Source organism: Phyllobates terribilis, unplaced genomic scaffold, assembly GCF_046119375.1.
Source record: "Phyllobates terribilis strain yellow unplaced genomic scaffold, ASM4611937v1 Scaffold_119__1_contigs__length_5224398, whole genome shotgun sequence".
Lineage (NCBI taxonomy): Eukaryota > Metazoa > Chordata > Amphibia > Anura > Dendrobatidae > Phyllobates > Phyllobates terribilis.
In genome coordinates, this window is record NW_027362879.1 from 2,497,417 (window position 1) to 2,641,595 (window position 144,179).

Consider the following 144,179-nt stretch of genomic DNA (forward strand, 5'->3'; position numbering starts at 1 on the left):
ATGGGGGGGGATTTGGCTACTCACATATCCCCACCCCAGGGCGTGTGTATAAAATGGAGACCAAGTGTCTCATTCAGTGTCTGTGGCTGGAAGTGTGGAGACCTCCAGAGTGTTTGAGGGTAAAAAGACACTGACTGTGAGCGGGTGAACCCGCCATATTGGATGGACTGTTCCCTTTCTGTTTTGTTACACTGTGCCGGACAAGGTTTTCTTTTGCTTACTTCTGGAAGTGCGGTTTATGCAGCATAATAAACCTGCCTTGGACATTTTTAAAGAGACAGTGTCCCGTGCCTACCTCTAACGTGGCTAAGTGAGTACCGAACCCTACACTACATAGCATGGTTTGATGGCTTCTTATTCCATATTTTGGAGGCAGAATGAACAAACAGTTGGACACCACGCTCTACTGGTTCATCCTGTGAGGTTTTCTATTAGACTGTGAACTGTCATTCTGTCAATAACTTCTCATTTCTACAGACATTTTAAGTACAATTAACACAAGAATCCCATAGAAAAATAAATAAAGATTGCATACCACTTCTAAATCAATCTAAACACACACATCCCTGGGCTACATGCTAGTCCGGGAAAATGAAGAGATATATGCTCAAGTTTAAATATTCCTCAATTTTTTAGATTTGTGTTTAATAAAATTGATTTTGAAACGTGAGCATGTATCTCTTCATTTCCCTGGACTAGCATGTAGCCCAGGAATGTGTGTGTTCAGACATTTTAAGTAGAAATGTTCAAAAATATAAATTTCAATGATATTTTATTCAAAATTAATAATTTTTTTTTTCTTGGCAGATGACTGTACCGGGAGATCAGAGAGACAGGAGATCTTTAAATCTGATGATCTTGAGATCCCACATGATGCAATTGAAGTGAATGCCATTACTCCAGATATACCATCATCCCTTCACAGCAAAGATCTGTCATCTGATCCTATGAAACAGGTTCTGTCTTCTGATTCATTACCAACTACTAAGGAAAATCAAAATAAAATAAGCAGTAAAAAACGAACTGCTCCTAAAGCAAAGAAGCCATTTTCACGTTCAGAAAATGGAAATAGTTTTACCCTCGAAAAGTTTATTCTTAAACATCAAAAAATACACACAGCGGACAATAGATTTTTTTGTTCCAAATGTGGAAAATGTTTTAACCAGAAATCAGTTTTTGTTGATCACCAGAGAACTCACACAGGGGAGAAGCCTTTTTCCTATTCTTTTTTTTTAATCCAATATATTTTTATTGAGATTTTTTCATTAGGTTTTTTTTTTAACAAAACAAGAAACCAGTACATACAATAATAAAATAACATACCATAGGGATGACATACATGCATCTCTCCTATATATCCTGTCAGATTGCCCATTACCGTCTGATACAATATGAGATACTAATAATTTATCTATATAATTTTCCTAGAGAAGAATGGATAGAGACAGAAAGAAGATGGCGGAGAGGATAATGCATCTCACCCTAGAGATCCTCTTCCGGCTTACTGGAGAGGTGAGAGATTCTGATGACATCACATTACATCATTCTTATCTATGGGAATAACAGATGGACAGAACTGGAGAGGTGAGGACTCTGGAAATGTCTGGAGTGAGATTTATGAATGTGTCTCTCCATAACCAGGATTACACAGTAGTGAAGAAGACCTCTAGTGAGCGCTGTCAGGACCATATGTCTGAGGGATGGAGAAGACCCCTGAGCCCAATCACGGGGCCTCCATCTCACCCCCTGATACATGAGGACATCAATGACCAGAAGATCCTAGAACTCACCTACAAGATGATTGAGCTGCTGACTGGAGAGGTGACACTGCTGGGAATGCTGGGACATTTATACAGTAACGCTATGGAGGGATCGAGGGGATGACTGTATCATTGTATGTGTCAGGTTCCTATAAGGTGTCAGGATGTCGCCGTCTATTTTTCCATGGAGGAGTGGGAGTATTTAGAAGGACTCAAAGATCTGTACAAGGACGTCATGTTGGAGGTTCCCCAGCCCCTCACATCACCAGGTAATAGACAGGACTGAATACACACGGCCTATAATTATCTGTATGTAAAGAATGAATTCAGCCCCTGTATGTGTTTCCTCCAGATCTATCCAGTAAGAGGACAACACCAGAGAGATGTCCCCGTCCTCCTCTTCCACAGGACTGTAAACAAGAAGATCCCAATGTTCCTCAGGATCATCAGGTAGATGGAGAGAAGGTGTCATGAGATCTCCCCTATGATGTGTAGACGGCTGTGTAGGTCTTGTGCTCAGTCTTGTATTATCCACCAGTATTATATGTTTTATACTTGTGTAATGAGAACGGCGGAGATGGCAGGATTAGAGCTGATCATAGATGTGACTTCTCCATCTGTCTGTGACTTTTACAATATTTGTTTCAGGGTGAAGATCTGACCCATATTAATACTACAGAGACATATGTGAGAGGTGATGAGCGGTGTAAAGAGGAGATTCCTACATATGACTACCCAGGTGAGTAGTAACCATTAAATGCAGAGAAGTCACAGATTCTTCTCCGTCACCGGCTGTGGCTGCTTTATCGGTGGTGTAGTCTGGTTGTGTCACAATTGTGTGATCACCATTTTACCTCTAGACCATAACATTTTCCTCCATCCAAAAATGTTCAAATTACTTTTTGTAATTGTGAAAGACCTTTTCTGTAGGACTTACAATCTGGAGGATCCACCTACCCCCTGGGATTAGGAGACGCTGACCGTTACCTGCCCAGATCTGTACACTACAAAGCCAAATGGCAGCGTACGTAGAATGTGCTGACAAGTGAGAAAATCAGTTGAAGAGAAAGCGGAGGGTAATGATGGTGTTGGCTTCCTAGATCCCTGATATCTTATTGGATGAATCTACCTTCTCCCCCTTCTGTGCTGCTGAATGTGCTCATATGGTCCCTACAAGACCAGGTCCAGTCTGTGGCCAAACTTCACTTTTATTTTAGACAGCATTAAATGTGCAGTGAGGCCAAATGTGAATTTCTGTACAATAACAACAGAGTTTCCCTTTATCCTGACTTTTCAGTTTCTTTTCAAACCAACTAACTTCAAACAGGATTGTGATAAACTATACAGAAAACATTACTCCTGTGCCATGATATATCTCTAAGCTGTGCGTGGCTGATGGCTGTAATATACATTTATTCACGCCTGCAGGAGATGTGTTGGCTCCAGCCCTGGTTTCATGGATTCACTTCACGTCATAAATTCCATTATGTTTTCAATCCTAAGGAATTCAGATTACTGCACAATCTCTCCTGAAATGGGGGCGCTAATACTTTCTCTACTCTTCTGCTCAGGAGTCATAGTAGCTCCAATGGTCCATCATAAATGAGTGTGACTCCAGTTTAGTGTTGGATTTCTCCCTTCATACATACGTTGTTCTTGGGGATGTTACATGTTTTTATATTGTTTCTTTTTTTACAAGTTCATTCTGTATGATAGTTTGATTGTGGTGGGATCGGCCGGCCTCACTTATGTGCGTCTGTAAGTCTTAAAAGAAAAGGTCTTCCTTGCCACTGCCAAATGCCCAAGATCTAAATTTAATCTAAGCTCTGCACTATTATAATAAGTTATTTTTGAACGTCTAATATTTCTTCTTGAAACTCATCTGATAGAAAATATTGTCCCTTACGATAGTTTAGATTGCCAAGAGCCACCGAGCCCCATACTCTAATTACCCCAGAGAGGTTTCACCACTAGTTACTTATTTTTTACTGAAGAAGACTGTTAAGTTTGATCATTTCAGGAGATGTTATTGTCTATAGTCACAGTTTTGCCCATCACCCTTTAACCCCTCTACATAAATCTGGACTTCTACAAAATCAGAAGACACAAGAGTAGTCAGTAAACGGTTCGGGGTCACAACAGGAAACAAATACACAAGCCGGGAGCTGAGCACAGAGGACTGAACCAGAGGAGAACAAGGCTGTATCTGGCAGCTTCCGGCAATATGCTTCCAGCTTTAGTAGGGTGTGGTGCTTTCCAAATGGCTGAAGCAGGGAGCAGATTACTCCAGCTGGACAGCACACACACCCATACTGCCAGACTGGATGGTACTACTGGTCCCAGGCATCCTAATCTTAGTGGCTGGACAAAGCCTGCGTCGCCCAGAGCTTCTAATTCTGATGTATCCTCCATCACCAGCGCCGCCTGCAGATTGGATGAGGCGGCACTTGGGGACAGAAGCATAAGAGAAACCTAGGCACTCAGGTAATGGATTTTAGCAAAAGAAATTTTAATTGCAGTCCATAGCAAAAATAACGTTTTGGGCTATGCGACCTTCATTAGTGCACGCCAGACACCAGCAGTGGATACCGCGGTCTTGTCTGTCATTTCTCCTTATCTTCTGGTCCCAAGGAATCACGTGCCTGAGACACTGCGTCCTCACCCTCCTTCTCTATTTCATTCCCAGCAAGTGGTACACTGATGAAGGTCGTATTGACCGAAACGTTATTTTTGCTGTGGACTGCAATTAAAATTTAATTTGCTAAAATCCATTACCTGAGTACCGAGGTTTCTCTTATACTATATACGGTTTTGGACCCTACTCGTGCACCCTGGTCCAGTTGTGCTGCGTTTTCTACCACTATTGGTAACAGAAGCAGACGTCACAGGAGCCGATCCCAGAAAACAATCGAACACAACTTTGTCAGAAGCCTTAATATGACAAAATAACAGAAAACCAGAGCAGTAGAAATCCCCGTAAAGTGACTCCATTTTGGAGATTATAACCCGTCAGTGAATTTAATCTATAGGAGTAGGGACTATTTTGACTCCACAGGCGCTTTCCGGAAATTAGCACGCAGTGGATGTTGGAGAATGAATCTTGTACATTTGCCATTTTATTACCCAACACATAGTGCCCAGATTGTGCTCCAGGAGACACACACCGTAAATTAAGTGGGTTCTTCTCACTATAGTAATGCCAAATACATGGATGCTAAATGTGGTTTGGGCACACTGCAAGGCTCAGAAGCGAGGGGGAGATCTGACTTTGGGAGAGCAGATATTGCTGGATTGGGTTATGGAAGCCATGTTGCATTTCTAGAGTCTTTGAGCCACTAATAATGTGGAAACCTCTGCTTTTCCACTGACAGATGATGGACCTGAGTGGGGACTTGTTTTTTGTGAGATGAGTAGAAGTTTTTATTGGTATTATTTTTGCCTACATATCATTGTTTGGTGGCTTTTTATTCCATATTTTTGGGGGAAGAATGAACAAACAGTTGGACACCACGCTCTACTGAATCATCCAATTAAGTTTTTTATTAGACTGTGAACTGTCATTGTCTTGGTGAATAATTCAATTTTTTTTACATAACTTCTTATTTTTACAGTTTAAGTAGAAATGCTCAAAAATATAAAACTCAAGGATATTTTATTCAAAAATAATAATTGGCTTTATTCTTAACAGATTACTGTACCAGGAGATCAGAGGGACAGCTGACATCTTCAATTTTTAAATCAGATGATCTTGAGATCCCACGGGATGCAATTGAAGTGAATGACATTACTCCAAATATACCATCATCCCTTAACAATGAAGATCTGTCATCTGATCCTATGAAACAGGTCCTGTCTTCTGATTCATTACCAACTACTAAGGAAAATCAATGTCACAAAATAAGCATTAAAAAACAAATTGTTCCTAATGCAACGAAGCCATTTTCACTTTCAGAATATGGAAATAGCTTTTCCCGCGAAAAGTCTACTCTTAAACATCAAAAAATACTCATAGCAGAGAATAGATTTTCTTGTTTCAAGTGTGAGAATAGTTTTAACACGAAATCATCTCTTGTTAGACACCAGAGAACTCACACAGGGGAGAAACCTTTTTCCTGTTCAGAATGTGGAAAATGTTTTAACTATAAACTGAATCTTATTATGCACCAAAGAACTCACACAGGGGAGAAGCCTTATTCATGTTCAGAATGTGTGAAATGTTTTAACAATAAATCAGATTTTGTTAAGCACCAGAGAACCCACACAGGGGAGAAGCCTTTTTCATGTTCAGAATGTGGGAAATGTTTTAACCAAAAATCTAATCTTGTTACACACCAGAAAATTCACACAGGGGAGAAGCCTTTTTCCTGTTCAGAGTGTGGGAAATGTTTTAACCATAAACTGAATCTTATTATACACCAAAGAACTCACACAGGGGAGAAGCCTTTTTCCTGTTCAGAATGTGGAAAATGTTTTAACCAGCAATCATCTCTTGTTAGACACCAGAGAACTCACACAGGGGAGAAGCCTTTTTCCTGTTCAGAATGTGGAAAATGCTTTGTGAAGAAATCATCTCTTCTTAGTCACCAGAGTAATCACACAGGGGAGAAGCCTTTTTCATGTTCTTAATGTGGGAAATGTTTTACATGGAAATTAACTCTTAATAAACTTCTGCTTAATAAACATCAGAGTGTCAAAATTCCTACGCTCAGTGTGTCTTGGACGCTGTGATTGACAGCTCAGTTGTTCAATCTGGTGCAGTTGTAAGCTGAGCTGTCGGTGCTGAGTAGTGTTGAGCGAATTTGTTTGGCATTTCAAATTCGGGTTCGTGTTCAGGGTTCTGGCTGGATTGCACCAAAAAAAAAATCGGCTCCACCCACGAACATCCCTGAATTGCCACGCTGATGTTATCTGTGTGACAGTGTGGTAAATCAGGGATGTTCGGGGGCGGAGCCGATTTATTTTGGCGCGAACAAGCCGAAACCCCGAACACGAACCCGAATTTGAAATGCTCAACAAATTCGCTCAACACTAGTGCTGAGCTTCTTTCAGGTGTTTCCCATTCTAGGTGATTACCCAGTTACTTAGCTGAGCTGTCAGTCTCAAACTTCTTCCAGATGTATCATCTGCTCAGTAGTGTGCTTTGTATTTTTGTGCTCTGTTAATCCTTTGCTGTCTGACTTTGGACCTTGTCCTGACCATCCATTTGTCTAGCCCCTTTGCTCTGATCCGCTATCTTCCTGGTATTCTGACCTCAGATCATGACTTGACTTCGGCTTTGTCTTTTAACTTTAGTTTTCTATGTGTTCTCTTGCTATCTGACCCCAGAAGTTTTGACTACCCTGCTTCACAGCCTGTCCATGAGTTGTGACTAGCGCCACATTACGCATGACCTATACTTTTTTCCCGCACCAATGGATCCAGTTGGCGCACTCTGTGATCAGGTGTAAAATATGACACAGATGGTTCAGGAACTGGCCAGGAAATACCAGAAGCTAGGATCTTCACAGTCCCAGCTGCAGGGTCAGTTTTCTAGTACTATGAGTGCTTCCCAAAGCTCTCCAATACCAACTGTTGTTATGACTTCGGTACTTGCTGACATGCTGTTGGTCTCCCAAACCAGTAGTATGTGGAAAGGAAAGAAAAGTGGAAAATCTGCACTGCTGGTAGATAATAGTAAATCCAGGTCCACACTAGAATATTATGCGTTTTTTTACTGTCTATGCATTACGAAGTACCATACTTCATCCTCAGGACAAAAAACCATATGACAAGTGACAGAATTCAGCCATAGAGTGGGGTTAAAAGTGTTTGCCCCTTCATGATTTCTAATTCTTTTGCATGTTTGTCACACTTAAGTTTTTCAGATCACAAAGCAAATGTAAATTTACTGTAAGTAAAAAATAAGTAAATACCAAATGCAGTTTTTAAATGAAGATCTTTATTATTGATTGTCCCCTAAACACAATAACTGGTTGGTCCACCCTTAGCAGTAACAACTGCAATCAAGTGTTTGCGATAACGGGCAATGAGTCTTTTACAACTATCTGGAGGAATTTGGCCCACTTATATTTGCAAAATTGTTGTAATTCAGCCAATGTTATGCACATGCCCGGACTGGCTGGCGTGTGCGTGATTAGTGATCCCACTGTACCATGAACCGGGGAGTGCTTGAAGGGGCGTAACTAAGTATCAACCCGATCCGACCAAGGTCGCACGGCGGCTCAGTCGACTTCGTGCACCAAGGAGGAACCGTGCAGAGGGACCAGGTGCTACTCCTAGGTCAGACCCCGGACACGGCTGTTGATCCACACCAGGGAATGCAGGAACAGGCAGGTTAGGCTGGCTCACTGACAGGTGGGTATTGGCAGGCACGACTGGTATGCAGACAGGTGGGTACTGGTAAGCACGACTGGTATGCAGACAGGGGGGTACTGGCAAGCACGGCTGGAGTGCAGACAGGGAGGCACTAGCAGGTTGGAGCGCAGGCTGGATAGGGTCCAGTACAGACTGGGATTCAGGAACAGAGCCGCAGATGCGGTAGACAAGCAGAGCAGAGAGGAACCGCTGGAGCGGTGGGCAAGGCAGAGCAGACAGGTACTGCCGGAACGGTGAGCAAGGCAGAACCGAGAGGTACCGCCGGAGGGTTGAGCAAGCAGAGCAGGGCGAAACCGCAGGTGTGGTGGACAAGGCTGAGCAGGGCGAAACCGCCGGAGCGGTGAGCAAGGCAGAGTAGAGAAGAACCGCCGGAGCGGTGAGCAAGGCAGAGTAGAGAGGAACCGCCGGAGCGCTGAGCAAGGCAGAGCAGGGCGAAGCAGCCGGAGCGGTGAGCAAGGCAGGGTAGAGAGAAACCGCCGGAGCGGTGAGCAAGGCAGGGCAGAGAGAAACCGCCGGAGCGGTGAGCAAGGCAGGGCAGAGAGAAACCGCCGGAGCGGTGAGCAAGTCAGAGCAGAGAGCAAAGAGCTCTGTTCACATGGAACAGAATGGAAGGGACAAGCAGAACCAGAAACACACAAGGTACTTGCAATGAAGTAGCGAGTGGACTCTAAACTCACAAACAGAAGTACAGAGACAATGAGTTGGAGTTAGGTGCAAGTTCAGACACTGCAGGAAAAGGGAAGATATGGACATAGAGACAAACAGGCTAGGAGAGTGTTCAGACAGGAACTGACACTGCAACAAGATACAGGAGCGAGTCTGGGTATACGGTCCCCAGAATGGCGGACAAACAGGCTAGGAGAGTGTTCAGACAGGAACTGACACTGCAACGAGATACAGGAGCGAGTCTGGGTATACCGCCCGCAGAAAGGCGGAAACAGGCTAGAAGACACAGATAACAGGTCTGGGAATACAGCCCCCAGAATGGCGGGACAGGCAAGAAACAGAACAGGACCTGGCGACTTCAGAGTAGGAGCACACTAAAATTAGTGTTGCTCAGGCCTCTCATACAGGGTGGAGTGGGTTTAAATATCCAGTGACTCACAGCAATAGGCTGGGGACGCATTAGGAGTATGCCCACAGCAGCTATAAGAAACAGGAAGTAACCGGGCCGCCGCCCTAAGCAGTCAGACCAGAGGCAAGCACACAGTATGAACAGGAGCAAGACTAGCAGACTGGACTGAAGGTTAAGATTGCGATCTTGCATAGTGAGAGATGGTGCACTATGCAAGCACGCCGCCAGGTATGTTACAGCCACATTGGAGGGTTTCCGAGCATGAATCGCCTTTTTAAGGTCATGCCACTGCACTCAATGTGATTGAGGTCAGTAATTTGACTAGGCCACTCCAAAGTCTTAATTTTGTTTTTCTTAAACCATTCAGAGGTAGACTTGCTGGTGTGTTTTTGGATCATTGCCCTGCTGTGTAATCAAAGTGCGCTTCAGCTTGAGGTCACTAAGAGATGGCCGGACATTCTCCTTTAGGATTTTTTAGTAAACAGCAGAATTCATGGTTCCATTTACCGCAGCAAGTTCTTAACTGAGGCAAGTGGGGCCTGCAGATCTTTAGATGTTGTTGTGGGGTCTTTTGTGACCTCTTGGATGAGTCGTCGCTGTGCTCTTGGGGTAATTTTGGTCGGCCAACCACTCTTGGGAAGGTTCATACTGTTCCATGTTTTTGCCATTTGTGAATAATAGCTCTCACTGTGGCTCGCTAGAATCCCAAAGCTTTAGAAATGGCTTTATAACCTTTTCCAGACTGATAGATCTCATTTACTTTGTTTCTCATTTGTTCCTGAATTTCTTTAGGTTGCAGCATGATGTATAGCTTTTGAGGATCTTTTAGTCCACTTCACATTGTCAGGCAGGTCCTATTTAAGCGATTTCTTGATTTAGAACAGTTGTGGCAGTAATCAGGCCTGTGTGTGTCAAGGGAATTTAACTCATTTCAACTCAGTCATTTTATAGCTAACAAAAGAGGACACTATGTAATAGAGAGGGTGCTGTGAATAACAAAAATAATGAGAATATTCAATGTAAGGGATGGTGAGATAGATGATATGTAATAATTGTCAGTGCCCCAAATAACAGAGGACGCTACATAATAAAGGACGGCACCATACATAAATAGAGAGGATGTTATGTAGTAAGGGACGGCGTTATACATAATAAAAGAGGAAACTGTAATTAATGTGTTTTCATTGGCTGTAAGCCATAATCATCAACCTTAACAGAAATAAACACTTGATATAGATCACTCTGTTTGTAATGATTCTATATAATATGAGTTTCACTTCTTGTATTGAAGAACTGAAATGGATTAACTTTTTGATGATATTCTAATTTTGTGAGAAGCACTTGTATGTATATGTGAAATGCATGGATCTAAATTATTTGGCACAGCACTGTATCCATAGTTTAATGATATATGATAAATTTATGATTATCTATATGTATAAAAACCTGGCATCTACACTTTGTCACTGCTTGAGAAAGGCTCACATTTGGAGCCGAAGCGTTGCATCAGCCCTTATAGGTTAATAATTCGATTTTTTCAAAGAGGACTGTCTTCATTTTTTTGCATATATATATATATATATATATATATATATATATATATATATATATATATACTGTATATATATATATAATGTATGTATGTGTGTCATGGTGTTACACACACGCCGCTAGGTTCAGATAGGGCAAGACAGGTTTCATGAATTCTTTGGAAGCCAGGGGGAACCGTTATTCAGGGCAAGCATAGACCATGTGCTGCAGCTTCTCTCAGGCACACAGGGGTATTGACCCTCTGGCACAGACACGTAGGTTGTTTCACTTGCTGACCAAACACACTTGACAAGAGTCCTCATAAACGGTAGAAAAGTAGTATTTAATAAGAAGCCGCACAGCCAGTGCAAGTTAAGTCTTATGAGCAACAGGCTCCAGTGACAAACTGTAAAATATTTATCTCTTATGATAAAAAAATACATAAGAAACTTTGAAGCTTTGGTCCGAATCATGTTTAGTTTTAAATATTTTCAGAGAAAGACTGAGTTATTTTGAAGATCTTGGCAGAGACACCTGTTCTGTACGTCAAACCTATAGGGCTCTTGTCTATATGGGTTATTTGGAGATAACTAATGATCCTTTTAAATATGTTTAAAATATGCTAACATGAGGTAACTGTGCACGTAGTCAAAATGCATATTCCATTACTAGGTTTGCCTTAATATGGAGAAGCTACTAATATATCAACAAGTTGCCATATTGGGTTATGAAACTGTAAAAATAATCTTCAATGTATGTCTATGGGGCAAGATGGTATATAAGCAGAGGCAGTTGTATGGAGAGTAGATATCTCATACCTTGAGAATCTCCACCATGGATCATCTCATGCTTCTAAGACTGGATATGTAAGAACTTATAATTGTTTCCTTTCTCTTTTTAACCTGATACTTCTTTTTGTGTGCTATGAACTATTTTTTTTTCCATTTTTGTAATCACTTTTGAATGAACATTGAGTTAAGCTTTTGTTTTATCCACACAACTCAAGATTGCTTTTCTTCCATCTCCACCCTGCCCTTACCTAAAGTAAGGAAGTGTTAGAAAAATTAACATTAATGACGAGCCACAGCCAGTTCTGACATTTTTTTGTGCTATTTTTGTGTGGAATCCTTCTCCTTGCACAAAAGGGGGGAGAGTTTGTGCTAAAAATACAGTACAGACCAAAAGTTTGGACACACCTTCTCATTTAAAGATTTTTTTGTATTTTCATGACTATGAAAATTGTACATTCACACTGAAGGCATCAAAACTATGAATTAACACAAGTGGAATTATATACTTAACAAAAAAGTGTGAAACAACTGAAAATATGTCTTATATTCTAGGTTCTTCAAAGTAGCCACCTTTTGCTTTGATGACTGCTTTGCACACTCTTGGCATTCTCTTGATGAGCTTCAAGAGGTAGTCACCGGAAATGGTCTTCCAACAATCTTGAAGGAGTTCCCAGAGATGCTTAGCACTTGTTGGCCCTTTTGCCTTCACTCTGTGGTCCAGCTCACCCCAAACCATCTCGATTGGGTTCAGTCTGGTGACTGTGGAGGCCAGGTCATCTGGCGTAGCACCCCATCACTCTCCTTCTTGGTCAAATAGCCCTTACACAGCCTGAAGGTGTGTTTGGGGTCATTGTCCTGTTGAAAAATAAATGATGGTCCAACTAAACGCAAACTGGATGGAATAGCATGCCGCTGCAAGATGCTGTGGTAGCCATGCTGGTTCAGTATGCCTTCAATTTTGAATAAATTCCCAACAGTGTCACCAGCAAAGCACCCCAACACCATCACAACTCCTCCTCCATGCTTCATGGTGGGAACCAGGCATGTAGAGTCCATCTGTTCACCTTTTCTGCGTCGCACAAAGACACAGTGGTTGGAACAAAAGATCTCAAATTTGGACTCATTAGACCAAAGCACAGATTTCCACTGGTCTAATGTCCATTCCTTGTGTTCTTTAGCCCAAACAAGTCTCTTCTGCTTGTTGCCTGTCCTTAACAGTGGTTTCCTAGCAGCTATTTTACCATGAAGGCCTGCTGCACAAAGTCTCCTCTTAACAGTTGTTGAAGAGATTTGTCTGCTGCAAGAACTCTGTGTGGCATTGACCTGGTCTCTAATCTGAGCTGCTGTTAACCTGCGATTTCTGAGGCTGGTGACTCGGATAAACTTATCCTCAGAAGCAGAGGTGACTCTTGGTCTTCCTTTCCTGGGGCGGTCCTCATGTGAGCCAGTTTCTTTGTAGCGCTTGATGGTTTTTGCAACTGCATTTGTGGACACTTTCAAAGTTTTCCCAATTTTTTGCACTGACTGACCTTCATTTCTTAAAGTAATGATGGCCACTAGTTTTTCTTTACTTAGCTGCTTTTTTCTTGCCATAATACAAATTCTAACAGTCTTTTCAGTAGGACTATCAGCTCTGTATCAACCTGACTTCTGTACAACACAACTGATGGTCCCAACCCCATTTATAAGGCAATAAATCCCACTTATTAAACACACCTGTGAAGTGAAAACCATTTCCGGTGACTACCTCTTGAAGCTCATCAAGAGAATGCCAAGAGTGTGCAAAGCAGTCATCAAAGCAAAAGGTGGCTACTTTGAAGAACCTAGAATATAAGACATATTTTCAGTTGTTTCACACTTTTTTGTTAAGTATATAATTCCAAATGTGTTAATTCATAGTTTTGATGCCTTCAGTGTGAAGGTAAAATTTTCATAGTCATGAAAATACAGAAAAATCTTTAAATGAGAAGGTGTGTCCAAACTTTTGGTCTGTACTGTATATGTTGTACAAGTCTCAGGAATTCCACATATTCACAAGGATCAGACGGAATCTACAGGACGGTGAGGAGTTTGTCTCCAAAGCATACAACCACGTTGAGGTCTGCGGAACACAGAAAAGCCACAAAGAACCATCCATTGACTGTTGGATCAATCCAGGAGAGAAAAAGCCATTCAATAGGTGAGAAATGGATTTTATTCATGACTATTCTAAGAAAAGTAACATACAATTTAAGTTTGTTCATAGCCATACAGATGCACAATTATGGTCTAGTTTGTATAGCCAATGTGAAGCAGAGAATCTTAGTACTGATAAAAGTTTTTTTTCTGTAAAAAAGTTACAGAGAAGGCTTCAAAATGTGATGCAAATGGTCTGTGTGTACAATAATTTGGTTTTTGAAAAAACTGACACATAGAAAGCCTGGATTATCACACAGGACATCAGTCATTCTGACAAACAGGTGGACATACAAGAGACCAGTCATACTGACACACAGGACACTGACGGGGATTACTTTGATTGTCCAAATTGTTTGATTTTGGCAGAACATATTGAACAATTGGAGGATCAAATTGATACTCGGACAGAGTTATTGTCCAAATTACACCAAGACATAAAAAAGGTTTCTGTTCATACAAGATCCAATAGTAAAAGTGAAGATAATGCCTCCACATCATTTGTACCAGACACACAAGATCCAGATATTTCAGTAGAAGGTTTACAGGGAAATGAATTACAAAGGAAAAAATTACATGACAGAGCAGCACGAATCAATCTTAAAATACACGATCAATTAATGAAAATTGTAAAAGACTTTCCAAAGTACAATGAGAAGGTGGATGATTTTGATAATGCCGACATTTTTGAATCTAATACAAATAAATAAATTCAATCTTAATGATGAACAAAAAAACAAGACATTCAGAGTTTGGTTACCCTCACATATGGCAAAAATATTACAGACCACACCCAGATTAAATGAGGATAATGAACAGATACATAGTACAAAAGAAGACAGACTTAGACAATTGCTATTATTTACCACAGGAGACTCGCCCTCTCTTGACATTTTGCAACAATTGAGTGCGAGTGTCCATGATGACCCGTTTGCTTTTTTGATCAAATTTGAACAGGCCTATAGAATGGTGATGCCTGTTGGGCCTAATGAGGAACCTAATGATCAAATTGTATGTAACAAAATTCAAGTACCTAGATCCTGTTCCGGCACCATTGACTAGTGTTCAGACATCATTGCAGGAGGCAACACCTTTTATCGACAAAATTAGGAAATCCATGAAGCGGAACCAGGTGAAGGCAAAAATAGCTGTAGTTCATGAGGAAAAAGATAGACAGCTGACATCAGAGAAAACTCAACCAAAACCTAAACCCACATTAACATCTAGGAACAAAGATTACGCTGAACATAGAGGTAAAAATATCAGACAAAGTAACAATATACGTTGTTATTTTTGTGGTATACCTGGACACTTAAAGTGGCAAGGCAGGAAATTTTGGAGAGCAGAATCAGAGGCAGGTACACCTGGAACAGGCAAGCTTGGAAGAGAAAACTGACTTATTCCAAAATCATCCAACAAACCTTCCGCCCCTCCGTTCAATTGTCTCACATACCCTCACACTGACAATAGACAAACACAGTCACCATATGCTCCATTAATCAGACAGATCAGAGAAATGACAGTGAAGGAGTCAAATTGCAGGGACAGTGCGTTTAAAAGACACACTGGTCTGCTCCCATCTCTCTGACTAGCAAAGAATGCTCCCACACCCCATCCATTGGAATTTGTGACTTGAGTTACATTGGATGACTGTGGAAGACCATTTCTCAATGTGATTTTGGCAGAACAAAGTGCAGTGTTTCTTATTGATACAGGGGCACAATTAAGTGTTACTAACCTTGATTTGATGGTAAAACCAGAATCTTCAAGTTGTAATATTATCGGATTCAGCGGAAAAGGAAAAACAAACGCAAAGCTCGTTCCCAATGTTATGTTGGAAATACCAGGTTCTTTCAAAACAGAAATTGACACTTGGTATTGTTGTGATTCTGAGAATATACTTGGCACAGATTTTATGCAGAGATTAGGATGGGTAATTGATCTAGGGAATCAAGTGATCTGGAAAGATTCTACTGAACGTAAACCTGTAGTCATTGACCCTAGTGAATATAGCCATGTTGGAAGTATTTGCTTGAATGATGTTTTGTGTCATCAGATAATTTATGGCCTGAAACTGGCGGTGATGAAGTACAGACTGAAATTGTACAATGTTTTCCTTCTCTTTAGGCTCAGTTCAGGAATAAGGTGGGTACAATGAAGGATGTAATTGTGAATGTAGAAGGACGTGATCCTCCTCCACAGTGTCAGTATAAATTGCCTCCAGATTCAATTGGTTCTATGTCTAAGATCGTACAGGAATTGTTAGCTCAAGGTGTCATACGTAAGGCTAACTCTGTAAGTAACAATCCTTTATGGTGTGTATTGAAATCTGATGGTACATATCGAATCATATTGGATTTGCGGATGCTTAATAAACATACTCCCAATGTTGCATCCATTGTTGCCAATACTTATGACATGATGGCAAGGCTAAATGCAAAGGCAAAATATTTCTCTGTACTAGACATCAGTAATGTTTTTTTCAGTATACCTCTTGAAAAGAGTTGTCAGTACAAGTTTGCATTCACTTTCTTGGATGAACAATATCTGTTTTGCAGGTTACCTCAAGGAGCACATTTGTCACCTAGTGTTTTTCATCAGGCATTGGTGAAGGTATTATCCAGATTTTCTAGGCCTGATTGCATACTGCTATATGTGGATGATATTCTGTTGTCTACTGAGAATAAGGAGTCATGTGTTTCTCTTTTGACAGAATTGTTTGAACTGTTGTATGACGCAGGGTTGAAATTTAACACTAAAAAGGTCAAATTGATGCAGACCGAGGTCAGGTTTCTGGGAGTGTTGTTGAGTCCAGGAAAAAGACCGCCATTGCAGGAAAGAATAGAGGCGATCGCTTCTCTCCCAATCCCAACCACACACAAGGCATTGTGACATTTTTTGGGTCTTGTAAACTATTCTAGGAATTTCATTGAGGATTTTGCTGATAAGGCCAGGCCTTTGTACGATCTTTTGAAAGGTGAAAATAATGATTATTTTGGTCCTTGGGATGTTGAACAACAAACCTCATTTGAACAATTGAAAATGAATTTACATAATGCACCTGCTTTGTCCACAGTAGATCCTTCAGCTCCATTTGCTTTGCAAGTTCACACATCAGAGACAGTGGTGTCTGCTGTTCTGTTAAAATTGCAGGGAGAAGAGTGGAGAATTTTGGGCTATTTTTCTAAGCTTCTCTCATCTGTAGAAAGAGGTTTTGACATTTGTGCAAGACACTTGGTAGGCGTCTACTTTGCAGTCAAAGCAACTGAACACATTGTTGGTTTCAACCAAATTATTCTGCAAACTCCTCATTCTACACTAAAGCTTCTCTTTGAGAAAAATATCCCAGGTATCCCACATCAGAGATTTGCCCATTGGTTACTGTCATTGTCTTCCAATCAAATTGAGGTAGATTATAAGGCCAAATATGTTCTTCCTCAGTTGATGCAATATGAAGGGCAAACTCATGATTGTCTCCATTCTTTTCAGGATCCGATTCTATCACTTTTCAGACGGTAGGCCGAGGTAAGAGATGAAGCAGTCTTTGTAGATGGTTCCAGATTCTATTCAGATGGGCACTATTATACAGGATATGCCATTTTTTATCCCACAAGAAGACAGGTGGTAAAACAAAAGTTACTGAGTCATTTTCAGCTCAGAGGGTAGAGCTAGAAGCAGTAAGAATGGTGCTACAGCTGAATGAGGCTGACGATCAGTGTCCCATTGTAATCTACAGTGATAGCTCCTATGTTGTGAGATCATTGACAGATTACCTGTCAGTTTTGGAAAAAAGAGGCTGTAGATTCTTCTAACAAGACTCTTGTACATAGTGACACACTGAAAACAATTTTTGAGATAGCTTCAAAAACCCCTAACGGTTTTGCAATTGTCAAAGTTCATGCCCATAAAAAGTCTGATGATGATGATCTGTTGGAAATGCAACTGCAGATACGTTAGCCAAAGAGGCAGCCCTGATAGAAGTGTTTGAGCCTGAACCTCTCGAGTGTAACATACCTGGCGGCGTCCTTGCATGGTGGTCCATCTCCCACTGTGCAAGAGGGCGCACTTGATCTCCTGTCCAGAATGTCTCTCTGGCTTCCCTCCATGCTGTCTGTTTGTGTCTGTCTCTGCTGCTTAAGGGCGGCGCCCGATCACTTCCTGCTTTTTGTACCTGCTGTGGGTCACACCCCTTGTGCGTCCTCAGCCAATTGCTGTCTGACACTTGGTATATAGCTCAGCAGCTCCCTTCTATCCCTGCCTGTGCATAAGTGTTTCTTTCAGTGTGTGCTTGCACTCTGAAGGTGCCAGGTCCGTTCCTGTTTCCCTGTCCGCCTTTCCTGGAGGCTTTATTTCCAGGCCTGTCTGAACTAAGTCCTGTATTTCTCCTGCCTTGTGGTGTCAGCTCCCGTGTCTGAACTGTGTCCTGTATGTCTCCTGCTTTACGGTATTAGTTCCCGTGTCTGAACTAAGTCCTGTATGTCTCCTGCTTAACGGTATTAGTTCCCGTGTCTGAACTAAGTCCTGTATGTCTCCTGCCTTGCGGTGTCAGCTCCCGTGTCTGAACTGTGTCCTGTATGTCTCCTGCTTTACGGTATTAGTTCCCGTGTCTGAACTAAGTCCTGTATGTCTCCTGCTTTACGGTATTAGTTCCCGTGTCTGAACTGAGTCCTGTATGTCTCCTGCTTTGCGGTATCAGCTCCCGTGTCTGAACTGTGTCCTGTATGTCTCCTGCTTTACGGTATTAGTTCCCGAGTCTGAACTGAGTCCTTTCTGTGTTCTTTAGTCTGTCCTGTCTGAACACGCTCTTAGCCTGTTCCTCCCGCCTTCTAGGGGCCGATTACCTAGACCCGCTCCTGTATTCCGCTGCAGTGTCGGTCTCCTCCGTACACTCAGTTCCAGTCTGAACTCTCTCCTATCCTTTACCTGTTTTGTCTATGTCCATTCCCTTCCTTTTCCTGCAGAGTCTGAACTCGTACCTAACTCCTGCCAGTTGTCTCTGTACTTCCGTTTGTGAGTTTGTGGTCCACTCGCTACTTCACTGCAAGTACCCTGTGGGTGTCTGGCTCTGTCTTTCCCTTCCTGTCTGTTCCGTGTGAACAGAGTCCTGTCCTGCCCTGCTTCTGCCCGCTGCTCCGGCAGTCCTGTCCTGCCCTGCTTCTGCCCGCTGCTCCGGCAGTCCTGTCCTGCCCTGCCTGTACCCCTCTGCCTGTAATGTTCCTGAGTCCCAGTGTGTACTGGGCCCTATCCTGCCTGTATTGTTCCTGAGTCCCAGTGTGTACTGGGCCCTATCCTGCCTGTATTGTTCCTGAGTCCCGGTGTGTACTGGGTTCTATCCCGCCTGTGTTCCTACCTGCTAGTGCCTCCTGTCTGCACTCTAGTCGTGCCTGCCTATACCCTCCAGTCTGTGTGCCAGCCTACCAGCCTGTTCCTGTATTCCCTGTGTGGGTCAACAGCCGTGTCCGGGGTCTGTCCTGGAGTAGCACCTGGTCCCTCTGCTCGGTTCCTCCTTGGTGCACTGGCGTCGTATGCCGTCGTGCGACCCTGGTCGGATCGGGTGAATACTTAGTCACGCCCCTCCAGGCATACACTCTCCAGCACGGTCCAGTGGAATCACTACCAATCACCCGCACACGCCGCTTAGCCCGGGCGTGTGCATAACAGCATGCTCAGGCCATGGTTCCCGTTGAGCCCCACGGCCTTCGCTCTTTGAGAAGTTTTTCCAGCGAATATATGCATTAAAATAAATAAATAAATTTTTTTCCCTTAGCTGAGTTCCAGGCGAATTACGCACCGTCCAGATGGATCTATCAGCTCTCGTTCCTGCGGATCCGCCACGTTACTATGGGGATCCAAGACAGTGTCGTGCATTTGTGGAGCAATGCATGCTACACTTTAAGGCCTACCCTCTTTATTTTCCTTCCGATTGGGCTAAAGTGGCCTTTATGATGTCTTACCTGGCGGGGGATGCCTTGGAATGGATCAACCCCCTATATGAGACACAGGATCCGATCCTCCGGGACCTAATGGCCTTCCTGGTGGCCTTTCTAATGGTCTTCGATGATCCTAACCCGGAGGCTCCTGCTGAAGCTTCACTTCCCAATATCCCGGAGCAGCCCCAATGGGTAATGTGTGTGGGTAGCGTAATAGTTCTCCAGCCCAATGAGACTACTGCCCACCCAGAATCCTCACAGGGTGACTACGCTTTCCGGAATACTTCTCCCAACCTCAAGAGGCAGTCCAGACGTGCTAGACTTAGAGGCAAGCAGTCACGCCTGGGTCTGTCCTCCCTGAGACCTCCTGAACCCTTCGGGGTGCTACCTGGTAACGAAAGGACAGAGACTCTCCTATACTCTGTACCTGATACCTCGCTCGCTTCGTCCAGTGAGTCCAACCTAGTGTACTCCGAAGCAGAGGTTACTCCCGAGTCTCTACACCCCTCCGACCAGGCGGAGGACCTCCAGTTGTGTTCAGAACCCTTCGGGGTGCCACCTGGTGGTGAATGGACAGAGACTTTCCTATACTCGGTACCCGATACCTCGCCTGCTTCCTCCAGTGAGTCCGACCTAGTGTTCTCCGAAGCAGAAGTTACTCCCGAGTCTCTACACCCCTCCGACCAGGCGGAGGACCTCCAGTTGTGTTTAGAACCCTTCGGGGTGCCACCTGGTGGTGAATGGACAGAGACTTTCCTATTTCCTGTACCTGATACCTCGCCTGCTTCCTCCAGTGAGTCCGACCTAGTGTTCTCCGAAGCAGAAGTTACTCCCGAGTCTCTACACCCCTCCGACCAGGCGGAGGACCTCCAGTTGTGTTTAGAACCCTTCGGGGTGCCACCTGGTGGTGAATGGACAGAGACTTTCCTATTTCCTGTACCTGATACCTCGCCTGCTTCCTCCAGTGAGTCCGACCTAGTGTTCTCCGAAGCAGAAGTTACTCCCGAGTCTCTACACCCCTCCGACCAGGCGGAGGACCTCCAGTTGTGTTTAGAACCCTTCGGGGTGCCACCTGGTGGTGAATGGACAGAGACTTTCCTATTTCCTGTACCTGATACCTCGCCGGCTTCCTCCAGTGAGTCCGACCTAGTGTACTCTGAAGCAGATGTTTTCTCTGAGCCTCTGTACTCTTCTGACCCGGCGGAGGACCTCCAGTTGTTTCCTGAATCCTCCGGGGTACCACCAGATAACAAAGAGACAGTGACTTTTCCTCATTATGTACCTGATAACCCGTCTATTTCTTCCTGTGAGCTTGACAAGATGTACCTCGAAGCAGAGATTACCCTCAAGTCTCTGTTCCCCTCCAACCCAGTGAACGACTGGTCCTCGAATTCCCTGCGGAAGATTCTGGCAGGCCTGAAGAAGAGGGGGCGTAAGGGGGGAGGTACTGTAACATACCTGGCGGCGTCCTTGCATGGTGGTCCATCTCCCACTGTGCAAGAGGGTGCACTTGATCTCCTGTCCAGAATGTCTCTCTGGCTTCCCTCCATGCTGTCTGTTTGTGTCTGTCTCTGCTGCTTAAGGGCGGCGCCCGATCACTTCCTGCTTTTTGTACCTGCTGTGGGTCACACCCCTTGTGCGTCCTCAGCCAATTGCTGTCTGACACTTGGTATATAGCTCAGCAGCTCCCTTCTATCCCTGCCTGTGCATAAGTGTTTCTTTCAGTGTGTGCTTGCACTCTGAAGGTGCCAGGTCCGTTCCTGTTTCCCTGTCCGCCTTTCCTGGAGGCTTTATTTCCAGGCCTGTCTGAACTAAGTCCTGTATTTCTCCTGCCTTGTGGTGTCAGCTCCCGTGTCTGAACTGTGTCCTGTATGTCTCCTGCTTTACGGTATTAGTTCCCGTGTCTGAACTAAGTCCTGTATGTCTCCTGCTTAACGGTATTAGTTCCCGTGTCTGAACTAAGTCCTGTATGTCTCCTGCCTTGCGGTGTCAGCTCCCGTGTCTGAACTGTGTCCTGTATGTCTCCTGCTTTACGGTATTAGTTCCCGTGTCTGAACTAAGTCCTGTATGTCTCCTGCTTTACGGTATTAGTTCCCGTGTCTGAACTGAGTCCTGTATGTCTCCTGCTTTGCGGTATCAGCTCCCGTGTCTGAACTGTGTCCTGTATGTCTCCTGCTTTACGGTATTAGTTCCCGAGTCTGAACTGAGTCCTTTCTGTGTTCTTTAGTCTGTCCTGTCTGAACACGCTCTTAGCCTGTTCCTCCCGCCTTCTAGGGGCCGATTACCTAGACCCGCTCCTGTATTCCGCTGCAGTGTCGGTCTCCTCCGTACACTCAGTTCCAGTCTGAACTCTCTCCTATCCTTTACCTGTTTTGTCTATGTCCATTCCCTTCCTTTTCCTGCAGAGTCTGAACTCGTACCTAACTCCTGCCAGTTGTCTCTGTACTTCCGTTTGTGAGTTTGTGGTCCACTCGCTACTTCACTGCAAGTACCCTGTGGGTGTCTGGCTCTGTCTTTCCCTTCCTGTCTGTTCCGTGTGAACAGAGTCCTGTCCTGCCCTGCTTCTGCCCGCTGCTCCGGCAGTCCTGTCCTGCCCTGCTTCTGCCCGCTGCTCCGGCAGTCCTGTCCTGCCCTGCCTGTACCCCTCTGCCTGTAATGTTCCTGAGTCCCAGTGTGTACTGGGCCCTATCCTGCCTGTATTGTTCCTGAGTCCCAGTGTGTACTGGGCCCTATCCTGCCTGTATTGTTCCTGAGTCCCGGTGTGTACTGGGTTCTATCCCGCCTGTGTTCCTACCTGCTAGTGCCTCCTGTCTGCACTCTAGTCGTGCCTGCCTATACCCTCCAGTCTGTGTGCCAGCCTACCAGCCTGTTCCTGTATTCCCTGTGTGGGTCAACAGCCGTGTCCGGGGTCTGTCCTGGAGTAGCACCTGGTCCCTCTGCTCGGTTCCTCCTTGGTGCACTGGCGTCGTATGCCGTCGTGCGACCCTGGTCGGATCGGGTGAATACTTAGTCACGCCCCTCCAGGCATACACTCTCCGGCACGGTCCAGTGGAATCACTACCAATCACCCGCACACGCCGCTTAGCCCGGGCGTGTGCATAACATCGAGGTTTCAGCAGTTCAAAGAACAGACACGCATATCCCTTCTTTTGCGGAAGAACAAGAAAAAGATACAAGTCTTGTTGCTTCCCGGGTTTTGTGTCATGACCTAAATGGGGACTTGCGTCCTGTTGTACCAAAACATCTACAGGATGAGTTCACGAGATATAATCATGACAGCTTGGGTCATTTGGGCCAACAGAAATTGTTAGGCATTCTCAGAGAGATTTTACTGGGAAAAGATGGAAGAGACTGTATGAAATATTGTTCAATCATGCCTCATTTGTGCCCAAATTAATCCAAGACAAAAAGGACAGAAATCGCCACTACTGCGAACCGCACCTGCAGATGGTCCATGGTCTACGTTACAAATAGACTATATTGGTTCATTACCATCAGGTAAAAATGGTCTCAGGTATGCATTGGTTGTAGTAGATGTTTTTTCTAAATGGGTTGAAATTTTACCTGTCAGGAAAGATGATGCTTTGTCTATAGCTAGAGCATTAGTTAATCGTGTCTTTTGTACTTGGGGGATCCCAAGAAAGATTACCTCTGATCGAGGAAGTCACTTCACAGGAAGAATCATGCGAGCAGTTTGTACTATTCTAGGGGTACAATAGTTTCATGTGCCTTACCATCCACAGTCTGCTGGTATTGTGGAAAGGATGAATAGGACAATAAAATCCAGAATTGCCAAAATGTTATTGGACAAAGGTAATACTTGGGTGGATGCCTTTTGTACTGTTGAGTGTTAGAGGAACAACTTCCTCCACAACTCCATTTACTCCTTTTGAACTATTGACAGGAAGGAAAATGCCATTAATTTTCCCACATGAACCATTTTTGTCCACACCTCAAAAAGATGCTGTTCCAAGGTCCAAATGGTTGCAATTGTTGCAGGAAAACTTGAAAACCTTTCTTCCACATGAATGCAGAGGATGAAGCCACCATATGAATCCAAATTCAAAAAAGGGGCTCTAGTCATGATTAAATCTTTCAGGAAGAGTGGACCTTGGGAAAGTAACTGGGAGGGTCCCTTTGAAATAATCGACACCATGGGACAAGTTATGATCCTAGTGCAACCAGCATCCAACATGGTTAAAAATATCCGCAGACAACAAAAGTTGTGGGTACACGTTGATCAATGCAAATTGTATATTGCAAAATAATGATACTGCATTTCTTTTAGGAAGAAATGGATTCCAATAAGAGCTGGAATACGGAATACCATGTCCTTGATGGAAGGGATTCAACACCAATCCTTCAAGAAAAGAAAAGGTTTCCCAGGAAAAGCTACTATCTGATGGGAACCACATTTCTGCTACTTTGTACTATTTCAATTCTGATCTACACAGAAGACATTTTATATCATGGAACAAATACTAGTGAAGTGAATGGACATATCAAAGGAACTTTACATTCACGGAAACCAAGAGGATCAAGTATACAAAATCTAATAGATGAAGATAAGCCAGACGATTCAGTAGATATTACTGGGAACATTTGCATGGGTTATGATGTAAAATGCTGAATTGAGCTACACTTCATACACGACACTTAATATTACATGCCGCCATAGGATCTAAGTCTAAATTTACACAATTACAAGGAGATTAGATACATTATTAGATACATTATGTATCACATGGCATGACAGGCATATGGGAATGTAATCCTACAGATGTGTTATACTGGAATATAGAGATAAGAGGTGAAGAGAAAGCTGTGTGGTCGGGTGATATTCCTAATGATATGCTTGCAAAAGGGAAAGTTAGAACATCCGAAACAGAGATTATGTTAAAGACACAACTTTTGGGGAAATTTTTTATCCTTCATTACTTTCTATTACAGAAGGAGATGAAGATTGGGTAAAAACATGGAACTTCCAGCTAACCAGAGAATCAGTACAAGTATCTGTAGTTTTTACAGTAACAAATACTATCGCTCCAGAAGTAAGGGTTGCACCACAAGCAGTACATAGTCAAGAAAATATGTCGTCTCTTTTATTGAAATGCAACACAAGGTTAGAGTTACCTCCCGAGTCTTTGTTAACATGGACCAGAAACAAAATATTTTTGGGAAGTTTTTCAAATGGTCCAACAAATGTTATACATAGAAGTCAATATGGGAATGTGAGATGGTTGCATAAGAATTTTGATTTTTCTCTAGATAATCCATCTCCTAAGGATTCGGGACTTTACCAATGTTGTGTTTTAAGTAAAAATAATTACAAACAATGTAAAGATGTAAATGTTTGGTCAGCAGTAGATAATGTATGTACACAGACAAGGTTTCAACCATCTACTCCTTTCCAAATCAATCAATTCCAATCTAAACCTCTATTAAGGGATGGAGTGTTTATGACTATGGTCTGGACTTTTAACATGTGTAGTTGGAAAATCTCATCCAGATATCCCCAGTGTCAATCACATCTCATTAACATGGAAATGGGAATAGAACAATGGTTTGGGAGAAGAACGTCAACACAGGTTAGAAGTAAGAGGGGGATATTAGAAGGTATTTTGGGGGGATTAGGAACAGTGGGAAGTTTAATTAACACTATGGACATCCGACATACATACACTTAAATCAGATTTAGAAAATATTGGGTATATTGGAGGCAAAGGAGTAAAACATTTGAAAAGTTTGCATCAACTCCTTGAGAAGATGGTTTTGAACACTGCTGCTGTGTTGGGATCTTCAGTGTCACATCTACAAGATGCTACTTTAGCTCTAATAGAAAGTGAACAGGAATCCCAAGTGGCCAGAGCATGTCTAGAAATTCAGATTGAATACTCCACCAATCTGAAAATGATTGCACAGGCATTGCAAAGTAGAATTACACCTTTAGGAATAATGTGAAATTTGCCTACAGAATATAATTTTGCGTTAAATCACACAGATTTGTGGGTAAATAAGTGGTTAAGATGTGAACAGAACATTTGTATAGGAACACTAATCCCAATATCGGGAAGAGAAGAAACCATGGTTCCTATTACTGTTCTGGGCATTCCTGTTAGTAATACACAATTACTATATTATCTATTACAGTACACAGATTTTGCATTTGATGGTACCAACACTGGACAATTAGACATTTCTTCATACTTACATTTTGTTTCTAAGGTAATGTGTCTACCTGGACAGGATAAAGTCATTTATAACTTGTGTTTCCATAATCATACCTCATGTCATGCCAGAGTTGAGAATGTGCACACGATACATGACTTGGTGACTCCAATAAGCTCAAACAAAATTTGTTTCCAAGTTATGTCAGAAAAAGAAGTTGTTTCTGTATTCTTCTCATCTTGTGTACATGCTGAAAATCTGACCATAGTTTTCACACTTCCCTCCGTACAATATAAACCTATCTCCAAGAAGGAAGTATTAATATTACGTCAATAGGGACAAGAAATCTGAAAATCCTTCCTATACAGTTCAGTTTGTCACAAATACACTGCTCAAAAAAATAAAGGGAACACTTAAACAACAGAATATAACTCCAAGTAAATCAAACTTCTGTGAAATCAAACTGTCCACTTAGGAAGCAACACTGATTGACAATCAATTTCACATGCTGTTGTGCAAATGGAATAGACAATAGATGAAAATTATGGGCAATTATCAAGACACCCTCAATAAAGGAGTGGTTCTGCAGGTGGGGACCACAGACCACATCTCAGTACCAATGCTTTCTGGCTGATGTTTTGGTCATTTTTGAATGTTGGTTGTGCTTTCACACTCGTGATAGCACGAGACGGACTCTACAATCCACAGAAGTTGCTCAGGTAGTGCAGCTCATCCAGGATGGCACATCAATGCGAGCTGTGGCAAGAAGGTTTGCTCTGTCTGTCAGCTTAGTGTCCAGAGGCTGGAGGCACTACCAGGAGACAGGCCTGTACACCAGGAGATGTGGAAGGGGCCGTAGGAGGGCAACAACCCAGCAGCAGGACTGCTACCTCCGCCTTTGTGCAAGGAGGAACAGGAGGAGCACTGCCAGAACCCTGCAAAATGACCTCCAGCAGGCCACAAATGTGCATGTGTCTGCAAAAACGGTTAGAAACCGACTCCATGAGGGTGGTATGAGGGCCCGATGTCCACAGATGGGTGTTGCACTCACAGCCTAACACCGTGCAGGACGCTTGGCATTTGCCACAGAACACAACACCAGGATTAGCAAAGTATCAACTGGTGCCCTGTGCTCTTCACAGATGAAAGCAGGTTCACACTGAGCACATGTGACAGACGTGACAGAGTCTGGAGACGCTGTAGAGAGTGATCTGCTGCTTGCAACATCCTTCAGCATGACCGGTTTGGCAGTGGGTCAGTAATGCTGTGGGATGGCATTTCTTTGGAAGGACTTACAGCCCTCCATGTGCTCGCCAGAGGTAGCCTGACTGCCATTAGGTACCGAGATGAGATCCTCAGACCCCTTGTGAGACCATATGCTGGTGCGGTTGGCCCTGGGTTCCTCCTAATGCAGGACAATGCCAGACCTCATGTGGCTGGAGGGTTTCAGCAGTTCCTGCAAGATGAAGGCATTGAAGCTATGGACTGGCCCGCCCGTTCCCCACACCTGAATCCAATTGAGCACATCTGGGACATCATGTCTCTCTCCATCCACCAATGTCACGTTGCACCACAGACTGTCCAGGAGTTGGCGGATGCTTTAGTCCAGATCTGGGAGGAGATCCCACAGGAGACCATCCGCAACCTCATCAGGAGCATGCCCACGTGTTGTAGAGAGGTCATACAGGCACGTGGAGGCCACACAGAATACTGAGCCTCATTTTGACTTGTTTTAAGGTCGTTACATCAAAGTTGGATCAGCCTGTAGTGTGTTTTACTACTTTAATTTTGGGGGTGACTCCAAATCCAGGCCTCCATTGGTTAATAAATTTGATTTCCATTGATGATTTTTGTGTGATTTTGTTGTCAGCACCTTCAACTTTGTACAGAACAAAGTATTCAATGAGAATATTTCATTCATTCAGATCTAGGATGTGTTATTTGAGTGTTCCCTTTATTTTTTTGAGCAGTGTATATAATTTCCCTTGGGATATGTGGACAAATGAGATAAAGACAAAGGTTTGTTAAATTTGTTAACAAAACAACTAAAAGAAGCTGAAATTGTATTCCGACATGAACAAGGCCATTTAAATGATATTGAACATGAATGGACAAGTATGTCAGGCTCATCTTGGTGGAAAAATCTAGGAAGATCAGTAACTAGTTGGTCACAGTCTTCAGCAAAAATGGCTGCAGGAAGCGTATTAACAAATCCAATCATAATCATATTTATTTTGATCTTGCTGTGCATTTTTTATCAGATTTTTGTGTGTAAAATTAAGAAAATATATTAAAAGATAAAGACAGAAATGAAAAAGGAAGATGGTCTTTATTTTTAATTTAGAAGCTTTTGGGAACTCAGATGACGTTCAATACAGGAGTTGATACAAGGTTTTCAGAATAAAGAATGAATGTGATACGAATGGTGAGAGAATGAGTTTAGGATTGATTATGATATTTCTTAAATCATAATCAGGGGGGACTGTAAAATATTAATCTCTAATGATAAAATAAATACATAATAAGAAACTTTGAAGCTCTGGTTCGAACCATATTCAGTTTTAAACATTTTTAGAGCGAGACTGAGGGGTTATTTTGAAGATCTTGGCAGAGACACCTGTTCTGTACGTCAAACCTATAGGGCTCTTGTCAATATGGGTTATTTGGAGATAACTAATGATCCTTAAAGGTCACTAGCCATATGTTTAAAATATACCAACATAAAGTAATTGTGCACGTAGCCAAAAGGCATATTCCATGAGTTACTAGTTTTGTTCTAACATGGTAGAAGTTACTAATATACCTGAAAGCCGCCATATTGGGTTATGAAACTGTAAAAATAATCTCCAATGTATGTCTATGAGGCGAGATGGTATATAAGGAGAGCCAGACATGAATGGGAAGCTGTCTCATACCTTGAGAATCTCCACCACGGACCATCTCATGCTGTATACTTAAGAACTTATGAATGTTGTTTTCTCTCTTATAACCTGATACTTCTTTCTGTGCTATCAACTATTTTTTTCCTTATTTTGTAACCACTTTTGAATAAACCTTAAACAAGCTTTTGTTTTATCCACACAATTCAATATTGCTTTCCTTCCTATCCTCACTGTACTCTTACTCCAATGTAAGCGTTATATTTGTAACAGTGATGGAAAAGTATCATAGTCTTTAGTAAGTGGGCAGCTCCTCACACATCGTACACACGCGGCTCCGCTCCGTACACACGGCTCCGCTCCATACACCTCAAACACATGGCTCCGCACACCTCGTACATGCGCGCCTCCGCTCCGCACACCTCGTACAAGCGCGCCTCCACTCCGTACACGTGCGCCTCCGCTCCGTACACCTCGTACACACACGCCTCCACTCTGTACACCTCAAACACATGGCTCCTCACACCTCGTACACACGGCTCCGCTCCATACACCTCAAACACATGGCTCCGCACACCTCGTACATGCGCACCTCCGCTCCGTACACCTCGTACACACACGCCTCCGCTCCGTACACCTCAAACACACACGGCTCCGCTCCGTACACCTCAAACACACACGCCTCCGCTCCATACACCTCAAACACATGGCTCCTCACACTTCATACACACGGCTCCGCTCCATACACCTCAAACACATGGCTCCTCACACCTCATACACATGCGCCGTCGCACACCTCATACAAACGCGCCTCCACTCCGTACACCTCAAACACACACGGCTCCGCTCCGTACACCTCAAACACACACGGCTCCGCTCCATACACCTCAAACACATGGCTCCTCACACCTCGTACATGCGCGCCTCCGCTCCGTACACCTCGTACACACACGCCTCCGCTCCATACACCTCAAACACATGGCTCCTCACACTTCATACACACGGCTCCGCTCCATACACCTCAAACACATGGCTCCTCACACCTCATACACATGCGCCGTCGCACACCTCATACAAACGCGCCTCCACTCCGTACACCTCAAACACATGGCTCCTCACACCTCGTACACATGCGCCTCCGCTCCGCACACCTCGTACACACACGGCTCCGCTCCGTACACGCGCGCTTCCGCTCCATACGCCTCATACACGCGTGCCTCCGTTCCCTACACCTCGTACACACGCGGCTCCGCTCCGTACACCTCGTACACACGCGGCTCAGCTCCGTACACCTCGTACACACGCGGCTCAGCTCCGTACACCTCGTACACACGCGGCTCAGCTCCGTACACCTCGTACACACGCGGCTCAGCTCCGTACACCTCGTACACACGCGACTCCGCTCCGTACACCTCGTACACATGCGACTCCGCTCCGTACACCTCGTACACACGCGGCTCCGCTCCGTACACCTCGTACACACGCGGCTCTGCTCCGTACACCTCCTACACACGCGGCTCTGCTCCGTACACCTCCTACACACGCGACTCTGCTCCGTACACCTCGTACACACGCGGCTCTGCTACATCCACACTGTAAACCCCTCCTGACCCCACACATAAACTTCAGCTCATCCAGCACCATGACAACCAGCACAGCAGAGTCCTGCATCCACTGAGGCCCCTGATCATGTGACCCCTGACTCCTCCCCTCCTGTGACCTCATCACAGGTCCTGTGCGCACAGAGCAGCCATATACGTGGTGGCGGCTCTGCAGGTGGAGGTATGTGGAGATTCCCCATTATTGGGCGCAGGGGGCATTAACCCCTTCAGCACAGAGACTCTTTTTGGGTCTTGTGTTGCCCCTTTATAAGAATCATAAGGTTTTTGTTCTGTTTCCTGTAATAGATACATACGACCCAACTATGGAGACAAGAAGGGAGGAAACATATTGTTCTCATAGTACAGGGCCCCTTTACTGGCCCCACAGTGTAATGCCCCCATTATGCCCCTTATGCAGGATGTATGATGCCCCCACAAGTGTAATGCCCCCATTATGCTACTTATACAGTATGAATGATGCACCCACACAGTGTAATGCCCCCATTATGCCCCTTATGCAGTATGTATGGTGCCCCACACAGTGTAATGCCCCCATTATTATTATTATTATTATTATTTATTATTATAGCGCCATTTATTCCATGGCGCTTTACATTATGCCCCTTATGCAGTGTGTATGATGCCCCCCACAGTATAATGTTCCCCCAGTACCACCTGAGGTTTTACATGTGGAATAATCCCTCTGGAGTTGGTTTTCCCTTTTCCTGCTCCCCTCCATGTATACCCTCGAGCATGTATACAGGCATGTAGGGGAGCAAGCCTTACTAGATATCGAGGCTTTGTACAGTAATATACCGCATGAGGATGATATCAGAGGAGCAAGACGTTTCTTGAAATCGAGATCAATAGAGTGTAGCAGACATAATGACTTCATGGAGGATCTTCTAAAATTCACTCTTACTCATAACTTCTTTCTTTTTGACAGGAAGTACTTCCACCAGCTCAGGGGTACTGCGATGGGGAGCCCCTGTGCCCCCTCGTATGCTAATCTATTCCTGTGCTGGTGGGAGGAAACCACAATATTCAGGGATGATCATAAGTGGTGGCATCCATATATTGGGGTATGGTATAGATATATTCACAAAATTTTTCTAATCTGGTCAGGGACGAGTGAAAAGTTTATTGAGTTTGTTAGGGAACTCAACGTCAATAGAGTGGGCCTGAGATTTATATCAGAATTCAACTATTACCAGTTGCCTTTCCTGAATGTACCAATCAAGAAAGTACGGGATAAGACCATAGGGACACTCATCTATCAAAAACCTGCAAGCACTAATAAACTATTGAAGTGGGATAGTCACCACCCCATCCTCCTTAAAAAAAAGCAATATCCAAGGGCCAATTTTTACGGTTGAGAAGAGACTGCTCTAATGTCACAGATTTTAATATACAGGCAATAGACATGAACACCAGATTCATGAAAAAAGGGTACCAACAGTACATTTTGGATTCCGCACCATTGTTTGCAGAAAATCTGGAGAGACAGACATTCCTCTATAGCTACCCAAGAGAGCAAGAAAAAGATGGGATAACACGAGTAATAGGAACTTAAAAGAATCAGAGTGACCATATCTTTAATATCCTCAGAAAACCCTGGCCGACCTGGACCTGAGGGTGCTGTGGGATCTACTCCCACAATAAGTTTCAGAAAGGGTTGGTCAATTAGGGACTGTTTAGTGCATATTTTCGATAAAAACCTGCACCCAAGTGGACTTGGCTGGATAGAAGAACCCCGAGAAAGTTGTATATGTAATTGGATGAGACCATGTAAATATTTCTCGAGTTCCTCTACAGGTAAAATCTTTTTCCAGAGGGATTATTCCAACTGTAAAACCTCAGGACTTTTATATGTGGCCACATGCACCTGTCCCCTAGATTATGTATGCACGACCAAGAGTTAGTATAAGAGGAAGGTGGGGGGCATTTGGGCAAAATACACCATGGTTGGGACACCCCATTAGTGAGACACATGAACAGTGCACATTGAGGTGAAACAAGAGACATCTCCTTTTGCATCATTGAGATGGTTAAACCCAATGTGAGAGGAGGTGATCTCAATACATGTATCCTCAAAAAGGAAAGTGAGTGGATTTCCAGACTGGATTCACTAGCCCCTAAGGGACTGAATGAACAAATTTCCTATGCCTGTTTTGTATGAATACAGCCCCATTCTGGATTACATTTTTGGATTTTATACTCTACCCATTTCTACTCAAGTCCCTGTGAATATGGTTCACATATTGTTTTACTTCATCAAGAGATCTGAGCTTCTATATCAGAATTATTTCTTATCAGTTATATCCCACTTATACTATTAAGTAACTAACAAGTGTGGTGTTCCTTGTGTATGTCTAATTATGTAATGGGGGTTAAATTTGACCATTTAGGAATATACTGTGGGCCACCATCCCATATTTTCTGTAGTGATAAAGTAGATCTACATGCCTATTGCATGATGGGAGGATGTGCAATACTTGTTTTTAGTCTCCCATGACGCTGATCTCAGAGATAGGATTTTTCTGTTGGTGGAATGCAATCCAATACCATATGTGCTCCGGTGTGGAGCGCAGACATCTGGGCATGCGCAATCGTGGACAATGATCCTAGATGCACTCCGGTGTGGAATTATAACTACGGCCATGCGCAGTCACAGGTATGAGTGGCGCGGCCACAATCAGTTTATCTGGCATTTCAGTGTAAAGCACGTCACTTCCCAACATGCACACTAGGGGATGGACATTATCGGTCCTCTAGCTCAGTGGTCCCCAACCTTTTTTGCACCAGGGACCGGCTTGAAGCAAGATCATTTTTCCATGGCCCAGCAAGGAGGGGGTGGGGTGGGCGGGGCTTTGGTCATATGGGGGCGGGGTAATGGAGGGATTTGGAGTTTAGTGCATACTTATCATATAGTGTAGACCAGGTCCCCGCCAGGAGCTATGCCAGGAGCCCCACATAATGTGCTGTGCCAGGAGCCGCATCACTGAGGCCCCATCACGCCCTGCAGCAGGACAGGGCAGCTGTCCTGACAGCTGCTGTTCAGCTGCATTTACTTCATCCCAGGGGCGGACACAGACTGTAGTGGGCCCCTGTGCAAGAAATTTTTGGGGGCCCCCCCCCGCCCTTCATAAGGCAACAAAGTTATGTAAACATAACCCCCCCATGTGCATTTCTCACCCCCCCATGTGCAGCTCACCCCCGTGCATCTCTCATCCCCCTCCGTGCATCTCTCATCCCCCTCCGTGCATCTCTCATCCCCCTCCGTGCATCTCTCATCCACCCCCCGTGCATCTCTCATCCCCTCCGTGCATCTCTCATCCCCCCGTGCATCTCTCACCCCCCCGTGCATCTCTCACCCCCCCGTGCATCTCTCATCCACCCCCCGTGCATCTCTCACCCCCCCGTGCATCTCTCACCCCCCCCGTGCATCTCTCATCCACCCCCCGTGCATCTCTCATCTCTCCCCTCCCTCCCATGTGCATCTCTCATCTCTCCCCTCCCCCCATGTGCATCTCTCATCTCTCCCCTCCCTCCCATGTGCATCTCTCATCTCTCCCCTCCCCCCCATGTGGATCTCTCATCTCTCCCCTCCCCCATGTGCATCTCTCATCTCTCCCCTCCCCCCCATGTGGATCTCTCATCTCTCCCCTCCCCCATGTGCATCTCTCATCTCTCCCCTCCCCCCCATGTGGATCTCTCATCTCTCCCCTCCCCCCCATGTGGATCTCTCATCTCTCCCCTCCCCCCATGTGCATCTCCCATTCCCCCCACTCCTAGTTAATTGTATTTAAAAAAAAATAAAACTTGTTATACTTACCCCCATGCGATCCCTGCAGAATCCTGGCGCTCGTCCAAATCGCTGACACCAGGTTCTCCTGACTTCCGGCCATGTGACGGCACCGTCACATGACCGGAAGTCAGGGGAATCATGAAGGTGCTGCTGCAGCAGCGCAGCGCTAAGATGTCCCGGACCCGGCGCTTAGCATGCGGCCGGGGGCCCCATGAGGAGAGAGACGCACAAGAGGGGGGCTCCGAGGGGGCTCCTACCGGCCGGGCCCCATACTGGAGTCAGGGCAGTCATGCCCTGATGGCGGCCCTGCTGGAGGCTGGAGGGGCCCCCTCTCCCCGCGGACCGGCTGAAAAACCCCAACGGCCCGGTCCTGGTCCGCGGACCGGCGGTTGGGGACCTCTGCTCTAGCTCATGAGAAGTAGCGTAGGTGCAGTACATTATTGTAGACAGACTCCATTCTGTATATCCTGTGACAATTCACCTCTAGGAATGAGAATGGGCCTCCTAGTCTGGGAGGGGTTTTGGATGAATTGGGCTATTTAAACATGGACACCTGGCTATTAGGCACACTATGCTCAACATCATGAATTATCATCCCTGTATCAAGCCTCCTGATGAACCTGTTGGGGGAAATGCGTTGAGGTGGATTATTGAAACATTTTCTGAGTACCATACCCTTTTCTTTATACATATAGTAGGGGTTTTACTCACTTGCATGCGACGGGAGGAAAATATGAGGCATGTTCCTTTAAAAGTTCATGTGGGTTTATTGCTTCATAAACCCAGAAGCCAAACAGAAAAGCAAATAGCCTTTAGATCAGGCAAACAAAGTATATGTCCTTAGCAGGTCTCTGCTCAGCCAGGCCTGTGTGCCACACAAGCTGGGGTAGCGTCCAGTGTCCTGGCTTGATCTGAAGACAAACATACACAGGAGGCCTTCTCCCTCCAAACACACAGACCATGTGCCAAACAACAGCCTTCATTTTATAGGCTGTTAACCACATCCAGAGGTGAGGTATGTGGGTAGCTGGACCCGCCCATTCTCTCCTAGCTACCCGTAACCCGACTCCCAGGTGCACCAACCGATCCTCTTAGTGCTTATGTGCCCTAGAGAAACACTCCGGGTTACATCACAGAGACCAGCCATCTCTGTGACACATACCTCCCATCGACTACGAGACCATTAGCCACCTTACAATACCTTGATATGTATCTGGTTTTATGATTACCCCACAGCTGATTAAAGGGAATCTGTCACCCCCTGGGACTTATCTGACTTCTACTATGGGCATACAGGTGATAGCAATGTGAATCTATACATCTATGCCTCATATTAGAGGTCTGTTTGCTGTGACATGGCTCTTAATTCAGTGAAGATTCCAATGCTTGCTTGCCGGGGGACGGGAAGAAATCCCCGCCTACTGTGTTAATTAAAATATTTCCCACCTCCCCTGCACGTCACAGTGCCCTGTGACGTGCAGTCACCATGTCCAGATCCCACGACTGCGCGCTTTTTACGGTAGTGACGAACTTGTACTGTGTACTAAGCAGTTATAGTACTGAAGGGATCTTGTGCCCAGGCGCCGGGAAGTCACCATGACTCTCCCGTGCCTGTGCACAAGATCCCTGCAGCACTATGATTGCCTAGTACACAGTACCACTGTGCCTTCCGTAAGAAGTGAAGTGCGCGGGACCTGGACATGGTGACTACACGTCACAGGGCATTTCTTCCCGGCCCGCAAGCATCGGAATCTTCACTGAATAAAAAGCCTTTTCACAGCAAACAGACCTCTAATATGGGCCATACAGGTAAGTATAGATTCACATTTCTATCACCTGTATGCCCATATTAGAGGTCAGATAAGTCCCAGTGAGTGACAGATTCCCTTTAATCAGCCGTGGGGTAGTCGTTTAAGTGGATTCCCTTTAATAAATACTCACTTAGCCCCATTCTTGGTGCAGGTACTAATGAATCCAGGACCTATGAGATTTTTACCAAATGATAGTTGGATAGTTAGGGGGTGTATCATCCATAGCGTCGGCCCATACGGCCACTATGGTGCCCGTGAAAAAACACAGATTTTGAGCTTGGTTTAAATTGGTATCCATGCAGCACATAGACGCATGTTTACTATGGCCATAAATCAGAAAAAAACTATAAAGAAAAATTATCATAAACCCTACTGTAAATAAATAAATAAAAAGCAAAAGTGCATTTAAATAAATTAGGGTTCTTATCAACACTGTTTTTGATCAAAAATAGCATGAAAGCTATCCCACCATAGCAAGGTGCACCCATTCGAGATAGTCCTACTCTGTATAATATTAAAAACCTTACTATGTGTGAAAGCCTCAAACTTCTGTGTGTGAATTAGACATGAGATCTAACGTGATAGAAGATTACAGTCCGGGGAAGACGGAAAACATTCATATAGACGACCGGTGGAGATGTAGTCAGTAAAGCACTCTAGCCAAATATCTTTCTACAGCCGTAGTAGAAGATGAAGATGTCGTCCTATTCATGAAGTAATTATTTCTCATGTCACGTGTAATGAATATCTCCTGCAGTATTGCTAATGCCGACTGCAGTGTCGGTAAATGAGACGAGAATTAGCATTATGGAAGATGAGTCTTTGAGAAACGAGTTCAGCTACAGACTCCAAGGAAGAAACTGCTTGTTGTCTGTGGCCTAAAATATATAGGTTTTATTACTAGATGTAAAGAAGAAAACTAAATACTGTAAAATGATATATCTCCTCATATGTTTTCCCTTATTATCTCCAGTAATTGTGTAATTACACAGTATTTTTATGATGTTACATCGGCTCATCATCTTCTCATTCAGGTCCCTACAATATCGGATGCTCTCAGTGAAGATCTTCTATTTAAGAGAATTTTCCTTATGGACCCATCAAAGATGGGTATGGACAGAGACAAGATGGCGGAGAGGATATTGTGCCTCACCCTAGAGATCCTCTTCCGACTTACTGGAGAGGTGAGAGATTCTGATGACGTCACATTACCTCATTCTTATCTATGGGAGTTACAGATGGACAGAACTTGAGAGGTGAGGACTCTGGAAATGTCTGTAGTGAGATTTAATAATTTGTCTCTCCATAACCAGCATTACACAATAGTGAAGAAGACCTCTAGTGGGCGCTGTCAGGCCCCTGTGTCTGAGGGATGGGGAAGACCACAGAGCCCAATCACCGGGGCTCCATCTCACCCCCTGATACATGAGAACATCAATGACCAGAAGATCCTAGAACTCACCTACAAGATGATTGAGCTGCTGACTGGAGAGGTGACACAGCTGGGAATGCTGGGACATTATACAGTAACGCTATGAAGGGATCGGGGGGATGACTGTATCATTGTATGTGTCAGGTTCCTATAAGATGTCAGGATGTCGCTGTCTATTTCTCCATGGAGGAGTGGGAGTATTTAGAAGGACACAAAGATTTGTACAAAGACATCATGATGGAGGTTCCCCAGCCCCTCACATCTCCACGTAAGAGACAGGACTAAATACACACGGCCTATAATTATCTGTATGTAAAGAATGAATTCAGTCCCTGTATGTGTTTCCTCCAGATCTATCCAGTAAGAGGACAACACCAGACAGATGTCCCCGTCCTCTTCTTCAACATGCCTGTAAACAAGAAGATCCCAATGTTCCTCAGGATCATCAGGTAGATGGAGAGAAGGTGTCATGAGATCTCCCCTATGATGTGTAGATGGCTGTGAAGGTCTTGTGTTCAGTCTTGTTTTATCCACCAGTATTATATGTTTTATACTTGTGTAATGAGAACGGTGGAGATGGCAGGATTAGAGCTGATCATAGATGGGACTTCTCCATCTGTCTGTGACTTTTACAATATTTGTTTCAGGGTGAAGATCAGACCCATATTAATACTACAGAGACATATGTGAGGGGTGATGAGCGGTGTAAGGAGGAGATTCCTACATATGACTACCCAGGTGAGTAGTAACCACTAGTAACGAGCGAGTGTATTTGTTAATATTCGCTTTTCACACTGATAGTACGGTATTCGGGTTACTCGTTATTCTGCGAGTATTTGTGTTCTCGCCTCGCTATATTCGGATGTCCCGCCCTGCAGTTTTGGCGCCTTCTCTGCTGCCACTAAACATGCTGGGCTTCTTAACCAATCAAAGTAATGCCGCAGACATCTTGGTTGTGGCATTACTGTGATTGGCTGGCTGCCCAGCGTCATGGGGTCTATTTAAGCCTTGCCGCCGCCATTTTGTGCATATTGGATCTGGAGCCTGCATTGTAATAGCCTATGGTAAGATCGCTGAGCTGCTAGGGAGAGTGTTTATGCCTCTTGATAAAACAAAAGCCCTTTTAAGGGCTGCCTGCAGTGTATACTAGTTTTGTGTTTAAAGGAGCCGCTCACTAGCTCCATAATGCCACCAAAAAATAGCTCTTTTCAGAGCTGAAGGCACACAACAAAATCAGAGAACAGGGAGGGAGAGATTGTGTATTAGGTAGGGAGTGTATTAGCTAGTGTTCTTTCAGTGTCCATCTTAAAACAGCTCTTGTCAGAGGCAAAGCAATATTTTTCCAGCACACACAGAAGTAGCATTTTGTGCTGCTTTTTTTTTTTTTAGCACCGGTCTATTTTCCCTGCTGTTTCAGGGGTCAGAGCCTGGCTTCTGCAGTCCACATTAGTCCACTTAAAAAGGTGTTTTGTGCCCTACGCAAAGCAGTAGTCCAAACATTTCCTACTGCCTGCTACAAAAGAAGCATGCACCAGCCCATTTTAACCGCTATTTTGGGGTGTCAGCCTGCCTTCTGTCCATATTAGTCCACTTAAAAAGGCATTTTGTGCCCTACACAAAGCAGTAGTCCAAACTTTTCCTACCGCCTGCTATAAAGCACGCACCAGGCCATTTTAACCACTATTTTGGAAGCCACCATCCCAAGGGCCACCAATCACAAATAGTAGTTAGGCTGGAGTAGGAATACTGTCCTGGTTTGTCCACTGCACATTCTGCATAGGGTTTGTAAAAATTAGCCCTATGGGCTGAATCATGGTTGACGCAGGAAGCCGTCATCCCAAGGGCCTCCAATCACAAATAGTAGTTAGGCTAGAGTAGGAATACTGTCCTGGTTTGTCCACTGCACAATCTGCATAGAGTTTGTAAAAATTAGCCCTATGGGCTGAGTCATGGTTGACGAAGGAAGGAAACGGGTTCTTATGGGAAGGGGTTGACGTTAACAGCTGTAGCATGAATCTGCATTTTTGGTGAATTTAGGTTGGCTTGCTCTCATCTGGAGGGATTACAAACTGTGGAGATATCCAGTCCTTTTTGAATTTAATCAGAGTAAGTCTGTCTGCATTCTCCGTGGTGAGGCGTGTGTGCCTATCAGTGATGATTGCCCCAGCGGCACTGAAAACACGCTCAGACACCACACTAGCAGCCGGGCAGGCCAGCACCTCCAAGGCATATAAGGAGAGGTCGGCCAAGTGTTTAGCTTAGACACCCAATAATTAAAGGGAACTGAAGTGTCAGAAAGGACGCACGGATGGTCACTTAAGTACCCCTTGACCATGTTCTGCAACTTATTCCTCTTTGGCATTGTTACAGGCACAGATAGCCTTTACTGTTGTGCTGGTCTATATAAATAAAAATTATTATTATTATTATTATTATTATTACTGTTGGATAAAATGTGTATCACGCGAGGGTCTTGCCACAGATACTTATACATGAACTGTGCCATGTGGGTCAAGCTGCAAAAAGGCAAATGTTCTGTGTCCCCAACAGTAGAAACAGTACCCACCCTCTCCTCACGCTGACTCGCCTCCTCCTCCTCCACCACCTCCTCCTCTCCAGCCCATCCAGGCTGGGCAGACATGAAGCTTGGGTTGGGTGTCCCCTCTGTAGCATTACCCCTCGGTAGCACAGAAAAACAAGTCCTCTCCCTCCTCATCCTCCCCCTCTTCACCCAATGTTGCCTCAGAATATTGGCTGGGCTGGGTAGTATCACCCATTGGGAAATCTGGCTCCATATCAACATTCTGGGCACTTAAAGCTTTCTCTTTGAGATTATGCAGTGATTGTTTCAAGAGACACAGTAGCGGGATGGTTACGCTGATAATAGCCTGATCGCTGCTCACAAGGCTGGTGCAGTACTCAAAGTTCTCAACAACCTCACAAATGTCAGCGATCCACACCCACTCAACAGATGTTATGTGTGGTGGCTGACTCTCAGTCTGACCGGCATGCTGAAGCTGGTATTCAGCTACTGCCCTCTGCTGTTCACTAATCCTCGCAAACCTAAGATAGGTGGAGTTCCACTGCGTGGGCAGGCCGCAAATGAGTCGGTGACTTGGCAAATTCAAGCGCTTATGCAGCACTGTAAAAGCAGCAAAAGCAGTAGAGGAATGGCGGAAATGGGTGCTAATATGGCTCACCTTGTCAAGTAGGTACAGGAAGTCACGGAAAGTTTTCAGAAATTTCTGAACAACTATGTCCAGCACGTGAGCCATGCATGGAACGTGTACCAGCTTGCCGATCTTTAAAGCCGCCACCAGGTTACGCCCATTATCGCAGACGACCGGAGGCCACTGATTGGTCTGTTGTTTTACAGCTTGTCGCAGCTCTGTTGCAGTGTGTGCTTTCTGACCTAAACAGATCAGCTTCAGCAGAGCGTCTTGCCACTTTGCCGATGCACTACTGCACAGGTCCCAGCTTGGCAGTGATGGGGAGAATAATTCAGCAGAGGATTAGGAGCAGGAGAAGGGGAGAGAGGAAGTGGAATTTGAATAGGTGGAGACCCTGACAGAAGTTGGAACCGCTATTCTTAGCGTGGGTGGGATGTGTGATGTTCCAGTTTGCGCCTTTGTCCCACCCTCCACCAGGTTCCCCCAGTGTGGCATGACAGAAATGTATCATCCCTGTACACAACAATTTGTCCAGGTGTCTGTTATTAGGTGGACCTTCCCGGTTACGGTGTTGGTGAGAGCACGGTTCAGATTGTTTAACACGTGCTTGTGTAACGCAGGGACGACACATCGGGCAAAATAGTGGCGGCTGGGAACACTGTATCGTGGGGCAGCCACAGCCAAGAGATCATGGAAGACTGTGTTCCCACAAGCCCAACATCTCCATAGCTAGCAATTTGGCAATGTGCGAGTTTAGTATTTGTACCTGTGGGTGCGTGGCTGGGCATTTACGCATTCTTTCCAAGCTCTCAGGCACGGACAATTGGACACTTTGCTGGAACAAGGAAGTGGATGTGGTTGATGTTTGTTGTGTGTGAGCAACTGCAGCTTGTGGGCAGGAGGTATGAGCGCCTGCTTCTTGAACAGCAGATTCTGAAGGACATAGCCCAGGCGACATGGCATAAGTTTCCACGGAACCCAAAAGCACTACAGATACTGGCTGGTGATCAGCTTATGCAACCTTTATCTATCCCTCATCCCCTCAAGATGACTGGACCATCATTGTAAATAAGTCCCTGTCCTTTGTGTCACCCCCCACCTCATTGTACATCGTAAGCTCTTATGAGCAGGGTCATCATTATTTTTCCTTTAATTATTATATTATCTTTAGCTATGTTACTTATGACTGTTGAATATGAACCTCTGAATTGTAAAGCGCTGCGGAATAGGTTGTTGCTATATAAATAAAGAGTATTATTATTATTGGTTTGACCCGCAGACGCAGATTTGGTACCTTGGTGTTCCGTCCACCTACTCGGCTGCTTGGCTGCCATGTGGTTTCTCATACTCTTTGTGCTCAGGTTGCCTTTGCCCTGGCCTCTGCTCAACTTGGTATTGCAGATGCTACAGACAACAATGTTTTTCTCTAAAGGACTTTTAGAAAAAAAAATTCCACACAGCAGCTGAACGCCCTCTTGCCCTGACTTGGCGCACAGCGGGGGTGCTCTTGGGAACAGTTGACCCAGTTTTTACTCTGGGCAAACCACGACCCCTTGGTGCCTGTGTTGGTCCATCTTCCTCTGTGTTGCTGCCAACGGTCCAGGTCGGATCAGTGGACTCATCATCGACCACCTCGTCTTCTATCTCATCCTCCTTCCCAGTTGATATTGTAGGCTGACCTGATGGCAACTGTGTCTCATCATCATCAGCCTCCGCCTCTGGAGACAGTAAATGACGTTCCTCCAAGTGGCTTTCTTCTGGTTGTAGGTCCTAAAATACTTGAGCATCAACGCACGCCGCCACCTCTTGTCCCTCTTCAATGCTGCATGGTGATAGGCCAGAGCCAACCAAAGGATACGTACCAAACAGATCCTCGGAGTGGCCAAGCTTGGGGTCATATGTCTCCTGTGACTGATAATGGTGGGAGGAAGGAGAACCAGCTTCAGGATTGGAAGGGCCAGCCTTCTGTGTATCCACAGTAGACTGTGTGGTCGTGGAAGTTTTGGTGCTGCTTGACAAATGCGTAGAGGCCTTGTCTGCTATTCAAGACAGAATCTGCTCTCGCTCTTGTGGCTTCCACACATGTTTACGTTCCAGACCGGGAACTTTTTCCAGGAACATTGTGGATGCATCAAGCTTCTTCTGACCTGACACAGACTGAGTGGCTTCTCGCGCACCACTGACAACACCACGTCCACGTCCCTTAACAACAGGCTTTTTTGGCATTTTGGGTTTTGTTGACAGATTTTCAGATGTTGATGGCACAAGCCAAGCTAGCTGTCAAAGGCACAGCCAAAATAATGAGTCAACCGGGACACAGCCAATAGGGCTAATTTTTACAAATCCTATGTACATTGTGCCGTGGACAAACCAGGACAGTATTCCTACTCCAACCTAACTACTATTTGTGATTGGAGGCCCTTGGGATGGTGGCTTCCTGCGTCAACCATGACTTAGCCAATAGGCCTAATTTTCACAAACCATATGCACATTGTGCAGTGGACAAATCTGGAATGTACAGTAGTCCTTCCAAACTAATATTTGTCATTGGAGGCCCTTCTCACATGTTGTGTCACATTGTGAGATAGGGGATACATATTCAATAGAAATTTACACTGATTGTTGATGACCGACTGATGGCCCTCTGAAAACTTAAATTGAGGATCACAACTACTACAATACTCCATCGTAGGTAATGTTTGTCAAGGGAGGCCCTTGTCATGCAATCTTCCTGCACCTATGACACAGCCCCCAGCCCCAGGAGTAATTTTTGGAAATACGATGCACATTCTACTGGACCAAGTAGTACAGTATCAATAAGTCTTCTCCTGCTATATAATCTGGGGAATATTGACAATCAAAATCTCTAAGCCAATCTCTAAGAAGCTTCACCAACCCATCCTGGAGGGGGGGCACCATAAATACTTTGTCCCGTGACTTGCACAAGTGATATATTTGAGCTTGTCATCCAGTTGACTAGTGCAGTTTTATTTTTACGGTTCACTGAGTTCAGCCATACCTGAGGGTCGTAGTCCGCACTCACTGCTACCTTCTAGTACTCCATGTATCTTGGCCATTTTCTCTGTAGTCTCTGCCCTTAAATTAGTTAAATAATAATGAGGGCCCTACAGTATGAATAAGTGAGGGCACTCTCAAGTGTACACAAGAGGCAACTCCAAAATTTCTAGAGGAGGGCACTTCAAAATGTTTGTTACAGGGCCACACGAGGGCTCTCACAAAACTCAGCTTTCCTGCTTACTGCAGGCGATCTGAACATTTGAATTTAGGGCCCGAGTCTCACATGGTGGTGGAGGAGGAGGGTCAAGCCCAATGCTGCAATGAACATATTGTAAACTGCTATGGAATGTGTATTCCACTATCTGAGTGTCAATGATGGAGGGACCGCCCAAATGTCTAAGTAATAGCTGTCCCTCCAAAACGCATGTTACAGAGCCACCTGAGGCCTCTCAGGTCAAATTTCTACATACATACTGATACTTTCTAGCTGTGCTTGTAAAGTGCTGGGGAATAGCGCACTAAAGATGATGTATGACAGACGGACCTACAAAATGTATAAGTCCGGGCCCTCCCAATTATAAAAGGCGAAAAAAAAAGCCACAACAGTATGTGTGAACAAATGCTAAAAGGGGTATTTTTTGGTTTCTCTGATTTATTTAGCCTTATTTAGGTTAAGTTTGGTAGTTGTTCTTGTGTGACTGTAAAAGTGGTGTAACACTGCGACAAACTTATCCCCAGAAACCATATGTGAGGCAGAAATGCATTCAGGCACATTCTACAGGCTCTTCCCATTCTGTTTCATCACTTTCCCATCCATTTCACTTTCCCATCATCTTTTCCTCAGGCCCCTTTGTAGGGTCCAGCAGAAAATTATTCGCATTTCCCATTGACTTACATTGTACTCGCTATTCTGAACGAATACGCAATTATTACAAAGTACTATATATATAGCGAGTATAGCGATTACGAATAGTACGGTACTCGCTCATCACTAGTAAACACTAAATGCAGAGAAGTCACAGATTCTTCTTAGTCACCGGCTGTGGTTGCTTGATCGGTGGTGTAGTCCGGCTGTATCACAATCGTGTGATCACCATTTTGCCTCTAGACCACAACATTCTCCTCCACCCAAAACTGTTCAGATGATTTTGGGCACTGAAAGCCCTTTTCTATAGAACTTACAACCTGGAGGATCCACCTCCCCCCTGGGATTAGAAGATGCTGACCGTTACCTGATGACAAGTTAGAAAATCACTTGAAGTAAAATATTATGATGGATCTGTAAGAGAAAGCGGAGGGTAATGATGTTGTTGGCTTCCTAGATCCCTGATATCTTATTGGATGAATCCACCTTCTCTCCCTTCTGTGCTGATGAATGTGCTCATATGGTCCCTACAAGACCAGGTCCAGTCTTTCTGGCCAAACTTCACTTTTATGATCGACAACATTAAATATGCAGTGAGGGACACGTGTGAATTTCTGTACAATAACAGCAGAGTTTCCCTTTATCCTGACTTTTCAATTTTTTTTAAAACTAACTTCAAACAGGATTGTGACAAACTAAGCAAAAAAACATTACACCTGTGCCATGATATATCTCTAAGCTAAATTTAAGACGCCTCAGCTCTGCATTATTACAAAAAGTTCTCTTTGAGTGTCTAATATTTCTTCTTGAAACTCATCTGACAGAAAATAATGTCCCTTACAAGAGTTTAGATTCTCAAGAGCCACCGAGCCCCATACTCCAATTACCAGAGAGAGGTTTCACCGCTAGTTACTCACTACTTACTGATGGAAACTGTTGAGTTTGATCATTTCAGTAGATGTGTTATTGTCTATAGTCACAGTTTTGACTACAGTAGTTAGTGCCCAAAATACTCTGATTTAACCCCTTCTTGTAGCCAGTTTTGTGTTCCTATCTGGGCCCATTTTTCAAATCTGACGTGTGTCACTTTATCTGGTGATAACTTTGGAATTCTTCACAAAGAATAATAGGAAACAAATGGACCTTACAAATTTTTTTCCAACTTCTCTTGAATCCGACAATCCCCTATATACGGTTACACACTACTGTGTGGGCACATGGCAGGTTAAGAAGGGAAGGAGCGACATTTAGCTATTTGAATGCAGATCTTGCTCGAATAGTTTGCAGACACAATATATTGGGGACACTGTTCATGGTCACCTGGCAGCGCAAAAGATGGCTACCACAAACAGGCTTGGCGCTATCTACTCCATTTTCCAGATCCCAGGGTTTGCCTTGCTCATCACCCTTTAACCCCTCTACATGGATTTGGACTTAGACAGAGACCCCTAGGCTTGGGCCACAGTGTTTCCTGCTGTTCTATTGAGTGAAATGGCAAGAAGAATAGTCACTTAACCGGGTCACAACATGGAGGTCAATGAAAATAGAAAATCACACAAGAGTAGTCAGTAAATGGGCCGAGGTCACAACAGGAAGCAAATACACAAGCCGAGAGCTGAGCACAGAGGACTGAACCAGAGGAGAACAAGGCTGCATCTGGCAGCTTCTGGTAATATGCACAAAAAGCAAAGCCACACTAAGAAGAATTAAAATTCCCCCAATATTCAAGAAGAAACACAGCAAAAAAGGGCAGCAATGTTTACCTGCCCAGATGTTCAGAACTAAATGCACTACCAGGGTGCAGTATACCCACATACAGATGGCGGCTACACGGGTGCAAAATACTGATGAGACAATCATTCACAACCAACCTACAATCACTCACAACCTACCATTTCATGGAGGGGTGACTGCTTAGTATTTGAATTACTCACAAAAAGGTTTGTATAGGGTGCTGTTCACACTTGGGTAGTGCACAGTATCGGCTTACAGCCTATTAGTTACGCCCATACTATTAGATTAGGCGGGCTGCCCGGTACTATCCATATATTATATATATGCATTTTTGCACTTTTTTATCCCAGGGTGCAGCCAGGCCCATCAGTGCGGGCATTGTAAACTGTGTCTGTTCTCATGGAGTGCACTTGGATAGTACCGGGCAGCCCACCTAATCTAATAGTATGACCGTAACTAATAGACTGTAAGTCGGATACTGTGCACTATCCAAGTGTGAACAGCTCCATATACAAGCCTTTTCTTGTGCAATTCAAATACTACGCAGTCACCCCTCCATGAAATGGTAGGTTGTGAGTGATTGTCTCATCAGTATTCTGCACCTGTGTAGCCGCCATCTTTATGTGGGTTTGCAGCACCCTGGTAGTGCATTTAATTCTGAAGATCTGGGCAGGTACATACTGCTGCCCTATTTGGCTGTGTTTTAGCTTCCGGCAATATGCTTTGAGCTTTAGTAGGGTGTGGTGCTTTCCAATTGGCTAAAGCAGGGAGCAGATTACTCCAGCTGGACAGCACACACACCCATACTGCCAGACTGGATGGTACTACAGGTCCCAGATACCCTAATCTTAGTGGCTGGACAGAAGCTGTACCGCCTAGTAGCTTCTGGTTCTGACGTCTCCTCCATGACCAGCGCCGCCTGCAGGATGAATAAGGCGGCTCTTGGTGAGAGAAGCAGACGTCGCTGGAGCAGATCCCAGAGGAGATGGGACCCACCATTTACAGAAGCCCTAATGTGACCAAATTGCAGAAAACCAGAACAGTACAAATTCCCATAAAGTGACTCCATTTTGGAAATTATAACCTTCAGTGAAATAATCTATAGGAGTAGTGACTATTTTGATTCCACAGGCACTTTCCGGAAATTAGCACGCAGTGGATGATGGAGAGTGAAAATTACAAATATATAATTTCATTACCCAACACATAGTGCCCAGATTGTGCTCCAGGAGACACACACCGTAAATTAAGTGGGTTCTTCTCACTATAGAAATGCCAAATACATGGAGGCTAAATGTGGTTTGGGCACACTGCAAGGCTCAGAAACGAGGGGGAGATTTGACTTTGGGAGAGCGGATATTGCTGGATTGGTTTATGGAAGCCATGTTGCTTTTCAAAAGCCTTTGAGCCACTAATAATGTGGAAACCTCTGGTTTTCCATTGACAGATGGGCAGATTGACAGTCCTTGAGTGGGGACTTGTTTTTTGTGAGATGAGTAGAAGTTTTTATTGATATTATTTCACCTACATAACATTGTTTGGTGGCTTTTTATATTTGGGAGACAGAATGAACAAACAGTTGGACACCACGGCTCTACTGGTTCATCTTATGAGGTTTTCTATTAGACTGTGAACTGTTATTGTCCTGGTGAATAATGATGGCTAACATAAGGCAAAATATAACAAAAATCACAGAAAAAGATACAGCCTTACCAACACCAAATCATATAACAAATGCACTAGCAGGATGCCACAGACCCCCATGATAAAGGGGTGTGGGGGGCAGCACAGGTGCAAAATACTTTATGGAGCAACTACTCACAAACCTACCAATTCATGGAGAGGGTGATTACTTAGTATTAAAGATGCACACAGATGAAGCTTGCATAGGACGCCAGTCACACAGGCAGGTTTGATGCACAGTGTCTGGCTTAGCCTATATGCAAATTGCCTCTTCAGAGAAAAAGAGGACTAGGACTCAATAGCGCCACCTATTGAAAGCAGCAATCCTTCAAGTCACAATCAACCCTTTAACACGTCATGCAATATGACTTAGGATAAAAGCCAAATCAGAATCTCAATTTGCAGACATGGTGTTTCAGGCTGTTGGCCCTCGTCAGTGCAAAGTATGAGAACTGATTTGGCTGGTGAGAGGCTCTGGACTGAGGTCTAAGGGGTAATGTTTCTCCTTGCAGAGAGTGAGATACCAGCTCTGGCACGTCAAGGTAAGGAGGCTTATTCACCAAGCAATGCTCTTATGGGAAATTTAATATGCAAATTGCCTCTTCAGAGAAAAAGAGGACTTGAACTCTATAGCGCCACCTATTGGAAGCAGCAATCTTACAAGTCGCAATCAACCCTTTAACGAGTCGTGCAATATGACTTAGGATAAAAGCCAAATCAGAATCTTAATTTGCAGACGCGGAGTTTCGGGCTGTTGGCCCTCGTCAGTGCAAAGTATGAGAACTGATTTGGATAGATGAGAGGCTCTGGACTGAGGTCTAAGGGGTAACATTTCTCCTTGTGGAGAGTGACTAGTGATGTTGCCCATACTATTAGATCAGGAGGGCTGCCTAGCACTATATAAGTGCACCCCACATAGACAGACACCCCAGTACACGCAAGAAACACTAAAATGCTAGTGCATTTGTTATCTGATTTGGTGTTAGTAAGGCTGATTTTTTTCTTGGTTTTCTTCTTGGCAGATGACTGTACCAGGAGATCAGAGGAACAGCTGACATCTTCAATTTTTAAATCAGATGACCTTGAGATCACACAGGATACAATTGAAGTGAATGCCATTTCTCCAGATATACCATCATCCCTTCACAGCAAAGATCAGTCATCTGATACTTTGAAACAGGTCCTGTCTTCTGATTCATTACCGAACACTAAGGAAAATCAAAGTCACGAAATAAGCATTAAAAAACAAACTGCTCCTAAAGCAAAGAAGTCATTTTTCTGTTCAGAATATGGAAATAGTTTTTTCCTTGAAAAGTCTTTTCTTACACATCAAAACATTCACACAGCAGAGAATAGATTTTTTTGTTTCAAGTGTGGGAAATGTTTTAACCAGAAATCAAATCTTGTTAATCACCAGAGAAGTCACACACAGAAGAAGCCATTTTCTTGTTCAGAATGTGGAAAATGTTTTACAGATAATTCAAGTTTAATCAGACATCAGAGAACTCACACAGGGGAGAAGCCTTTTTCATGCTCAGAATGTGGGAAATGTTTTACAGATAATTCAAGTTTAATCAGACATCAGAGAACTCACACAGGGGAGAAGCCTTTTTCCTGTTCAGAATGTGGGAAATGTTTTAAACAGAAAGTGCATCTTGATAACCATCAGACAACTCACACAGGAGAGAAGCCATTTTTTTGTTCAGAATGTGGAAAATGTTTTACAGATAATTCAAGTTTTATTAGACATCAGATGACTCACACAGGGGAGAAGCATTTTTCCTGTTCAGAATGTGGAAAATGTTTTATCCAGAAATCAGCTTTGGTTAATCACCAGAGAACTCATACAGGAGAGAAGCCTTTTTCCTGTTCAGAATGTGGGAAATGTTTTAGCCAGAAATCAGATTTGCTTAAGCACCAGAGAACTCACACAGGAGAGAAGCCTTTTTCCTGTTCAGAATGTGGGAAATGTTTTAAACAGAAATCAGATTTGATTAATCACCAGAGAACTCACACAGGGGAGAAGCCTTTTTCCTGTTCAGAATGTGGAAAATGTTTTATCCAGAAATCAGATTTGGTTAGTCACCAGAGAACCCACACAGGGGAGAAGCCTTTTTCCTGTTCAGAATGTGGAAATTGTTATAACCAGAAAACAAATCTTGTTAATCACCAGAGAAGTCACACAGGGGAGAAGCCTTTTTCTTGTTCAGAATGTGGAAAATGTTTTACAAATAAATCAAGTTTAATCAGACATCAGAGAACTCACACAGGGGAGAAGCCTTTTTCTTGCTCAGAATGTGGGAAATGTTTTAAACAGAAAGTGCATCTTGATAACCACCAGACAACCCACACAGGAGAGAAGCCTTTTTCTTGTTCAGAATGTGGAAAATGTTTTAAATTGAAATCACGTTTTATCAGACATCAGAGAAATCACACAGGGGAGAAGTCTTTTTCCTGTTTCGAATGTTGAAACTGTTTTAGCCAGAAATCAGATTTGGTTAAGCACCAGAGAATTCACTCAGAGGAGAAGCCTTTTTCGTGTTCAGAATGTGGAAAATGTTTTGTGAAGAAATCATCACTTCTTAGTCACCAGAGAACTCACACAGGGGAGAAGTCATTTTCATGTTCTTAATGTGGGAAATGTTTTACACGGAAATCAACTCTTATTAAACTTCCGAGAACTCACACAGGGGAGAAGCCTTTTTCATTTTTAACCGAAAATTGTATCTTCTTAAAGGGTTTGTCCACTACTAGGACAACTATTTCTCATTCCTCATGTTTGGCCTTGTTAAAATAAAAACACTCATATACAGGTCCCGATCTGGCACTGTTCCATTGGTGCCACAACTTGCGTTCCCGGGGCACACATAAGGATAGGGCATCAATGTATTATTGGTTGGGGTCCCGTACGTGCCTCCCCTGACGATCAGCTGTTATCTGTGCAGGTGGCGGCTGCTGCCGGCTGGAAGTCCTTATCTGCAGTGCTTGGCCGTCAAGTTGTAGTGGCCGCCGCTTGTAACTGCACATCAGCCTCCCGTTCAATTGAATGGAAGGCGGATGCGAAGTACCCCACGGCGGCCACTACTAATGGACGGCCAAGCGGCACAGGTAAGGACTTCTGGAGGGCGGTAGCCGCTGCCGACACCGATAACAGCTGATCGGCGGGGGTGCCGTGTGCAATGACTCATCCTCAAAATGAAATGTATAAAATATGTAGAAGATTTCATATATGTTACAAGCCATATCAGATGATACAAAAGTCAATTTCTTCAGAAAGAGTTAAAAATTCAAAACTATGACTTCTCTCTAAAAAACAAAATGGCCGAAATAGACAGACAGAGGCAGGTGAGACGACCAGATCACAATGACATCATGGAATGTAGACTGAAGAACAGGCAATTATCTGAGCTTTTAAAGGATAGAAAAATGTCTTTTCTAAATAGAGCTTTTCTGGAGATTTTTGACAAGAGACATAATTGGTTTAGGGAGTGGCTAAGGAAAAACTGTAATTATATGTTGTATAAAAGTATTACAATGTATCATTAGTTATTTATTATTTTATACAGTAAAATTGTGAAGTTATATAGTTTTTGTATATATATATATATATATATATATATATATATATATATATATATACACTTGTATACAGTAGAGATTGTATATAATTGTATTTATATATATTTATTGTAATAATTAAAAATAAATTAATAAATTAGAACGTCATATATAAATTAAAGCGGCAATATTTTGTATTACATTAGAATCAATATATGCATAAGATATTTAAATAATTATGTTTCTGCATGAATTTGATATTTAATATTCTCTTTTATGTACCCTTAGAGTTTTCATTCCAAAGCAGGATTTAATCAAACAACTCTAAAATTGGTTTATTTCTTTATTCACACAGGAAGTTGGAAAAAATTGCATGATTTTATGTGTATAACATTTTAAAATAATAACATAACTAGTTGAACTATATTATGTGTAACACTTATTAATTAGATCTTTTGTGCTGCTAATATTTTTTGTGCATGAATTATTTGTGCTTTATAACTAAAGTAACTTTACAGCATAACGTGTGTGACAGCTGCGGCCTTTGAACTTTGAGCAAATAATATGGATTTCCATTCATCCTATTTTTAGTTGGTGTAATTTAAACCTGGTAGCCAGTAAAAAAAAATAATCTAAGGCATTTCTATTTTAGCAAGTCAAGAGCAATTTTTTTTTCAAGTGTCCTAAATTTCAGAAAAATATTATATCATATTATATGTACTTAGGGAATATTCAAAGAAATATTAAGATATTACATTTAATAGTTTACAATGTGCATTGATAATTAGGATACTAAAAAATTGGGTTAAATAAATAAATAAATATATATATATATATATATATATATATATATATATATATATATATATGTTCATACCTTTGTATGTGGAATGTATGGTTCAACAAATTTGTGAATGTCAGAGTGAAATAGCAGCTGCTCATTTACTTCATCTGCTAAGGGTGATTTGTGTGACAGAGGCCTCATTTCATGTATGTTTGAAAAAAAATGTTTCTTTATGTGAAGGTACACAAATATATTTAATTCTGAGAAAATTATGATACATAAATAAGTATTATCTATATAATATACAGTACAGACCAAAAGTTTGGACACACCTTCTCATTTAAAGATTTTTCTGTATTTTCATGACTATGAAAATTGTACATTCACACTGAAGGCATCAAAACTATGAATTACCACATGTGGAATTATATACTTAACAAAAAAGTGTGAAACAACTGAAAATATGTCTTATATTCTAGGTTCTTCAAAGTAGCCACCTTTTGCTTTGATGACTGCTTTGCACACTCTTGGCATTCTCTTGATGAGCTTCAAGAGGTAGTCACCGGAAATGGTCTTCCAACAATCTTGAAGGAGTTCCCAGAGATGCTTAGCACTTGTTTCCCCTTTTGCCTTCACTCTGCGGTCCTGCTCACCCCAAACCATCTCGATTAGGTTCAGGTCTGCTGACTGTGTTGGCTAGGTCATCTGGCGTAGCACCCCATCTCTCTCTTTCTTGGTCAAATAGCCCTTACACAGCCTGGAGGTGTGTTTGAGGTCATTGTCCTGTTGAAAAATAAATGATCGTCCAACTAAACGCAAACCGGATGGAATAGCATGCTGCTGCAAGGTGCTGTGGTAGCCATGCTGTTTCAGTATGCCTTCAATTTTGAATAAATCCCCAACAGTGTAACCAGCAAAGCACCCCCACACCATCACACCTCCTCCTCCATGCTTCACGGTGGGAACCAGGCATGTAGAGTCCATCCGTTCACCTTTTCTGCGTTGCACAAAGACACGGTGGTTGGAACCAAAGATCTCAAATTTGGACTCATCAGACCAAAGCACAGATTTCCACTGGTCTAATGTCCATTCCTTGTGTTCTTTAGCCCAAACAAGTCTCTTCTGCTTGTTGCCTGTCCTTAGCAGTGGTTTCCTAGCAGCTATTTTACCATGAAGGCCTGCTGCACAAAGTCTCCTCTTAACAGTTGTTGAAGAGATGTATCTGCTGATAGAACTCTGTGTGGCATTGACCTGGTCTCTAATCTGAGCTGCTGTTAACCTGCGATTTCTGAGGCTGGTGACTCGGATAAACTTATCCTTAGAAGCAGAGGTGACTCTTGGTCTTCCTTTCCTGGGGCGGTCCTCATGTGAGACAGTTTCTTTGTAGTGCTTGATGGTTTTTGCAACTGCACTTGGGGACACTCAAAGTTTTCTCAATTTTTCGGACTGACTGACCTTCATTTCTTAAAGTAATGATGGCCACTCGTTTTTCTTTACTTAGCTGCTTTTTTTCTCACCATAATACAAATTCTAACAGTCTATTCAGTAGGACTATCAGCTGTGTATCCACCAGACTTCTGCACAACACAACTGATGGTCCTAACCCCATTTATAAGGCAAGAAATCCCACTTATTAAACCTGACAGGGCACACCTGTGAAGTGAAAACCATTTCCGGTGACTACCTCTTGAAGCTCATCAAGAGAATGCCAAGAGTGTGCAAAGCAGTCATCAAAGCAAAAGGTGGCTACTTTGAAGAACCTAGAATATAAGACATATTTTCAGTTGTTTCACACTTTTTTGTTAAGTATATAATTCCACATGTGTTAATTCATAGTTTTGATGCCTTCAGTGTGAAAGTACAATTTTCATAGTCATGAAAATACAGAAAAATCTTTAAATGAGCAGGTGTGTCCAAACTTTTGGTCTGTACTGTATATATATACATTTCTATATTTCTTTGGTAATTATTATTTCTTGATTTAGCTAATAGTGGATAATGGCAACCACACATCAAAATGGTTTATAAAGCAAATTTACATTTACAATAATTTTTCCAAATGATAATTTTATAGTATTCAAGGTTATTATTTTTTAATGGTTACCTAAATAGGTACACATCTCTTCAGACAAATATATGCTACACATTGATATGAAATTTATGAAAAATATTTATAGAAGAATAATTATTTTTAATTTGGTTCTGATATATAAATTATTTTCTAAAATAATATTTTTTGGCCTTAAGGGGGAATGTGTTTTTGATCCTGATTACATAATTACATTTGATCGATACTTATTTTTCACAAATTTTTAATAAAGGAAAAATAGTAATAAGGTACAATGGTATAACAAAGAAGGGGTTATATGCAAAGCTGCATAATTTAATCATTTTTGGTAATACAAGGTTATGACAAATATGAAATCATCCAGATAATTGAAATATAAGAGTATTTTTATGGAGAATATAATTACTCTGCATTTGTAATTAACATAAAAAGGCATTATTATTATTATTATTATTTTTAGTCTTAATTTTAATCTTCATTTTTACATTTTATTCTTACTTTCTTATTTTTCCATTTTTCATTTTTAATTCTCATTTTTTGATTTTATTTCAGCTCAATATCTCAATTGAGAAAGCACATTAATATTTAATAAAGTAATGCCTAGTACAAGAATATGGCTTCATTAAATACAATGATATGGTTCCAATATAAGAAGAAAAAATGTTTCAATTTTCTGAGTAAACACAACAAGTCATTCTTTCATTCATTCATTCATTCATATATTTATTCATTTTGGTTCATGAGTATATATTCTTTGGTATTATTGGTTTAATAAAGATATAAACACTTGTTGTTTCAAAACACACTGACACCTATGGGTTGGAAAAGGTAATTACACCTATGACACAAAAATATTCCATCACATGAAGAACTTGATTAATAATGAATTACTATCTATTATTGTTTTATTATTCCTAACATAATTAATTTTAATATTTTGATAATAATTAGATGGATATTCTTGATTGCTATGGTACGCTGTGATATTATAGGTTAGGAAAATTGCGAGATTTGGTATCAGATTAGGGAATGAAGACTTCAATCAAGACATCGCAATTATGAATTCTATCTTAATAAAGACTTTCATATTTAAAAATCATAGAGACTCTCAAAAGTTACAAGAAGAAGCAACCGATATCCGGAAATCTCAGAAGTTAAAGATGTTGTGAATGCTGAGTGTTATAATAGACTGTGTCAAATACATTCACACAGTGGCGTTCCCCAAGCAGCCTGGGAACGAGGAGGATAGGTGAGTAGGAGGTTGCGGCGACAGAGGAGCGGGTTGCGGCAGTGGAGGAGCAGGGCACACGCAGTAGCCCCTGCCGCAGCTACTACATGTGCCCGCTGTTAAAGGAACATGAATATTCCCTCTTCTCCACGACCATGGGCGTGGAGAAGAGGGAATATTCATTCTCTTCAGCAGTGGGCACGGAGGAGCGCTGAGCCGCGGCTCCTGTCAGTGCCCGCTGCTAAAGAGGAAGCATATTCACGCTTCTTCACGCTCATAGTCCCGGCGTGGAGAGGAGTGAATGTGCCGGCAGCAGCAGCAGCTCACCTCAGCAACTGAGAGCGCGCGCTGCTCAGATGCCGACATGAGCTGCTGCAGACAGGACTCCGCGATGGAGCAGAGGTGAGGAAGGAAGGTAAGTGTTTATTGTTTTATGTGTGCAGTGATTGGGGATTGAGGAGGCCACACATACCAGGATACTTGCATTGAGGAGGCCACACATAGCAGGATTGGGGGATTGAGGAGGCCACACTTACCAGGATTGAGGAGGCCACATTTACCAGGATTGGGGGATTGAGGAGGCCACACTTACAAGGATTGGGGGATTGAGGAGGCCACACATACCAGGATTGGGGGATTGAGGAGGCCACACATACCAGGGATTGTGGGGGCCACACATACCAAGGATTGTGGGATTGAGGGGGCCACACATACCAGGATGGGGAAATTTACCAGTAGCTGCTGCATTTCCCATCCTAGGCTTATACTCAAGTCAATAGGTTTTCCCATTTTTATGTGGTAAAATTAGGGGCCTCGGCTTATTTTCGGGTCGGCTTATTTAAAATATACAGTATTTTAAAATCAGTGAGTACGTGGTGCCCATAATACTGCAGGACTGTGGCATTATACTAAATGGGCTGCATTTTACCCTATGGGGTGTGTAATATACTGTATGGAGGACTATGGGCAGTGCATTATATTCTATGGAGGACAATATGAAGTTCATTATACTATATGGAGGATTATGGGGGGCACATTATACTATATGGGGGGAGCATTATACTATATGGAAGATTATGGGGGAGCCTTATACTATATGGAGGATTATGGGGGCGCATTATACTATATGGAAGATTATCGGTGGTGTATTATACTATATGGAAGGCTATGTTGGGCCATTATAATATTTGAGGGCTATGTGGGGGGGCCATTATACTGTATGAAAGCAATTATACAGTGTGAAGGTGTGTGTGGGGTCCATTATACTGTTTGGAGGGCTGTGTGGGGGCCATGAGAGTGTATGGAGGCTAATGTGGAGGAATGCACCATGGGGGTATCATACTTTGTTTGGGGGGCACTTTTGTTGGCATCATACTTTATGGGGCAATGAAAGAGGAATCTACAACTTCAAAAGGAGGAAAATTACTATGTAAAGGCTGGAAAGTTATGAGATCTGCTCTTCTGTGACACAGACAAATATTTTTTTATTTTTTTTTTGGTGGGGGGGCCCAATTAGAGCTTCTGCTATGGGGCCCCATGACTTCTATGTACGCCCCTGCATTCACACCACTGATAACCACGACTACAGAGGACGATGATCCTATATGAACTGGGTTGTGTTCAAGTTTTCATCACGTTCCAGTGGTTTCCTATCACATGAAAGCTGCTGAATAATGAAGGAGTGTCAGAAAGCTGCCAGCCTGACATATGTGTCCTGTACATTAAGGACTGAGTACTGGTTATGGTGCTATATAAAGCTGGGAAGTGTCAAGCTAACCCTTGCTTTGCTGACCAAAGATGTCACATCTGTTCCAAAAGTGACACGAGACCAGTGCGGATGACACGGAGGATTCCAGAATTATCCAAAGACAATCCAACGTAAGTCCAGGTGACACTGCACAGATATTAAAGCTACATTTCATCCATGGACTTTGTTTTCTTATGAATTGACACATGATCTTTCTAATAAAGAGAACAGTTTATGGACTGAACAATAATGAATACAATTATGGACTGTACAATATCTACACGCTATAATTTATTTCAAAGGAGTTTTCATCTAAAGACCGTGTTATAAAAGAACCAAGAAGAAGACGAGACGAAGACCCGATGACATCAGATGATGACGATTGGACCCGTGATTGCTTCGATTTAAATTTAGGGAAGGATAATTATACATGTTAAATGAATATTAGTCACGGCTTACCATAACATGAATTCACATCATTATGCTATTGAATACATATAACAATAAATTGATATTGATATTAATATTATTATTATGGACATTAAATGATATTGCCAAGGAAGAAGAAAAGAAAAATGATCGTGTTATCCTAATGATAAACCTATCTACTTTGAGGATTTCAGTTGATGTCTGTCATCCTCAAAAAGGGGGAATTGTTAAATATTAATTATGGATATTCATTTTATTCTGAATTCTGTACCATATACTGCATAAGATTCCATCCGCAATCGTGCTAGGGTTTCTAGATGACATGTGCTATTTGTGTATTTTTTGTTCAGTGCCATATGCAGAAGAACAGGTGTTACATAAAAAGTTATAAAAGCCCATGTTAGAGAGAGGGGGGATCTTGCCATTTCACAGGACACAGGACAAGAATCTATGTGTGAAGAAAACAGCTGCTGATGTAGGCCCAAGGAGACATGGTGTCATCCGGACACACGTGCTGGACACAGGCAGAAGCAATCTACCATCCAGGATCCCAGGGAAAGATGGGTGACTCTCAACAATTAAGCTAATTATGGACAAATGGACAATCACTTTGTAACTAACTATTTTATGTAACTATTTCAATCATTCTTTTTAATGGACAATCCGAGAATAAATCAATATTTTTTTTTCATAAGAATATCGTGCTATAGTTTTTGATCAATCGCATCTAATAAGAAGTCCTCAATAGAAAATTATACGGAAATAAGTATTTTTTTACAGATTACCGTCAGAACTGGGGTGAGTATATAATTTAAATGATTAAAGAATGCGTCTGTTGTATTTCAAATAAAGTGTTTACTCTGTGTGTTTATTTAACTCTTTACTTTAATTAGGTTTGGTCATGAAAGGGTCTGTTTGACACCTTGTCATCACCAAACAAAAGAGCTAGGTGTCAGCTAATTCCATTCCAATCTTCATTAGCATTTCTATTCATGTAGTTTCTGGGGCAGCAGCAAGCTGCTATTTTTAGCCTGGGAAGGTGCTATTTGCAAACATGGTCCCTGGCTATTATTAACAGCTCACAGCTGTTACATTAGCCGCTACGTCACCACGAACAGCAAGAAGCAGCGCTTTGGATGCAGCATATTCTTGCGTCCAAGATGAGGTGTTCTAATGCTGCACTTTTGTTGTCGGTACATGTGAATCCACCACATACAATAACACTTCAATTGGTCAAAATCTGCAGCGAAGTCCTGTGTCAAATAAATCAAAAATGCCATCAGTGTAAACAAAGCAAAAAAGTGGGCAACCACCTGTACTATTACAGATGATTGTCCACATGCATGCTGAGAATAGCATAAACAAAGGAGGAGAAAGAACTCAGCAAATATTGCAAGAAATATTTATTTAGTTATACACAATAAAAGGGTACAAATAGAAATTAAGACAATGAGGTAGTGTCAGATGATAAAGTGCTTTCAAGTAGGGTAGTATATTTAAAATGAATCCATGAGACTGCGAAATTGCACATTGCCCACAGAAATAATTTAGTTATAGGTAATAGTAAATTGAAATGAAAAAAATGGGACAAAAATCACAGGATTATCATGATTCACATAATCTCACTGAGATATAAATGGAACAAGATGAAGATGTTAAATGTTCTTAGTATATAGCTATATGCCCATCTCCATAACCAAAAATAAATCAAACCAGCGAGATAATTACCTGACAGGAAAGCACAGCAGAGGGGGAGGTAGAAAGATGATGAGAGTGATGGCCCAACGTACGTTTCGCTGCGTTCCAAGCCGCTTTTTCAAAGTAAAAAAGTAATGCCATCATAGTGACCCAGAAAGTATATATATACGTCTATCCCCATGGAGCCTGGAATGCAGACAACTGGTCGGCGGGGCACGCATCCGGAAGTGGCCAGCTAAGCCGGGGGCGGTCTCCACGGACTACGTGACATGGGGTCAAAGACACCAGGTACGGCGCATGCATGTGGCTGAGGGAGTACGCCGCGCGCACGCCCCGGCCGTCACACCGCCAAACTGCACATGCGCCGGAATTAATTCTGATGCAGGCGCAGGGCAGCCTTCAGATGGCCACGCGCACGGGCACCACGATCCCCACCGCGGGCACGCGCTCAGCCATGTCAGAAAGCAGTGTAACAGAGCTCATTCTGGAGAAGTTGGGATCACATAACGGAGCAACAGTGAAACAAAAGGGGGGAAGGGGGAACTTAATAGTCAAAAATAGGGAGAAGGCCATAGAAATAGATGCTGCATACAACAAAAATTAATTAATCAAAGTATATATGTAAATATAAATATTAAAGTCGCATATGTATAATAGCAGCAATCATAGATCTTGATAATCATATCTCCCGTCTGGACATGAGGTCAAATGTATATATCCGAATCTCGCTGGTCTCCAAACGTGAGCAGGGTCACAAGGACTTCATAAATATGGACTGGGAAGAGGAAGGAAAGAAAAAGAAATAAAATGAAAACATTGGAATTAAAACCACATAAAAAATAATTCCTCTTATAATCACCCGCCCCACATGTGTTAATACAAACATGTGGGGATAAAGGTATACAAGATAAGCTTACTGTTACAAAAATGAGGAAAAGCTTAGCGACTCATTCAGGCCATTAGGTGTTACTGTGTTCAGGCGCATGATCCATTGTGACTCTTTCTGGGCAAGTCTCTTCCTGACATTGCCCCCCCGAATCCCCATATGTATTACGTCAATACCCCGCACAATGAAGGAACGGGGATTGCAATCATGTTTAGCCTTAAAATGGCGTGGTATCGTCTTGAGTTGAGTTGGATCATTTGCCGAACTGGCAGCCATAATGTCCCTCACATGCTCCCGTATGCGTACCCGCAGCTCTCTCGATGTCAAACCGACATAAATCAATGAACAGCTGCAGGTAGCATAATAGATGACATTAGAAGTACCACAGGTGATATAATGTCTGATATCAAATTTCTTTGTGCCATCTGTCGAGCAAAAGCTGGTACAGCGTAGGACATTGGGGCATGCCACACAGTGTCCACCATAGGCGGATTATAATGAGGGCAATCCGGGCGACCGCCCGGGGCCCCGAGCCGGCAGGGGGCCCTCGGCTCCAGGCGGGGTGTCTAATGCCGGATTGCCCTCATTATATGTGCGGGCCGCCGCGGCACATAGCGGTAGCAGTGGCGGGAGGGGGGGGCCCGGACCGCTCTCCCAGCAGCTGCCGCCGCTACTTCTTCATCGGCCGGGCCAGCACTGCAGCAGTTAACTTCCCTGTGCTGGCCCGGCCGCGTCACTGCTAGGAGACACGGCCCTGTGCGCGGCCGTGTCTCCTAGCTGTGACGTCATGCAGTGCGCCCCGGCCTGCACTGCTGCAACGGAGAAGAGAGAGCAGGCAGGAAGAATGGAGCCGGGGGATGGTGAGTGTGTGTGTGTGTGGGCAGATGTGTGTGTGGGCAGGTGTGTGTGTGTTTGTGGGCAGGTGTCTGTGTGGGCAGGTGTGTGTGTATATGTGTGTGTGTGTGTGTGGGCAGGTGTGTGTGTGTGTTTGTGGGCAGGTGTGTGTGTGTATATGTGTGTGTGTGTATATGTGTGTGTGTGTGGGCAGGTGTGTGTGTGGGCAGGTGTGTGTGTGTGTGTTTGTGGGAAGGTGTGTGTGTGTATATATGTGTGTGTGTGTGTGTATATGTGTGTGTGTGGGCAGGTGTGTGTGTGTGTTTGCGGGCAGGTGTGTGTGTGTGTGTATATGTGTGTGTGTGTGGGGACAGGTGTGTGTGGGCAGGTGTGTGTGTGTGTGTGTGGGCAGGTGTGTGTGTATGTGTGTGGGCAGGTGTGTGTGTGTGTGTGTGGGTAGGTGTGTGTGTGTGGGCAGGTGTGTGTGTGGGCAGGTGTGTGTGTGTGGGCAGGTGTGTGTGTGTGTGGGCAGGTGTGTGTGTGTGTGTGGGCAGGTGTGTGTGTATATGTGTGTGTGTGTGTGGGCAGGTGTGTGTGTGTGGGCAGGTGTGTGTGTGTGTGGGCAGGTGTGTGTGTGGGCAGGTGTGTGTGTGTGGGCAGGTGTGTGTGGGCAGGTGTGTGTGTGTGTGTATATGTGTGTGTGTGTATATGTGTGTGTGTATATGTGTGTGTGTGTGGGCAGGTGTGTGTGTGTGTATGTATGTGTGGGCAGGTGTGTGTGTGGGCAGGTGTGTGTGGGCAGGTGTGTGGGGGCAGGTGTGTGTGGGCAGGTGTGTGTGTGGGCAGGTGTGTGTGTATATATGTGTGTGTGGGCAGGTGTGTGTATATGTGTGTGTCTGTGGGCAGGTGTGTGTGTGTGTGTGTGGGCAGGTGTATGTGTGTGGGCAGGTGTGTGTGTGTGGGCAGGTGTGTGTGTGGGCAGGTGTGTGTGTGTGGGCAGGTGTGTGTGTGTGTGTGGGCAGGTGTGTGTGTGTGGGCAGGTGTGTGTGTGTGGGCAGGTGTGTGTGTGTGTGGGCAGGTGTGTGTGTGTGTGTGTCTGTGTGGGCAGGTGTGTGTATGTGTGTGTGTGGGGGGGGGCAGGTTAGAAAGTCTTGCCCTGTTGAACACTACACCTGACTTGAGGCCACCACCTCTTGGTTGTCCAATGTTCTTGCTTCTCTAGGGCTCTTCTCAGATATTCATTATACCAGCTCCCCAGAATACCAAAGCTAGGGTGGGTGACCGCGAGCCCTGGTGGTGGTCATAACTGCGGCCACCCAGGGGCAATACTCCATAACAACAATCCCCTGAGGTGGTGTAGGATGTAAGGACCTATTCACACTACATTCAGCGCTGCATTCAGGTCTTTACACAAGGCTTACAACTGAATCCCTGAAATTCAGGATTGTGCTGTCTGAAATGAGACATCTGAAAGCAGAGCAAATGGAGCCTAAAGATTCAGACTTTAGCCTCGGTTTGCCTTTGTTCAAATCAATGGCTATGTCAAGGCACATCTGAATGCCATTTTTCAGGGATTTAGATAGAAGCCTGGAAAGAGGAGATGAATGCATTGCAAAATTCAGTGTGAATAGGCCCTTATATCTGGAGTCTTGATATTGATGCCACATGCATTTTACTTGTTTTTAACTTAAAAAAAAAATACACACACACAAATTATACACACACACATACACACACACTATACATACACACACACATTATACACACTATACATACACACACACTATACATACACACACATTATACACACACACACATTATACACACACACACACACTATACATACATACACACACACAGATGTGTGTGTGGGCAGGTGTGTGTGTGTGTGGGCAGGTGTGTGTGTGTGTGTGTGTGTGGGCAGGTGTGTGTGTGTGTGTGATGTCTGTCTGTTTGTGTGTGTGTGGGCAGATGTCATTGTGTGATGTCTGTTTGTATGTATTTTTGTGTTTCAAATGTGTTTATGCGTGTCTGTATATGTTTGTGTGTGTGTATGACTGCATGTGGCCTCCTGCTGAGTATAGTTGGCGCCGTGCGGCCTCCTGATGTCTCTGGGGAGGGCGCAGTGTGGCCTCCCGCTGTGTATAGATGGCTACGTGCGGCCCCCCGCTGTGTATAGATGGCTACGTGCGGCCCCCCGCTGTGTATAGACGGCGCAGTGCGGCCCCCCGCTGTGTATAGATGGCTACGTGTGCCCCCCGCTGTGTATAGATGGCTATGTGCGGCCCCCCGCTGAGTATAGATGTCGCCGTGTGGCCTCCTGCTGTGTATAGACGGCTACGTGCGGTCTCCCGCTGAGTATAGATGGCGCTGTGCGGCCTCCTGCTGTCTCTGGGGGGAGCGCCGTGCGGCATCTGTACTCAGCAGGAGGCCGCACGTAGCCATCTATACACGTATACTCAGCAGGAGGCCGCACGTAGCCATCTATACGGCGCCATCTATACACAGCGGGAGCCCGCACGGCGCCATCTATACACAGCGGGAGGCCGCACGGCGCCATCTATACACTGCGGGAGTCTCAGTGCTTTGCAACAGCAGTCAATAAATTCTGCTTGACTAATTCTGAGCACCATAAAGTCTGGTTCGCTTCTAACCTGCTGTCTTCATTTTCAGCTTGCTGAATTCTAACTCATTTACTGTCATTCGAGACGATGCCTTTGCTGGTCTCTTTCACCTTGAATACCTGTAAGTGTTCCACTTAATGTCATATTTTTGATTCTGTTCTTCTTCATCTTTTGGCATGTGCAATTGTATGAGCAAGTATTCATATGAATTTATGACCTACTTAAACCTTGGAGGACCTTAAATTTTATTCAATCAAATTTTTTTCCAGTTTAAAACTATGGGACATATATGTGCCTTGGTCCTCAAAGGGTTTTTAAAGGGGCTGCAAACATAAATACGAAAAAAATAATTCAATTAGTGCTTTTTGTGTTCATTTAATTTTTATTTGAAGTCCATTTTTTTTATATACCTTGAAATTAAGCCCTACCCCATGGAATGAAGCCCTACCTACATGACATCTGAGAGCTACATGGATCCCGCTTGTGAGGTGCCTGTCCGTCACTACTATTCAGTTTTAGGGTCCACTCACTAAGCCATATATTCTCTCATGCAAGAGAATAGGGCCAATTATGCTAGACACTCGGCTCAAACTCTGTCAGAGCTTCAACTGAGTGTGATCCGATTCTCTCGCAGCACAGATATGGAGAAGATGGAGAACTTAATTTCTCCATCTTCTCCATAGTCTCTGTGAGTGTTCATCGGACTGCACTTGGATGACATCCGAGTGCAGTCCAATGTTTTACGTGCACCCGTAGACTTGTATGGGTGCACATGGTCCGAATATCGAATGAGATTATTTTCTCATGCCAATAATCGCAGATCTGCACTGTCCCATAGTATAACATAGGGCCGAGTCCTATCCGATAAAACATCACATAGCATTCGGCCGTGTTATACGACAGTGTGAGCGAGCCCTTAGAGTCAAGAAATATTTACATGCAGATGATGATATTACTCTCCAAGTGCATATTTTTTTAGGCGAGTTCATAGTAAATGCTTTGCATTTTTGACATGTGATCAACTAAAGAACAAGAAAGATTTAGGACCTCCCCTATACAGAAACGGAAAATAGTTTGGAGGACTTGCATGTCCTTTTTTATTTATTATAAGAAAATCATAAAAGATCCCGTTTTTTAACCATGCTGTGACTTTCTGCTGAGGGAGAGGGAGAGAGCTGCCCTATTCAGAGTCTGTAATAAGACCTGCTGACAAAAGTGTTGAAGATACAGTCTAATGTGAATTAACAATGAAAAAAAGTTAATTTCACAAATGGCTTGTATTTTTTTTAATACAAACTTTTTTGTGTTTACAGCTCCTTTAAAGGGAATCTGTCATCAGGTTTTTGCCACCTAATCTGAGAGCAGCATAATGTAGGGTTAGAGGCACTGATTCCAGTAATGTGTCACTTACTGGGCTGCTTAGTGTTGTTTTGATAAAATCATTGATTTGTTAGAAGGTAATTGACTAGTAAGTTCTGTAGGACCCCACCCCATCACTGATCAGTAGATTTCTGTGTACACTGAGCATGGGCAGAAAGCTGCCAATCAGTGGTGTGGGCGGGGCTATACAGAGCGCAGCATTCAGAGAGCTGCTAGATCTGCAGCAGATAAAACGGTGATTTTCTCAAAATGACAACAAGCAGCTGAAAAAGTGACACATCGCTGGAATCATGGTATCTGCCCCTATATTGTGCTGCTCTCAGATGGGGTAGCACAATTAATATTGTGCCAAATTAATTTCCCGTGAACTATCACATGATCTATCACAGGGGATCATGTGACATGTCACGTGATAAATCAGGTGTGTGGAGGGGGCCCGTGCCTTCTAAACTGCCCGGGGCCCTTGCTACTCTTAATCCACCCCTGGTGTCCACATTTGAAATTACCTACCATCGGACCACTTGAGCCAAATAGACGTGGACCAGTGTGTCCGCTACAGAAATTGACATGCTGCGGGTGAGTTTGGGTACATGGCCATGATCAGGAGCCGCTTGTTTATACAGCGTCAAACCCGCAGCATTCAGATGTTACACATAGTGGATGGGATCTCTAGAAATCCCATGTTCACTATGCGTGCATCAGAGGCTGCGGATCATCCATGGACACTGACATGGGGCGCGTCTTTCAGGACTGCAGCATGTCAAATTCTCTTGCGGAGTCGCTAGTCTCCGCAATATAAATTGGACTACTAGAAAGTATTGAATGCGGTAAATCCGCATGGTTCAGTTAACACATGCGGATTTACCTTAAAAAAAAACAACAAAACAATATATGCCTCACCATGCATTTAATCCATCCTGCTGTTCATATCTTCTGAGTTCAGACCCATAATGCCGTGACTCGTGGCCAGTATAAAGAGAAAGTGGGAAAAGTCTCCAATAAAAAATAATTCTCACTTTATTTGTGCAAAATATTAAAATATATAAAAGTCCGTGATAGCGGAGATGCAATCTCAAAGCGTTTCTGGCTTACGCACCTTAGTCAGTGATGATCACTGACCAAGGGCGTAAGCCAGAAATGCGTCGAGATTGTATCTCCGCTATCATGGACTTTTATATATTTTAATATTTTGCACAAATAAAGTGAGAATTATTTTTTATTGGAGACTTTTCCCAATTTCTTTTTATGCGGATTTACCTGTGCTCAATAGAACGCAGTGTTTTGGACACAGCAAAAAATATGCATCCAAAACGCTGCTACATCCGGATCATGGGCACAGAGCCTAAAATTTAAAAAAAAAAATGGCGTGGGCTCCTGCGTCGTTTTTATAACCAGCAGAAGGAAAGCCGACCACTGCTATTAGTAGCTGGGGAAGGGGCCATTACCCAACAATGTTCCCTGGCTATTAATATCAGTCCACAGCTGTTTGTTTAGTCTTTATTGGCTAGATTACAGGGGGACCTCAGAAAAAAATAGGGGTCTCCCTATAAAAATCTAACCAGAAAAGGCTAAACAGATAGCTGCGGGCTGACAGTAATAGCCAGGGAAGGGGCCATGAATACTAGCCCCCTAAGCGGCCTTTAATATCACCCCTCAGCAGTCCCAGAAATGGCGCATCCATAAGATGCACCAAATCTGGTGTTTAGCCTCCGCTCTTCCCACTGCCCTGTAGCAGTGGCGAGTGGGGTAATGGGGTTGGGGTTCATGTCAGCCTTGTATTGCGGCTGACGTGAAGCCCAGATTAGTAATGGAGGGTGTCTATAAGACGCCCCCATTACTAACTGCGTAGTAGAGTGGTTGCCGCTTTATCAATAAATACACGGCCAGAATAAAGTATTTTAATGAAATAGAAAACACACGGTTCTAAAAATTTTTTTATTACACTCTCAGTCCCCGAATCCCTCGTCTCCTGAAAAAATACAACAAACAAACAACCATATCCCTCACCTGTCCGCCGCCATGATATAGTCCACGATTACCGTCAATGATTGTCCCTCAGCGATCCATGTCACTTCTATAGCAGCGACATCAGCAATCACTGATGTCACTACTGTAGAAGACAGCAATGTGTACTGACAGGGGTGTAAAATCACTTCTGTCAGTGTACATTGCTGCTGCAGGAGGTCACTGAGGTTCATCAGCTGAAGATCAGCTGATCAGCCCCGTTGAGCTTACCACCATGGGAACATTCTTGAGAATGTTCCTACGGTGAGGTCAAGTGAGCGATCAGCTGATCGCTCACGAGACCGCAGTACACTGCTGGGAGCGAGCGTGCTCCCTGCAGTGTATCGCCAGCCACCGGGAGGAGAACATCGCTGGGGGACATCGGGAGGACATCGGGGGCGCCAGACAGGTGAGTATAGTGTTTTTTTTTCTTTTTTTAACTACTGGTGGTTCCCTGCTCGGCTGAGGAGAATTACTGATCTCTTCAGCTGCGCCGCTGACACTGTTATGAGCAGGAACGGTGGTCGGATGAGAGGAGTAGTAGTCCTCCCCAGCCAACCTGGGTACCACTCGCAGCGGGTTTCCGGAGCGTTTCAAGTCTATTGGTTTTAATTGAAACGCAGCAAATCCGCAGGTATAAATATTATACCTGTGGATTTTCTGCGTTTCAATTAAAGTCAATGGGCGGGAAACACTCCGGAAACTCTGGGCATAATGGTCATGCTGCGTTTGTTTCCGCAATGGTAATTTCCGCATCATGTGCACAGCATATCAGGATTACCATTGCAATAGCTGGTAGAGTGTTTTTGATGCGTTTTCGCACTGAAAAACTGCCGCAAAAACGCATTAAAAATGCTACGTGTCCACTTAACCTTAGTGTGTCAGCGTCACAAGGCACATCCGTCCCTCGGATAGGGATTGATGTACAACTAATCCCTTTTGTTATGAGAGTGGCAGTAGCCCTGGATGTTCTTTTATCCTGTGAAGGTGCTCAACTTTGCAACATTATTACATTCTTTCATTTTGAAACATGTTGCCTTTCATTTCAATGCAATTTTTTTCCAGCACTAATGAAATAACTGTGGTATGCTCTGTGAGTATAGTTGCATTTACTGGCAAATGTGATGCTGGGGACATTGTACCCCATATATATGAATTTATGACCCCCAGCTCTTTCAGCTGCTCGTATAACCCGGCCCTTTAATCCGGGCCCATTAACTCCCTCTCAGCACTATGTGTGCTGGAGCCTGCTTCTTCGGGTCCTACATCACCGAAGCTTGGTACTTCGGGGACACATACCTCCCATCCATGACCTGTCCGGAAGCCACCTTACAGTGCACAGATATGCACACCTCGTACATGCACGACTCCGCTCCGTACACCTCGTACACGCACGGCTCCGCTCCGTGCACCTCGTACACGCACGGCTCCGCTCCATACACCTCGTTCACACGCTGTTCCTCTCTGTACACCTCGTACATACACGGTTCCGCTCCGTACACCTTGCGCGCGCGCGGCTCCGCTCCGTACACCTCATACACACGCGGCTCCGCACACCTCGTAAACACGCGGTTCCGCTCCGTACACACACGGCTCCCCTCCGTACACCTCGTAGACACGCAGCTCCGCTCCGTACACCTCGTACACACGCGGCTCCGCTCCGTACACTTCGTACACAGGCGGCTCCGATCCGTACACTTCGTACACAGGCGGCTCCGATCCGTACACCTCGTACACACGCGGCTCCGCTCCGTACACCTCGTACACACGCGGCTCCGCTCCGTACACCTCGTACACACGCGGTTCCGCTCCGTACACACACGGCTCCCCTCCGTACACCTCGTACACACGCGGCTCCGCTCCGTACACCTCGTACACACGCGGCTCCGCTCCGTACACCTCGTACACACGCGGCTCCGATCCGTACACCTCGTACACACGCGGCTCCGATCCGTACACCTCGTACACACGCGGCTCCGATCCGTACACCTCATACACACGCGGCTCCGCTCCGTACACCTCGTACACACGCGGCTCCGCTCCGTACACCTCGTACACGCGCGGCTCCGCTCCATACACCTCGTACACGCGCGGTTCCGCTCCATACACCTCGTACACGCGCGGCTCCGCTCCGTACACCTCATACACGCGCGGCTCCGCTCCGTACACCTCATACACGCGCGGCTCCGCTCCGTACACCTCGTACACGTGCGGCTCCGCTCCGTACACCTCGTACACGCGCGGCTCCGCTCCGTACACCTCGTACACGAGCGGCTCCGCTCCGTACACCTCGTACACGCGCGGCTCCGCTCCGTACACCTCGTACACGCGCGGCTCCGCTCCGTACACACACGGCTCCGCTCCGTACACCTCGTATGCACGCAGCTCCGATCCTTACACACACGGCTCCGCTCCGTACACCTCGTACATGCGCGGCTCCGCTCCGTACGCTTCGTACACGCGCGGCTCCGCTCCGTACGCCTCGCACACGCTCGGCTCCGCACGCCTCGCACACGCTCGGCTCCGCACGCCTCGCACACGCGCGGCTCCGCACCGTACGCCTCGCAAAAGCGCGGCTCCGCTCTGTACGCCTCGTACACGCGCGGCTCCGCTCCTTACGCCTCGTACACGCGCGGCTCCGCTCCTTACGCCTCGTACACGCGCGGCTCCGCTCCGTACGCCTCGTACACACGGCTCTGCTCCGTACACCTCGTACACGCGCTGCTCCGCTCCGTACACCTCGTACACACGCGGCTCTGCTCCGTACACCTCGTACACACACGGCTCTGCTCCGTACACCTCGTACACACGGCTACGCTCCGTACACACACGGCTCCGCTCCATACACCTCGTACACACGCGGCTCTGCTCCGTACACCTCGTACACACGTGGCTCTGCTCCGTACACCTCGTACACACACGGCTCTGCTCCGTACACCTCGTACACACACGGCTCTGCTCCGTACACCTCGTACACACGTGGCTCCGCTCCGTACACCTCGTACACACACGGCTCTGCTACATCCACACTGTAAACCCCTCCTGACCCCACACATAAACTTCAGCTCATCCAGCACCATGACAACCAGCACAGCAGAGTCCTGCATCCACTGAGGCCCCTGATCATGTGACCCCTGACTCCTCCCCTCCTGTGACCTCATCACAGCTCCTGTGCGCTAGTGATGGGTAAAATGTGATTTTTTGGTGAGCCGGCTCTTTTGGCTCCGAAAATGGCTCTTCATTTCCTATTACCTTTGGCTTTAAATTTGAAGCCAAATTCTGGTATGTTTTAACCCATGATTGTATACCTTTTAGTAAAAATCTACACATGTGCCAATTTATGACATAAAACAGAATAGTTTCCAGAATAACCAGATTTTATATTATTTGCTGTAAAAACTTTAACAAACACAAAATGAACATGCAAAATAGCAACAAGATACTAATTCTCAGTGCCACATTTTAAAGCTACCTTCACACTTGGCGAGTTCGCTGTGGGCTGTCTGCAGTGTCAAATGTGGCATCTGCATCCAGGCGGATTTAGATAAGGAATTTGCTGCGGAATTCACCCGTCCATTGACTGCAATGAATTTCGCATATCGGATATTCGGCACATATTCACATGCTGCTGCTGAAGCCAATTTCACACCTCATGTCAGATTCTGAATTTTTCCACGAAGTGAGAATGTGTTTTGGATAAAAACCATTGCCACTGTTGGCTTCTGTAAATGCCATGGAATTTCCACGCTGATGATCTGCATGGAAACTCCGCTGCAAATCCACAAAGTGTGAAGGCAGCCTAAAATTGTCTTTAGGGCCCATTGGATAGATAAACTAAGTGCCATAGCTTGGATGGACTGATTCAGTTTATTTCTTCTGTTATTATCTGTTTTGGAAAAGACTGTTTTTTTGGTGTCCCATCAAGGACCAATGTCTTTTGCCATCACTAATATAATGTCATTAAAGGGGTTGGATCACATGGGCATTAGTGCCATTAATTGAAGAGAACTTTTTAAAATAGGTATATTCTCCATATACTTATTTTAAAAATTCTGCTTCAATCCTGCTGGTATTCCATAAAAACCTATGTAACTGTTTACATGGGTTTCCATGGAAGTTGTCCTGTGCCGGAGCCCTATTCAGCAAAAGACACACAGGATGCGACCATGTTGTCGGCCAGCGCTCGCTGACTGACCGCATGGACCATGCAGCACCCGAGCCTGCGATCCAGTGATGCTCAATCCAGAGATGGTATGTTTGCAGAGGAGATCCTTATCTGCCCTGCCCATATGCATCGCTGGATCATTTGTTCTCTTCCATTCAAGTGAATGAGAGAGAACAAGGGACGCACATTTACATCCGCTGTTTCTCCCTCGCTCAGCGAGGATTTACAAGCTGGCGGTAAATAACTATAATCAGGCTAAATCCAGATGTCAGTGTTCCTTTAATAAAGTGCCTGACTGCTGCTTGCTTGTCACAGATTGGAGGGGGCGGGGCTGTGAGTCAGTGCTATGTGCGGCAGCAGGAGGAGCAGGCATTCTCAGTCTCCTGGATAAGATCAGAGCGACTACTGCCGGGAGGGATGGGCGGGGCCAGAGGGGAGGGAGGGGCGGGGCTGTGAGTCAGTGCTATGTGCGGCAGCAGGAGGAGCAGGCATTCTCAGTCTCCTGGATAAGATCAGAGCGACTACTGCCGGGAGGGAGGGGCCGGGAGGGAGGGGCCGGGAGGGGCGGGGCCAGAGGGGAGAGAGGGGCCGGGAGGGGCGGGGCTGTGAGTCAGTGCTATGTGCGGCAGCAGGAGGAGCAGGCATTCTCAGTCTCCTGGATAAGATCAGAGTGACTACTGCCGGGAGGGAGGGGCCGGGGGGGGGGCTGGGAGGGGCGGGGCCAGAGGGGACTGACTGTGGAACGTGAACTGGCAAAGAGCCGTTTAAATTTCAATTGGCTCCCTGCCAGGAGCCGACTCATATGATTCACTATAAAGAGCCGGCTCTTAGAGCCGGCTCGTTCAGGAGCTACCCATCACTACTGTGCGCACAGAGCAGCCATATATGTGGTGGCGGCTCTGCAGGTGGAGGTATGTGGAGACCCCATTACTGGGCGCAGGGGGCATTAACCCCTTCAGCACCGAGACTCTTTTGGGGTCTTGTGTTGCCCCTTTATAAGAATCATAAGGTTTTTGTTCTGTTTCCTGTAATAGATACATACGACCCAACTATGGAGACAGGAAGGGAGGAAACATATTGTTCTCATAGTACAGGGCCCCTTTACTGACCCCACAGTGTAATGCCCCCATTATGCCCCTTATGCAGGATGTATGATGCCCCCACACAGTGTAATGCCCCCATTATACCCCTTATGCAGGATGTATGATGCCCCCACACAGTGTAATGCCCCCATTATGCCCCTTATGCAGCATGTATGATGCCCCCACACAGTGTAATGCCCCCATTATGCCCCTTATGCAGTATGTATGATGCCCCCACACAGTGTAATGCCCCCATTATGCTCCTTTTGCAATATGTATGATGCCCCCCACACAGAGTAATGTTCCTACAGTACCACCATCCCCCCACACACAGTATAAAGTTCCCATAGTATCGCCTGAGGTCCTGCAGTTGGAATAAGTCCTGAGGTTTTACAGTTTGAATACTCCCTCCGGCAATGGTTTTCCCTCTGCCTGCTCCCCTACATGTAGACCCTCGAGCATGTATACATGCATGTAGGGGAGCAGGCCTTACTAGATATCGAGGCTTTGTACAGTAATATACCGCATGATGATGGTATCAGAGGAGTAAGACGTTTATTGAAATCAAGATCAATAGAGTGTAGCAGACATAATGACTTCATGGAGGATCTTCTAAAATTCACTCTTACTCATAACATCTTTCTTTTTGACAGGAAGTACTTACCCAAGCTCAGGGGTACTGCGATGGGGAGCCCCTGTACCCCCTCATCTGCTAACCTATTCCTGGGCTGGTGGAAGGAAACCACAATATTCAGGGATGATAATAAGTGGTGGCGTCCATATATTGGGGCATGGGATAGATATATTGACAACATTTTTATCATCTGATCAAGGACGAGTGAACAATTTCTTGAATTTGTCAGGGAACTCAATATCCATAGAGTAGGCCTTAGATTTACATCAGAGTTTAAGTATTACCAGTTGCCTTTCCTGGATGTACCAATCAAGAAAGAACGGGATGGGAGCCAGGGCTATGGAGTCGGTAAGCGAAACCTTCGACTCCTACGCCTCAATTTCCATGACACCGACTCCCTCATACATGGCTCATTTTAAGTGATAAATTTACGGTGGGGCACATTTTGCTCAGCTAAAAGCCTAGACCCTTAGATCAGGACTAGGACAGACATTTATAGGACATTTCATAACTTTCCCAAATTCTTATGAAAAAATATTCCTCACAAACTACATTGAACTACTGTACCCAATTTATTTATTTTAGGAGTCGGAGTCGGTCCATTTTATACCGACTCCATCAATATGGGCACCGACTCCACGACTCCGACTCCACTGCCCTGGATGGGACCCTAGGGACACTCATCTACCATAAAGTATTAAAGTGGGATAGCAACCACTCCAGCCTCCTAAAAAAAAAAAAAAACAAGCATTATCCAAGGGCCAATTTTTACAGTTGAGAAGAAACTGCTCTAGTGTCACAGATATTAATAAAGAGGCGATAGACATAAACACCAGATTCAAGGAAAAAGGTACCCACAGTACATTTTGGATTCCGCACGATTGTTTGCAGAAAAACAGGAGAGAGACACTCCTCAATACCTAACCAAGAGAGCAAGAAAAATATGGGATGACATAAGTAATAGGAACTTGTGACAATCAGAGTGACCATATCTTTAACCCCTTAAGCCCCGCGGGTGGTTTGCACGTTAATGACCGGGCCAATTTTTACAATTCTGACCACTGTCACTTTATGAGGTAATTACTCTCGAACGCTTCAACGGATCCCCCTGATTCTGAGATTGTTTTTTCGTGACATATTGTACTTCATGATTGTGGAAAAATTTCTTCGATATCACTTGCGTTTATTTGTGAAAAAAACGGAAATTTGGCGAAAATTTTGAAAATTTTGCAATTTTCAAAATTTGAATTTTTAAGCCCTGAAATCAGAGCGATATGTCACACAAAAGAGTTAATAAATAACATTTCCCACATGTCTACTTTACATCAGCACAATTTTGGAACCAAAATTTTTTTTTGTTAGGGAGCTATAAGGGTTAAAAGTTGACCAGCGATTTCTCATTTTTCCAACAAAATTTACAAAACCATTTTTTTAGGGACCACATCACAATTGAAGTCACTTTGAGAGGTCTTTATGACAGAAAATACCCAAAAGTGACACCATTCTAAAAACTGCACCCCTCAAGGTGCTCAAAACCACATTCAAGAACTTTATTAACCCTTCAGGTGCTTCACAGGAATTTTTTGAATGTGGAAGAAAAAAATGAACATTTAACTTTTTTCACAAAAATGTTAATTTAGACCCAATTTTTTTTATTTTCACAGGGGTAACAAGAAAAAATGGACCCCAAAATTTGTTGTGCAATTTCCCCTGGGCACGCAGATACCCAATATTTGGGGAAAAAATACTGTTTGGGCGCACGGCAGGGCTCGGAAGGGAAGGAGCGCTATTTGACTTTTTGATTGTAAAATTTGCTTGAATAATTAGCGGACGCCATGTTGTGTTTGGAGAGCCCATGTGTGCCCAAACTTTGGAGCTCCCCCACAAGTGACCCCATTTTGGAAACTAGACCCCCCAAGGCACCTTTCTAGATGCATAGTGAGCACTTGGAACCCCCAGGTGCTTCACAAATTGATTCGTAACAATGAAAAAGTGAAAAAAAAAAACACTTTTTCATTTTTATGAATCAATTTGTGAAGCACCTGAGTGTTCCAAGTGCTCACAATGCATCTAGATAGGTGCCTTGGGGGGTCTAGTTTCCAAAATGGGGTCACTTGTGGGGGAGCTCCAATGTTTGGGCACACAGCGGCTCTCCAAACGCAACATGGTGTCGCTAACAATTTGAGCCGATTTTCCGTTAAATTTGTTAGAGGACACCATGTTGCATTTAGAGAGTCCCTGTGTGCCCAAACATTGGAGCTCCCCCACAAGTGACCCCATTTTGGAAACTAGACCCCCCAAGGCACCTATCTAGATGCATAGTGAGCACTTGGAACCCCCAGGTGCTTCACAAATTGATTCGTAACAATGAAAAAGTGAAAAAAAAAACACTTTTTCATTTGTATGAATCAATTTGTGAAGCACCTGGGGGTTCCAAGTGCTCACTATGCATCTAGATAGGTGCCTTGGGTGGTCTAGTTTCCAAAATGGGGTCACTTGTGGGGGAGCTCCAATATTTGGGCACACAGCGGCTCTCTAAATGCAACATGGTGTCCGCTAACAAATTTAACGCAAAATTGGCTCAAATTGTTAGCGACACCATGTTGCGTTTGGAGAGCTGCTGTGTGCCCAAACATTGGAGCTCCCCCACAAGTGACCCCATTTTGGAAACTAGACCCCCCAAGGCACCTATCTAGATGCATAGTGAGCACTTGGAACCCCCAGGTGCTTCACAAATTGATTCGTAACAATGAAAAAGTGAAAAAAAAACACTTTTTCATTTTTATGAATCAATTTGTGAAGCACCTGGGGGTTCCAACTGCTCACTATGCATCTAGATAGGTGCCTTGGGGGGTCTAGTTTCCAAAATGGGGTCACTTGTGGGAGAGCTCCAATGTTTGGGCACACAGGGACTCTCTAAATGCAACATGGTATCCGCTAACAAATTGAATGGAAAATCGGCTCAAATTGTTAGCGGACACCACATTGCGTTTGGAGAGCTTCTCTGTGCCCAAACTTTGGAGCTCCCCCACAAGTGACCCCATTTTGGAAACTAGACCCCCCAAGGCACCTTTCTAGATGCATAGTGAGCACTTGGAACCCCCAGGTGCTTCACAAATTGATTCGTAAAAATGAAAAAGTGAAAAAAAAAACACTTTTTCATTTTTATGAATCAATTTGTGAAGCACCTGGGGTTCCAAGTGCTCACTATGAATCTAGATAGGTGCCTTGGGGGGTCTAGTTTCCAAAATGGGGTCACTTGTGGGGGAGCTCCAAAGTTTGGGCACAGAGGGGCTCTCCAAACGCAATGTGGTGTCCGCTAACAATTTGAGCCGATTTTCCATTCAATTTGTTAGCGGATACCATGTTGCATTTAGAGAGTCCCTGTGTGCCCAAACATTGGAGCTCCCCCACAAGTGACCCCATTTTGGAAACTAGACCCCCCAAGGCACCTATCTAGATTCATAGTGAGCACTTGGAACCCCAGGTGCTTCACAAATTGATTCATAAAAATGAAAAAGTGTTTTTTTTTTCACTTTTTCATTTTTACGAATCAATTTGTGAAGCACCTGGGGGTTCCAAGTGCTCACTATGCATCTAGAAAGGTGCCTTGGGGGGTCTAGTTTCCAAAATGGGGTCACTTGTGGGGGAGCTCCAAAGTTTGGGCACAGAGGGGCTCTCCAAACGCAATGTGGTGTCCGCTAACAATTTGAGCCGATTTTCCATTCAATTTGTTAGCGGATACCATGTTGCATTTAGAGAGTCCCTGTGTGCCCAAACATTGGAGCTCCCCCACAAGTGACCCCATTTTGGAAACTAGACCCCCCAAGGCACCTATCTAGATTCATAGTGAGCACTTGGAACCCCAGGTGCTTCACAAATTGATTCATAAAAATGAAAAAGTGTTTTATTTTCACTTTTTCATTTTTACGAATCAATTTGTGAAGCACCTGGGGGTTCTAAGTGCTCACTATGCATCTAGATAGGTGCCTTGGGGGGTCTAGTTTCCAAAATGGGGTCACTTGTGGGGGAGCTCCAATGTTTGGACACACAGGGGCTCTCCAAACGCAACATGGCGTCCGCTAACAATTTGAGCCGATTTTCCATTCAATTTGTTAGCGGACACCATGTCGCGTTTGGAGAGCCCGTGATGTGCCTAAACAGTGGAGCTCCCCCACAAGTGTCCCCATTTTGGAAACTATACCCCTCAAAGATTTTATTAAGGTGTATAGTGAACATTTTGAACCCAGAGGTACGGCACATTATTTGTTTACATTAGGTCATCATATTGAATAAGTTTTCATTATTCTTGAGCGCAAGTGCTCGCTACTTGAGTTTGCATCGGGTACTCAGGTATGCACCATGTACAGCGTGTGCTCGAGTGACATGCTCGAGTCCCTGCTCCGCATGTTTCACGGTTATTAGACACCCAAAAAAAAACATGCGGGGATCGCTCGTGCATGGCAGGCAATCCCCGTAAAGTTTTTTGGCCGCGAAGCATATGGGGCAGAGACTTGAGCATGTCACTCAAATACCCACGATACTAAATGCATACCAGAGCACCCGATGCAAACTCAAGTAGCGAGCACTTGCTCTGAACACTAGTCGCCATATCGTCATCTTTTTTTCTTACTTTTGAAAAAAATCCCAACCCCAGCCCTAACCCTAGCACAACCCTAGCCCCAGCACAACCCTAGCCCCAGCACAACCCTAGCCCCAGCACAACCCTAGCCCCAAACCCAGCCCTAACCCTAGCCCAATCCTAACTCAAGAGTTTATTTTTGACGCCGTTCCTTGTGCGGTATAAGTGATTAGACGACTTTATTCTTCGGGTCGGTGTGATTACAGCAATGCCAGAATCATATGGGGTTTTTATGACTGACAGCTGTCACACACTAAAAGACGCATTTTTTGTAAAATCTAGTTTTTGCATCGCCATATTTTGAGAGCTATAATTTTTCCAGATTTTGGCAGACAGTCATGTGACGGCTCGTTTTTTGCGGGATGACTTGACGTTGTTATTGGTGCCATTTTCAGGCACGTGACTTTTTTTGATCGCTTTCTATTCCGATTTTTGGGAGGCAGAATAAACAAAAACCAACAATTCAGGAATTGTTTTTTTTTTTTTTTTTTATTCTGTTCCGCGTGTGGTAAAATTGATGAGGCAGCTTTACTCTTCGGGTCAGTACGTTTACAGCGGTACCACATTTGTATCATTTTTCTATGTTTTGGCGCTTATACACAATAAAAGCTATTTTATAGAAAAAAATATTTTTTAGTATCGCTTTATTCTGAGAGCTATAACTTTTTTATTTTTCGGCTGATGGAGCTATATGGCGGCTTGTTTTTTGCGGGACGAGATGACGTTTTCAGTGGTATCATTTTTATTTATATGCGTCTTTTTGATCGCGTGTTATTCCACTTTTTGTTTGGCGGTATGGTGATAAAGCATTGTTTTTTGCTTGGTTTTTTTTTTTTTTTTTTTACCGTGTTCACTGAAGGGGTTAACTAGTGGGACAGTTTTATAGGTCAGGTTGTTCCGGACGCGGCGATACCAAATATGTGTACTTTTATTGTTTTTTTTTTATTTTTTTTATAATAATATTTATTGATGGGTACATTATATTTTTATTTTTGGTGTATTATTTTTTTTATTTTTTTATAATATTTTTGCACATTTTTTTTTTTTTTTTTTTTCCACTTTCAGACAGTTTATACACTTTATTACTTTGTCCCACTCTGGGACTTTCACTTTTTTTTTTCTGATCGCCTGCATGGCACAGGAATGGAGCACCATCCCTATGCCATGAAGGCTGTCAGAAGTGCACAGTGTGAAGATTGCTTGGAGATGCACTGCGCATGTCCAAGCAATCTTCCTGCTCTCTGGTGACCCGGATGTTGTCATGACGACATCGGGTCGTCATGGCAACACCCGGGAAGCCTTTGCAGACTGCGCTGGAAGCCGGAAGAGGAGGTGAGTATCGCCGATCACCTCCCCTTGCCCCCGCAATGCCGCGATCGACTTCGATCGACTTCGATCGCAGCATCGCGGGGGTTAATGTGCTGGGAGCGGTGCGTGACCGCTCCCTGCACATAGTACCGGGTGTCAGCTGTGACAATCAGCTGACACCCGGCGGCGATCGCGCCCGCACAGCCTGTGTGCGGGCGCGATCGCGATGACGTACTAATACGGGTCTGGCTCTTAAGTCCCAGGGCACAGACGCGTATTAGTACGTCAGATGTTATTAAGGGGTTAATATCTTCAGAAAACACTAGGATGTACTTGTGGCTGAGCAGGACCTGAGGGTGCTGTGGGATCTATTCCCACAATAACTTTCAGAAAGGGTTGGTCAATTAGGGACTGTTTAGTGCATAGTTTCTATAAAAACCTGCACCGAAGCGGACATGGCTGGATAGAAGAATCTGTGGTTTCTTTAGATGTGGAGAAAGTTGTACATGTAATTGGATGAGACCATGTAAATCTTTCTCGCGTTCCTCTACAGGTGAAACCTTTTTCCAGAGGGATTATTCCAACTGTAAAGCCTCAGGACTTTTATATATGGCCACATGCACCTGCCGCCTAGATTATGTATGCACGACCAAGAGGCAGTCTAGGAGGAGTGTGGGGGGGCATTTGGGCGAAATACCCCATGGTCGGGACACCCCATTAGTAAGACACATGAACAGTGCACATTGAGGTGAAACAAGTGACATCTCATTTTGCATCATTGAGGTGGTTAAACCCAATGTGAGAGGGGGTGATCTCAATAGATGTATCCTCAAAAAGGAAAGCGAGCCCCTACGGGACTGAATGAGCAAATTTCCTATGCTTGTTTTGTATGCATACTGCCCCATTCTGGATTACATTTTTGGATTTTATTCTCTCCCCATTGCTACTCAGTTCCCTGTGAATGAGGTTCACATTGTTTTACTTCATCAAGAGATCTGAGCTTCTATATCAGAATTATTTCTTATCAGTTATATCCCACTTATACTATTTAGTAACTAACAAGTGTGGTGATCCTTGTGTATCTCTAATTATGCAATAGGGCTCAAATATGACCATTTAGGAATATTCTGTGGGCCACCATCTCATATTTTTTGTAGTGATAAAGTAGATCTACGTGCCTATTGCATGATGGGAGGATGTGCAATACTTGTTTTTAGTCTCCCATGATACTGATCTCAGAAAGAGGATTTTTCTGTTGGAATGCAATCCAATACCATATGCTCAGGTGTGGAACGCAGACATCTGGGCATGTGCATTTGTGGACAATGATCTTGGATGTGCTCCGTCGTGGAATGATAACTACGGGCATGCGCAGTCACAGGTATGAGTGGCGCGGAGGCAATCAGTTTATCTGGCGTTTCAGTGTAAAGCACGTCACTTCCGGACATGCACACTAGGGGATGGACATTATCGAACCTCTAGCTCATGAGAAGTAGCGTAGGCGCGGTACAGTATATCCTGTGACAATTCACCTCTAGGAATTGGAATGGGCCTCCTAGTCTGGGGTTTTGGATGAAGTGGGATATTTAAACATGGACACCTGACTATTAGGCACACTATGCTGAACATCATGAATTATCATCCCTGTATCAAGCCTCCTAATGAACCTGTTGGGGAAACGCTTTGTGGCGGATTATTGAAACATTCTCTGAGTACCATACCCTTTTCTTTATACATATTGTAGGGGTTTTACTCACTTGGGCACAACGGGAGGAAAACAGGAGGCATGTTCCTTTAAAAGTTCATGTGGGTTTATTGCTTCATAAACCCAGAAGCCAAACAGAAAAGAAAATAGCCTTTAGATCAGACAAACAAAGTAAATGTCCTTAGCATGTTTCTGCTCAGCCAGGCTTGTGTGGCACACAAGCTGGGGTAGTGTCCAGTGTCCTGGCTTGGTCTGAAACAAACATACACAGGAGGCCATCTACCTCCAAACACATAGACCATGTGCCAAACAACAGCCTTCATTTTAACCACACCCAGAGGTGAGGTAAGTGGGTTGCTGGACCCGCCCATTCTCTCCCAGCTATCCGTAACCCGGCTCCCAGGTGCACCAAACAATCCTCTTAGTGCTTATGTGCCCTAGAGAAACACTCCGGGTTACATCACATAGACCAGCCATCTCTGTGACACATACCTCCCATCGACTACGTGACCAATAGCCACCTTACATATCTCCCCCCTCTGCCTAAAGTTGTGGGACTTGGCACCTTCTACTACCAGACAGGGGATTCTCGAGAGGGCATGGACATTACCATGTAGCTTCCATGCTCTATGTTCTACATGGAAGTAGAAGTCCTGTAGGGCTAAAAACAAGAGGGTGACCCCTCATCCATTCCAGTGGGGCATAGTCGGATACTATCTAAATTTTCAACCTAACAGATAGTACCGTAAAGTGTCCACCGCCCACTTTATAGCCCACAGCATTCCTTCTCTATGACCTAATAATTTTTCTCACAGGATGACAGCTTTCTACTCAGGTAGAGGACAAGGTGCTCCTCCCCGTTTATCTCCTGGGAAAGGACTGCTCCTAAACCGACATCTGAGGCATCTTTCTGGAGTATAAACTCTTTCTTGAAGTCCGTGGCAACCAGGACCGGTTGATTACACAGAGCCAGTTTCATCTCTTGAAAGGCCGTCTCCGCCTCTGCCGTCCACTTGGCCATGGCTGGTTTTGTCCCTTTAAGGAGGTCAGTCAGGGATGCGGCCATCATGGTGAAGTTTGGGATGAATTTCCTGTAGTATCCCACGATTCCCAGGAAGGCTCTGACTTGCTTTTTCGACAGCTGTCTATGCCAATTTTGGATTGCTTCTACTTTAGTAATTTTTTTTTTTTTTCTCGTCTCTACCCACTACATATCCTAGGTACTTGGCTTCTTCTTTCCCCATGCTACATTTCTTCTGGTTTATTGAAAACCCCACCTTCCTCAGAGCATCAAACACAGCCTGGATTTTTTCCAGATGACTCTACCAGTCTGGACTGAAGATAATAATATTGTCCAGGTATGTTGCGCCATATTTCTTATGGGATGCAAGGATGCGATCCATGGCTCTCTGGAAGGTTGCAGGGGCCCCCTGCAGTCCAAACAGCATCCGGACATACTGGAAGCATTCGTCAAGTGTAGAAAATGCAATTTTCTTTGTCTACCTGTGCCATGGGGATCTGCCAATATCCCTTCGTCAGATCCAAGGTGGTTATGTGCCTTGCTGGCCCAAGCCTATTGATCAGCTGATCGACGCATGGCATGGGATATGTGTCAAATTTGAAGACCTCATTCAACTTCCGATAGTCGTTTCAGAATCTCCACTCACCATCGGGATTTTGGACCAAGACGATCGGGCTCGACCAACCGCCTTTGGATTCTTCAGTGACACCGAGCTTCAGCATACAAGCCACCTCTTTGGAGATCAACTCTCTTTGGGCCTCAGGTATTTGATAGGGCTTCAAGTTTACCCGCACATGAACCTCCGTCAGAACCTCGTGTTCTATGATACTTGTGCATCCCGGCAATTGCGAGAACAGATCCCGTTTCTTCTGCATCAACTCCCAACACTGCTGTTTCTGGGCCTTTGTTAGCGTTTCCACTATTGCGACTCTTCCAACATCACCTTCTGGCTTGCCCAGCAAGCATGGAGCTTCCACAGCCTCTCTGTCTTGCCACAGCTTGATATCTGGTGCACCTTACGTCGTCCCGGTTGATGAACCTTGTAGTTCACTTCACCCACTTTTTCCACCACCTCATGCGGCCCTTGCCACTTGGCCAAGAACTTACTTTCCATCGTAGGAATTAGCACGAGGACTCGGTCTCCCGGATTGAATTGCCTCACTCTGGCTAACTGGTTGTAGACTCTGGCATGAGCTTCTTGTGCCTGGAGGAGATGTTCTTTTACAATGGGCATCACCTTCGCAATCCTCTCCTGCATCAGAGCAACGTTCTCGATGACGCTCTTGTGGGAGGTGACCTTGGCTTCCAAGGTTTCCTTTGTGACATCCAGGAGACTCCGCGAATGTCAGCCATACAGGAGTTCGAATGGCGAGAACCCCGTAGAGGCCTGTGAAACCTCTCGGTTAGAGAACAACAGATATGGTAGGAGACAATCCCAGTCATTACCATCCCTCTCTATGGCCTTCCTCAGCATACTCTTCAGATTCTTGTTAAACCTTTCGACTAGGCCATCTGTCTGAGGATGGTATACTGAAGTCCTCAGTTGGGAGATTTGAAGGGCTTTGCATAACTCCATCATCACCTTACTCATAGAGGGAATTCCCTGATCGGTGAGTATCTCCCTTTGGTAAGCCTGTTCGGGGAAAAAACGTGGACCAACTCACAGGCTATACATTTTGCGGAGGAGTTTCTCAGTGGAAAGCTTCAGGATAGCGTGTGGCATAGTCCAGGATAACCAATATATATTGATGCCCACGAGCTGATTCAACCAGGAGACCGACCAAGTCCATAGCAATTCTTTCGAACGGCACTTCAATAATGGGCAATGGCACAAGGGGACTTCGAAAGTGAGAGGTGGGGGTGGTTAACTAGCATGTAGGGCAAGACCTGCAATACTTAAATATTTCCCCGTGACAACCAGGCCAATAGAACCTTTGCATGATCTGTTCCTGTGTTTTTTCCACTCCCAGATGTCCCCCCAGGACATGTGAATGGGCCATGTCCAACACCTTCCTTGTAAAGGGGCCTGGCACTATTAACTGCTCCACACACTCCTCCCTCACTTTCTTGACCCAGTACAACAACTCCCCACTCATAATAAAATTGGGAAACCTTGTGTTAGCCTCGGCTCCTGTGCAACCCCATTTATAACAGTGACATTAGTAAAGGCTTCCTTCAGAGTTAGGTCCCTATGTTGGGCAGACCCAAAATTCTCGCTGGTCACCCCTAACTCCGGAATGGCAGACACAGGGGGCACTACCTCCTCATCCCCCACAAGGACACAAAAGGGAAACCTGTCTGACTCTGGGTGTGGTGATGCCTCATTAGGGTTAACTGTTTTCTTATCTGAGCCAGCGAACCCAGAACCCTTCCCCAACAGATCCCAAAACAAACAAAAGTCCCAGCCTATAATAATAGTTACATAGTTACATAGTTACATAGTTTATAAGGCCGAAAAAAGACAAGCGTCCATCCAGTTCAGCCTATTTCTTGTGCACTGCAGCTATTCCGCAGCGTTGATCCAGGGGAACGCAAAAAAAACAAAAACAAAACAAAAAAAAAAAACATGCGGTATAGGCCAATTGACATCATTGAGGAAAAAATTCACTTCCCGACACCAATCTGGATTAATTAACTATCACTAAGCATAAGATGTAATTTTATTGTTCTCAAGAAAGGCGTCCAGGCCTCTCTTGAACTCATTAAGTGAGTTGGACATCACCACTTCCTCTCCCAGAGAGTTCCAGAGTCTCACGGCTCTGACCGTAAAGAATCCCCTTCTATGCTGGTGCAGGAACCTCCTTTCCTCCAGACGCATAGTGTGCCCCCTCGTCTTAGTCACCATCCTTGGTATAAACAGGTCATGGGAGAGATCTCTGTACTGCCCCCTGATGTATTTATACATGTTTATGAGGTCTCCCCTAAGCCTTCTCTTTTCCAACGTAAATAGGCCTAATTTTGACAACCTCTCTGGGTATTCTAGTCCCTCCATTCCCTTTATTACCTTAGTCGCCCTCCTTTGTACCCTCTCTAGCTCCAATATGTCTTTCCTGAGCACCGGAGCCCAGAACTGTGCACAATATTCTAAGTGCGGCCTTACCAGCGCTTTATACAGAGGAAGAACAATGTTCTCATCATATGCCCCTATTCCTCTTCTGATGCATGCCATGACTCTATTTGCCTTCGCAGCTGCTGCCTGACACTGGGCACTCCAATTTAATTTGCTATTAACCAAGACGCCCAGGTCCTTCTCCATGTCAGATTTCCCCAACGGTTTCCCATTTAATATGTATGGGTGACTGCTGTTTTTCTTTCCCATGTGCATGACCTTACATTTATCGGCATTGAACCCCATTTGCCATTTTTTGGCCCAACTCCCCAATTTATCTAAATCCTCCTGTAGCTGTGCCCTATCCTCATCTGTATTAACTACTTTACAAAGTTTAGTATCATCTGCAAATATTGCTATTTTACTATGCAACCCTTCCACTAGATCATTAATAAATATATTAAATAATATAGGGCCCAAGACAGACCCTTGAGGCACCCCGCTAGTAACCCTGACACACCCTGAGCTTACTCCATTGATAACCACCCTCTGCTTTCTATCACTCAGCCAGCTATTTACCCACTTGCACACATTATCCCCCAGACCAAGCATTCTCATTTTATATACCAATCTTTTGTGTGGCACGGTATCAAACGCTTTGGAGAAGTCAAGGTATACAACATCCACTGACTCTCCCCGGTCCAGCTGTGAGCTCACCTCCTCGTAGAAGGCAATCAGGTTTGTTTGGCAGGAGCGATCTCTCATGAATCCATGTTGATATGGAGTTAGACAGTTATTATCATTAAGATATTCTACAATAGCATCTCTAAGAAATCCTTCAAACAATTTACCCACAACAGACGTTAAGCTGACTGGTCTATAGTTCCCAGGGTCACTTTTAGACCCCTTTTTGAATATTGGTACCACATTTGCTTGGCGCCAGTCTAGTGGGACAGTCCCTGTCCATAAAGAGTGCTTGAATATAAGATACAGCGGTCTGTCTATCACATTACTTAATTCTTTTAGTACCCGGGGGTGTATGCCATCTGGGCCTGGTGACTTGTCTATTTTGATATTATTTAGGCGTTTCTGAACTTCCTCCTGGGTTAGGTGGGTGATATTTAGCGGAGGGTTTACTTTATCACTTTGCATTTCCTCCGATAAATTGTTTTCTTTTGTGAAAACAGTGGAGAAGAAGCTATTGAGTAGGTTTGCTTTACCCTCATCGCCCTCTATGATTTTACCCAGGTTATTTTTCAATGGGCCAACTCCATCAGTTTTAATCCTTTTACTGTTTATATAGTTAAAGAACAGTTTGGGATTCGTTTTACTTTCTTTGGCAATTAGTCTCTCTGTCTCCTCTTTTGCTATTCTTATTTGTTTCTTACAGATTTTGTTTTTTTCCCTATAAGTTATTAGCGCTTCCTCGCTGCCTTCTTGTTTAAGTTTACCGAAAGCCCTTTTTTTGTTTTTCATTGCCCTCTTGACTTCCTTATTTAGCCACATTGGCTTCCTCCTATTCCTAGCCCTTTTATTCCCATAAGGTATGTACCTTCTACAGTGACTATGTAGGACTGTTTTGAAAATTTCCCATTTTCTCTCCGTGCTCCTATTACTGAAGATACTATCTCAGTCTATAAGGTGAAGGGCATCTCTTAGCTGATCAAACTTTGCCCTCCTGAAGTTCAGTGTTTTTGTGACTCCCTTGCTGGGCACCCTACTGAAGCACATGTGGAATTGTATAATGTTGTGGTCACTATTTCCCAGGTGCCCCCCAACCTGCACCTCAGTTATTCTGTCTGGCCTGTTAGTTAATATTAAGTCTAAAAGGGCCGTCCCTCTAGTTGGTTCCGGCACAAGTTGTGACAAATAATTGTCTTTGATAATTGACAGAAACCTGTTTCCTTTCTGAGATCTACAGCTTTCGGTTTCCCAGTCTATATCGGGGTAGTTGAATAGGGTGCAACAAGTCCAGAATGATGCCGACTTTGTGGGACTCAGTACCGTGGGCATTTCAAGGTCCACTCTGGCCATGGGTTGTCCTTAGCATCACCATGAATGCACCGAACGACGACTTTTTTCCCAGGGATCATTTGTAGAGGAACGGTGGCCCTCATAAGGGTCACCAGACTCCCCGAGTCTAGTAGTGCCGTTACCTCCCGTCCGTTCACCTTCACGGGACATGCTTGTGGCCCCTCACTGGGTGGACAGTTCACGCTGCAGGCTGAATAATATGAACAACGATGTCCTATACTGCAGTCCATCGGCTCAAGGGTCAGGGGACAACAGGCGGCTATATGCCCTGGGCCGTGGCACCTCCAGCAAACAACATCACCCGTATGGACCTTGGGCACCACCTCCCTCGTCCCTTTGGGCCTTGGAAGTCCCACCACCTTTTGGGCCTCCACCCCCTGTTGGGACACACAGTATGGAGAGGGCAGCCTTCCCAAGGAACCTTCAACCCCCTGGTATCTCTCGACCAGTCCGCCAGTTCATCCGCATTCTGGGGATCACCCTGGGCAACCCAAGGCTGTATGGGCCTCGGCAGGGAGTGCACAAACCGGTCCATCACCATCCACTCTACCATCTGCGCAGGCATTGAGGACTCCGGCTGCAGCCACTTCTGGACCAGGTGCAACAGGTCAAACATTTGGGAGCGAGGTGGTACGAACCTGCTGTGCCCTGATAGTCACTGTTATCGCCAAACGCACAACAATCTCAGTCTTTAGCTTGCCATACTCTTTGGCGTCCTGCAAAGCTAAATCATAGTACGCCTTTTGGGCGTACTATGCAAAGCTAAATAGGGCGTCCTGCAAAGCTAAATCATAGTACGCCTACTAGGTGTACTTCTGGGGCTCTCCCGTCAAGTATGGCACCAGTACCTCTGCCCACTGCTCTTGCGGAAATTTCTCCCTCTCTGCGATCTTTCTAAACACCGTCAGGAAGGCCTCGACGTCATCTCCCGGGGTCATTTTATGCAAACCCCTTCATATCACCTTCCGGACATGGGAGTCATCAGTCGGACCTGGGGTTGGAGCGCTCATCCTGCCCTGGATAGTGGTTGCCAGAAGCTGCATCTGCTGCCATTGTTCCTGCTAGTGCTGCTGGATCTGCTGTAACAACAGCCTGTTGGTCTCCTGTTGATGCTTCTGTGACTGGACCAGGTGTTTCAGCAGGTCCTCCATTTTGTCTGGTGATGCTTGCTAGCTTGCGACAGACTTCACCCAGGACATACAGTCCATGCTGTAGCAGTCACACATCTCTGCTTGTAACGCTGCCCACAAGTCTAACGCCAATTGTGGAGGTTTTACTCACTTGGGTGCGACGGGAGGAAAACAGGAGGCATGTTCCTTTAAAAGTTCATGTGGGTTTATTGCTTCATAAACCCAGAAGCCAAACAGAAAAGCAAATAGCCTTTAGATCAGGCAAACAAAGTAAATGTCTTTAGCAGGTCTCTGCTCAGTCAGGCCTGTGTGGCACACAAGCTGGGGTAGCGTCCAGTGTCCTGGCTTGGTCTGAAGACAATCATACACAGGAGGCCTTCTCCCTCCAAACACACAGACCATGTGCCAAACAACAGCCTCCATTTTATAGGCTGTTAACCACACCCAGAGGTGAGGTATGTAGGTAGCTGGACCCGCCCATTCTCTCCTAGCTACCCGTAACCCGGCTCCCAGGTGCTTATCTGCCCTAGAGAAGCACTCCGGGTTACATCAGAGACACCAGCCATCTCTGTGACACATACCTCCCATCGACTACGTAACCATTAACCACCTTACAATACTTTGATACATATCTGGTTTTATGATTACCCCACGGCTGATGAAAGGGAATCGGTCACCCCCTGGGACTTATCTGACCTCTAATATTGGTATACAGGTGATAGAAATGTGAATCTATACATACCTGTAGGCCTCATATTAGAGGTCTGTTTGCTGAGAAATGGCTTTTTATTCAGTGAAGATTCTGATGCTTGCTGGCCGTGGGGTAGTCCGTGGAGTGGATTTCCTTTAATAAATACTCACTTAGTCCCATTCTTGTTGCAGATACTAATAAATCCAGGACCTATGAGATTTTTACCATATGATAGTTGGATAGTTAGGGGTGTATCATCCATAGCAGCAGCCCACAGGGCCACTATGGTGCGCGTGAAAAAACGCAGAATTTGAGCTTGGTTTAAGTTGGTATCCATTCAGCACATAAATGCATGTTTACTATGGCCATAAATCAGAAAAAAACTATAAGAAGAAAAATGATCATAAACCCTGCTGTAAATAAATAAATAAAAAGCAAAAGTGCATTTAAATAAAATAGGGTTCTTAGCAACACTGTTTTTGATCAAAAATAGCATGAAAGCTATCCCATCATGGCAAGATGAACCCATTCGGGATAGTCATACTCTGTTTAATATTAAAAACCTTACCATGTATCAAAGCCTCAAACTTCTGTGTGTGAATCAGACATGAGATCTAACGTGATAGAAGATTACAGTCCGGGGAAGACGGGAAACATTCATATAGACGACCGGAGGAGATGTAGTTAGTGAAGAAATCTGGCTAAATATGTTTCTAGAGCCGTAGTAGAAGATGAAGATGTCATCCTCATCATGAAGTAGTTATTTCTCATATTATGTGTAATTAATATCTCCTGCAGTATTGCTAATGCCGATTGCAGTGTCGGTAAATGAGACGAGAATTTAGCTTTATGGAAGATGAGTCTTTGAGAAACGTATTCAGCTACAGACTCCAAGGAAGAAACTGCTTGTTGTCTGTGGCCTAAAATATAAAGGTTTTATTACTAGATGTAAAGCAGAAAACTAAATACTGTAAAATAATATATCTCCTCATATGTTTCCCCTTATTATCTCCAGTAATTGTATTATTACACAGGATTTTTATGATGTTACATCGGCTCATCATCTTCTCATTCAGGTCCCTACAATATCAGATCCTCTCAGTGAAGATTTTCTATTTAAGATAATTTTCCTTATGGACCCATCAAAGATGAATATGGACAGAGACAAGATGGCGGAGAGGATATTACACCTCACCCTAGAGATCCTCTTCCGGCTTACTGGAGAGGTGAGAGATTCTGATGACGTCACATTACATCATTCTTATCTATGGGAATAACAGATGGACAGAACTGGAGAGGTGAGGACTCTGGAAATGTCTGGAGTGAGATTTATTTATATGTCTTTCCATAACCAGGATTACATATTAGTGAAGAAGACCACTAGTGAGCGCTGTCAGGTCCATGTGTCTGAGGGATGGGAAAGACCCCTGAGCCCAATCACAGGGCTTCCATCTCACCCCTTCATACATGATGACATCAATGACCAGAAGATCCTAGAACTCACCTACAAAATGATTGAGCTGCTGACTGGAGAGGTGACACTGCTGGGAATGCTGGGACATTATACAGTAACACTATGAAGGGATCGGTGAATGACGGTATGATTGTATGTGTCAGGTTCCTATAAGGTGTCAGGATGTCGCTGTCTATTTCTCCATGGAGGAGTGGGAGTATTTAGAAGGACACAAAGATCTGTACAAGGTCGTCATGATGGAGGTTCCCCAGCCCCTCACATCACCAGGTAATAGACAGGACTAAATACACACGGCCTATAATTATCTGTATGTAAAGAATAAATTCAGTCCCTGTATGTGTTTCTTCCAGATCTATCCAGTAAGAGGACAACACCAGACAGATGTCCCCATCCTTTTCTTCCACATGACTGTAAACAAGAAGATCCCAATGTTCCTCAGGATCATCAGGTAGATGGAGAGAAGGTGTCATGAGATCTCCCCTATGATGTGTAGACGGCTGTGAGGGTCTTGTGTTCAACCTAGTTTTATCCACCAGTATTATGTGTTTTCTATTTGTGTAATGACAACGGTGGAGATGTCAGGATTAGAGTTGATCATAGATGTGACTTCTCATCTGTTTGTGACTTTTACAATATTTGTTTCAGGGTGAAGATCTGACCCATATTAATACTACAGAGACATATGTGAGGGGTGATGAGTGGTGTAAAGAGGAGATTCCTACATATGACTACCCAGGTGAGTAGTAACCACTAAATGCTGAGAAGTCACATATTCTTCTCAGTCACCGGCTGTGGCTGCTTTATCGGTGGTGTAGTCCGGCCGTATCACAATCATGTGATCACCATTTTGCCTCTAGACCACAACATTCTCTTCCACCCAAAACTGTTCAAATGATTTTGGGCATTGAAACCCTTTTCCATAGAACTTACAACCTGGAGGATCCACCTACTCACTGTGATTAGGAGACGTTACCTGCCCAGATCTGTAAACCACAAAGCCAGAAAATCACTTGAAGAAAAATATTATGATGGATCTGTAAGAGAAAGCGGAGGGCAATGATGCTGTTGGCTTCCTAGACCCCTGATATCTTATTGGATGAATCTGCCTTCCCTCCCTTCTGAGCTGCTGAATGTGCTCATATGGTCCCTACAAGACCAGGTCCAGTCTTTCTGGCCAAACTTCACATTTATGATCTACAACATTAAATGTGCAGTGAGGGCAAGTGTGAATTTCTGTACAATAACAACAGAGTTTCCCTTTATCCTGACTTTTCAATTTCTTTTAAAACCGACTAACTTCAAACCAGATTGTGATAAACTAAACAAAAAAAAAACATTACACTTGTGACATGATATAGCTTTAAGCTAAATTTAAGACGTCTCAGCTCTGCAGTATTATAAAAAGTTCTCTTTGAACGTCTAATATTTCTTCTTGAAACTCATCTAATAGAAAATATTGTCCCTTACGATAGTTTAGATTCCCAAGAGCCACCGAGCCCCATACTCCAATTACCCCAGAGAGGTTTCACCACTAGTTACTCACTACTTACTGATGGAGACTGTTGAGTTTGATCATTTCAGTAGATGTTATTGTCTATACTCACAGTTTTGACTATACTAGTTAGTGACCAAAATACTCTGATTTAACCCCTTCCTGCAGCCAGTTTTGTGTTCCTATCTGGGCCCATTTTTCAAATCTGACATGTGTCACTTTATATGGTGATAACTTTGGAATTCTTCACAAAGGATAATAGGAAACAAATGGACCTTACAAATAATATTCCAACTTCTCTTGAATCTGACAATACCCCATATACGGTTGTACACTACTGTCTGGCACATGGCAGGTTAAGAAGGGAAGGAGCGACATTTAGCTATTTGAATGCAGATCTTGCTGGAATAGTTTGCAGACACAATGTATTGGGGACACTGTTCATTGTCACCTGGCAGCTCAAAAGATGGCCACCACAAACAGGCTTGGCACTATCTACTCCATTTTCCAGATCCCAGGGTTTGCCTTGCTCATCATCCTTTAATCCCTCTACATGGATCTGGACTTAGACAGAGACCCCCTAAGCTTGGGCCACAGTGTAACCTAATGTTCTGTGGTGTGAGATGGCAAGAAGAATAGTCAGATAGCCGGGTCAGAACATGGAGGTCAGAGAAAATACAAAATCCCACAAAAGTAGTCAGTGCACGGGCCGAGGTCACAACAGAAACAAATACACAAGTCGGGAGCTGAGCACAGAGGACTGAACCAGAGGAGAACAAGGCTGTATCTGGCAGCTTCCTGCAATTTGCTTCCAGCTTTAGTAGGGTGTGGTGCTTTCCAAATGGCTGAAGCAGGGAGCAGATTACTCCAGCTGGACAGCACACACACCCATACTGCCAGACTGGATGGTACTAATGGTCCCAGGCTCCCTAATCTTAGTGGCTGGACAGAGCCTGCGCCGCCCAGAGCTTCTGGTTCTGATGTCTCCTCCATCACCAGCGCCGCCTGCAGGATGAGTAAGGCGGCTCCTGGTGACAGAAGCAGACGGCGCATGAGCAGATCCCAGAGGAGATGGGACCCACCATTTACAGAAGCCCTAATGTGACCAAATTGCAGAAAACCAGAGCAGTAGAAATCCCCATAAAGTGAATCCATTTTGGACATTATAACCCTCAGTGAAATAATCTATAGGAGTAGTGACTATTTTGATTCGACAGGCACTTTCCGGAAATTAGCACACAGTGGATGTTGGAGAGTGAAAATTACAAATTTATAATTTCAGTACCCAACACATAGTGTCCAGATTGTGCTCCAGGAGACACACAACATCAATTAAGTGGGTTCTTCTCACTATAGTAATGTCATATACATGGATGCTAAATGTGTTTTGGGCGCACTGCAAGGCTCAGAAGCGAGGGGGAGATCTGACTTTGGGAGAGTGGATATTGCTGGATTGGTTTATGGAAGCCATGTTGTTTTTCAAAAGCCTTTGAGCCACTAATAATGTGGAAACTTCTGATTTTCCATTGACTGATGATGGACCTGAGTGGGGACTTGTTTTTTGTGAGATGAGTAGAAGTTTTTATTGATATTATTTTCCCCTACATAACATTGTTTGATGGCTTTTTATTCCATATTTGGGAGGCAGAATGAACAAACAGTTGAACACCACGCTCTACTGGTTCATCCTATGAGGTTTTCTATTAGACTGTGAACTGTCATTGTCTTGGTGAATAATGACGGCTAACATAGGGCAAAATTTAAAAAAAATCACAGAAAAACATACAGCCTTACCAGCACCAAATCATATAACAGATGCACTAGCAGGATGCCGCAGACCCCCACGATAAAGGTGGGGGCAGCGCAGGTGCAAAATACTGATGGAGCAACCACTCCCAGACCTACCAAATTCATGGAGGGTGTGGTTGCCTAGTATTAAAGATGCACACAGAAGAAGCTTGCATAGGACGCCAGTCACACAGGTAGGTGTGATGCACAGTGTCTGGCTTAGGATAGTGATGATGCCCATACTATTAGATCAGGAGGGCTGCCCAGCACTATATAAGTGCACCCCACATGGACAGACACCCCAGTACACCCAACCAACACTAAAATGCTAATGCATTTATCTGATTTGGTGTTGGTAAGGCTGATTTTTTTCTGTGATGTTTTCTTGGTAAATAATGATACTTTTACATAAAGTACATTTTTATGGAGACTTTAAGTAGAAATATTCAACAATATAAATTTTAAGGATATGTTATTCATAAATAATAATTGGTTTTATTCTTGGCAGATGACTGTACCAGGAGATCAGAGGGACAGCTGACATCTTCAATTTTTAAATCAGATGATCTTGAGATCACACAAGATACAATTGAAGTGAATGCCATTACTCCAGATATACCATCATCCCTTCACTGCAAAGATCTGTCATCTGATCCTATGAAACAGGTCCTGTCTTCTGATTCATTGCCGACTACTAAGGAAAATCAAAGTCACAAAATCAGCATTAAAAAACAAATTGCTCCTAAAGCAAAGAAGCCATTTTCATGTTCAGAATATGGAAATAGTTTTTCCCTCGAAAAGTCTTTTCTTAAACATCAAAGCATTCACACAGCAGAGAATAGATTTTTTTGTTTCAAGTGTGGGAAATTTTTTAACCAGAAAGCACATCTTGTTAATCACCAGAGAAGTCACATAGAGGAGAAGCCATTTTCTTGTTCAGAAAGTGGAAAATGTTTTACAGAGAAATCAAGTTTAATCAGACATCAGAGAACTCACACAGGGGAGAAGCCTTTTTCATGCTCAGAATGTGGGAAATGTTTTAGCTACAAATCACATTTGGTTGAACACAAGAAAACTCACACAGGGGAGAAGCCTTTTTCCTGTTCAGAATGTGGAAAATGTTTTAGCTGCAAATCAGATTTGGTTAAGCACCAGAGAATTCACACAGGGGAGAAGCCTTTTTCCTGTTCAGAATGTAGAAAATGTTTTAGCCGGAAAAAAGATTTGGTTGAGCACAAGAGAATTCACACAGGGGAGAAGCCTTTTTTTCTGTTCAGAATGTGGAAAATATTTTAGCTGGAAATCAGGTTTTGTTACACACAAGAGAATTCACAGAGGGGAGAAGCCTTTTTCCTGTTCAGAATGTGGAAAATGTTTTAGCCAGAAATCAGGTTTGGTTATACACCAGAGAAATCACACAGGGGAAAAGCCTTTTTGCTGTTCAGAATGTGGGAAATGTTTTATCCAGAAATCAGATTTGGTTATACACCAGAGAAATCACACAGGGGAGAAGCCTTTTTCCTGTTCAGAATGTGGGAAATGTTTTATCCATAAATCAGGTTTGGTTAAGCACAAGAGAACTCACACAGGGGAAAAGCCTTTTTCTTGTTCAGAATGTGGGAAATGTTTTAGCCAGAAATCAGATTTGGTTAAGCACAAGAGAACTCACACAGGGGAGAAGCCTTTTTCCTGTTCAGAATGTGGGAAATGTTTTGTGAAGAAATCATCACTTCTTAGTCACCAGAGAACTCACACAGACGAGAAGCCATTTTCATGTTCTTAATGCAGGAAATGTTTTACACGGAAATCAACCCTTAACAAACTTAAGAGAAACAGGGGAGAATACTTTTTCATTTTTAACCAAAAATTATATCTTCATAAAGGGGTTGTCCACTACTAGGACAACTCCTTCTCATTCCTCATGTTTGGCCTTTTTAAAATAAAAACACTCATACGCACTTCCTGTTCTGGCGCCGTTCCATTGGTGTCACAACTCGCATTTCCGTAAGGATGTTACATCACACAAGATTGTTACATCACACAATCCTGCTTCCAATCAACGCCACCTTCAGACGTATTGTACATCAACAAGAAGGACATGGCCTGGACACAGCACCAAGAGAATGCACACACTGAAAGCACTCTCTTCAGACCGTGTTCCTGGGGGAATTATAAGCAATTTACAGCCTCAAACATGACTTTCGATATGGGAAAGAAAAAAGAGATCAGAGGTTAATCTGAGGTCCTCCACCTCTGTCAGCATGTCTGGTATGCAGCGTTTCTTATGGAACGTCTTATCTTCCTGCTCCGGAGCTATTACTGCCTCACCTCAGTGTGGAAAAAGAAGCAGTCTTAACCCTCATGATGCCAGACAGCTCCAGACTGTAAGTCCTGCACCAACTTCTCTCTTAATGTCGGCCTCACAAGAAAACAGCTCCACAAATCTCCCTGTACTCTCACCAAAGCCCACATACTGAGCAGTGCTTGCTTCACAGGGACATTTACCCCCCAGCCACAGGTTATTCTGATATGGGGAACAACATAACTTATTTGTATATCAGATTGCGTTTATCCCGACTAAAGAAGACATGGAGCAATATATTCAGAGGCTGGAGACCACATACAATACTGAAATACGTCCCCTCACTTCTATCCTGTCACAGCTTACTGATAAGGTACAGAGATTAGAGGATAATCTCATCCAAGTTAGAGGCCATCATAATGCTCAGAAACTAAAGGCCCCGTCACACTTAGCGACGCTGCAACGATCCCGACAACGATACGACCTGTCAGGGATCGTTGCTGCGTCGCTATGTGGTCGCTGGTGAGCTGTCAAACAGGCATCATTCCACGATGTCCTGCTCCTGGTTACGAGCCTGCTGAAGCAGGAGCAGGCTGGTAACTATGGTAAACATCGGGTTACTAGGGGCACACGCGCTCCTAGTAACCCGTTGTTTATCATGGTTACCACTCTGCTACAGTGAGCGGGAGGTTACCGCTCACTTTAGCAAACTCATAACCATGATAAACAGCGGGTTACTAGGTGCGCGTGTGCCCCTAGTAACCCGATGTTTACCATAGTTACCAGCCTGATCGCTGCTCCCGCTGGTCACACACAGCGATGTGTGCTGACCAGCGGGAGAGCAACGACCAAAAAATGGTCCAGGACACTTTGCAGCGATCAGCGACCTCACAGCAGGGGCCTGATCGTTGCAAAGTGTCACACATAGCGACATCGCTGGTGAGGTCGCTGTTGCGTCACCAAAACCATGACACAGCAGCGATCTCGCTATGTGAGACGGGGGCTTAACACTGGATCTTCACAGCCAGTAAATAAACCATCTGGTTGATGATCAAGAAAATCACAATAATATCTGGATAAGGGGTATACCTGAAAGCATCAATGCACAAGTGATTATGCCAACACTGCGATCATTATTCATAATGTCCTTGGTGATTCTATTGATAAGGAAGTGGAGATTTAAAAGGGGCACCGTACAATAGGCAATCATGGCCCAGATCCTGAGTGTCCAAGGGACATTATCTGTCGCATACTTTTTTTCAATGTAAAAGATGCCATTGTGAGGAAAGCAGAAGAGTTGGGTCCTGGTGATTTCAATGGAAAACGCATATAATTGCTCACATATCTATCCTGAATGACACTTGCTAAAAGAATGGTATTGAAACCACTACTTGATGCCATCCGGGAAAATGGCCTGATGTACTCCTGGGGGTACCCATTACAGCTGTATATTTTCAAAGATCCAAGCAACATGAGACCTTTCTGTGATGCCCTGGACATTCCATATATCTGACTGTCCACCTGCTCCACCATTGCCACAGAGAGTTCCAGCACGTCACAGAAGGTGTTCAATGGATCAGGAACTTGATGGTGATGCAGCCAGATGGGAAAGGAACCTGCCAATCATATGAGCTCCTGAAATGAATCTTGTCTTCCCTGATGAGAGACAGTTTGCAGATGCTTACTTATTTCTTTAAGCATATAATTAGATGTATCTAAATAGAGCATTAGGTGCCACTCTTCCACTATATAGAATGTCTAAGTTCATATAACATCTTAGACCAGGATATAAGTTGAGTTCACATGATACTACTGTAATATCAGGCTGTATTACTTTACTTGCTTTATATTCCATGGTTCCACCTAATAGGAATCCTAGAACTGAAAGTTTGACTTACGCCTGTAGAGACAACCCCCAGTTAGGGACTTGCATTGGGATCTGCTTGTTTCACAATTTCCTACTGTTTTGATATATTCATAATCTATACTTCTTAGACACTGAGAGGTAGACGTTACTATCTACCGTCTATACTTCCTCTTTTCTCTTAATCTTTCTCTCTTCCATTCCTCCTTTTTTTCATATAATATGGCACAACTCAAACCTTGCGCATTGAATGTCAGAGGACTTAATGTTCCAGAGAAAAGAGCTCAAGTGTTTTATCGTAGGCATAAACAGCACGTACATTTTCTCTTTCTTCAGGAGTCACACTTTAGAGGCGATCATATACTGTACCTCAGTTTACTAATAGATAGCATTTTTCTGGGATGCCAAGATGATTAATGTTTTGAAGTCTAGGGTGCTGAGTATAGGCCACCACAGATCACTGCTGCATACTATTGTAGAAACACTGTCTGACACGAAGAGGAGGTTCGTGTTTGTTAAGATCTCCGTCTACTCCAAAATTTTGACTTTGGAAAACTTCTATCTCCCTAATTGTGACCAAATTAAGACATGCCGTCATTACTTAAACAAACTAAAATATTTTGCGGAGGACCTTATCATCATTGGAGGTGACATTAATTTTGTCTTGGAACCTTCTTTAGACGCGTCCCGGGGCTGGTGTCACCAATCTAAAACACAAACAAAAGCTTTGCTAAACGTGCTCCGGTCTCAATCGGTCGATATATGGAGGATACTACATGCAGACGTAAAGGATTATACCTATTATTCTCCTTTACACAATATGCATAGCCATATAGTCCTTTTCTTAATTAGCCGTCACTTGCCTACGTTACAACCTACATCTCAGGTAGGAACTGCTGTATGGTCAGACCATGCTCCTGTATATTGTAATCTGACTATGCCGGACTCCACCAAGACTTCAGATGTTGGATCCTAAATGATAATCTGCTGAAAGACTCACTCTGTGTCTCAGACCTTCTTGAGACTATAGACTGCTTCAAATATATGAGCATGATGAAACTGCCTTACCATTTAAATGGGAAGCACTCACATGCGTCCTCAGAGGGATAATAATAAAACTTAGATAAAGGCTAAAAAAAGGAGAGAACAGCTAAAGTCTCCCATTTGCTTGAGCGGATTGATCTCCTTGACAAACAACATAAATGATCTGCTTCCCTCCAGGTATATGCAGACCTGCTTAACGCTAGAAGGGAGCTAAAGTAGTTTCATGGATGGGGTACTTGCAAATATTGTGTAATTTCAGGGCACCTACTTATGGAAGGAACCAAGTGGAAACTTCCATTCTCGGTACTAGATATGGGGCCTCCTCGAGAAAATGACTTAAAATGTCGTACACTAAAGTTAATATATAAGGCGCAGGATAGGGGTAAAAATATTCTGGGAATTGGAAAGTACACAAGCTATACTCCTTTATGGCAGAACTATAACTTACCAGAACTACATAAACTAAAAAATGTTAGTGAGTGTGAGGATAGGGGTATACGTTTGGTGTCACAACTCTTGAGGGATGGATTATTCAAGAGGTTTGAACAAATAAAGGCAGATTTTAACCTTCCGCATAGGGTGTTTTATCAATATCTGCAAATACATCTTGCATATAGTACACAACTAAAATAAACGCCATACTGATTTATAGACATCACCCAATAGATACCATTACTACATCGTTGGATACAAAAGGTCTAATATTCATTATTTATAAGCGGTTACTGGCCCTACATTTGGATAAATATCCTTTGATAGTTAAGACATGGGAGGGGGGTGAGGGTCCCTTATCTGAGGAGCAATGGGGGAAGTACTGGATTTGACAACGAAACTTTCATTGTCAGTCACAAAGATTGTCCCGAATTCTTCTCATTCATAGGGTATATAGATCCCCAAGTATTTTATTTGAAATTGAAATACAAATGGATGACACATGTCCTAGATGTGGTCAAAATGACGTCCACCTGATGCATATGACGTGGGAATGTGTAAATATTGGCGACTACTGGAAGGGGGTGATCGCTCTTGTACGATCTGTATCTAGGATACAACTTCAGTTGGAACCTAAAATCTGTATCCTAGGACTCCTGGGAGCGGACGTAGACCCAGACTCCATATGGCAGTAGCTAGCTCAAGAATATTATTCCAAGCCAGAAACTTGTTGGCACTACATTGGATAGACAATTCTCCCCCAACGATAACAGAACTAAAATCCAGGATAAATAACACTCTATGCTTGGAAAGTGGATCTTATATTAAAGGAACGCTCTCAAGAAATCCATACACATATGGGAGCAATGGTTAATTACCCCAGATATTGCTTCAGAAATACTATACTGGACCATTTGTACATATCCCTGCAGTAAACCAGGAATTTATATCCTTATACCTAAGGTGTCAGCAAATAATAATTGTCTCAGTCCACACAATTGTCCCTTCTTAGATAGATTCTTTTTCTTTTGATGTCCCAATAGGGAAAAAAAGCCGTCAGGAAGTATTCAGATATTTATGTACAAATGTAAAATTACTATTCCAAAACATTGTACTATAGAGCGATATTGGGATTTATATCATTGTAAACCGGTTCTTGTATTCTTTACTGTTTTTTCTTTCTTTTTATTTTTTTTTTTGTCACAAAGTTTATATGACAAAAACAAAATGTTGGTCTTTCTTTCTTTTGTTAAATAAAAATTATCTGATTGAAAAAAAGAAAGGAGCGAAGGTCTTTACTAGATCAAACGTATACAAAATATCAAGATCGCATGTGAAGGTACTCGTATGAATTCACAGATAAATGTGGTCTCTCATTGACAAGGAAGTTACATCCACGGATGCAAAGGACATACGGCTCCGGCAAAAATTAAGAGACCACTGAACAGTTTTCTATTGGAAAGCATGGAAAGACTGGTGGAAAGCATGGCAAGAGGAATGAAAGCTGTGATTAAAAATCATGGTTAGTCCACCAAATATTGATTTCACATTATAAACATGAGTAATTTGAGGTCTGAAAGCACTGTTTCTCTGTTTCTTTTTTAGTATTTTGACACTTTATCATTTGCTGCAAATAAATTCAACATTTTTAGCTTTGAATTTTGGAGACATGTTGTCAGTAGTTTATAGACTAAAACATCAATGTACATTTTACTCTATAATATACCTATAAAGAGAAAAATCAGAGAAAATTTTGCAGTGGTCTCTTAATTTTTGCCAGAGATGTATGTATCCAAAACAAAAGGAGCACGACTGCTATAAATTCATAACCCCACTGGCATAGCTGACGCATTTCATTGCTGTTATAGCTCACTACATAATATTCATGGAAAATACCATGACATGCCACCTAATATTCTTGAAACAAAAAATGACAAATATATTATGGACACTGCCGTTCCTTCCTTACAGACCCCTGAGCAGGAGATACTAGACAAAGCTTTCACTGAACAAGAGATAGGACAGGCCATTAAATCATTCCCTATTGGGAAGAGCCCTGGGCCAGATGGATTCAATAATAGATTTTATAACATGTTTGCACCTCTGTTATTACCATTAGTGTTCAATAATATCTCAGAAGACTCCCCCTTTGCCCTCCAATCACTTGAGGCTCACATAACAGTTTTATCAAAGCCTGGAAAAGAACTAAATACCTGCCCTAATGTTCATCCAATTTCATTAATATATACATCAAAATATTCTCTAATATAATTGCACCATGGCTCTCCCACTACCTACCCTCAATTGTTACAATGATCAGGTTGGCTTCGTTAAGGGTAGAGAAGTGCGTGATAATACAAGTAAAACATTGTTAGTTTTCACGTGCAAAAAAATCGGGGATCCCAATGTGCCTTGTTTATGTGGACGCTGAAAAAGTGTTTGACAGAATGCACTGGACTTTCTTGAAGAGCACCTTATTACAAAATGGGTTAGGCTCTTTCTTGTTACCTAAAATTCTATCCTTCTACACTGACCCTAAAGCTATAGGGTAAACGCCTTCTATATGACACATTTTCTATTAAAAATGAGACAAAGCAAGAGTGTCCCTTATCACCTCTCCTATACACATTAGTGATGGAACATTTTGCGGTAGCATTACATAAAAATCCAGATATTAGTGGAGTTACTATAGGCTCACATCACTATAAACTAGCTCTATACGCAGATGACTTGTTGCTCTGTTTGAAACCAAATTATTTCATTTCCTTCTATACTAAAGGAATTCAAAGAATTTGGCAAAGTAAGCGATTTTAAAGCCAACTACTCTAAATAAGAAGCCATGAACATAAGACAAAAGCTAATTTTTAACTTTCCCTTTAAGTGGCAGAAAGACACACCTAAGTACCTCGGTACACAAATTCCAAGCAACATGGATGATCAGTATAGTTAAAATTTAGTGTTGAGCGAGCACTAAAATGCTCGGGTGCTCGAAGCTCGGGCCGAGCTCGCCGTGATACTCGGGTGGTCGACCCGAGCAACGAGCCCAATGTTAGTCTATGGGAGACTCGAGCATTTTTGCAGTGGCACCCCCAGCAGTCTGTAGAAAGCCTAAAAAGTGCCCAAAACGATAGTGACAGTGCTCAAAAGACATGGGGACAGCATGGGGATCACCCCAGGAAGCATTTCTAACCCCCAGGTCACTGCTGTCAACAACATGGTCAGAGGTATTAAGCCACTTTTACGGGCTCACAATAAAACGTTCAAAAACGAAAGTGAAACTTTTTTCCTGTGAAATATGTTAAGGATAGTGTTGAGCGATACCTTCCGATATCAGGAAATATCGTATCAGATTGGATCGGACCGATACCCAAAAAGTATCGGATATCGCTGATTCCGATACCGGAAACCAATGCAAGTCAATGGGACACAAATATCGGAATGAAAATAAACCCTTTCTTTCCTTGTAGGTTAATTCTACATGAAGTAAAACAACTAAGAATAATGTAGAATGTATTACATGAAAAGCCGGCAATTCATCAGCGGCATACACCGGTACCCAACAATTTAGAATAGAAAGAATAGAGCATCACACATAGATTAGATAGACAGAAACATGTCAGTCACATATATATGAAGTACAGTGACAGTGTTGCTTACTGTACTTGTCATTTAGTGTAAAGGATTTATTAAAAAAAATAATTGTGTTTTCATGCACTGTCTCTTTAAAAAAGCCGGCCGGCAATTCAGCAACGGTACCCGACAATTTATAACAGACAGAATAAAGCTTCACACATAGATTAGATAGATAGAAACATGTCAGCCACATATATAAGAAGTACAGTGATAGTGTTGATTACTGTACTTGTCATTTAGTGTTAAAATAAAGGATTTATTTTAAAAAAAATTGGCGTGGGGTTCCCCTTAATGTTAGTCTCTAGCGGAGGTTAAGCAGACGGTTGGGGCAGATGTTTGAAGCCTGGGAAGGGGGTAATACCCACGGAGCTTCCCAGACTACTAATATGAGCCCCCAGCTGAATACCTAGCCTTTACTAGCTATTAAAATGGGGGACCCCCTCAAAAAAATGACGTGGGGTCCCCCCTAATTTAATAGCTAGCAAAGGCTAGGCAGACAGCTGGGGGCTGATATTAATAGCCCAGGAAGGGTGCCATGAATATTGGCCCCCTCCCAGGCTAGAAACACCAGCCGTCAGCCGCCCCAGAAATTGCGCATCCATAGGAAGCGCCAATTCTGGCACTTAGCCTCGCTCTTCCCACTGCCCTGTAGCGGTGGCAGTGCGGTAATAGGGCTGGGGTTGATGTCAGCTTATAATGCCAGCTGACATCAAGCCCAGGTTAGTAATGGAGAGGCGTCTATAAGACACCCCCATTACTAACCCCATAGTCAAAGTTAAAAAAAAAAAACACAAACACCCAGAATAAAGTCCTTTAATTGAAATAAACACACAATTCTTTATTGTTCTAAATTAAACCATACTTACAGTCACGCCCATTCCAGCTGAAGCCAACGATCCCCTGCAATAAAAGAAAAATAATAAAGCAACATAATCCTTACCTTCCCATGGTTCGCACGACAGCTTCAGCTCTGCTACATCGAGATGACAGGCTGGACCGCAGCAGAATGCTGCCATCCAGCCTGTCATCCCGCAGACACTGAGAAGCGCAGGCATGCTTGCGCTCCTCAGTGTCTCTCTGTGACGTCATCCAGATGAGCCAAGTTCATGTCCAATGAACTCAGCTCACCTCATGCACGTCACTGACAGCGTGGGAGAATTCTCCTGCACTCAGCGCTTCAGCGTGAGAATTTTCCCACGCTGTCAGTGACGTGCATGAGGTGAGCTGAGTTCATTGGACATGACCTCACCTCATTCACGTCACTGACAGCGTGGGAAAATTCTCACGCTGAAGCGCTGAGTGCAGGAGAATTTTCTCACGCTGTCAGTGACGTGCATGAGGTGAGCCGAGTTCATTGGACATGACCTCAGCTCATCTTTATGCCGTCACAGAGAGACACTGAGGAGCGCAAGCATGCCTGCGCTTCTCAGTGTCTGCGGGATGACAGGCTGGATGGCAACGTTCTGCTGCGGTCCAGCCTGTCATCTCGATGTAGCAGAGCTGAAGCTGTCGTGGGAACCATGGAAAGGTAAGGATGAGGTTGCTTTATTATTTTTCTTTTATTGCAGGAGATCGTTGGCTTCAGCTGGAATGGGCGTGATGGTAAGTATAGTTTAATTTAGAACAATAAAGAATTGTGTGTTTATTTCAATTAAAGGACTTTTTTCTGGGTGTTGTGTTTTTTTTAAATACTTTACTAGAAATTCATGGTGGTCATGTCTAATATTGGCGTGACCCCATGAATTTCGGGCTTAGGGCCAGCTGATAATGCCAAGCTGGCCTTAACCCCTTTATTACCCAGTGAGCCACCGCATCAGGGCCCTGGATGAGTTGGGTACAGCGCCAGAAGATGGCGCTTCTATGAACGCGCCATTTTCCGGGGTGGCTGCGGACTGCAATTTGCAGCGGGTGGGGCCCAGAAAGCTTGGGCCTCCCTGCGCTGCGGATTCCAGCCCCCAGCTGCCTAGTTGTACCTGGCTGGACACAAAAATAGGGCGAAGCCCCACGTATTTTTTTTAAATTATTTCATGAAATTCATGAAATAATTAAGAAAAAAAGGGCTTCCCTATATTGTTGTGTCCAACCAAGTACAAATAGGCAGCTGGTGGTTGGGGGCAGCCCGTTCCTGCCTGCTGTACCTGGCTGGACACAAATATAGGGCGAAGCCCCACATCAATTTTTTTTTAATTATTTCATGAATTTCATGAAATAATTTAAAAAAAAAATACGTGGGGCTTCTCCCTATTTTTGTGTCCAGCCAGGTACAACTAGGCAGCTGGGGGCTGGAATCTGCAGCGCAGGGAGACCCAAGCTGTCTGCCCCCCCCCCCCCCCGGTGCAAATTGCAGTCTGCAGCTACCCCGGAAAATGGCGCGTTCATAGAAGCTGGATGCTGTACCTGGCTGGCATACAAAAATATGGCAAAGCCCACGTCAAAATTTTTGGGAAAAATTAATTAAAAAATAAATAATAATTTGGGGACTGCATCTTTATTAACTCCTCAAATGTCATTTAGTGTTAAAATAAAGGATTTATTTAAAAAAAAAATTGGCGTGGGATTCCCCGTAATTTTAGTCTCTTAAGCAGACGGCTGGGGCAGATGTTTGAAGCCTGGGAAGTGGGTAATACCCACGGAGCTTCCCAGACTACTAATATCAGCCCCCAGCTGAATACCTAGCCTTTACTAGCTATTAAAATGGGGGACCCCCCCAAAAAAAATGACGTGGGGTACCCCCTATTTAATAGCTAGCAAAGGCTAGGCAGACAGCTGGGGGCTGATATTAATAGCCCAGGAAGGGTGCCATGAATATTGGTCCCCTCCCAGGCTAGAAACACCAGCCGTCAGCCGCCCCAGAAATGGCGCATCCATAGGATGCGCCAATTTTGGCACTTAGCCTCGCTCTTCCACGCTGCCCTGGTGCGGTGGCAGGGGGTAATATGGTTGGGGTTCATGTCAGCGCCAGCTGCCATGAAGCCCAGGTTAGTAATGATGGGCGTCTATAAGACACCCCCATTACTAACCTACAAAGTGTTAAAAAGAAAAAACACACTACACCCAGAAAAAAATAATTTATTTGAAATAAAACACACCATTTTATTTAATTCTTAGTTTACTTAAAAAAAATAGTTACCTGTCCATGTTCCTGCGCTGATCTCCCATGCACAGCTGTCACATCTGGAGATGGTGACAGCTGTGCATGGCTGCTGTAAGCTCACACTGCCGGGAACACGTCCGCTCCCGGCAGCGGGAGCCACTGACTGAGGTCACCGGAGTGCATTCAGGCAGCGCAGCTCCGGAGACCTCCTTTACGGCACTGCTGTACCATGGGAATTTCTCACGATACAGCAGGGCCGTAAAGGAGCTAACCGGAGCAGCGCTGCCTGAACTCCGGCGAACCCGCTTATGCAATGACAGGGCTGCTTTACGGCCCCGTCATTCTAGCGGCGGCAGCGGTTCATGTGGCTGCTCTGAACTGGAGATCTTCGTGGGACACTCGTGGACTACTACAGAGGGGTAAGGATAAGGTTGTGGTTTATTATTTTATATTTTATTACAGGAGATCGATGGCTTCGGGGAATTAGGTGTCTAGGTGAGTATAGGTGTAGTTTTTTATTTTTTACTTTATTTTAGGTGGCGATCAGCGGGGACAGGTAATGTATAAACTAATTTATTGTAGGTAACCACTGGCCACCAATGACATGTATTTAACATTTATTGGGGACACAGTAGGGCAATTTATATAGCAGGATCAGGCTGATGGGAACTACTGCTCCCATTGAGCTGATCCTGCTGGCAGGAGTGGACGGGGGACAGACATAGGCCGATGGGAGTAGTAGTGTCACATCGGCCTATGTCTGCTTGCACGCACACACCCGCACACATCGCACAGACACCGCACACACCCGCAGACATCGCACAGACACCCCGCTCACACTCGCAGACACACGCACAGACACCCCGCACACACCAATCATGATGGGTCTGATCGTCTGGGAGGTGAGGCTGACCTGTGCGGCCGTAGGAAAGTTCATGTGAGTTCATGCAATGCAGTCAAGCATGAACTCACATGAACCCTCTGAGGGCACCGCGGCTACTTCAAATGAACAGCTGATCGGCATCACCTGATACCTCAGCTGTTCATTTGAAATAACCGGCGGGAAAGCGCAGCACAGAACGGGAAAGCCGGCGGTGAAGTCTTTTCACTGCCGGCTTCCCCGCCCGGGTCCTTCGCTCCCCGCTCCTTGGTGCTGCGCTCCCCGCCCGGTCCTAACTTACGATCGGGATGGGAGGTGGCGAGGGGAGCGGAGGATCGGGGTGGGAGGCTGCGGGGAAGCAGTATGGGGCTGTGCGATTGTTTAAAAGCCGGCGGCTTTTTACCGCCCGCCGGCTTTTAAACGATCAGGAGAATTCTCCCACGCTGGGATGGCATTCTGATGACAGGCTGGATCTCAGCTGAGCGCTGCCATCCAGCTTGTCATCCTTCAGAGACACTGCAGAGCGCAGGCATTATGGGAACTTCCGATTCCGGTATTCGATATTGTAAAAGTATCGGAATTAAGTATCGGAATTCCGATACCGCGAATATCGGCCGATACCCGATATTTCAGTATCGGAATGCTCAACACTAATGACAAGTCATTGTAGGGTACCGATTACACGCGGTGGGGTCTATCAACAGCATGGGACAAAGATATTCTAGAAGTACCTAATATGGTCTGCTTTCTTTAAGGGGTTGCCCACTACCTTGATATTGATCACTTACCCATTGGATAGGTCATTAATATGGAATCAGTGGGGGCCATCTTCACAAGTGAATAGGAGCATGCGGCTCCCTCTCTGGGGGGCCTGTCAGAACCCCATCAATTTGATATTGATACCCAATGCTGATGTTATCAATAGCAAAGTAGAGGACAATCCCTTTAATTCCCATTAGGTTCACATTTAATAACCCCAACAAATGCAACGTAAACTCTCAACTAAGACAATAGCACCCCGTGTCACTTAAATATTGATGCTGATGGTGAAGTTCTTAAAGGTGATTGGCAGTCTGTACTCCACATCTTTCTGAATTTCAGTAATACTGGAAAGATAAAAAAAAGAAAACATTAATGATGACAATTCTACAAACTGCTGTGTCCCAAAAGAAAACACAACAGGTGGATATGTGTAAACCTAACCGATGCTCCAGTATTGTGGGTGCTGGAGCGTGCAGTCTCACAAGACACGATTTGTCTACCGTCTTGAATTGGAGGTGCCCCAGCCCCCAATAATGATCTAGGTCTGATTCGGCAGAACAGCATGAGGTCCGGCAAATCTGACCGCTTTATGGATACAATATGCTCCATATTACGACCACAAGAAAAAAGCCAAATAAAGAAGTGTGAGAACAGGACGGCGATGGGTGTACGGAGGATGGCAGAGAGATGACTGCAGAACGCAGCATAAAGCACTCAGACATTAATCATCCCTGACAAAACATAATACAAGTCCTGCTTCATGCTGGGTACGCTTCTCAGGTAACCCTATACTGAAGGACTTGTACTGTTCATAGACCTAACATACAACACATTACATACAAGTTATCCCGCATCAAGAGACACATGACATAAAATAATAACCATCCTAGACATCAAGTTCCCCTTTGAGAGGTCACAAGGTAATATCCGATGGCTCTAAAATGGAATCTGCCACCAGGTTTTGCTATCCCATCTGCATGATGTAAGGGCAGAAACCTGATTCCAGAAATGTGTCCCTTATTTCACTGCAGTTTTGATAAATTTTAGTTTTATCTACTGCAGATCTAGCAGTGCTCTGAATGCTGAGCTCCGTATAACCGGCTGCACCACTGATTGGCAGCTTTCTGTGTACACTGTGCATAGGCAGAAGGCTGCTATACAGACCTTGTGAAAAATGAGAAAAGAGAAAGGGAGAAAAAGCGCGCCATGTACCACCTGAGGAAGATAGTTCACTATCGAAACGCTTTGTGGAAAGGGCTCATTAAATTTATTTTTTAGTCCTAAAATTTTTTTCACTTCTAGTGTTCATTCTTTTAGCGCCCTATAGACCGCTTTTTTATTTAATTTGGACCACTCCTGAAAAATGAGGGATACCTGGTTGCAGGTTTACTAGTCTTCTAGTCACAACCTCCTACTGATAAAACAAAGATTTTATCAAAACACCAGCAAGCAGCCCAGAAAGTGACACATCGCTGGAATCAGGGTCTCTGTCTCTACATCATGCTGCTCTCGGAATATATGGCAAAAACCTAGTGACAGATTCCCTTTAAGCTCTCATCTCTAGTGATCAGGACCCTAGAATTTTCTTCTGAGGTGGGTTTCCCTTTAGCTCTGCACCTACCTAGCGTCACTGCATGGCTGCGGAAATAAAAAAATAAAAAAATAAAAAAAAAAATCTTTCTGAATTGTGAAGAGAAGGAGCAGTTGTGGAGTGTCTATATAATAGATGTAGAGAAGTGGGATGACGGCGGCCTGTGCTGAGCATTGCCCGGCTGATCGGGTGATGACTGATGGGTCACATGAATGAGTTATTACAGCAGAAACCGCACCCGTCCTGATAACTATTCCTGCAAGGAACCGGCCGTCCCTAACCCTGCAGCTACATAATAGAGATGCAAAGAAACAAGGAGAAAGAAAGGAGGCAATGACCGGGATCACCAAGGAATAGCAAAAATATAGAATTTTATTAAAGACTAAACATACAAGACATGTTAAAAAAAACAACTAAAAAGCAACAATTGCACCAATGAATAACAAAACCATTGCAAGGTACTGATATGGTTAATCCTGACATATATATGCCCAACTAGTCACAGAAAATCTCAATATATGACTACAGACGGCCCACCACAATATAATAAAGAGCAAGGTAGCAGCAAAGTATCTATTCACAAAGGCATTAATATCCAAATAAGCCTATAAAAATAGTGTCCATTATATAACCCCACAATGAAACCTGCTGCTGACACAATCGCCCCCAATGTGAAACTATACAATTGGATTGCTGAAAGAGCAAGCTAACGCTGTTAGGTCGGGCAGTAGAAAAAAATGATGTAAATACACCTGAACCATCAGGCAACCTACAGAAATGTGCATGGAGGATGTTGTTTTTACATAACAGTTATGTATACAGAAAAGCTATATGTCCTATACAGGAAAAGTGTGGGATGAGGAGCTTACAAGACCACTAAAGTAAGACATTCACAAGCTCCTTCTGTATACTCCCTGGTGCCGGGGGTCCGACCCCACTGATCTTACACTGAGAATGGATGGAACTCCTGTAATGTCACCCTTCTTTTCTACAATGTAATCAAGGCATATTTATATGTCTGAACAAGACTTGTATCGACCCATAAAAGAAAAGAGCCGCAGCTCCACCATACTGAATCCCTGCACAGCGACGCTATCAGCCGTGCAGGGACACAACGCAGCTGCCGTCACTTATATAATGGCCGAATGTGCAGGGAAAAGCCACAACGGACCTCATTGTTCTGAAGGCTGCAGCGTATCCGAGCTATATGTGATACTACTCTGACATAGGGAAAGGGACAAAAACCCTTCAAATAGCAGGGAGTGACGTCTGATTAATATTTAGATTTGTATTGAACATAAAAGCACAATCTTAGGACCATTACATACATTACCAGACTACTTTATAGATGATCAATTGCCCGCACAAGTTATATTACGCCCAAAATATCTCTGCAGCACCACCAAATTGCTGTATGAAAAATATGAGGAGTTATAGAAGTGTGCGCCCACATATTATCTGTACAGGTCCATATATCAGCCACTATTATGTGAAATATGTCATAAAATACACTATTATACATTATTAATGTTCTGTCCCTTTAAAATTCTGTCACCATGGTAACGACAGTCATACTCAGCCAATAGGATTGCTCGGTTTGAATTTGAAAAAAAAAAAAACTCCTATGTGGTCAGTTTGTTCCATCTGATCTGAGTGTGAAGACAGACACCTGCGATCAGCGAGAGATTATAGGTATAAGACGTGATATAATATAATGGACGGAGCCACATCCCATCACACGCACTCAGCGACCACAACTGACAGGAATCAGCCCATTTACCAGAGGAGAAGTCATTATTCCCCAACACATGATACGCTGAGACACCAGTGGGGGGCGCCACACTCATCACATCTCCCATCTGGAAGGATCCAGCCATCACTTCTAATGGGGGTCACTGCCCTTTTTTGGTGATTGCTGGAGTTTCCCGCGGTCGGACCCCACTGATCTATCAGTCGTCACCGAGCCCAGGGATAAGGGGATGACTTGTTCCATCTGATAATTCCCCTTTAATGAAGCTCAGATACAGAACAGTAAATATCCTACACATTTCCCAATTTGCCCTTTCCCCAGCAGAGCCCCCGAATTATTTATAGCCAATGTTTCTAAGACCAAAGAAATATCAGCCAATCACCAAACCCTCTGCTGACGCCTCCTGAGGTTTTATAGATTGTGGAGACATTTCTACAAGAGAAGATATCAGCGGACACCATGGGGATGGAGTATTCTGCCAGCGTTGGAGCAGGTAGTATCCATCACTCACTCACCGTTCTCTATACTCTTGTTACATGGCTTTCTGGGGCTTTCATTAAACAGACTCATCTGGGGGGACATTTTCTTTCCTTTAATGCATATACTTGGTGGTAAATATTTTTCTGAGTTTTATTGAAAATTGTGCACAGTTTGCCTCCTGTACCCTCTGTGCTGTACTGTCTATTGCTGGCTGCAGAACTAGTTAACTGAGAATCCATCAGTGAGCTCCTTCTGACAGTCTTAACATACATACGTCCTCTTTGTACGCTGAGGATTGCTCCTAATATCTGGTTGTGTTTTCTGCAGATTACATCAGTCCTGAGGAACAGCTGAGGAGACTGGCATATTGTGTGAAGTTTCTCCCTTCTCCCCTCTACAAGAAGGAGGTCAGTGAGACGACTCAGGGCAACGCTACGGCCTCTTCTATAAGGTAGCTGTGTATTCGGATCTTCCTTGTAGCCTCCTAACTTCATCTCTTCTCTTCCAGCGCCTTATGCCGACCAACCCCATTGCCCAAAGAAGATGCATCGAAGAGTATAAAGCCAGGGAGAAAAGGAAGAGGGAAGAAAGGCGCAAGGAACTAAAAGAACGGCGCAAGTACCTGGATGAAGAGGAAGACGAGGAAGAAGAGAAGGAAGAAGAGGAGAAAGCAGCAAAGAAGATAAAGCTGGACATCATGGATTTAAGACAGAAGACACTAAAAGAACTGTGCGCCTACCTGGATGAAGAGGAAGAAGAGGAAGAAGAGAAAGAAGAGAAAGAAGAGAAAGCAAAGAAGATGAAACTCCACATCAAGATCCCTAGGGGGGAAGTGACGGCCAAAGGCCAGAAAAGAAGACAACCGATCCCAACAACAAGAAGGAAGAAGGAGAACCAGACCAACTTCCGCCAGTACATCAACCGGTATTTGAGAGGAAAGAGGAACATCATGTGGACCATCCTGCTGGAACCTCTCTGCCGATAACATCACATACGGCAATACCGGCTGGTAAGTATAAGACCACCAAATAACAGCAGGATAGTGTAATATAGTGGTAGTGTATCAGTATTAGTGTAATAAGAGCAATAATACTAGTGATAATAGTAAGAAATAAATAAAATAGTAATAAAATAACAGTAGTAATAGTAGTAGGTAGAATAGCAGTGTGATCCAGGGTCCTAGGACTGATCGCCTTTTCTCGGGGTCAAGAAGGAATTTTTCCCCTGTGACACAAATTGGCTGAAGGTGTCCAGGGGTTTTTGCCTTCTTCTGGATCAATACTGTAGTTATAGGGTAGTATTAGTAGTGATAGGAAAGAATAATAATAATGTAAAATATAGCAGGTTATTAATAATAAGAATATTAAATAGCTACATTTATAAAAATAAAAACATAAATTAAAATAACTCCAGTAGTACAATAAGTAATATATTAATTATACAACTAATAATAACATTATTAGGTTTGATCCAGGGTCCTAGGACTGATCGCCTTTTCTCGGGGTCAAGAAGGAATTTTTCCCCAGTGACACAAATTGGCTGAGGGTGTCCTGGGGTTTTTGCCTTCTTCTGGATCAACACTCTAGGTATAGGGTAGTATTAGTAGTGATAGGAAAGTAGAATAATACTGTAATAAGGTAGCAGGATGTTAATAATAGTAAGAATATAAAAATAATTATAGTGTTGTTTTGATTATTTTAAGTAGTTATAGAAAAGTTAGAATAGCAAAGTAATAAGATAGCAGGACATAAATAATATATAATCTATAAAAAGTACAAAAACCTAAATGAAAATACTAATAACTACAGTAGCAGTACAATTAGTTGTGTAATATTGATAAGAATTATTAATAACTAGTAATAACATTATTCGATTTGATCCAGGGTCCTAGGACTGATCGCCTTTTCTCGGGGTCAAGAAGGAATTTTTCCCCTGTGACACAAATTGGCTGAAGGTGTCCTGGGGTTTTTGCCTTCTTCTGGATCAACACTAAGTATAGGGATTTTAGTAATACCATTATCATAAACACAAGAGTAATAAAAAATTATAAAACTAATTAAAAAAATGAATTATAACAGGTACAATTGATTGCATTAGTACAGTAATAATAAACATTAAAAATGGTGGTCCCAGTTAGTAAGTTAGTGTAGTGTTAGTGTAGGGACCCATCTGAAGAGGTCGCCTTGACGTTGGCAGATGGGCTCGCACAATTTGCTCAAAGTGTGCGCTAAGAACCTCATATTTCTATGTACAGGAGATCTAGCAGTAATACCATTCAGGAGATAGGTATTTGTGTACACATTTTGTTATATACTTTTGTGCCGCACACAGGGCAGGTATACAGGTACAGGACGCTCATATGTAGTGAGAGTGTTGCAGTAATATTATAACTGGGCCTTAAGGGTAAAATGTTGATAACTACAGGTCCTGGAAACACATCAGAAACTAGAACCTGTAAGTAACTGGTTCCCAGCTAGTGATTAATATGTAAAGGGCAGTCTGGTACCAGGACCCGCGTTATAGGACACATTATCATCAGGCAGGTGCAGTCAGGGCTCTTACAAGATCTGCGGCAGTCGTGTGGCGGTATAACACAGTCCCGCTCCTGCCTCAGGCGCCAGCAGTGGAGCCAACCCTGATCCTGGCAGCTTAACCCCTTATATGACACAGTCAGTGGCTTTCACAGCATTTAGGCACTTAAGACCAGAGAGGGAGGCGCGATCATGGTGCCGATGAGTTTCTATGGCAGCCGAGATCTAACAATGGACCCCATGACGGCCATCTTACTGCTCTTATTAGACCCCGGCTGAGGAGAGGTCTATGAGGACACCGGTCAGAGTTATGTCACCAGCTCTGCAGCTATTAGAAATATCTAGGGCTGATTAGTTTGCTATCTGTAAATCGGATCTAGCCCTGCCCCCCCCAGCAGCACTGGGCTACCACTGGTGTGATCAGGGCTATTGGGCTCCTAGATTGGGCAGAGGAGCTCAGTCTTCAGCAGGAGCTGGCTGAGGAGAGCGGAGCGACTTGCATGGGGCTGCTGCACAAGAAGCAGCTCACAAGGTGGAGATTTATCCGGAGACGCGGTACCCGGGCTGTGATCTGCTTTGCAGGCTGCATAGTCGCTGCCTCCTAGGACCCGAACTTCACCCCTAACAGGCACAGCAGAGCTCGGACAGCTGCAAGTGCCGGAGAGTGGCTGATTAGTGACTGCTGTGTCTCCTGCACTCAGATAAGAGCGGTACAGAGCGGGGGCTCAGTAATGGTGAATACGGGAAGTGTCCACCCCTCACATGCCCTATATGTGGCCCCCAGAGGTAAAGTCTTCCCTGTACCCAGCGCCTCCTCCCGCCTTCACTGCTGGCGTGTGCCATTGCTTAGAGGGGATGTCTGAAGATAACAAGTTACATACATAGTAACATAGTTTTTAAGGTTCAAGGAAGACTAAGTCCATCTAGTTCAACCCATAGCCTAACATGTTGATCCAGAGGAAGGCAAAAAAAAACCATGTGGCAAACACTAAGCTCCACATTGGGGAAAAAAATTCCTTCCTGACTCCATACGACAATCAGACTAGTTCCCTGGATCAACGCCCTATCAAGGAATCTAGTATTTATATCCTGTAATATTATACTTTTCAAGAAAGGCATCCAGGCCCTTCTTAAATTTTAACAGTGAATCACTCATTACAACATCATGTGGCAGAGAGTTCCATAGTCTCACTGCTCTTACAGTAAAGAATCCCCGTCTGTGATTATGATTAAACCTTCTTTCCTCCAGACGTAGAAGATGCCCCCTTGTCCCCGTCTCAGGCCTCAGAGTAGAAAGATCAGTAGAAAGGTCTTTGTACTGTCCCCTCATATACTTGTACATAGTAATAAGATCACTCCTAAGCCTTCTTTTTTCCACAGTAAATAACCAAAAGTGTAATAACCTGTCTTGGTATTGCAGACCCCCCAGTCCTCTAATAACCTTGGTCGCTCTTCTCTGCACCCGCTCTAGTTCAGCTATGTCTTTCTTATACACCGGAGACCAGAACTGTACACAGTATTCTAAGTGTGGTCGCACTAATGACTTGTATAGAGGTAAAATTATCTTCTCCTCATGAGCATCTATGCCTCTTTTAATGCATCCCATTATTTTATTTGCCTTTGCAGCAGCTGCCTGACACTGGCCACTAAACATGAGCTTGTCGTCCACCAATACACCCAGGTCTTTTTCAGTGACAGATTTATCCAGTGTTTTACAATTAAGCATATAATTATAGATTTTATTTCCTCTGCCCAAGTGCATTACCTTACATTTATCTGCACTAAAGCTCATTTGCCATTTATCAGCCCAAGCTTCTAGTTTACATAGATCCTCCTGTAATATAAAATTGTCCTCCTCTGTATTGATTACCCTGCAGAGTTTAGTGTCATCTGCAAATATTGAAATATTACTCTGTATGCCCCCTACAAGGTCATTAATAAATATGTTAAAAAGAAGGGGGCCCAATACTGACCCCTGTGTTACCCCACTGTTAAATGAGACCCAGTCTGAGTTGTTTCCATTAATAACCACCCTTTGTTTCCTATCACTGAGCCAATTCTTAACCCACATACATATATTTTCCCCTATCCCCATTGTTCTCATTTTATGTATCAACCTTTTGTGTGGAACCGTATCAAAAGCTTTTGAAAAATCCATATACACAACATCCACTGCATTTCCTTGGTCCAGTCCAGAACTTGCCTCCTCATAAAAACTGATCAGATTAGTCTGACAGGAACGGTCACTTGTAAACCCATGTTGATATTGGGTCATGAGGTTATTCTTCTTCAGATACTCTATTATAGCATCTCTTAGGAAACCCTCCAGGATTTTACCCACAGTAGAGGTTAAGCTTACCGGCCTATAATTTCCAAGTTCGGTTTTTGTCCCCTTTTTGAATATTGGCACCACATTTGCTATACGCCAGTCCTGTGGTACAGACTCTGTTATTATGGAATATTTAAAGATTAAAAATAATGGTCTATCTATGACGTTACTTAATTCCTGCAGTACTCGCGGGTGTATCCCATCCGGGCCTGGGGATTTGTCAACTTTAGTTATCACTTATCCACAGGCTCAGTGATCACTTACTGATCGGGGGTCTGACCACTGCGAACCATCGTCTGATCGGGAAGGAACGGAAAGTCAGGGAACAACTGCAGCTCCATTCATTCTCTATGGGGCTCTGGAAAAAGCCAAGCTCAGCGCTTGGATGCCACATAGGGAATGAATGGAGCAGATCCTGGAGTAATAACATGTCCTCCTCAGCTTTCTGTCTGTGTAAGTGGCTCAGCCCTCGTCTCCCCTTCTGTTCCCGACTTCTGTTTTGTTCCCTGTGGACTTTCTCTCAGTCCTCTGCAGCCATTATGTGTGTAGACAACTTCAAAAAGAAAAAGTAGCAGAACATCAGTCATCTAATAATCCACGATATTCAGGGGGGAAAACAAAACGGTGATGTTCTTACACAGTCGCCTCCTCCTGAGCTGATGAAGATGTCGGTGGCAGCACATTGCGGTTTGTGTTCTCTGCCTGAATATCGTGGATTATGTGACGTCCCGCAGCTTCTCATCATCCATGTTGGGCTGTTGGACGACGTGTGGACGCTCGGCTTGTTGGATTCTTGTGTTACTACCAGCACTGACTTTATATTGTGACTCCTGTGCCAATTCCCATTTCTAATTGCAGCGTGTTATACCAGCACGTGACGGCTGCCACAATCACGTGACGGCTGCCACAATCACATGACGGCTGCCACAATCACGTGACGGCTGCTACAATCACGTGACGACTGTAGCGTCGGCTTCCCTGCCTCCTGCAAGGCTAGGACGCCGTTCCCCTCACCTCTCCGCTCCGTGCCCGGCGTCTTCCTCCCGCTCTGCTGGCAGCGCACACTACTTCCCGGTCAATGTGCTTAGGGCGCGCGCGCGCTCCCTCTCTCTTAAAGGGGCCGCGCGCGCCGTCCTAAGGAGTCCCCGGCCAATGGCCGGAGGACCTCACCATATATAAGGCACCTCCTCCAAAATGGAGGTGCCCGAGCTCTGTTGTTGCAAAGCCTTTCAACTCTGCTTCAGCCCTCAGGTCCCGTTGCCTGATACCTGCCTGATTTCTGTCTACCTGCTTGCAATCCTGTGGTTCGACAGTCTGCCTACCAGCACCTGCCAGTCTGTCTATGGATCAGTCCGCCTGCGGACCAGGAACTACCTGCCAGATACCTGCCTGCCTGTCCAGAGACTCTTACCCGCTCACCTGGGAGCGCTCACCTGGGAGCGCTTACCTGGGAGCGCTTACCTGCTACCCGCCTGCTAGCCTACCTGGAGGCTTAGCCGTCACTTGCTGTGACCACCTGCCTGTCCAGAGACTCTCACCTGCTCACCTGGGAGCGCTCTCCTGCTACCTGCCTGCTAGCCTACCTGGAGGCTTAGCAGTCACTTGCTGTGACCACCTGCCTGTCCAGAGACTCTTACTTGCTCACCTGGGAGCGCTCACCTGCTACCTGCCTGCTAGCCTACCTGGAGGCTCTGCCGTCACTTGCCGTGACCCCCTGCCTGCCTAGAGACTTTTACCCTGTTGTCACTTGCCGTGACCACCCGCCTGTCAAGAGACTGTCCCCGTCACTTGCCGTGACCACCCGCCTGTCAAGAGACTGTCCCCGTCACTTGCTGTGACCGCCCTGCCCTTCTACCCTGAGACTGTCCTTGTCACTTGCAGTATCTACCTACCCGCCTTCCCTGGGAGCCACCCGCTTCCTTACAAGGACTGCCCTTTGTATAGTAGCTCAGAGGTTCCACCTCCCAGACGCGTTACAGTTTGCTCGGGCCATGGAACCCGGTGGCACCCAAGCTCCCTCGCTCTCGGACCTATGTCATGAACTTTCCCGTCAGAGGTCCCAACAGGAGTCCATCCTGAGTCACCTGCGTAGTGTTAACTCTCGCCTGGACACACTGACTGTCTCATCGGGAGCTGCTTCCACTCGCACACTTACTACCCCGGCACCGCCGCTGCCCATCAATACCATAGCATCCCTTCCCGGTCCCCGTCTCTCCGCCCCGCCTCGTTTTGGCGGAGATCCCGGTCAGGGGCTTCACTAACCAGTGCACTCTGCACTTCGAACTTTTGGCACACCAGTTTTCCACCGACCGAGCCAAAGTAGCCATCATCATGTCCCATCTCACGGGGGAGGCGCTGGCTTGGCTAAATCCTCTATGAGAGAGAGGAGATTCCCTGGTGTCCAACCTGCCAGCCTTTCTCACGGCTTTACGGAAAGTCTTCGACGAACCAGGACGGAAGACCTCATCCGCCTCATCTCTGCTACGCCTCCGTCAAGGAAGTCTCACCATGGGCGAATATGCCATACGGTTCCGTACCCTTGCTTCGGAGCTTGCCTGGGATAACGACGCCCTGGTGTCCGTCTTCTGGGAGGGTCTGTCCGGCCGTATTAAAGATGAACTCGCCGGTCGGGACATTCCTACCACTCTCGACGACTTAATAACACTCGCCACCCGGATTGACATCCGGTTCCAGGAGCGCACCAAAGAGGTCACCTGTGAGAGGAGGTTTCCACGCCTTGCCCCTACCTTTCAGAAACCCGTCACTTCCTCCGTTCCTCCGTTACTCCTCAGGCGCACTCACCCGAGCCTATGCAGGTCGACCAGACCAAGATGGTCAAAACCCGTCAAGAATTACGCCGTGCCGAGGGGAGCTGCTTCTACTGTGGCAGTAAGGAGCACCGGATCCGTTCCTGCCCGGAGAGGTCGGGAAACGCCTGTGTCTAGGATCGCTCAGAGAGGTCGTCCTAGACAAGAGTAAACCCTCTCCATCTCTGATGCTGTCGGTCTCTATCATCTGCGGGGAGAACAGTTTCTGTGAACTAGCTCAACTTGACTCTGGAGCTGCCGGAAATCTCATTTCTCTATCCCTGGTAGAGAAATACCACATTCCCACCAAACCCCTGGCTGTACCCTTATCTGTCGCCTCCGTGGATGGGGGTCTCTTACCGCATCCCATTCAACTCATCACCGAATCCATAACTCTGCAGGTGGGAATGCTGCACTCTGAGAGCATCTTCTTCCATGTTCTGCCTGGACTCTCTCACGCCCTCTTGCAAGGCCTACCTTGGTTCCAGAAACATGCACCCGTGCTTGATTGGCAGACCGGAGAAGTCCTTCGCTGGGGAGAGGACTGCCATAAGACTTGTTTAGTTCCCATTCTTCCTGCCCGTCCTTCTCCTACCCCAGCCAATCTACCCGGCCTACAGGTTCCCTATTGGTCTTATGCGGATGTCTTTAATAAAAGAGAAGCAGAGACAATCAGTTGTCTGGGCCCTCATACACATTTGAGTTTCAGCTGAATCTGTCAATATCGGTGGGATAGGTCAACATTAGTCTAATATGTATGGTGGGCCTTCAGTTAGATATTTTGGTTCTAATACAGCTAAATATACCAGTAGAGTTTATACAATGGGCTCTGTGCTGCTTTATAATGGTCACCCCAGAGTTTGAAGCCCCCTTAGATCCCAGTATACCACACAATAGAACATTTGCTGCATTTTACAACAGTTTGGCTTTTGTAGATCCTTATTTCCATAAAGAACGGATGCAGCCAAGTATCCCAGAATACTAAGAATTATTCAGGAATGGTTCCTTGAATAGTCAGGTATTTTCTTTTTTTCCTCGATGTCCTGGAAAGAGGTGAAGGCTCAGCAGGAGAAGCTCCGAGATGATCATTCCATCATAATGTGTCATTGTCGAGTCTTCAGATGTGGTCCTCTCCCTGCGTGGGGTTTTCCTTTTAGGAGGAAGCTTTAGATTTACCACGTCAGTGTTATGCATTGTTACTTATTTTTATGTTATGTGAATGTTTTATACACGAGAACATTGACCACTGAGCCTTTATTATAGAATTCTCGGTAAAGCTACTAAATATAGCCTAATGATAATATACAATCACGTTTGTTGTACTTGCGGAATTTTATTCTAGTGGTTTCCTGCTTCCTGACTAATTGTGATTTAGATTAAATACTATCTGACCGCGGTCACTTGTGAGGTCCGAGTACTATCTACGTCTTATACGAGTGTTGATCATGTTAAGGAATATATCAGCTAGAAATTTCTGTAATTATTAAAACCAGACATTTATATTCTTTTTTATCAATAGGTTTTTAATTTCTGATTGTCAAGATTTTTCTAATTGTATTCTCTCTAAATGATCAGGCGGCAATATTACCTGAGCTGATAAGCCTTACAGTGGATATATGGACCACTTTAGAGTGTGGATGTTCACTGGGTTATAGGCATGCTCTCTGACCTGTGCAGAGGTCATTGTGCAGAGAGGGGGGAGAAGGTCAGCTGAGACCATCACCTTTTGTGAATGGTGGATCCTGTATTATCTATATGACAAGATGTTACCTTTTATTTTAATCCTGTCTGTGATGATAATAAGATGGCTGCTGAGAATCTCTACAGAACAGGCAGGGTAAGCCAATGCTGAGACTTAATATGCATTTACACTGAAAGATTATAAACGAGAGCTGCTGAGAAGTGGAGTGTAAATAGGCTATAGGGTAAAACGAGAAAAAGACGGATTTTGGTAAGACCTTACCTGTAAAATCCTTTTCAGCGAAGGAAGGAAGGGAGACACAGATCCATTACTAGTGGGGGTAGGCGGAGCCCCACAGGATAGTTCACCTCAGATTTAGAAAAAGTGACAACCGGCCCCTCCAGCTTAGGCTCCTCCTACTCCCATGTTCTACAGTCCGTACACAAGCTAAGGAAGAGCAGACAACACCAGGGGAACAACACAACCCCTTCTGAAAATTCAGAAATGTGAGATAACAGGTTATGTATATAACAGCATGAAAACACACAGTCCCAGGCACTACTTACTGGACCTGACAACTGCGATGCGCTGGCAATGCTGGAACAGAGCCCTAGTGCGCCAACCCCAGACCAGATGACCGCCATCAGGAGGGAGTCGCGCCGCATCTAGAAAAACCATAATACACTTCTGCCATGGGAGGGTGCTGTGTCTCCCTTCCTTCCTTCGCTGAAAAGGATTTTACAGGTAAGGTCTTACCAAAATCCGTCTTTCAGCAGCAGAAGGGAAGGAAGGGAGACACAGATCCATTACTAGTGGGACGTCCCAAAGCAGTCCAAAACTCAAGGGTGGGAAACAGTGGCAGAATCGCCAACACCCCAACAACTTAGGCAAGTGCGCAACAAGCGCCGAGCAAAAAATAAAGAGATAACCTAAACCACCGCCACCTGCAGGACCCTGCGTCCCAAGGCCGCATTGGCGGAAGCACTCACGTCCACTTTATAAAATTTTGTAAAAGTGTGAACGGAGCACCAGGTAGCCGTGCGGCAGAGCTGCGCTGCCAAAAGCCCCCTGACGAAAAGCCCACGACGAACCAACAGCTCTCGTGGAATGAGCTTGAACCTTAACCGGACAAGGCTCGCCCTTGAGCCGGTACGCCTCCAGGATAGCCGAACATATCCACCGAGCTATAGTGTCCTTGGAAGCCCGCTGACCACGGCGACGACCAGCAGAAATCACAAACAGAGAATCCGATTTTCGAAACCCTTGCGTGATTGAAAGATAGAACTTCAATGCCCGCACCAAATCCAACGAGTGCAAGGCCCGCTCCTTCGGACTCTTTGGTTTCGGACAGAGGGAAGGCAACACGATGTCCTGATTGAGGTGGAAAATGCGACACCACTTTAGGTAAAAAATCTCCATGGGTACGAAGCGCCACACGATCCGGGTGGAATTCCAGAAAAGGGGGCGAGCAAGACAGTGCCGCCAACTCCGAAACCCTTCTTAAAGAGGTGACCGCCACCAGGAAGGCCACCTTCCAAGAAAGCAAGTAAAGCGTAGCTGAATCCATAGGCTCAAACGGCCAATGCTGAAGAGCATCAAAAAACTAAATTGAGCCGCCAAGGAGCCACAACCGCCCTCCGAGGCGGAAACTGACGTGCAACGCGGCGAAAAAATGAACGCACATCCCTGCGTGAGGCAATAGCCTTCAGAAAAAGCCCGGATAGTGCAGAGACCTGACCCCGCAAGGTACTAACTGCTAGACCCTTGACCAGACCACATTGCAGAAAGGCCAAAAAGTTGGGAATGGAAAAAACCCTCGGGTTCCTTGACGATCCAGAACACCATGAATAGAAGGCCTCCCAAGTTCTGTGATAAATCCTAGTCGTAGCTGGACCTCTGGCCGCCGGCAAGGTGGCAATGACCTCGGCCGAAAACCCACGACGGGTCAAGATTTCGGTCTCAGGAGCCACGCCGTCAAACGAAGTGACTTCAGGTCCAGATGACGAATGGGCCCTTGGGTTAACAGGTCCGGGCGAAGAGACAGTGGAAACACAGGCGCCGTCAGAAGAGACACCAGCGTTGAATACTACACCCTCCGCGGCCAATCCGGCGCCACCAAAATCGCCGATACTCGTTCGAGATTGATCCGCCTGATCACCAGAGGAAGTAAGGATACCGGCGGAAACACATAGATCAGCTCGAACTGGTCCCACGGGGCCACTAGAGCATCTACCGCCACAGCCTCCGGGTCCCTTTACCTGGACATGAATGTCGGAATCCTGGTATTCAGCCTGGATGCCATCAAGTCCACTTGGGGAGTCCCCCAACGGGAGCACAGCAGAGTAAAAACCTCCGGATGAAGACTCCATTCTCCGGGATCTACCCGCTCGCGACTGAGGAAGTCCGCCGAGATATTCAGCACACCCGGGATGTGAAACGCGGAGATGACTGGAACCCTGGACTCGACCCAAACCAGGATCCGAGAGACCTCCATCATGAGTCTGGAACTCCTCATCCCGCACTGATGGTTGATATACGCGACAGCTGTCGCATTGTCCGTCTGAATCCGGACCGGCAGACCGCTCAAAGGGACCGTCCAATGTCGGAGGCAGAGAAATATTGCTCTCAATTCCAGAATGTTGATTGGCAGAGACGACTCCTCTGACGACCAGACCCCCTGAACCCAGAGGTCGTTCCAAACCCCCCCGCAGCCAGTCAGGCTGGCATCGGTGGTAATCACCGACCACCGTGGGAGAAGAAGGGATTTCCCCAGGGATAGAGCCTCCAGACGTAACCACCATCCAAGAGACTCTGGCACCCTGCGGGAGATGACGACACAGCGATCCAGCGAAGTCGGCGATCGGTCCCAACGGGTCAGAATAAGATCTTGGAGATCCCGGGAATGAAATTGTGCAAACGGCACCGCTTCCATTGCCGCCACCATCAGACGCAGAAGGCGCATGCACTTCCGAAGGGACATCGCCCTCACCGACCTCATAGCCTGGACGTGGTGACGAAGGTTCGCTTGTTTGTCCGGAGGGAGTGACACCACTGCCCGTACGGTGTCAAAATGCATCCCCAAGAACAGGATTGACTGCGACGGCTCCAATGACGACTTCTTCCAATTGACCAGCCACCCGAAGTCCTCCAGGTGCTGAAGGGAGAGATCGCGAGCTGTCACTGCCTACTCCGCTGTGGGCGCCACAATTAACAGGTCGTCCAGGTAGGGGAGAATCGTAACTCCTTACTTTCGAAGGAGCGCCATGAGCGGCGCCAGAACCTTTGTAAAAACCCTGGGCGCCGAGACCAACCCGAATGGTAGGGCCACAAATTGGTAATGGGCCTGCCCTATGGCGAAACGTAGGAAGCGCTGGTGAGCCCTGTCGACAGGGACATGCAAATAGGCGTCGCGGATGTCGATCAACACCAAAAAATCGTGCTGCGACAAGGCCGCCACGACAGAGCGAAGAGACTCCATACGGAATATCCGGATTCGGACATGAAGATTCAAATCCTTGAGGTCCAGAATGGGACGAAACTTGTCCGCCTTTTTTGGGGACCACAAAAAGGTTGGAGTAAAAACCCCCTTCCCCGGTCCTCCGGCGGAACTGGAACCACTACACCCTGCTGCAGAAGAGAGTCGACCTCCCGCAGCAGAGCGGCAGCCAGCTTGGGCATGGACGGGATGCGAGACTGACGAAACCTGTCCGGGGGTAGAGAGTGAAACTCTATGAAATAGTCCGCTGACACAACCCGCGTCACCCAGGCGTCCGATACGTGGGACGCCCAAACCGACCCGAATTGTAGCAGCTGACCTCCCACCCGAGAGCCCTCGAGAGGGATCCTGGCGTCAGTTCGCCTTAGCGGGCTTTTTGTCAACCTCCCTTTTGTCCCGACGGAAATGCTGTTTCCAGGGAGTACGGGATTTCTGGGTGGACTTCTTACCGGAAGACGAGGGACGACCCGATCTCCAAGAGGGCTGATCGAATCGTCCCCTGGGTCGAAAGGACCGACGATCACTACCGGCACTTGACCTGTCAGACGTAGAAGCCGCTGCTTTCCGCTGTGGCAAAGCCACGTCCTTGGCCTTAGCAATCAGCTCCGTGAGGTCCGAACCAAAAAGCTGACCGCCCTTGTACGCCAGAGTAAGCAAACCTTGTTTGGATACTGCGTCTCCAGTCCACTGTTTGAGCCACAGTGCTCTCCTGACTGTGACAGCCGAGGCTTGAGCCCTGGACAGAACCGAAGTAGTATCCAGCACTGCGTCTCTGCTATATCGGGCCGCCTCTTCCAACAGCTGGAAGAGCCTTTCCACGTCAGACAGCGGAGTCCCATCTTGCCATGCCGACCGCAGCTGATCCAACCATCTCAGGGAAGCCTCACCAGTATAATGTTAGGTGTCAGGCATGTGCTGGGCATGAAATTGGGTCGCAATCATCTGTGGATTCTGTGATCTCCCATTCTGGTCCAGCCGGGGCAGACACTGCTCAGCATCACCATCCGGCCCAACGCCTAACTAATGCACTAGATGTACAGGCTGTCCCCACATGGCCCCCAAGGCCGCTCGGAATCCATGACCCGCGGCCTCGTAGATGACTTCGCCGCTAACTCCGTCCTTCTGTCCAGCGGATCCTGTAGACTCGCCTTCCCTTTAACCGGAAGCAAAGAAGATTTGCTCAGCTGAGACAATGGCACGTCCACTTCAGGAGAGGGGACCCAATTAGCGATCGTCTCTGTGGAGCAGGGATACAGGGCATCAAAAAAACGCATCCCTTGGAAGCGTTTATCCGGACACAGGCGTTCTTTCTCCACCGCCTCGTTAAGTTCATCGTGCGCCGGCAGTGTCGAACGAGCCCGACGCGACTCCTGATACAGCCGGGCCGACTTGCCCGGCCTCGTCACCTCTTCAGACAGCTGTAACACTTCCCGCATGGCTCCAATAAGAGCATCCACGCGGCCTGAAAGCGAAGCCGGGCGACCCTGCCGATCCTCTTCATCAGAATCGGAGATCTCACCAGCAGAGCTTGTCGGTGAATCCGAAGCCTCTGATGCGCTGCGCGGAGGAGACAGCGCCACCACAGGCCTGTGGCGCTTCTTGCCCCGCGCCGGTAGGGACTTAACTGATACCCAGTGACCCAGGAGGTCAGACAGACTGTCAATGGAGCGAGTGAGCGCTTTAAAATCACTGAGGCCCCTGACCAGAGACGAACCTGACGCCGTCAACCCCGGCATATCAGATACGCGTGACCGATCCTGAAGCGGGCCGGGAGAGAGGTCCGCGCCGCCTGGACCCTGATCCGACATGCCCCCTACTCAGTAGCGAGCGTCGCGGAAAGAGCAGTAATAACCCCTTACAAGAGCACAGTAACCGGGGAAGTGAGATCCTGCTATCACAGCCTGTTCCCACAAAACAATTTACCAAGCACTGAAGGGTTAAAGCTTCTCCTTAGAGGGAGAAAAGCTACCCCAGCACTGCAGAAAAAAGGTTTTCTGATGATGGCCAGAAGGGGTTAATGCTGCTGAACACGCAATGCACCTTGCCTTAAAAGGACTAAGGTGTGCATGCAGCAGAGAAGACAGCAGCGCTCTGTGCTGTAGAGATGAGACAAACAGATGACTCACCAGCTTCCTGGAGCCTGTGTGTGAGAGCGGAGAGCAGGGGGGAGGGAGAGGACAGCGCTGAGCTCCGTGAGGCAATGGCCGTTTGCAGAGCCGAAGAGAAGGAAGGCAGGAGGGGGGCGGGGACTGCCCAGCGCGCGCTTTCCAGGCGCTTCCTGTCTGCACAGACGATGGCAGGCAGCCAAGAACATAAGCCACGCCCCCCCGTTACACTAACGGAGCCCGCGCTCCTCTGACCCGCTCCCCTGCTAACAGGGACCCCCAGGGATGTGTGGCGCCATGGTCCTTCGCTCCCCCCCATGGCGGAGCTCGCAGGGACCCCTAGATGCAGTGTGCGTCTCCGCCAGGGAGCGCCCTGTATCCCCCGGGGCCGGCAGGCTTCTGCGGGGACCTCCTTAGGGGGTACGCAGATCCGCCAGGGGAGGGCCAGGGGTCCCAGCAGCGCTGAGACCCCCTGAGACCTCTAGACCACGGGGGGTCCAGGTCTCCTGGTAAAATAAAAAATTCTTCTGAGGAGCTGCAAAGGCAGTGACTATCCTCTGCGACCTCAAATTTTAGACTGGAGAACATGGGGGTAGGAGGAGCCTAAGCTGGAGGGGCCGGTTGTCAGTTTTTCTAAATCTGAGGTGAACTATCCTGTGGGGCTCCGCCAACCCACTAGTAATGGATCTGTGTCTCCCTTCCTTCCCTTCTGCTGCTGAAATGCTTGTTCGTAGGGTGAAATTATTTTTAAATCATTAAAAATCATTCTTCTTGGCGGCGCATCATCCTGTATAAACAGGACTTGCACTGCCAAGAACAATGGTAAGCTTACGCCTTCTGAACGCTCAACGCACATCATTTAGCATGGTTTTCCTGTGTAAACAGGCTTCTAAACCTCCGACAATCAGTAAAGATTTACCAGTTAGTGGTAGTTTACTGCCACTAATCTGTCTGTGTAAATGGAGTATTAGTGGGCAAAGCAAAAATTCCAAGATTTTAGGATTTTATTTTTATATGTAACCTCTCACCGCATTAGGATGTGAATGAACATCCTGAGAAGGAGCCTGCGTGTGTGGAGGTGGCTCAGGAACTCCACAAGAAGCTGATGGTGTCTGTTAACTATTTTGAATGTGCGCTGTTAATCGATGGGTTACCACAGCAGCCGGGGGCCAGCTTAAGCAGAGGCGTTCATAGAAATCATGGGGCCCCATACCAAGAGTCTATATTGATGGACTAGGCAGGGTTAAAACATATTGATGCAGTCACACAAGGGCCTACTTTCCAACTTTTAAATACAGGGAGAGGACATGTTTTGTGGCTTGGACACAGAAATAATGCCCCTGCTACTGATTCCTCTTGTTTGCACACACTGATACCATTTTAATAAACCCCATAGAGTATGCTGCCCTCCACACACGGTGCGATACCTCGGAGTGAATCTCCTGTCATAATTTTCTCCCACAGTAGTCCTTACATGGACAACATGATGACCCCATGGCAAACCCCACCAGTATAATGCACCTACACTACTCCCCCCCCCCCCCACACACACAGTATGATGCTCTTACAGCCCCCCACACATATACACACACAGTATGATGTCTTCCACAGTTCGCTCACACAGTATGATGGCCCCAACAGTTCGCTCACACAGTATGATGGCCCCCAACAGTTCGCTCACACAGTATGATGGCCCCCAACAGTTCGCTCACACAGTATGATGGCCCCCAACAGTTCGCTCACACAGTATGATGGCCGCCCCACGTAATGTATGATGGATCCCACAGTATACGCTTTTCTTGTTGCCAAAATAAAAAGAAACTCCACACAGAGGGCCCGATCTAGTGACGTCATTGCACCTGCAGTGCTGAGACTTCGAGCACAGACGTACAGGCTGAATGATGGGGAACAAAGGCCATCTTTCAAAGAATGATATGCGGAAGAAGAAAGCCCTGTAGCATCAGGCTTTCCCAGCTAATGAGCGCCATAGCGGCCAAAGTGGACACGTGGTCTACCGCTATGGGCAAAATGCCTTTACCTTTAAGGCCCATCTTAGTACTTTTTACAGCAAACTGAGTGCCATAGGAAACCATGATTTCCAGTAAATACCGCAATACTGTGGTATTACAGTATATATAAGCAATCCAAGGATCACATGTTTAAGGCTATGTGCCCACGTTGCGGACCTGAAGCATATTTTTTACGCTTCTCCCTGGCGGGAAAATCGCATGCGGATATTACATGCGGTTTTCCCGCCAGGTAGAAGCGTTTGTGAGGCGTCTTTGCATGCATTTCCGCATGCGGGTTATCAAGCACTTCTCCAAGCATCACTTGGAAAAGTGCTTGACAACTTGTTCAGAATGGTAAAAAATAAAAAAATAAAGTTTATACTCACCTTCTGATGCATTCTCTGACCCGTCCGGAGGCTTGAGCGGCTCACGCTGTTGTGTGCAGGACCTGCGGTGAAGTCATTGAGTCATGTGATGGGTCACATGACTCAATGACGTGGCAGGTCCTTCAGACAACAGCGCGACGGAGGGAAAACATCAGAAGATAAGTATAAACTTTATTTTATTCTTTTTTTTACAGGTTCTTTGGTACGCAGGTCTGGATGAGAGTCTCCTCTCATCCAGACTTGGGTACCATCCGCACATTGATTCCGCTGCGCTTCCGCAAAATTAATGAACATGCTGCGGATTTTTGACCGCAGCATATACGCTGCGGAAAAATCCGCAGCATGGGCATTGACATTGCGGAATGCCATTGGGGACCATGGGGTGCGGATATACATGCGTTTTTCAAGCGTTTACGCTGCGGAAATTCCGCAGCATATACGCTTGAAAAACGCTACGTGGGCACACAGCCAAAGTCCACTAATGGGTACAAAAAAAATGTAAAAAAAATAAAAAGTCAAAATATAAAAAATAGATAATTTTTAACTATCCCACGTTTTCCCTATTAAAAACAAAGAAACGGAAAAAAAACATTTGGTATCGCCACATCCGTAAAAGTCAGATGTATCAAAGTATGGAATTATGGTAATTAACCTTTACGGTAAACATTGCAGAAAAAAAAAATCAAAATGCCAAAATTGTGGGTTCTTTGTCACCTCACTTAACAAAAAAAATACAATACAAAGCTAGCAAAACGTTATATGTGCTCCAAATTGGTATCAATAAAAACGTCAGCTCCATAAACACAAAAAGCGCTTAAATAAAAAACTCCCTGGTTCTTAGAGAGTTAAAATAGCGATCACAAGACGTTATGTCACCAAACTCATTAAGGCCTAGTACATTAATGGTGCCACAGGAACGGGCAACAGCGGAAAATGTTATTTGCAAATCTACTTTCAGCGGATGTATGTTGGCCCTTGAGGACATTGCACACGCTGCTGCCAATTTATAGTTTTCCATGAATGTTTATTTTGTGCATAGGGTAAAAGAATACATAAAAGATATTTCTTATAGATGGCAGCTAGCGTTCTATTACTCCTGGTTTAGGAGCTGTGACTCTCACAATCCCTCCAGGTGAGCCCCTCAAATTATTTCTTTCCCCCTCCACTGTTTTTTTTCCCTATGTTCTGTGCGCTCTATTCTCTAAACAGCTCCATTTTCAATGGACAAATCATGATGTCTAGAGATCTCAATATTCTCCTTGTCAGAGGTGCCCCATGAGGGTTGTCAGAAGATCTCAAAAACAGCAGGTGTTGTGGGGTGTGCCTGGCATACAATAGTTAGTGCCTACCAGGGTAGAACATCCGGTGAGCAGGTGGCGGAGTCATGGGCGCCCAAGGCTCATTGATACTTGTGTGGAACGAAAGGTACAGTAGCCCCAGCTGGTCCGGTGCTGCAGAAGAAATACTGTGGCACATATTGCTGAAAAATTAACTTTTGGCTATGAAGAAAAGATGTCAGAATAAAGTATTGCAGCTTATTACATATGGAGATGCACACTGGTCATTGTCATGCTGACCCGGTTACAGCCAAAAGCACCTACAAGGGTATATGGGCATCAGAACTGAACCATAGAGTAATAGAAGAAAGGGTTCTGGTCTGATGAATCATGTTTTCTTGTACATCACGTAGATGGGTAGAGGTTAGTGTTGAGCGAGCACTAAAATGCTCGGGTGCTCGAAGCTCGGGCCGAGCTCACTGTGATACTCGGGTGCTTGACCCGAGCAACGAGCCCAATGTTTGTCTATGGGAGACCCGAACATTTTTGCGGCGGCTCCCCCGGCAGTCTGTAGAAAGCCTAAAAAGTGCCCAAAACGATAGTGACAGTGCTCAAATGACATGGGGACAGCATGGGGATCGCCCCTGGAAGCATTTCTGACCCCCAGGTCACTGCTGTCAACAACGTGGTCAGAGGTATTAAGCCACTTTTACAGGCTCACAATAAAACGTTCAAAAACGAAAGTGAAAGTGCTTTCCTGTGAAATATGTTAACCCCTTAACGACCATGGGTCTTTCTGTTTTTGTGTTTTCCTTTTTTGCTCCCCTTCTTCCCAGAGTCAGAACTTTTTTAATTTTCGTTCAATATGGCCATGTGAGGGCTTATTTTTTGCAGGACGAGTTGTACTTTTAAACACCATCACTGGTTTTACCATATCATGTGCTGGAAAATGGGAAAAAAATTCCAAGTGCAGTGAAACTGCAAAAAAAATGCAATTCCACAGTTGTTTTTTGGGTCCTTTTTTTACCACGTTCACAGATTGCTAAAACTGACCTGCCATCATTATTTTCCAGGTCGTTACGAGTTCATAGACACCAAACATGTATAGGCTCTTTTTTATTTAAGTGGTGAAAAAAAAATCCAAAGCTTGCTAAAAAAAACAAAAAAAATGACGCCATTTTCCGAGACCCTTAGCTTCTCCATTTTTCGGGATCTGGGGCCAGGTGAGGGCTTATTTTTTGCGTGCCGGGCTGACGTTTTTATTGATACAATTTTGGGGTAGATCCGATGTTTTGATCGCCCATTATTGCATTTTATTGCAAAGTTGTAGCGACCAAAAAAACTTAATTCTGGCGTTTAAAATTTTTTTCTCGTTACGCCGTTTACTGATTGTATTAATTCTTCTTTTATATTGATAGATCGGGCGATTCTGAATGCGGCGATACCAAATATGTGTATGTGTTTTTTTTTTATATATATATATTTTTTATTTTGAATGGGGCGAAAGGGGGGGGACTTAAACTTTTATATATTTTTTATTTTTTTTATTTTTTAAAAAACTTTTTTTTTACACTTTCTGCTTGCTTCTATAGTCTCCAGAGGAGACTAGAAGCAGTAGTTGTCTGATTGCTTCTACTGCATACAAGTGATGAGCAGATCGCTTGTATGCAGGAGAAATGCTCACTTGCTATGAGCGCTGACCACTAGGTGGCGCTCATAGCAATTGAGACATGACAACCACAGGCGTCTGCTGCAGACCCTGAGTTGTCATGCCCACCCATTGGTGACCCGCGATCATGTGACGGGGTCACTGATGGGCGGGGCTTAGGACTCCCGGAAGCGCGAGTTAAATGCCACTGTCAGAGATTTAACATGTTAACAGCCGCGGGTGGATTGCGATTCCAATAATCAGCTGACATGTGCTCGCTTCAGTGTGGGCTCACCGCCGGAGCCCCCGCTGAACCGGCCTTCCCGACCTGGTGCGTACTATTACTGACCAGGTCGGAAAGGGGTTAAGGAACATCCTTTCCAGGGTAAAGACTTGTGTATAAGGTAAAATAAATAACCAAAAACAAAAATACTCCTCCACACCTTGGGCTATGTTCACAAGTAGCATTTTTTATGCGTTTTTGCACGTTTGTATTGCTTTCAACCGTGACAAATGCATTCACCGGGAAATGTCATTTTAACATTTTACAACCTTATCTGGCCATGTGCTGTGTGACACATGCATACAGTGCTAAAAAGACATGGGAACAGCATGGGGAAGACCCCTGGAAGCATCTCTGACACCCAGGTCACTGCCTAAAAGTGTGCCCATCAGAAGTGATCCTTGCTGCATCAGAAGATGCAGACTTGCAACTATCCCCGTGCAAGTCCTTGTCCCAGGGCAGTGTTCAATTGTACCTCCCCCATAACTTGCAATACAAGCGCAAGTATGCAGCCTGCCACCCACCCACCCCCAGGCTGCAATACCATACTGCTAGCTTGCTTGCACTTGAAATTGGGCCTTTTAGGCATGTGGAGGTGGAATCTGGCCACCACGTCATGGCTGCGTCGGTAGCCTGGTATTCATACTCAATCCCCAGCTGCCCGGCGGCCGGGTGTCCACGCTTGGTCCCCAGCCGCCAGGGGGCGGCCGGGTGTCCATACTCAGTCCCCAGCCGCCCCGCGGCCGGGTGCCCACACACAGTCCCCAGCCGCGTGGGGGTGGCCGGGTGTCCATAAACGGTCCCCAGCCGCCCCTACTTGTCCCGGTGCGCCTTATACACAAGCGCGCATACCGAAACATTACCTGTGCCCTCCCCAGTGCATTTAGTGGGAAGGACTGCCTAACCACAAACACGTGGACAAGTGAATGTGGCCAGGAATGGTCCATCTCACTGACGCCTTCACACTGGGTTAATATTGTGGAAGCCGGGACACAGTTGGACACTGGGATGCAACACGTCCTCCAGACATAGAGGATTGCGGGTCCTGGGTCAATCAGGCTTCAACACAAAGTTCAGAAGGTAGACAGCAGCAGTGGTCGGCCTCCTACACAACGAGTAAATTATTCATGATCATGAGGCCATCCACCTCCTTAGCTTTCTGTTCCTTGGAATGCAAGCGCATGTATGTAGTAGCAGCTAGGCCTGAGGTGGTCAGCGTTTTGGCACATATTCTACCTCCTTCGAGGATTGCTGGATGTTTTCCTGCTACTATCCCAGTTCTATGACTCCCGTTAAAACAAAGCTTCAGGTGATGAATGATGGATGAGGTGGTGGCAAAGGAGAAAGAGCAGGAGGAACAGGGACCATTCACATCAATATCAGGCCAGCCAACCACACATGTCTTGTAGGATATGTTTCTGTACCAAAAGGAGCGGTTCAGCTACACAGTTATAAGGCAAACAGTGAGTGCAATGCCTACCAAAAATTTCGAGGCACTCCAATGCCCCTTGGAAGTGACATGGAGGTCAGAGGGCCTTAACTAAACCGTTTTTTCCATTTATAGCAACTGGGTCTCCTGTACACTGTTGGCCTAAGCAGGGAATGGAAGGCTTTCCAAAAATTATTAGGCACTGCAATGCCCCTTGAAACAGACGTGGATTACAGCGTATTAAAAACCTTCTACCCATTATTGGGGAGTGGGTCTCCCTTAGTGTTCGCCTATGCATTGAAAAGCAAAAGCTGACAAAAATTAGGAGGAAATGCAATGCCCGTTGCAAGAGTCGTGGAGGTTAGAGGTAATTAAAAACAACATGTCAATGCCCCTTGGAAGAGCTGTGGAGTTCAGAGTGGTTTAACAAGACAGTTTTAATGCCCCTTGGAAGAGATGTGGAGGTCACAGTAGCTTAACAAGATGGTTTTAATGCCCCTTGGAAGAGACGTGGAGTTCAGAGTGGTTTAACAAGACAGTTTTAATGCCCCTTGGAAGAGTGGTGGAGGTTACAGTGGAATAAAAAGACAATATCAACGCCCTGTGGGAGAGACGTGGAGGTCACAGTAGCTTAACAAGACGCTTTTAATGCCCCTTGGAAGAGTGGTGGAGGTCGCAGTGGAATAAAAAGACAATATTAACAACCCTTGGAAGAGACGTGGAGGTCACAGTAGCTTAACAAGACGATTTTAATGCCCCTTACAAGAGCCATGCAGTACAGCATATTAAAAACATTATTCCCATTATTGGGGAGTGGGTCTCCCATAGTCTTTGCCTATGCCTTCCAAGCAGAAGCTGCCAAAAATTAGGACAGAGGAACTTGCAATGCTGGCAACATGGACCACGGTCACCCTGGTGGTATAGTGGTCGTGGAGGCTGAGGATAAGGAGAAGAGCAAAAAACAGCCGAAATGAGGAAGCGTATACCCATGTGTGGGTGTGAAGTGATGCATGGGAATACACCTCCCGAAATAACACAGTGGATTTGACTTTATGTTACTCTGCTGTCATTTGGTGGTGATGAGAAGTCTGGCCCAATCCAGCCCTTGTTCATTTTGATAAGGGTCAGCTTGTCAGCATTGTCAGTTGACAGGCGAGTGCGCTTATCAGTTATAATTCCCCCAGCGGCACTAAAAACACGCTCCGATAACACGCTAGCGGCAGGGCAGGCCAGGACCTCCAAGGCATACAGAGTGAGTTCATTCCAAGTGTCCAGCTTGGATACCCAATAATTAAAAGGCACAGAGGAATCACGGAGGACGCTGGTACTCCCTCACCATCTTTTGAAACTTTCCACTCCTTGTGAGAGTACCCTGCGCCTCAGGGCCTGTAAGCTGGGCAGGTCTCAGAAAACTGTCCTAGAACATTGACAGTGTTCCCCTGCCTCTGCTGGATTGGAGTTGCGTCTCTCTCGCCTGTATGCCTTAGTTGGGCAGCGAACTGTGACCTCTGCCGCTACCGTGTTCAGATGGGAATTTTTTTAATAGTTCTGCAGCAAGGGCCTTCTGGTACTGCCCCATTTTTGTAGACCTCTCCAACTCAGGAATAAGAGAGTGAAAGTTCTCCTTGTAGAGGGGGTCTAAAAGTGTCATCAACCAGTAATGACTGTCACCCAACATTTTGACAATGCGAGGGTCACGGTTAAGGCAGCGTAACATAAAGTCAGCCATGGGTGCCAGACTGGTAACGGGCAAGACTTCCGTGTCCTCACCATGATGACGACTGATAGTGTTGAGCGATCACTAAAATGCTCGGGTGCTCGAAGCTCGGGCCGAGCTTACCGTGATACTCGGGTGCTCGACCCGAGCAACGAGCCCAATGTTAGTCTATGAGAGACCGGAGCATTTTTGCGGCAGCACCCCCGGCAGTCTGTAGAAAGCCTAAAAAGTGCCCAAAACGATAGTGACAGTGCTCAAAAGACATGGGGGCAGCATGGGGATCGCCCCTGGAAGCATTTCTGATCCCCAGGTCACTGCTGTCAACAACGTGGTCAGAGGTATTAAGCCACTTTTGCGGGCTCACAATAAAACGTTCAAAAACGAAACTGAAACGGTTTTCCTGTGAAATATGTTAAGGAATTTCCTTTCCAGGGTAAAAACTTGTGTATAAGGTAAAATAAATAACCAAAAACAAAAATACTCCTCCACACCTTGGGCTATGTTCACAAGTAGCATTTTTCATGCGTTTTTGGACTTTTGTATTGCTTTCAACCGTGACAAATGTGTTCACCAGGAAATGTCATTTTAACATTTTACAACCTTATCTGGCCATGTGCTGTGTGACACATGCATACAGTGCTAAAAAGACAAGGGATCAGCATGGGGAAGACCCCTGGAAGCATCTCTGACCCCCAGGTCACTGTCTAAAAGTGTGCCCATCAGAAGTGATCCTTGCCGCATCAGAAGATGCAGACTTGCAACTATCCCCATGCAAGTCCTTGTCCCAGGGCAGTGTTCAATTGTACCTCCCCCATTCCTTGCAATGCAAGCGAAAATATGCAGCCAACCACCCACCCACCCGCAGGCTGCAATACCATACTGCTAGCTTTCACTTGAAATGGGGCCTTTTAGTTTGGAGGAGGCCGAAGCTGGGCACTACCTCATGGCCGCTTCGGCAGCGAGGTATCCATACTCTGTCCCCAGCCGCCCGGCGGCCGGGTGTCCACGCTCGGTCCCCAGCCGCCAGGTGGCGGCCAGGTGTCCATACTCGGTCCCCAGCCGCCCTGATTTCTCCTGTCACCTTCCCCCACACTTTTCTTAGCCTGGCCTGCTTTAGGGCAGCATTGGACGAGCCCACCAGAGAACCAGACTCCTCCGGTGGGCCCTGGCTTCTCCATCAGGGAAGTTGAGAGTGCCTAGGTGAGGAGCATGATGATGATGATAGAAGTTAGCATCTGCTTTGTTTTCTTGGAATACAAGCGCATGTATGTAGTAGCGGCTAGGCCTGAGGTGGTCCGCGTTTTGGCGCATATCCTACCTCCTCCGAGGATTGCTGGATGTTATCCTGCTACTATCCCAGTTCTATGACTCCCTTTAAAACAAAGCTTCAGGTGATAAATGATGGATGAGGTGGTGGCAAAGGAGAAAGAGCAGGAGGAACAGGGACCATTCACATCAATATCAGGCCAGTCAACCAGATATGTCTTGTAGGATATGTTTCTGTAACAAAAGGAGCGGTTCGGCTACACAGTTATAGGGCATACAGTGAGTGCAATGCCTACCAAAAATTTCGAGCCACTCCAATGCCCCTTGGAAATGACATGGAGGTCAGAGGGCGTTAACTAAACCTTTTTTTCGATTTATAGCAACTGGGTCTCCCGTGCACTGTTGGCCTACGCAGTGAATGGAAGGCTTTCCAAAAATTATGAGGAACTGCAATGCCCCTTACAAGAGCCATGTGTGGCACCCCAGGGGTCTGGTCACCACAGTAATAGAGATATTACGTCGGAGAGCAAGTGGGAGGTTTCCTGGTCAGGATCCCTTAAACATGCAACATCCTCCTGCCCCAATCCTGGGAGGGGAGAATTCTGCCCTTATAAACTGGATCTGGGGCGGGGTTGAGTGAGTCAGAGAAAAGTCAGAGTCAGAGTGAGAGCAAGGGAAAGTAACAGCAAGGAGCTCTGCAGGAGCTAGGAGCTAAAGACCAGGGGCTGGAAGCTGAGCAGAGCTCGCCCTGGCAGAAGACAATAGGAACCGGACACAGGAGTCCGAAGCTGTGAGGACTTATATATCCAGCAGCAGAAACCAGCCGGCAGGGGATTTCAGGTCCTCTGGCCATAGAAGCCCGGAGGCTCAGTCACAAGCAAGGGACCAGCACCGCCGTCGTGGAGCGGAGGCTAACAGAAGGCCCCAAGTCACCAGCCATACGGGTGAGCACTACACGGTACACTCAGGGACGTGGGCTACTTCTACCCGCTTACAACAAGGTAGCCAGGAAGAGTGCAGACAGACGGGGAGGCCTACAACTCCACCTGGCCAGGGGAACTCCTGCTTGCTCACAGACTGACCAGGCCTGTACTAGCCAGTACTCCCGGGAGGGTCTACCTTATAATAATCAGTAAAGACCCTGAACTGCACTGCAAAGACTCTGAGTCGTTCCTGCTGCGCTCGTGCACCATCACCCCCATCATCCACACTCACTGCCCTGAGGCTATACTCCTCCCGAGGGGAGTTATCCCATTCTATGCTGCGCACACAACACCAGCCTCAGCGGTCTGCCTTGCAGCGGTGGTACTCCCTGATCGCAATCCACGGGTGGCGCAGTCGGACAATTAACCTCAAAACCTAAGAAAGACTGCCACTGGTTTGACCAGCCTGAGCCACGGGACCGGGTCACCGCCACGGAGACTACAGATCCCAGAGACCCGGCACCGGGTATCCCACACACGTGTACACACGGCCCAGGGGGCGCGTCACATGCAGTACAGCATATTACAAACATAAGTCCCATTATTGGGGAGTGGGTGTCCCATAGTATTTGCTTATGCCTTGCAAGCAAAAGCTGCCAAAAATTAGGACGGAGCAACTTGCAATGCCCCTTACAAGAGCCATGCAGTACAGCATATTACAAACATAAGTCCCATTATTGGGGAGTGGGTGTCCCATAGTATTTGCTTATGCTTTCCCAGCAAAAGCTGCCAAAAATTAGGACGGAGCAACTTGCAATGCCCCTTACAAGAGCCATGCAGTACAGCATATTACAAACATAAGTCCCATTATTGGGGAGTGGGTGTCCCATAGTATTTGCTTATGCCTTGCAAGCAAAAGCTGCCAAAAATTAGGATGGAGCAACTTGCAATGCCCCTTACAAGAGCCATGCAGTACAGCATATTACAAACATAAGTCCCATTATTGGGGAGTGGGTCTCCCATAGTATTTGCTTATGCCTTGCAAGCAAAAGCTGCCAAAAATTAGGACGGAGCAACTTGCAATGCCCCTTACAAAAGCCATGCAGTACAGCATATTACAAACATAAGTCCCATTATTGGGGAGTTGATCTCCCATAGTATTTGCTTATGCTTTCCCAGCAAAAGCTGCCAAATATTAGGACGGAGCAACTTGCAATGCCCCTTACAAGAGCCATGCAGTACAGCATATTACAAACATAAGTCCCATTATTGGGGAGTGGGTCTCCCATAGTATTTGCTTATGCTTTCCCAGCAAAAGCTGCCAAAAATTAGGACGGAGCAACTTGCAATGCCCCTTACAAGAGCCATGCAGTACAGCATATTACAAACATAAGTCCCATTATTGGGGAGTGGGTCTCCCATAGTATTTGCTTATGCTTTCCCAGCAAAAGCTGCCAAAAATTAGGACGGAGCAACTTGCAATGCCCCTTACAAGAGCCATGCAGTACAGCATATTACAAACATAAGTCCCATTATTGGGGAGTGGGTCTCCCATAGTATTTGCTTATGCTTTCCCAGCAAAAGCTGCCAAAAATTAGGACGGAGCAACTTGCAATGCCCCTTACAAGAGCCATGCAGTACAGCATATTACAAACATAAGTCCCATTATTGGGGAGTGGGTGTCCCATGGTATTTGCTTATGCTTTCCCAGCAAAAGCTGCCAAAAATTAGGACGGAGGAACTTGCAATGCTGGCACCCTGGTGGTATAGTGGTGGTGGAGGCTGAGGATAAGGAGAAGAAGATTAAACAGCCGAAACGAGGAAGCGTATACCCATGTGTGGGTGTGAAGCGGTGCATGTGAATACACCTCCTGAAATAACACAGTGGATTTGAGTTTATGTTACTCTGCTGTCATTTGGTGGTGATGAGAAGTCTGGCCCAATCCAGCCCTTGTTCATTTTGATAAGGGTCAGCTTGTCAGCATTGTCAGTTGACAGGCGAGTGCGCTTATCAGTTATAATTCCCACAGCGGCACTAAAAACACGCTCCGATAACACGCTAGCGGCAGGGCAGGCCAGGACCTCCAAGGCGTACAGAGCGAGTGCATTCCAAGTGTCCAGCTTGGATACCCAATAATTAAAAGGCACAGAGGAATCACGGAGGACGCTGGTACGATCGGCAAGGTACTCCCTCACCATCTTTTGAAACTTTCCACTCCTTGTGAGAGTACCCCGCGCCTCAGGGCCTGTAAGCTGGGCGGGTGTCAGAAAACTGTCCCAGAAAGTTGACAGTGTTCCCCTGCCTCTGCTGGATTGGAGTTGCATCTCTCTCGCCTGTACGCCTTGGTTGGGCAACGAACTGTGACCTCTGCCGCTAGCGTGTTCAGATGGGAATTTTTTTAAGAGTTCTGCAGCAAGGGCCTTCTGGTATTGCCCCATTTTTGTAGACCTCTCCACCTCAGGAATAAGAGAGTGAAAGTTCTCCTTGTAGCGGGGGTATACAAGTGTCACCAACCAGTAATGACTGTCACCCAACATTTTGACAACGCGAGGGCCACGGTTAAGGCAGCGTAACATAAAGTCAGCCATGCGTGCCAGACTGGTAACGCGCAAGATTTCCGTGTCCTCACCAAGATGATGACTGACCATGCTCTCCTCCTCCTCCTCTTCCTCCTCCCCCCTGTCCTCAGGCCACCCACGCTGAACCGACGGTATGACACTTGTACAGGTACTACCGTCTACAACGCATGATAGCAGCTCCTGTTCTTCCTCCTCCTCCTCCTCTCCCTCATTGTCCCCCAATGCACATTGGGATGAGATGAGGCTGGGCTGTGTGTAATCGCCCGCTACGGCTTCTTGATCCATCTGATCATACTCTGGCTGCAATGCCTCCTCTTTAATTCTCTGCAGAGAGCGTTGCAAAAGACAGACAAGTGGGATGCTGACACTAATGATGGCGTCATCGCCACTCACCATCTTGGTGGCCTCCTCAAAGTTTGTCAGGATGGTACATATGTCAGACATCCAGGTCCACTCCTGAGATCTTATGTTTGGAGTCTGACCTGAATATCGATGGCCTTGTTGCAGCTGGTACTCCACAACTGCTCTCTTCTGCTCACAAATCCTTTGCAACATGTGGAGGGTAGAGTTCCAACGTGTGGGGACATCACACACCAGTCGGTGTGCCGGAAGCTGCAAACGCTGCTGCAGCACAGCAAGGGCGGCGGAAGCTGTAGCCGACTTGCGAAAATGAGCTGACAGGCGGCGTACTTTCACGAGCAGATCTGGCAACTCGGGGTACGATTTAAGAAACCGCTGAACCACGAGGTTAAGCACATGAGCCAGGCATGGTACGTGTGTGATCTCACCTCGCCTCAGAGCCGCCACCAGGTTACGGCCATTGTCACACACGACCATGCCGGGATGTAGGTTCAGCGGTCTCAGCCACAGATCTGCCTGCTCTTTCACAGCTGTCCACAACTCACAAGCAGTGTGAGGTTTATCACCTAAGCTTATGAGTTTCAGCACAGCCTGTTGCCGCTTGGCGGAGGCAGTACTGCAATGCTTCCAGCTTGTAACTGATGTGGTGATATCTGAGATGGAGGCTGAACATGAGGAGGAGGAGGAGGAGGAGGATGTGCAGGAGCTGTACACTGTGGGGGCAACTCTGACTGACATAGGGCCCGCAATCCTCGGTGTGGGGAGGATGTGTTCCGTCCCAAGGTCCGACTGGATCCCAGCTTCCACTATGTTTACCCAGTGTGCCGTCAGAGAGATGTACTGTCCCTGGCCAGAAGCACTTGTCCACGTGTCCGTTGTCAGGTGGACTCTCCCAGTAACTGCGTTGTTGAGGGCACGGCAGATGCTTTGGGACACGTGCTTGTGTAGTGCGGGGATGGCACACCGGGCAAAATAGTGTCGGCTGGGGACCGAGTACCGAGGGACGGCCACCGCCATAAGATTGCGGAAGGATTCCGTCTCCACCAGCCTAAAAGGCAGCATTTACAATGCAAGCAGTCGTGAAATGTGTGAATTTAGGACTGTGGCCTGTGGGGCGTTAGCTGCGAATTTCCGCTTTCGTTCAAAGGTCTGGGATATGGACAATTGAACGCTGCGGTGGGACGTGGACGTGGACGTTGATGCTGTTTCTTGAGAAACTGCCATAACAAGTAAAGACTGAGAGGAGGGGGCATCTTTACATGCAGTATGGACAGGGGATTGCCTTGCACACACAACAGGGGGTTCTATTGCACGCACAACAGTGGAAGAAGCAGTGGTGACACCCGCTGACACTGGTCGTGGACCCTGGGTTTCGCCCCACAAAGTCGGGTGCTTTGCTGCCATGTGCCTGATCATGCTGGTGGTGGTCAGGCTGGTAGTTTTGTCACCCCTGCTGATGCTGGCATGGCAGGTGGAACATATGGCCTTTTTGGGGTTATCAGCAGAGTCTTTAAAAAATTCCAGACTCTGGAAGACCTACCGCTTATACTGGCAACGTCCCTCGTGTTGGTGTTACGGGAAACGGTTGCCTGCCTTCTGTCTGCGGCCACCACACTGCTTCTTCCTGCCTGTTGGGGTACTCTGCCTCCCTCCCCCTGTGTGCTGCTGGCCTCACTCTGCATGTCCTCCTTCCACGTTGGGTCAGTTACTAGATCATCCACCACCTCCTCCTCTTCCGCTTGCGCACCACGATCCTCCTCACTTCCTGGCAATTGTGTCTCGTCATCGTCCACCTCTTGTGACAGATTGCCAACGTCGACTTCCTGTGGCCGTGGCTGTTCAAATATTTGGGCATCGCAACATGGGATCTCCTCTTCCACCACTTCAAGCGTATCAGGCGAGCGGCCCAAATATGGAAATGGACCAGTGAACAGCTCTTCAGAGTGTCCAAGTGTGGGATCACTTGCTGTCTGACGACACTCGGCATGGTGGGAGGAAGGAGCATCAGGGTGAGGAGGAGTATGCGGTCGAGACTCACGGCTACTAAGAGTTGACCGTGTGGAAGACAGACCGGAGGTGGTGGTGCCCAGGTAACTGGAAGTATTGTCTGATCAGTTCTCAATACTGGTGTTGTTCTGTGCTTCCCTAGTAATTCAGTCAAGAAGTGGGAGCGAGAAGATGTGGCTGTTGGTTGTGGCACATTTTCACCTTGGCCACGGCCCCGTCCTCTGCACGAACCATCACCAGAACGTCCACTTCCAAGTCCCTTGCCACGCGCCTTGCCCATTGTAAATGAAGTAAAATAGCTTACACTTGCACTATCAATGGAAAAAGGGTAATAAAGAGTAGATTAGAACCGTGGAAGAGGAAAACCACAGTTATTGTTTACTGGGGTATACCACACTTTTTTAAATAGAGATATTTGCGGCTGAACAGTGAGCGACACACTCAAACTGCTTTTTTTTTAGATACCAAAGGCCCAAAACTGGATAGTACAGTGATTTGACCCGTGGAACTGCGAAACCACACTGGGATGTCGGGCCTACACAAGACTATTTTCAACAGATATATTTTTGTGTCACAACAGTCAGGAGACACTACTGTTTTTCTTTACGGAAAAAACTACCAAAACCTGAATAATAGAGATTTTTTACTGTGGGATGGCAAAACCACAGTTATTGTTTACTGGGGTATACCACACTTTTTTAAATAGAGATATTTGCGGCTGAACAGTGAGCGACACACTCAAACTGCTTTTTTTTTAGATACCAAAGGCCCAAAACTGGATAGTACAGTGATTTGACCCGTGGAACTGCGAAACCACACTGGGATGTCGGGCCTACACAAGACTATTTTCAACAGATATATTTTTGTGTCACAACAGTCAGGAGACACTACTGTTTTTCTTTACGGAAAAAACTACCAAAACCTGAATAATAGAGATTTTTTACTGTGGGATGGCAAAACCACAGTTATTGTTTACTGGGGTATACCACACTTTTTTAAATAGAGATATTTGCGGCTGAACAGTGAGCGACACACTCAAACTGCTTTTTTTTTAGATACCAAAGGCCCAAAACTGGATAGTACAGCGATTTGACCCGTGGAACTGCGAAACCACACTGGGATGTCGGGCCTACACAAGACTATTTTCAACAGATATATTTTTGTGTCACAACAGTCAGGAGACACTGCTGTTTTTCTTTACGGAAAAAACTACCAAAACCTGAATAATAGAGATTTTTTACCGTGGGATGGCAAAACCACAGTTATTGTTTACTGGGGTATACCACACTTTTTTAAATAGAGATATTTGCGGCTGAACAGTGAGCGACACACTCAAACTGTTTTTTTTAGATACAAATGGCCCAAAAGTGGATAATACAGAGGTTTGAACCGTGAAACTGCAAAGCCACACTTGTATTTCTCGGGCCTACATCAGACTATTTTCAACAGATATATTTGTGTCTGAACAATCAGGAGACACTATTTATTTTTTACGGCAAAAAATGCCAACAGCAGGATAATAGAGATGTTTTACCGTGGAACAGCAAAACCACAGTTAGAATTTACTGGTGTATACCAGACTTTTTTGAATATATATATATTTGCGGCTGAACAGTGAGCGACACACTCAAACTGTTTTTTTTAGATACAAATGGCCCAAAAGTGGATAATACAGAGGTTTGAACCGTGGAACTGCAAAACCACACTTGTATTTCTCGGGCCTACACCAGACTATTTTCAACAGATATATTTGTGTCTGAAAAATCAGGGAGACACTATTTTTTTTTTACAGCAAAAAATGCAAAAAGCAGGATAATAGAGATTTTTTACCGTGGAACAGCAAAAGCACACTTCTGTCTCTCTGGCCTACACCAGACTATTTTCAACAGATATATTTGTGTCTGAAAAATCAGGGAGACACTATTATTATTTTTATACAGCAAAAAATGCCAAAAACAGGATAATAGAGATGTTTTACCGTGGAACATCAAAACCACAGTAATAATTTACTGGTGTATACCAGACTTTTTTAAATATATATATTTGCGGCTGAACAGTGAGTGACACACTCAAACTGTTTTTTTTAGATACAAATGGCCCATAGAACTGCAAAACCACACTTCTATTTCTCTGGCCTACACCAGACTATTTTCAACAGATATATTTGTGTCTGAAAAATCAGAGGCACACTTTTTTCTTTTTGGGGGGGGGGGGGACACGAAAAGGTTAATAAGATGGGTATTTGTACATTGT

General features: G+C 45.1%; 1 pseudogene; it reads left to right on the forward strand.

Annotated features, from left to right (window-relative positions):
• Positions 1 to 5,503: 5,503 nt before the first annotated feature.
• LOC141201567 (uncharacterized) lies at positions 5,504 to 95,483 on the forward strand (annotated as a pseudogene).
• Positions 95,484 to 144,179: the final 48,696 nt, after the last annotated feature.